Genomic DNA, 121,896 nt, shown 5'->3' with positions numbered 1-121,896 from the left:
GTTCTAGGAGGAAGGGCCATAGTGACCTCTCAGGTACTCAGCTTAACTTAATGCAAAAGTCGAGGGCAGCTCAAGGCTCAGAGCCCTCCACACTTGATCTTATGGTGGCATAAGCCCTCTGTGCTGGCCTGTTCACTGGAACAGTAGGTTCCAAAGAAGAAACCTCCGCTTTCAAGTGATCTTCCCAGCCAGTTCTGAAGCACTTGGGAGGGAAGGAAATCCCCAGACGCCCTTCTCTCAGTAGGTGCTCCCAGTGGGAGGTGGTTAATTGCAAAAGGGATACCTTAGTGGGAGTTTTGCTCAGAGTGAGGGATATGCAGGTCCTTCCCTGACATTTCCTGTTCAGCCCAGAACAGCGCAGAGTGGCCGGGCTGCGAGAGAAGCCCGCCACTTCCATCCCAGCTGCCCCACTTAAGTCTTTTCCCGGGAGTTCAGAGCCGCCCTTGCACGCCTGACAGGACGGGTGGAAGGGGGAGGGGCTGGCAGGGGCAAGAAAGTAAGGGATCGAGGGGAAGTTTCAAGGGGTGTGCCGGGAGTGGGGGAAATTCTCATGAGTCAGCGGATTGGGTTCAGTGTGACTTCACTGCTTCCCAAGAAGAGGCGCCCGAGGCTTGAAACTGCTGGAAGTGCAGCAGCAGGAGCGCTGGCTGCCTGTGCCGTGCTGGTTCCAGACGGGCTCGAGGCTAGCCAGGCCTTCTGGGGCAGGGGTAGCGTGGGGAAGGCACGCACGAACAGGGAAGGCTGCGGGCGAGGGAGCTGACCTCTTCCCCACCCCTCCTGGACACCTCCCGGACGCCAGTTCCCTCCTGGGCCCCAGACGCAGCAAGGCGCGTCCTGCCTGCAGATGGCGCTTCGGAGGCGCCCTGGGCGCTGGTCTGGAGGTCGGGGGTGGAGCTCAGCCCGCAAGACCTGAGCTTTGAAAGACAAGCTAGGGGAGAAAGGGGGTGGCCAGGCAAAGGCGAGAGGGGCCGCCCAAACCCCCTCTGCCCCAGGGTCCGGTGCTACCCCCACGAAGTGGGAGATCCGGAGACCCTACCTGCTGTGCTAGCGCTCAGGTTTGGGGCTAGCTCTGGCGTGCTTCTAAAGTCCTTCCGGCTACCTTCCTGGCCCGGTGGAGCTTGAGACAGCTCACCTTCAGCAAAAGGATTGCAGTTTCGAAATGTCTTTCCTCTCCGTGGACTGCGTTCTTGACCCGCGGGCAGTAGAATGGGAATTTTGAATCGAGTCATGGGCGTTGGGGGGTGGGTTTTCCTAAACGGCCACTCTAGCCTGGCAGCCTTGAGACCCAGAATGCATCTCCTGCTCTGGGATAGACTGGCTGGTGCTGCGACGCAGTCTGGGACCAGGGCTTAGCCTAGATGAGGGGTTGAGACTCAGCCTTGGGCTGAATGTAAGGCGATGGTTAAGGATTCCATACTTGTGAATCCAGTAGTCAGCAGTCATAAAGAAAGGGAAAAAAAAAAGCTGAGAGGCCCATCTGGGTCTCAAACTTACAGCCTTGACCCGGGTAAACAGAACTTTGTGTCCTACCTCCTTGCAGGTAGGGCCTGAGCTCTAGAAGTCATGATACTGTTGACCTCGTATTGGTTCATTATTATGTGGTGGTTGTTTACTTAATATATTGAGAGTATCAGGGCACAAAAATAACCTGTGGCCAGACACCTTTAAGCTGAAAAAAAAAAATTGTTGGAGCTCCTCTCTCACCCTTTTCAGAGGCTCCAGTGGCTATTCCCATGATAAAACTTTACATATGTACAAAGTGTGTCTCTTTTTTTCTGTGCCAAGATATAAAAGCTTTACCCTGTACTAGTGTTCTGGGTGCCTCTTCTCCTTGTTTTCAGGGTGTCCAAAGCCATCTGAGAAAGTTATCTAAGGATTTTCCATAAAGAAGAGGAAAGGGGTAAAAAAAAAAAAACCCAAAGGATCCTAAACGTTCCCAGGTTTCAGTGTGTGCCAGGAGAAATACCGTCTGTCTCCCGCCCAGACCTCAGAGCCCGGGCCTCCTTCCTACAGGGCGGTGCCCAGTTATTCCTGGAAACCCCCTCCTTTCTACTAACCCCTTCCCCAAGGTGTCTCCTCCCAGAGCATGTCCTAGGAAAAGGATCATATTGTCGGTGCTTGATATCCCCAGTCCCCTGTCTGTCCCCAACCTAATTTGTTGCAGTCCTCAGCCTGCCCCCTCCTTTGATGCCCCCGGGGGGGGGGGGGGCTGGCTTCTCCTCCCAGAGTAGAGCCTGAGCTTCGGCCTCTCCCTTCAGCCTGGCCAAGAGCCCCACTAGGTGACTAGGAGAGGATCTGATACACTAATTTGTGTTAATGTGATAATGGGCGCTAACGGGGTCACGTGCTAACCACGGGCCAATTTCTAGCCCAGCCTCCCGGCCTCAGCCCCAAGTCTAGGCTGCAGGGCTGGGAATTTCAGGCTGACTAATCTCCACAGCGGGCTGCAGGGGGCGGGGGAATGGGAGGAACTGAAGGCCCGGACGATCCCAGGGTGCTGGTGCCTTAGAGTTGCTGCCTCGGTTTCAGTTTCATCCTTGGCTGACACTTTCCTCCGACGAGTGGAATTGCTTTGGTTTCCCTCCAGCCCCTCTCCCCTCCCCAGCTGCCCCCCTTTGGACTGCTAGCTTCCCTCAGCCAGCCCTTCACTTTGTGAGGGGGGAGATGGGAAGATAATTTGGCAGCAATGAGGAAAAAATGTACACGTAGACACCCTCAGACACACAGGCTCACATACCATACTGCCTTGCAGACACACACATGAGGGGACGCAACACTCACATCCAAGAGTTGGCCCTTGCCTGAGTGTGGGCACACACACACACACTCCAGGCCAGGGTTACGCCCTCACTCACATCTGAGGGACCCACAGGGACACACACAAAGGCAGGCAAGGCCCTACAGAGACCCATCCCACACACAGACCCACACACACCCGCTCACACACAAACTAGCAGCAGCAGCCGAGTTGGATGGTTTCCTCAAAAGAGGGCTGGAAAGTTTGTTTGCTGCCAGTGAAGGGGCCTAGACATTCCGTGAAATGACTCATACTGCACCTTTATAGACATTAAATATTGTATTCTTCTGGGTTCAACAACAACAACAGCCCTCAACCCCTGTCATGCGGGCAGGGTGGAGAAACTGAGGAGTGGCTGCATTCCCATTGGACCTCTGTCTAGCGCATGTCTCAGGCCTGTCCTTGCTCCCTATGGGATGGGGCGATCCTGAAAGAGCAGGATCATCCTACCTCCTGGTACAAACCTCAGCCTGGAGCTGCCCCTTGACAGGATGTGAAGTGGGTAAAATTAGGAGCTAATGAGCCCCTCCCACAGCCTCTCCCCACTCCCCCACCTCATCTTCAGTCCCAAAGATCTGGAGTCAAGCAGTGTCCCCACTGCGGAATCCCAGCCTGAGTCCTCTCTGATCTCTCCCTTCATTCAAACACCTCTTCCCAACTCTCTTGTCCGTTCTTACTGCCACTGCCCTGCACAACTCCAGGGGGTGCTATTTGCTGTATATAATATATAATGCCCCAATGCAATGTCACCGGAGCCCTGTCCACTCCCCTGAGCCTCCTTTCCATCTGAGGACGAAACATCCAGCTTGATGGCTGCTTGTCCATCCCTGTCCCCTAGCCCACCCAAGGGCCCACAGACCCCTCCACATATTGCCACCCTTCTGCTCCCAATCCCAACCCCTTGGCCCAGCAGCAGCTTCTTGGGCCAAGGCTTCCTTAGGCCCACTCGTTTTTTCCCATGTTCCATGAGGGGAAGCACCTATGGAGAGTCTTTGGCATCTCTGCAGGGCCTCAGGGCACAGTGAAGCTGCCGGCCACATAAGATGGGTGTTGGACCAGCCGATGTCAGGGATTGGTGGGTTAACTCTGGCTCCACTGGAGAGTGCTCCAAAAGCTCCGGATGCTTTGATACCTCCAATGGGTTACCAAAGCAGGCTGGTAACTTCTGTCCTGGTCCCAGGGACTTTTCCAGGCTGAGTCCTGACTTCCAGACAGGGACTAGGGACCGATGGGATTAGAGACACCAGGAGATTGCCCTTCCTTGCTGACTCTGCCCAGAGCCACTTCTGCCTTATGTTTTTTTCCAAATGAACCACAGGATCAGGACCCTCCTCCTCCTCCCCACCCTCCCGAATCTTCTACCAACCCCGAGCAGATCTGAAGGACACTGATTCTGCAGCTTTACATCTCCCTCCAGGCATGCCCCTTATCTGCTGTCCAGCCCTCCAAGAAGTGAAGCCCATCAGTCCTCTGAAGTTTTATAGGGGCTCTCACGGTGCCAGGTCCAGTTCCTGAAAGGCCCTGGAGACCAAAGGTATAACTCTACATTTATGAGAACAGGGTTCAGTTGGGAAACAAAGTGGCTTTCTAAGAGCCTCAGCCAAGGAAGGTGGCCTGCCAGAGGAAAGTTATGGTCTGGTAAGTTGTTCCCAACCTCATCCTTCTATCTGTATGCCTGTACTTTGGCCTAGGCATATGCCCACCCCCGTTACCCCCTCATATGGGCCAGGGCAACAGACCATCATCCCAGGAGGGAACACTTTGGTATAAGTTATCCCAAGGAACTCTCTTTTTAAAAATATTTTATTTATTTATTTTTAGAGAGCGGGGAAAGGAGGGAGAAAGGGAGGGAAACATCGATATGTGAGATACATCAATCAGTTGCCTCTCGAGTACCCCCAGGCGGGGACCTGGCCTGCAACCCAGGCCTGTGCCCTGACTGGGAATTGAACAGGTGACCTTTTGGTTCACAGACCAGCACTCAAACCACTGAGCCACACCAGCCAGGGCCCAAGGAATTCTTTTATTTTGCAGCTACTCAACAATCTCTTTCAAACAAACCTCTGTATGATGCCCAGCCACAACCTGGGACTTAGAGCTTTCTGCCTATCACTGGATCTAGCTAGGGCCTTGTCATATAAACCCCACAGAGGCAAACCTGAGGTTATTGAACATATGAACAGAGGACTAATTGGTGGCTGGATAGACATGATTATAGGGGGCTTCTCAACTTTACAGGTGGGAAGGTTCCTTTTAAACTTTTCTCCTGGTTTTTGAATATGCTTCCCATTCTGAAAGTCTGATTGATAGGTGACTTTTCTAGCGTGTGTCTATGACAGAGGTAAGGGCCATGACCACAGAAGCTGTGGCAGTGTGGCATTTTGTTCTGGCCATGGGTTTGAATAGACTTTGTTGAGGCCAAGGGGTTCAAGAAGGAGGAAGCAACCTTGTCTCCAAAGAATCTGGGGTGATCTGCAGAACACAAGGCATCAGGCACTACTTAAAGAGGGGACAAAGAGGGGCTGAGAAAGTTGCCAAGGTGGAATGGCAAATTGAGCAGAGAAGTGGGGAGGTTTCCCTACACAGCCTATGGGCAGCCAGGAGGCTTCTCCACTCCTGGAATGATCCAGGTTCTGAGGTCTGAGAAGACCCAGTAGGGGGTGGAGAATGAGGGAAAAATAGGGCTGGAACGAGACCGGCTGAGAGTGCACACTGGATGGCGTAGCCTGGGCATCCATGGGCAACTCGAGAAGGGGAATTCCTGCCAAGTCAGGGAATGAGCCATTGGCAGAGACAGCATGGCTGTCATCAGGGATGGTGATCTCAGCCGGCTGGCCCCACCTGGCTGGGGCTCACCTGATGGGTAAGTGGAAGAGCAGGGAGCCGGGTGGGGAAGGGCTGGCAGGCTACAGAGCAGCAAGGTCATCAGGGAGGGCAGCCTGGCTGACCTGGAGCCACGGAGTCAGGAAGGTCATTCAGGTGGCCCATGGCTCCCCAAGGTGAGGTTGGCACAAGATTTTCATCAAAGGGGTAGGTTTTGCTTTGGCTGCAACTCCCAGGTCATGGGGCTGTGGTTACTTCTGAGTGTCCAAGGGCTCCAGGTCACTGGCAGGCATTAGGGCCAGTCACTGTAAGTTGGCCAGGGCAGTGTTGTCCTCCCTCCCCACCCTTCTCAGGAAGAAGATCTCTCTGCTCTGGCTCTTCTGTGTCTTGCAACTTCAGCCTTGGTTTAACTGCACTCACAGGAGGGATCCACCATTGATCCTTCAAAGCTTCTGGCCTGGCTCTGTCAGACCTCCCACCCCTTTGGTCTGGGAGCTGCATAGAGAAAATCAAAATGATGGTGAAGATGACACTGAAGGTAGCTACCATTTATTGAGGGCTTACTAGGCACTGGACACTGCCATAGACAAAAGTTACCTCATTCAGTCCTCACTACAGCCTTGTGAAGTAGGTTTTTATTATTGCCAATTTAAAAATAAGGCAAGTGCCTTGGTTGGTGTGGCTTGGTGGATCGAGCTAAGACTGAGAACCAAAGAGTCACCAGTTTGATTCCCAGTCAGGGCACATGCCTGGGTTGCCAGCCAGGTCCCTAGTAGATGTTGCTCAAGAGGCAACCACACATTGATGTTTCTCCCCCTCTCTTTCTCCCTCCCTTCCCCTCTTTAAAAATAAATAAATAAAATCTTTACAAAATAAAGAAAGTGAGGCCTAGAGAATTGAAATGACTTGCCTGAGGACACAGCCCAAAGACACATAGCTGGAAGAGGAACCCAGGTCTGTCCGTTGTTAGAGACCACTGAATTCTTAGCAAAATGGGAAAAGTGTGTGTGTGTGTGTGTGTGTGTGTCCATTAGCGAGTTTCAAGGTCAAGATAAAGGGGACTTAGGAGACAGCTGGTACCTATCACAATTTTGATAACAGAACCTCATGGACAAGAGACTAGCAGAAAACTGTGTGTTTCCAGGATTCAAAATTCCCTGGGGAAAGTGTGCCCACTTAAAAAATAAAAAAAGTGGAAATTTGCTCTTCGTGATTATTTCAGGCAGGGACTTGGCCATAGGTAGCCAAAAGATCTGTCTTAAGGGCCAGTGCCTCATTGCAGCACCTAGGGCTTTCCCTGGAAACCTGTAATCTGCAGCTGCCTTCTCAGGCTTCACCCACCACCACTCCTGTCCCTCAGTCCTGTGCCAAAGACCATCTTTTCCCAAGCCTGGTGGAAAAGGCAGATGCTGGTGGCTGAGCAGGTCCTTGAATCTCAGGCCCTTTGACCACCCCTGCCCCTCAGAGGGCTCTCCTACCTCTGGGGCCCTTTCAGCCTTGCTGCTTTCTGCCAAGAAGATGCCAGGGATGAGGCTGTGTTGGCACCCTCTTCCAGATCATGTAGAGCCATAAGAAGGGACAGTTCCCAGAACCTCCCTCTCTGAGCATCCTAGCTGTAAGACTAGGTGGGAAGGCTTGTGTGGAGACTGAGGCAGATCAAAAAAGAGGATAAAGGGGAAAGAGAAGAAAATGGAACTCAAGTGGATGCTTCAAGCAGAGCAGCCTGGCTTTGGATAGAAAGGGGCATGAGCTTTCTCCCAGCCCCCCAACTCTGGCAGTCTTTGTACCTGCTATGGCAGCCCAGCCTCTCTCCTCTGCCTTTCCCCAATTCATATCCTCGGACCTCTTCCACCAAGAGCCCTAGGCTCGACTTCCCTCAGGAATCCCCCAAACTCTCCAGTCACCCCAAGCACACCATACGTTTGGCTGGGGACCCTGCAGTGTTTGGGATTTGTTCCTCGGTGGTATTCTCTGGGCATCTTCTGGCCCCACACACCCGTGCAGCCCACGCTCCCGCCAGGTTCGCACACAGCAGGCGTTCAATTATCTAGAGTTCAGGTCTCGGACCAAAGGCGTCGAGCAAATGGACTATATAGGCCAAGAGGCTGCATAGAACCATCCAGATTCCCCTGAGAATGGAGTTCTCTTCAGTGGGGGCTTCCCGCTGGGGCCAGGGCGGAGCTCGAGCTATGCCCCCTGTGGGAGCTATGCCCACGTCGTATCCTGGGGGCAAGTGAACGGGGAGGGTAAGGAGAGGCCACACGGGCCCCTGGCGCGGCTCCCTTTGCTTTGCTGGCGACAGCGGCGGGCTGGGGGTGGAGGGGCGCTGTTTCCACCATGACGCCTCCTCCCTCCCTTACCCCGCCCGCCGCGGTCCCTCCCGTCGGTCCCTCCCTCCGGCTCTTCCCTCCCTCCCACCCAGCCTCCTTCGCGCCCGCCCCAGCCGCCGCCTGAGGGGACGTGTGTGGCTCTGGTGCAATTTCCCCTTTCGCTCGGTCGTCTCAGCGCAGGTCTCCGCTGGCTTGCGCCCCCACCCCGGGCGCCCCCACCGCCCCGGCCGCCCCCACTGCTCTGGCCGCCCGCTTGGGCTCTTCTGCTTCCACCCCGCCCCGCGGAGTCGTTTTTTCAGGGGCGCCGCGGGTTCACCTGGTATTTGCATCTCGCCCTCTAACTTGCCATTGGCGGCGCGACGTGTGGGAGAGCCTTACGCCTCGCCCGCCCGGACCGGCCTGCCCCCGCGTTGAGGTGAGTCACGGGCGCAGGGCCGCGGGGGCAGGCGGGCAGGGAGGAGAGGACGAGAGGAAGGAGGGAGGCGGACGCTGGCCCCAGCGGCCGCGGGGACCGACCGGGCGCTGCGCTCAACTTCCACTTCTCCTTTCGCCGGCGCCGAAATCCCGGCGCCACTTGCCGGGTCCGGCTTCTCAAGGGAGAAGGCGGGCTGGCAGGGCTGGGGACCCGCGCGGCTCGGCCCCCAGAGCGGGGAGGGGATTGCAAGGCGATCGATCGATCACAGCTTGGCGACCGAGCCCATTTCTCCACAGGTACGTCGATGGCGCCGGTTCTTCGAGCCTTCGGAGACCTCGAAAAGTTTGTCCGAGGGCGGGATTGGGAGCCTCGGGGCCCCAGAGTGTAGGGGTTGGGGGCCCAGGGAAGGGGAGTAGACTGTGGCGTGTTGAGTCCCGCCCTTGCCTCGCCCCACCGCGTGTGTGCTGTGGATCCCGGACTCGTTGATCCCGGGTTAGAAGCGGAGTCGATTTTCTGAGTCGGGGTGGGGGGGTCATTTTTCGCGCGCCCCGGGAAGCCCGCATTCCAAGACTAGACCGGTCGCAACAACAGTCCCCCAAAAGCTGGGTTCCTGAGGGCAGGAGGTTGGATTGGTCCGTGGCGGGGTTGTTAGATTCATCCAGCGGCCCGCAGGGCTTCTCGGGCCAGGCGCCTCAGGGTAAAACCCACACACACACTTGAATAATTGGATCGCCAAAATAGAGACCTCTTGGCGGGGCGGAGGTGGGGGGGGGTGGCGCCGGAGTTTGCGTGTGAGCCAGCCGGCAGCCTTCCCTCTCCCGCGTTCCCGCTCTCCCGAGTTCTCCCGCCTCTCGGTTCCTTCTTCTGCTGCCGGCAAGGGGAGTCCGTAGCCACACAGCGCGGGATCCCTTGCCCACAATGCCGTCCTTTTGGACACTGCTCAGGCGGTAGTGGCCTTATGAATTCCTGGTCTCTCTACCGCACCCTAACTCAGCCGCGCTTACCTCACGACTGTGTGCAGGGACAGTGCCGTTCTGACCAGAATCACCTCCTGAACCCTTGGCACCTGGCTCAGCCAAGTTTTCTCTGGCTGCTTCCACCACCACCACACCCCAACTGTGGGGTTTGATGGCATTTTGATTCTTAGCCCCCATCCCTCTGCCCAAGATTGAGCCCTGTCTGGTCCTGCAGCTTCTTCTGGTTAATGTTTGACAGTTCATTGTGGCTAATCATTTTAATTAGCTCTTAAAATGGGGAGGAACAGTTAACCTTGGACTTCTCGATTTTTTGCCTGGTGGGGCCTCAAATGGGAGGAGTGCTGGGGAGGTGGGGAGGCAGGAGCGGAAGTGAGGTCACCACCCCAGGGCCTGAGCCACCACTGCTGGGCCCCAACAGCTGGCGGGAACGCCCATCGGGGACTCACCCCCTTAGAGATGACCCCAGGCCAGAGTGCCAGGTGGGAGGGGGATGAAGGGAACAGATCTAGCTCTCCCAGTGAAAATGCCCCCGGAACACCATGCCGGGCAAAAATGCAAATCCCTCCTCACAGCTACTTACACAGAGTTTGGTCGGTTATAAGGTTCTTTCTACCATTAATTCAGTGGACCCAGAGCATAAATAGCCTTCCGGGGAGTTACGCTGAGTTAAGTGAAGGGCTGAGCTATCCTGAAGACTTCGTACAGGGTGGTTTGGGGAAGAAGCTGCCTTGCTTGTGGTCGTCTCTGAGCCTGAGTTCAAAGGCTGGGATTTCTGGTGGGGGGTGCGTTGAGCAGGCTCCACGTTGCCACCCTCACCCAGCCTCCACTGTGAGCCTAAGGAGTGGCTTGTTTGCAATTTGCAACTATGTCTGGCATTCCTCCCACTGCTACACTGTTTGCTCGGTGGTTGCTCAGGAACTGGCGCCCACCCCTGGACAAGCTGGAGGCCCAAAACCCACCCTCCTCCTGCCTAGGACTAAGAGGTGGACAGTGGCTTCTATCTCCTCTGGTATCTAAAAGTGAGGGTGCTGTGTGGTCTGTCAGTCATGGGCCTAATTAAAATGATGTGAAAAATGCCCCAACCTGCAAAATTTAGTGCTTTTGTCCCCCAAAGCTCCAGCTAGATGCAGGCTGAGGGGGGCTGCCCCCCCCAAAGAGAAATCCTCTCTCCTAAGCTTGGCCTTGGTCCTCACCCCTCCCCCGAAACTTTTTCATTTTCCCTCCAATTCCTAAAACTAGGCCGTCCGGGTCTAAATCTAGCTTTCTTATTTACTAGCCATGTGATCGCAGTCAGTCATATGCCTCAGTTTCCTCATCTGTTTAATGGGATCCACCTCATAAGGTTGTGCTGATTATCAGAGCAGTCTGTGACACACAGTAAGCACAGACTAGCATAGTGATACTGCCTGACACAGTGCCAAAAGCTCAGATTCAACTCAGCAAGCATTTGTTGAGATCCAGTCCCAGGACCAGGCACCAATGGCAGTGAGGAAAAGGTGGTGAAGAGGACACCATCCACCATTGGGGTAGGGGATGTGGGAGGGGTGGGAAGAGTGGCTGGGTCATCTATATAAATAACCATAAGTCAAAACCAGACTGGAATCCTTGAGCCATTGCACGAAGCTAGGTATCCCCTTGCCTGGGAATGCGGGCTGAGTTCTGGTCTGGATGCCTCCCTTCCCCCGCCTACACAGAGAGGCCTGTCCTGGGATTTGGGTGAATTACAGGGAAAGAGAGACCTGGTTCTTGAGGGGGCTGGCTGCAGGTGGCAAGCATTCAGTGGCACCATTTGTTGGGTTCCAAGGCAGGCTGCCATTACTTAGGGTTACTCCCAGACACCCCTCTAGCCCTAGGAGTGGCAGGGCCGATTCTTGCCATGTCCCTTGCACCTTTGGGAGGTTCCGCGATAAACTGGGAAGGGTTTTAGGCAGCCTCCTCACCTTAGACTTGGGCCTGACCCCAAACTGGTCTTGGTTATCTCTCTGGGATTTCTAAACTGCAAAGAGGTTTCTGGCTTCACTGCCAATTTATTCCCTTTGTGGTTCACAGACTGAAAACTAGTTCTGCAGGGGAGAAAGGAAACTCATCTGTGGTACCCAGAATCCCATGGGCGCTTTCCTAGGGGTCAAGGGCTTTCTCATCAACACCAACCCGCTTGTAGATCTCTAGCCGCTGAGCCTCAAGTGTCTTATAATCTCGGTCCTGCCGCTAATGCCCTATAGCCGGGGCCCCAGCGCTGGTTGCCAAGGAACTGCTTGTCGGGGAGCTTATGAGGGCTCTGACCTCATAGGGGCTGCTGAGTTTCGATTCAACAGACATTTATTAACACCTACTGTGTGCCCAACCTGTGCTAGGTGCTATGGGGGAGGTGTGCGAAGGAGGCAGTGGGGGAGAGATGACTAGGACACTGAAACAATCAGAGGCTAGGACAAATAGCCAGGCCTGTGGCTGGTCAGGTGCTAATTGTGCTCCTTGGAGGGGGGGGGGGGCGGTGCCAGAGGCAGCCAGAGCTCTGAGGTCAGCAGCAAGCTGGAGGAGGGAGGGAAGGCTTTGTGAGGCATGGGCCTACAGTTTGAAGGGGGGGTGGGGCAGCACAGGGGAGATTTGACTAGGCAGAAAGGGGGGAAAAGACACCTTCTTGTTTCTTCCCTGGCCAAAGACTGACCTTGGAAGCCTCGATCATTGGCAAATGTGTGTCACATAAAAGACCAGGTCAGCCAGAGTGGGTGGCTCAGTGCAGTCCCCAGTCTCCATTCTATGAGGTATAAAGTGGCCGGCCCAAGTCAGGAGCCCAGCCTGTATTGATGAGACACAAAAGATGGCCAGGCTTCCCTGCCACCCAAGCTGAGAGGATTTCATTTTGACACCCCCAACCCCCAACACACACAGAGGCTCTGGTTGAGAAGAGAGAGGAAAAGAGAGATGGGGGCACCAAAGGAACAGGAAAAGTGACATGCCACAAGTGTTTATGGCAGGAACAGGCTGGTTGGGTCCGACCTTCTCTAGGCTTCAGGGAGTTCTCTGGAAGCCCAGGAGTTCAGGTGGAGGGCAAAGATTTTCATTTTATTATTCATCTGGGAACCAAAGGGTCCAGCGATTCCCACATGTCTCTACCCAGACCACCTGGCAAGGGCAAGTACTAGCCATGTATTTGTTCTGCTGCTTTTGTGTCTCCCTTGGCTGAAGGGAACTTTGCCCTTGTTAAGTTTAACTGGATATAAACACCGGGACACATGCACCCCCCCCACACATCACTTTTCCTCTCTCACTGCCCTCTTGTTCTGCCCCCTCCCCAGCACATTGCAACACCATAGGGGATACCAGAATGTCCTGACTTCTTGGATAGAAAATTGTGTCCTAAGGTAAGTTTCTTTGCAAAGAAACCGCAGCCTGATCCTAGGGTAAGGAAGAGGGTCGGGCAGGAAGGAAAGGTATTTCGTGCCGGGGGGGATCTGCAAGGGAAAGTGCCACATTTCTCAGACAGGTGAAAAAGAAGCAAGAGGCTAAGCAGCTTTCTCAGGTTGAGCAAACTTTTTCTTAGGTTCCCACCTTGATAGATCATCTTTTTCCAGTGCTGGCACTTCCTCTTCTAGTCTAACCTGAATTCCTCTCAAGAGCATATTGTCTCAAGGCTGGGAAGAGCACAGGCTCTGTGCCTTCATAAGCCAGAGTTACCACTTACCTACCAGTGACGGGGCTCCTCGCTTAACCATTCTGGATTTCAGTGCCCACTTCACAGGGTCGGAGTCAAGATTAAAGGAGATAATGCTTGTAACACACTCAGCATAGTGTCTGGCACATAGTAACTACCCAATAAATGCTAGCTCTCATTTCTGTAGCTGGTTGTTGTTGTTATTTCCCCTTCACATACCCTTGACTTTGCCAGCTACCAGAGATCAGCTGCTTCTCCGGCATTGCTGGCAGGGTATGCCATATCCTTTCCTAAAACCAAGAGGAAGGTTTTCCAGATCTTTCCAAGAAGTTTGTATTGACACTTCCACCTCACAGAACAAGGAAGGGATGTGGAAGAAAGTTGTCTGTGTGCATGTGTGTGCATGCGTGTAGAGTGAAACTTGTTTTTAATATTTTTATTAACATTGCCATCTGTCTCTTCACCACTTTTATCTTATCATTTGCAGTAGGAATCAGAGTAAGTTCCTTTGAGAACAGACCTCACATTCCACCCCTAGCTAGTATTTAGCAATCATCAGTTTGTTGTTCTTACGCTACAGAATTCTGGGAGCCGACTGGTCAACACTGCTCACTTTCTCCTTCCTTTTGCTAGAGTGGATGATAGGATAATTCTGGACCAATGCCTGGAGGCCTGGGGTTAGAATCGGGGCACTGCCTTTGCCCAGAAGAGTTCTGAGGGGGCTGGGCCATTCCCATTCCAAAGTCCTCCCAGAAACTAACTTGAAGGTTCCATCTGCTATCAAATTGATTGTGTTTGCTTGAGGAGCCTGTCACCAGCAGAGCTAGGAAGCCAAGGATAAACGGGATTGCCCTTGGACCACCCCAGAACTACTCCACTCAGTCTCTTGGTTCCAGCCTCCCAGGTTAGAACTGCTAGGCCTCAGGGGGGTGGGAAAATGGGCGGGCAATCAGTCTTAACCTCCCCAAATTCCTGATGACCTGATAAAAAGGAGGTACTTATGCATACATTTAAGAGATAATGTGCCTTTTTCCCATAATTCTCTCAGAGGATAATGGGCTAGTTCAGCTCTGCTGATTTTCTTAGAATCCATGCACAGAAAACACCTGTCTCATTAGGTGACCACTTTCTTGGCGCCACTGTAACCTTAAACACACACACACACACACCAGGCCCAACCCCCTGCTCTGAAGGATCTAAACCTAAATCTAGAGCTGTAGCAATATGTATGCACTTAGCCCCACAACAGGCAGGAGCTGAAGTGCCAATGAGCCTATGGCACTTAAGATTTGTAGATCAGTTGATGATGGGGGTCCTTGGATAAGAATGACCTTATCTATAAGAAGGTCATTCTCCATCCTGAGCTTCACTGGGAAGGTTTCCTGGTGGTGAATGGGCAGATGGCTTTTGAAAATAGGAGAGAGCTTTGGCTGTGCTATAGGGACATTCCAGGCTAGGTGGGATAATAACATTGGCATGAGGATGAACAAAAGATAAAACAACACAAACCCACTAGAATCAGGACACTCAGTAAATGCCAAGGTTCAGAATTTGCCTCTACTGGTGACACCAAGGAATGTGGTTCCTAGGAGAACATAGGTGTTCTTGCTTCTTTTGTCTTTATTGCTGTTAAAGAATAAAATTCCACATAGTTTAATTTACATAGTAATTTAATCATGCCACACAGTAATGTGACATAGTAAAATTATAGAGTATTGCTGTTTTTGTATCCATCTGGGGAAATTTCTCTTTATTTAATAGCTTTAGTGAGGTAACATTGACATACAAGAAACTGCACATATTTAAAGAGTACAATTTGGTAATATTTGACATATGTAGATAGATACTCATGAAACCATCACCCCTGAAAGTTTCTGTGTGCACCTTTGCAATCCCTTGTTCTCAGCCTGAGCAACCACTTATCTTCTTTCTGTCACTATTGATTAGTATGCATTTTCTTCTTTCTTTTAAACATATTTTATGTATTTATTTTTAAAGAGGGGGGAAGGGAGGGAGAAAGAGAGGGATAGAAACATCAGTGTGTGGTTGCCTCTCGTGTGTCCCCTGCTGGGGACCTGGCCTGCAACCTAGGCATGTGCCCTGACTGGGAATCTAACTGGTGACCCTTTGGTTCACAGGCCAGCACTCAATCCACTGAGCCACACCAGCCAAGGTGCATTTTCTTCTTTTAATTGAACTATACTTTGGATATAATATTGTATGAATTTAAGGTGTACAACATGCTAATTTGATTCATTTATATATTGTAATATGACTCCAGTTGTGATAATTAGCACTTCTATTACTACATAACTGTCCTTCCTTTTTAATGATTGAAATAATTAAGATCTAGTCTCTTAGCAAGTCTGTTGATTATAACACATTATCGTTGCCTATATTCACTGTCCTATGCACTACAACCTTAGGGCTTATTTAGTACTCATTGTAATAGTTTGTATTCCCTAGAGTTTTATATAAATGGAATCATATAGCACATACTCTCATTTTGTATGGCTTCTTTCATCCAGCATATTTATTTTAAGATTCATCCATGTTGTTATATTCATCAGTATTTCATTCCTTTTCATTGCTAAGTAGTATTCCATTGTATGGATATAGTATACACTGTTATTTATTCATCAGTTGATGAACATTTGGTATCTGTTCCCCCTGATTTTGACTATTACTAACAAAGTTACTATGGACATCTGTGTACATATCTTTGTATGGGTATATGTCCTTTTCTCTTGGTTACATGTCTAGGAGTTTAATGGCTGGATCATACAGTAGTTGTAAGTTCAACTTTTTAAGAAACTGTGAACCTGCTTTACAAAGTAGATGTACCATTTTACATTCCCACCAGAAGTATATGAGAGTTCCAATTGCTCCACATCCTCTCGAAAACTTAGTGTGGGCAGTGTTGTTAATGATAGCCATTCTAACAGGTGTGCAGTGGCATCTCATTGTGGCTTTCATTTGTATTTCCCTACTGACTGATGATGCTGAGCATCTCTTCATGTACTTATCTGTCATTCTTATATCTTCTTTGGTGAGGTGTCTGTTCAAATCTCTTGTCCGTTTTGAAATTGGCTTGTATTTTTTTCCTGTAGTTGAATTTTGAGAGTTATTTATAGATTCTAGATACAAGACCTTTATCAGATACATACTTTGCAAAGATTTGCTCCAAGACAAAAGCTTGGCTTTTCATTCTCTGCATGGTGTCTTCTTAAGAGTGGAAGGTTTTAAATTTGATAAAATCCAATTAATCAATTTTTACTTTTATGGATCATGCTTTTGGTGTTATATCTAAGAATTCTTCACCTAGCCCTAGGTCACATTTTTTTTTTACTTTAAAATAATTAATTAGCCCTGATGGGTGTGGCTTGGTTGGGCATCGTGCCTTGGAGTGAAAGGTCACCAGTTCATTTCTGGGTCAGGGCATATGCCTAGGTTTTGGGTTTGGTCCTTGGTCAGGACATGTACATGAGGCAACCAATTGATGTTTCTTTCTCACATTGATGTTTTCCCTCCCTCGCTTTCTCTCTCTCTCTGAAAATAAATAAAATATTTAAGTTTTCTTTTAAATTGCATTTGACATTCAATATTATTTTATATTAGTTTTAGTTGCAGAGCATGGTGGAGATTATGTATATATTTTTACAAAGTCATCACCCCCATAAGTCTAGTACCCACCTGGCACCATGCATAGTTATTACAATATTAGTGACTATTTCCCTATGCTGTACTTTATATCCCTGTGACTATTTTGTAACTACTAATTTGTACTTTTAATCCTTTTACCTTTTTCACCCAGCCCCTCAACCCACCTCTCCTCTGGCAACCATCAGTTTGTTCTCTGTATCTATGAGTCTGTTTCTGTTTTGTTTGTTCATTTATTTGTTTTTTTTTAGATTCCACATATAAGTAAAATGATATGGTATTTGTCTTTCTCTGTCTGACTTATTTCACTTAGTGTAATATGCTTTGGGTCCATCCATGTTGTCCCAAATGGTAAGATTTCATTATTTTTTATGGCCAAGTAATATTCCGTTGTATATATGTATCATCACTTTTTATCCATTTCTCTATTAATGGGCACTGGGGTTGCTTGGCTATTGTAAATAATACTGCAGTGAACATAGAAATGCATATATCATTTTGAATTACTGTTTTGGATTTCTGTGGATAAATACCCAGGAGTGGAATTGCTGGGTCATAAGGTAGTACTATTTTTATTTTTTTGAGGAAACTTCATACTGTTTTCCATAGTGGATTACCAGCCTTCAGTCCCACCAACAGTGCACTAGGGTTCCTTTTTCCCCACATCCTTGTCAACATTTGTTTGTTGATTTATTTATTTTTTTTTTAAATTATCATAGTAACATCTATCCTTTCTTTTTTTTTAAGATTTTATTTATTTATTTTTAGGGAGGGAAGGGAGGGATGGAGATAGAGAGAGAGAGAGAGAGAAACATCAATGTGTGGTTGCTGGGGGTTATGGCCTGCAACCCAGGAATGTACCCTGGCTGGGAATCGAACCTGGGACACTTTGGTTCCCAGCCCGCACTCAATCCACTGAGCTATGCCAGCCAGGGCCTGTTTGTTGATTTATTGATGGTAGCCAGTCTGAGAGGTGTGAGGTGATATCTTATGGTGGTTTTAATTTGCATCTCTATGATGATTAGTGACATTGAGCATCTTTTCTTATGTCTATTGGCCATCTGTAAGTCCTCCTTGGAGAAGTGTCTATTCAGGTATCTTGCCCATTTCTTTTTAAAGATTTTATTTATTTATTTTTAGAGAGGGGAGGGAGAGAGAGAGAGAGAGAGAGAGAGAAACATCAATGTACGGTTGCTGGGGGCCATGGCCTGCAACCCAGGCATGTGCCCTGACTGGGAATTGAACCTGCGATATTTTGATTTGCAGCCCACACTCAATCCACTGAGCTATGCCAGCCAGGGTCTCTTGCCCATTTTTTAAATTGGATTATTTGTTTGCTTGTGTGTGTGTGTGTGTGTGTGTGTGTTTTGGTGCTGAGTTTTATAAGTTCTTTATAAATTCTGGATATTAACCCTTTTAGCAGATGCTCTCCCATTCATCTTTTCATTTTGTTGATGGTTCTTTCACTGTGTAAAACTTTAAAAAAAAAACAAAACTCTTTTTTTAAAGATTTATTTATTTATTTTTAGAGAGGGAAGGGAGGGAGAAAGAGACAGAGAGAAACATGAATGTGCAGTTGCTGGGGGCTGTGGCCTGCAACCCTGGCATGTGCCCTGGCTGGGAATCGAACCTGCGACACTCTGGTTCGCAGCCCGTGCTCAATCCACTGAGCTACACCAGCCAGGTGTAAAACTTATTTTTAAAAAAAGATTTTATATATTTATTTTTTTAGAGAGAGGGGAAGGGAGGGAGAAAGAAAAGGGAGAGAATCATCAATGTGTGACAGAAACATCAATCTGTTGCCTCTCATACACACCCCAACTGGAGATTGGGACTGCAACCCAGGCAAATGCCCTGACCTGGAATCGAACTGGCGACCTTTCGCTTTGTGAGAGGTTGCTCAACCAACTGAGTCATGATGTTCAGGGCACTGTGCAAAGCTTTTTACAGTAATTTGATGTAGTCCTGCTTGTTTTTTTTTTTTTCTTTTGTTTCCATTGCCTGAAGAGATATATCAGAAAAATATTACTGAGAACAATGTCAGAGAGTTTACTGCCTATGTTTTCTTCTAGTTTTATGGTTTCAAATCTTACATTTAAGCCTGTAATCCATTTTGAGTTTATTCTTGTATGTAGTATAAGAAGGTGGTCTAGTTTCATTTTTTTGCATGTGTCTGTTCAGTTTTCCCAACAACATTTATTGACTAGACAATCTTTTTTTTTTTTAAGATTTCATTTATTTATTTTTTTTCGAGAGGGAAGGGAGGGAGATAGAGAGAGAGAGAGAAACATCAGTGTGCGGTTGCTGGGGGTTATGGCCTGCAACCCAAGCATGTACCCTGGCTGGGAATCGAACCTGGGACACTTTGGTTCCCAGCCCACGCTCAATCCACTGAGCTACGCCAGCCAGGGCTTGACTAGACAATCTTTACCTCATTGTATATTTACCTCATTGTAAGAATACTCATTGTATTCTTGCTTTTTTGTCATATATTAATTGATCATATAGGTATGCATTTATTTCTGGGCTTTCTGTTCTGTTTTATTGATCTATGTGTCTGTTTTAATGCCAGTACCATGTTCTTTTGGTTACTATAGCCTTGTAGTGTAGTTTGATATCAGGTAGCATGATACTCCAATTTTGTTCTTCTTTCTCAACATTGTTGTAGCTATTCAGGATCTTTTATGGTTCCATAAAAATTTTAGGATTATTTGCTCTAGTTCTGTGAAAAATGCTATTGGTATTTTGATATGAATTGCACTGAATCTATGGATTGCTTTGGGTAGTATGGACATTTTAGCAATGTTAAATCTTCCTACCCATGAGCATGGTATATGGTTCCATTTATTTGTATCTTCTTTGGCTCTTTTCTTCAGTGTCTTATAATTTTCCAAGTACAGGTCTTTCACTTCCTTGGTTAAATTTTTTCCTAGGTAGTTTATTTTTTTTAATAAAATTTTAAGTGACACTGTTCTCTTAATTTATCTTTTTGATAGTTTTTTATTGGTATATAAAACTGCAACTAATTTCTGGATGTTAATTTTGTATCCTGCTACTTTACTGAATTCATTTATCAGTTTCAGTAGTTTTGGGTGGGAAAGTATTTTGCCTTGTGTTTTCTTTCAGAAGTTCTATAGTTTTAAGCTTTACATTTTGGTTTTTGATCTATTTCAAGTCAAATTTTTCTTGGTAAGAAGAAATTTTTCTTGGTACGGTAAGAAGTATGGCCCCAAATTCATTTTTTAACAATACATATACTATTCTTCCAGCACCATTTGTTGAAAAAGCTATCATTATTCTATTGCAGTTGTCCTTATACATGTGGACTTATTTCTGGACTCTATATTCTTTTTCATTGATTGACCTATTTGTTTATCTTTATTCCAATATCAATTATGTTGATTACTGTAGATTTATAATGATTCTTCTTTTTAATAATGTATTTTTAGAGAGGGGGAAGGGAGGGAGAAAGAGAGTGAGAGAAACTTTGATGTGCAAGAGATGCATCTGTCATTTTAGAAGATGCTTAATCTTTTCACTAGTATTCTTCAGCTAAAAAGCTCCTTAACTTTACTATGCATTTGCAATATAAGACTATTTATTTGCCTTTTATTTATAACCCATTTTTGTAATGCACACAACTAATATATGGCCTTTTGTAAATATCTAAATACTATATCTGTAAAGAACTGATTGGATCTGTTCTAAATTATAGTTATATATCTTGCTCCTCACATCCTTTTATTTTCATTTTTTAATTTTTTTGTTTTATTTCCATTCCTCTACTCCCTTCCCCTTTGATAACCATCAGCTTGTTATCTATATCTTTGGGTCTGTTTCTGTTTTGCGTTATTTATTCATTTGTTTTGTTTTAGATTCCACATATAAGTGAAATTACACATTATTTCTCTTTTTCTGTCTTATTTCACTTAGCATAATATCTTCTGGGTGCATGTGTTTTATTGCAAATGGCAAGATTTTATTCCTTTTTTACTGCTGAAATTATATGTACATATACATTACATATATCCCTTCACCTATTGATGGACATCTAGGTTGCTTCCATATCTTGGCTATTACCAGTAATGCTGCAATGAACATAGGGGTGCATATATATTGAATTAGCGATTTTTTTTGTTTTCTTTTTACAAATACCCAGCAGTGGAATTGCTGGATCATATGGCAGCCCTATTTTAATTTTTTGAGGAATCTTCATGCTCTTTTCCATAATGGATGTAGTACTTTACAATCCCACTAACAGCATATAAGAACAACCCATTTTTGGTGAATGGGTCCATGATCATCTGCTCCATACATCATTTTATAGATGCCAGTCATATCTCTTTTCAACTTTATCTGTCTGTATACCCTGGTTTCTCTTCAGAGCACATAAATCAACCTTATCTGTCTAGACAACAAAGGGTTCTTTAAAAAAAAGTTTGTCCTCATATAGTTGTCCTCACACTCCATTCTTTTGAATCATTTTAACTCTTAAAACTGATCCAGTATGGTGAAGTCTATCCCGAGGGTTCAGTGATCAGACTCCGGCATCCCTGGGGTCAAAACACTGATTTTGTACATAGAGATAACGTTTTAATGATGACCTGATTGATCATCAACTCCTTTCTTGATGTTGCTTGGAATAAATGACTCTAGCTGGTATGTGTTTCCCCTAACAGAGGCTTGGAGCAAAAAGGGACAAGTAATGTGTGAGCCCAGAGACCTTTGCCCCCTAATTCTATCCCTATCCCTTGACTATATCTATCAAGACCTGGAGTCTCTTTTCTAGAGATCTTACTCAAGCTGAGAATTTACATGGACTTAATTCGTGAATGCCCAGACTTGTGCTACAAGGAGAAGATGAGATAGGCTTTAATCCCACAGATTTTACTGCCTGTTGGGGAAAGAAAACATACTCATGAAGTAATTAAAGAGCAGTTCAAGAACTGTGGGATTAAGAGATGTTGTGGTGGAATTTAAGAACTATGGGAGTTCAAAGAAGGGGGCTCAATGGGTATGGACTCTAGTTATCAGGGTGTAACCAGCTCCATGGGTTTAGGGAACTTGGTTGGTACCTTGCTGGATGGGGCACTATTTGATTAACCGAGACAGAAGCAAGGGCATGGCAGGCCTGAGAAACTCTGTGAATGAGCCTGGAATGTTCCCTCAGGGGACCGTGAGGAGACCACTGGGCTTGAAGCCCAGGCTTGAGTTGGGAAATCATGGGAAACAAGGCTGAGTAGGTAGGGTGGAGTCAGACTGTAAAGGACCTTTGGAAACCAAGCAGATGAGTTTGGACTCTGAAGCTCTGCTTAGTATGGCTGGTGTGGCTATAGCCATAGATCTAAATGTGTGCCCTGGAGTAGGAGTTGGCGCTAGCTCAAAGGCTGAGGGAGGATCTAGGGAGAGGCAGGGCCACGACTGGAACTTCATCTTCCTCACACCGAGTCAGGTGGGCTTTCTGATACCCCAAGCCTAGTTGTTCGCTTTTTCAAAGTCTTTCACATCCACTCTGTACAGCTGCCTAACACAGACCACAGGTCTGCGGAATAGATGGTGAAGGGCAGCTTGTTCCTTGACTAATGGTGTAATGGGAGGCAGAGCCACTGAGAAACACCCTTGACCTACACACAGTTCTGCTGCACTATTGCCCCAGGGCCACTCCTTAGGCTAAAGCAAGGCAACTCTAGATGACCTTTTAAGAGGGAACTCTATTAAGGACAGAGGTGATGCATTAACCCAGTATCACCCATTAACACATGAACATTAAATGGTTTATGTTATCTGAATGGTGGGAAAGTCATTCATGGGGAGATGGGATGGTGGTCTGTGCTGGGGAAGCCCTGACTGCTACTAGGGTCAATAAGCTTGAGAGGAGCTCTGGGTAGCATGAGATCTATAGTGGAAAGTGGGGAGGGGAGGCAAAAGCCTGTGAGAGCCATGTGACATGGCATGCCTGTGGTTACATAGCCCATTAATGGCAAAATTGTCTGAGCAGATTTTCCAAACTTTCCCATCCAAACTCCCCAAACTGTTGAATTGTATGCTCTCTACCCAGAAAGACACAGTCTCATAAAAGTTTTCTGAAGTATGGCATTTTATCTTAAGTGTGAGTGTTGCAATCTACTGCTTAAATATATTTAATTGATTTATCAGTGAACAAAACGAAAGCCCCTGGAAGATGAGGTTTGGACAGTGGCTTTGATTTCTGCTCTGGTGCTTTGTTAGCTTCAGCAAGCAGGTCCAGTCCTTGTGGGACCTGCCTATGTACAGGTCAGAACTTGAAATGTCAGGATCTAAGCCCAAATGCTGGAAGGGAAATCCACTACCCACAGCATGTTCATTTGTCTACTGTCCGCATCCCCCACCCCTCCTTGGTTCCAATCTAAGCCTTGCACTGTATTCTGGCAGAAAGTTGTTGGACTTGCTCAGTGGTTAGCTTTGGCCTCAGTCTTTGGGTGGGTGAGCAGATCCCAGGCTGGGATGCAAGCATCATGGGGCCCATGAGGTTCTGAAGCCTGGGCTTGAATTGGTTGAGGCCATGCTCATGGATAACCCAGCTTTTCTTCCTTCCAGCACACTCAGCCTGCAGCCCCTTATTCTGCCCCACCTTTAGCCTAGAGTAGCTACAGTACTTTGCTGTTAAAAAAAAAAGTCTTCCTGTCCTCTCAGAGCTTTCCAGCCTAGTGCTGCCCCAATCATCTCTTAGTGGCTGAGAATAGAAGAGCCCAGGGGGCATTCCAGGCTAGAGAGCCACCTCAGCAGCCTAACCACTGCCCCAATAGCCTGCAGACAGAGACAAGACTATGTGGTAATAGCAAAGAATGTTGCCCCCTACCTCAGGCAAAGTGGATAAAGCACTAAGGTAGGTTTCAGCCTGAGCCTTCATCCCTACCGCCCCCACCCCTCACCTGCACAGGAGGGGGCCTCTCCAGAGTATGAGTGCCTGTAGTGACGAAACCACAGCAGGTAGGGCCCTGGGCAAGCTGGTGGGGCGGGGCAGCTGACTGGGTGAGGCCCAGATTCCCCAGGCTGATAAGGCAGCCTGTAAACACCCAGCAAGGGGAGGGGGCAGAGGGCAAGCGACCAGATGGCAGGAGAAGGGGGGAACCGGAGGCCAGGCATAGCTGCAGGAAGTGGGCCTTGATGTGGAAACATCCTGTCCAGCGGGGTCTAGACCAGTGGCCATCAGCAATCACTCCCTCCACCGCAGAGACCAGCTCAGCACAAGGTGGGGCTGTCTGGGCGCCAGGCCAAGAACCTGGTTCCTAAGGTCTCCAAAGGACGTGATCAATGGGTCTCTATTATAGGTTATTCTCCCACTTAGCACTGCTGGCGGGGAAGTCAGCACCAAGTTACCCCCCATGGAGAAAAACAGCAGTAGAATTGTCTGAGGAAATTTGACTCTCACGGGAAAGTCCTAGTAATCACTAGCACTGAAAAGCATCCATGAGAACACCTAATTGTGTCCAAGGTGTCCTGCAGCACTCCGAGAACCATACAGCTGACAAGCCATTCTGTTCCACCTTGCAGTGCTTTATAACTAGAATCTCAGAACTGGTGGGGCCTTTTTCAAGCTATCACCAAACTCATCAGCCTTACTTTACATGTGGGGACACTGCAATTCAGAAAGGGGCTTGGCCATACTCGTGGCACCTTAGTTAAAGCCTCTGCCCTAGAGCACTTTCCACTGCCTAACCTGTTGCTTTAGGTCCAGCTGCCAACCTTCACGCATAGGGCTGGCCCTATCTTGCACAATCACTGAACCTTGGTAGTTATCCTTGCTTAGGGTTATGGGGAGGCTGATAGGGGAGAGAGCCCTAGAGTTACAATGCAGAAGACCTGAGTCTGGCTGGAGAGTCTCCATGAACTTGTGTGTGGTCTCAAGTGAGCTGCTACCCCTTTCTGAGTCTTGGGTGTTTTTTTTTTTTAATTACAGCTTTATTGGATATAGTTCAATAGCATATAGTTCACCCAATTAAAGTACACAATTCAGTGGCTTTTAGTGTACTCACAGTTGTATATCCATCACCACAATCCATTTTAGAATATTTTCATCACCCCATAAAGAAACTATATGCCCACTAGCACTCACTTCCCGTTCCCCTGCCACCTCTGGGCCTCGGTTTTGAAGAGGCATTTGCTATAGAAGTGTTTTTTTTGTGTGTGTGTTGGGGGGGGATGCAGCAATAGTAGTCAGGCAGGTGGGCTAACCCAGGTTACTGAGACCTTAGATATGAAGAGACCCTACCACAGAGAAGAATAGGGTGGACCCAGCAGAAAGCCCTTGAGGTGCTCAGGGCTGACTTTCCATAAATATTTGAATAAACATGTGAACCAACACCCCAAGATAAGAACTCAGACTTACATATGTGTAAACTGAGAGCAAGTGTATATTTATGGGGCAGGGACCATGCCATGGCCACTCCAGGTCTGGAGCCAGGAACTCTCTGGAACAGTAGGCCCTTGGGCACAGGAATAGCCTCAGCCTCCTTCATACCAGAACTGGAAGCCTCCTGCTCCACAATCCCCCTCCTCCACAACTGGCCACAGGGTCTCAACTTGTTACAATTTTGATACAGACTTGGCCCAGGAAGTAAGGGTTCACTTATCATATGGAGTTTTGGTTGAGGTGGAGGCCCCAAGGGGGATGGGACTTGGGCTTGGGAAGCTTTTGTTGAAGGGGCGTCATAGAGGTTCTGAGCCTTCAAAGCTGGGTGTTATGAGCAAAGCCTTGAACTGGGGATCTGAGCAGATGCTTACCAGCAAGGGGCCATGGGAAACGCATAAAGTTTGAGATCAAGCTCACACAGCCCTGGGCTTGAGTTCTGCCACCATTCTTGACAAGCAGTGCGACCTTGATCATGTTACCTAATCTTTTCTGAGCCTCACTTCTGTTTCTGAAGTGGAACTATTAAGGCAGGATTATTACCAAAGGAGATTTCATTGGAAACGAAGTTCAAAGAGCAAAATATTTGGAAATAAACCGGGATTCAAACCCCAGCTCTGCCACTGACCAACTATTTTGTTGTAAGAACTGAAGGAGAAAGCCCACATAGTAAAGTGCCTAGCGTTACACCAACCAGCCTCACAGCCCCGGTAAATGTAAGTGCCACTGCCTTCCCTGTGCTTCCACCCTGTCACCCTGTAATTTCTACTGTTTGGCCCCCTTCCCCAGAAGCAGAGGGAACAACTTGAAGTGATATCACAGGGCGCAGAAGAAACTCCTGCTCACGTTTAGTAAAGTACCCACACCTCTCTGTCCCTCCCCTAACAGGCCCATGACTGAGGCCACAGTGACCACACCTGCCATCCCTGGCCCAGCTCTAGCTCAGATGTGTGCCAATTCCAAAAGCACTTGCCCTGAGCTGGCACTGATCTCATGCGCTTCCACCCACTCCTCCTCATCTAGATATGCTTTCCAAACGCGTGCCACCAACTTTGAGTTGGGCTTGTAACCAAACCGTGGCCTTTGGTTTGCATTGAAGATGTTGAGATGGGCTGGCAGGAGCAAAGGCGCACATCCAGATGTTGTCTCCGAGGCTTCCTTGGCACCCTGCCTACCAGCTGGAAAGCAGTATTTACTATAACTTGCAGGGGTGGAGAAACAGGCTTGTGTGGAGCAGGCACTTCCCTTAGGGCTGATAAGGCCCTATCACTGAGGCACTGGATTTTATTTGCCCTGGGGGTATGTGGAGGGATTAGGGAGAGGGAAAGTGGGATTCTGTTCTTTTGACAGGAGGCCTGGCTTGGCAGGGGTCTTGGCTAAAGGTACAAGAGGAAAAGATCAATTTTTTTTTTGTTGACCCACCCAGAACCATCCATTCTAGGAAGCTTCTCTCACTATTACTTGAACTTCATGGAACAGTATTACCACAGGGAGACCAAGGCGATGGTGTCTGCCTGCTAACTAGGCCTCCTGCCAGGCATCGGGTCTTCTAGAGCCATCATCATGGATCTCTAACCTGTCCTCAGGAGGACTGGCAACTCGGCAGAGATCCAGGGTCTGGAGCTCCTGCTGTGCTCCTTTACCTTAGGAAGGCCTGGCAGACCTGCTCAGCGCACAGGCACACAGCCCCGCCGCTGGGAGCACCACCTCGCAAGGGCATCTAGGAGGGATTTACAAATGGAAGTGGCCACACCAAATCAACCTTGGCTTTGAAACGTGATAACATCCTGTTCCATCACCCAGAAAATGCCACTGGTCTTGACCCACATGTAATATTCCGTTCTCCATTGGTGCCTCTGCCCATTGGTGCTAGGGACAAAATTATGCAAATTTATGAAGTCACATTGATTTCAGTATCACTTGCTCCTCCAAATTAACCCACATTTTTGGCCACTTCCCCCCACCCCCTCTCTTGCTTCAACCTGCCCTTCCACTCGGAGTCACCCAGGGCTGGTCCTCAGCCCAGATGGACATTGACCTCAGCAGTTATTGTCCAGTTTCTCAACCAATCTTCTAAGGCCAGGCTTACTCCGTCCTTAATGTGATAGGTATATAAGGTGATAAACTGACCTCTACTCACCTGCTAACAGAAGAGGTCCCTGCTTCTCCAGCCCAAGCAGGCTGGCAGAGGAGCTGCTGGGGCGTCCTCTAGTGTAGACAGCTGTCTGCTCAGCCTTGCTGTGAAGGATCCTCCCCACTGTCCCTAAGGCCCCTCCCCTCCCTGTACTTTCTGACCTGTGTAGGGCAGGGGCGGGGCTGGGAGAGCCAGCAGGCCCTGAAGGCCCTGAAGGGGAAACTGCTGAAACCCCTGGGACAGGAAGTGGCAGAGAGGGGCTGTTTCCTCCGGCAGAGCAGGGGTGCGGTGAAAGCTGGCCTTACCTCCTGCCTGTAGACTGTAGGCCCTGGGAGGCTGGGGAGAGCTGAAAGCCCTTCTTTTCCTGCCTCCACCCCTACAAAAAAATGGAGGCTCTTGGCCCACCAGATTGGAAGGGTACTTCCTCAGAGGAGGCCATATTCATTTTGCAGGGAAAGGAATTCTGAGAGAAGGGCAGACAGGTCAGCAGAAAGGAAGGGTGGGGCAGGGCAGGTGAGTATGGAGCCAGGGGGCCCACAGTGGCAGCGGAAAACCACAGCTGGGCAGGGGAACCTTCTGTAAGCTCTTGTGAGAGAAAATGATCAGGACCGTGCCTGCTCGAAACTGTGTGCGTTGGAAATGCAACGGATTGCTGACTCCCTAAATGATAGGGCTCTCTAAATCATAGGGCTAGCAAGGACTGTAGACCATACAGTCCAATCCCCTAATTGTGCAGCTGAGGAAACAAGAGACCCAAAAACAGAAGTGACTTGCTCAAGGTCACACCATGGGAAGAGCTAGGGCTAGTGCTTTCTTTCTGATGAGAAGCTGCCAAGTTTGTATTTGGTGTTCCACACCTCCCTCTAGGCACTTCTGAGTGCTCTGTGACATTCTTCTCAGAAATGAACTTGGAAGATTAATCTGTTCACACTGAAGGGGAGTGAAACCTTTAGTCCAGGAGTCAGCAAACTTTTCCTGCGAAGGACAAGATAGTAAACAGTTTAGGGTTTGCAGCCCATATGAGCTGTCACAACAATTCAACTTATAATGCAAAAGCAGCCACAGACGATGGGTAAATAAATGAGCATAGCTGTGTTCCAATAAAACTTTATTTGTGGACACTAGAATTTGAACTTTGTATAATTCCCATGTGGCATGAAGTATTCTTCTTCTTCTGCTTTTCTCCTCAATCTTAAAAAAATGTGAAAACCATTCTTAGCTAATGTGCCATACAAACACAGACAGCACCCTGGGCTTGGCATGTGGACCATAGTTTTTGACCCCTGCTTTTGTCTAAGAAATCAAGTTAAGGTGCTAGGAGGAGGGGGAGCAGGAGAGAATATACCAGGAGGGGAGGAAGCAGGTGAGGCATTTGCTTCAGATGTTGAACACCACGTGGGGTTTGGAGCCACAGAGATTGGGGAAGGACATATCAGGCCTAGGGGACAATGTGAACAAAGGCACAGAGGCGGGGAAGTCGCTGTGAAAGTTCAGGGTGTTCAGCACATGTTGTGGCCTCATTGTTATTTGCCAGCCCTGGGTCACTGGCTGCTGTTCGTTCTCACCAGAGGAAATGGTTGGTTTGGTTGAGGATGCCGAGAGACAATGAGGAGGAGAGGAAGGAAGTCACAGGAACTAGCTGTGTGACCTTGAGCAAGTCACTTCTCCCTCAAGAACTTGGTGTCTGTAGCTGGGTGATAGGAGGGATGGACCAGGTCCCTTTTAACTTTGATAACCTGGGCCTCTGAGTCAAGGAGAGGCTTTCAGCAGTGTGGGTGAGGGAGGAGATCCCCTGGGAGCTCATGGTGACATCAGATCTGAGTCTGCCCTGCCTGTCTGTCCATGTCACCTTCCCCCCCGAAATAGGCCGTCTTTCCATCTCATCCTTTTGCACCCTCCCCTGGATGTGGCCAGGGGTGGAGGGGAAATTTGGATGGGCCCCAGGGCCCAGCAGTGAACCCAGAAGGGCCCCTCCTCCCTGGGGGAGTCCCTGGTCTGAGCAAGGAGCCTCAGTCTCAGTTTCTAGGACATGAGCGGGCAAAGGCCTTGACAAAGAACACCGTCCCTTCAATAAAAGTTATCTGACAATGTTCTGTTGGTGCAGAGTCACAGATTACCCCAGTTTCTAAAAGACCCGCTAATGGATTTAATTAGTCCCTGGTCAGTGTTTCTGTTCCCTCCCTCCTTCCCCACCCAGGCTCCCAAGGAAGCAAGCCAGCCTCCCTGGGGGCGGGGCTGATGTGCGTGCCATTCAAAGTCACCTTTCATTCAGCACATGCAACTTTCTCCTGCAGTATTGTGTGCAGATTGCCCGCCTCACCAGGCTAGGCCTGTTCCTTTGGCCACTGAAGGCCTGTTGAGGCCCCTCTTGCTGGTGTGTGTGGGTGTGTGTTTATAAAACAACTCTCTGGGTCTGTTTTTTCCACCATTAATCCTGGGCTTTTTGAGATAATCTCAACTTCAAAACGTCCTAGCTGAACTCATCTTCTTGCCCTGTTTTCCGGCTCAATCACTTCATATCTCTTAACATTCTTACAGCAAAAACAGCTTACACAGCTGGTGTGTCTTCAACTACTGTATTACCCCATACTCTGTCATCTTTCTCCTTCTGAGGGGCTCTGGAATTCACCTCCTGGATTCCAGATGCCTCACCTGATCACCTTTTGTCTCCTCCACTCATACCTCGGACTAAACCACTCTTCCTGAAGAACTGCTTGCCTTGTGCCCCTCCCTTGCTCAAGTATCCACAGTAACTCCCAGTTGCTTTCCATATTTTCAAATTCGGCTGCCCAGTGGATCTCAGGCCTACGCATTTACTCAACTCATTTCCCTGACTCCCATGGTCAACCCTCCCTCCCCATAGTCAAGCTGGTTTCCTCTCTCTACCATAATTTTTATGGTCGTTAGTTATGTCTTCCCTCTGTTTGCATTTCATCCCACTGTCTCCACTTCCCTTTCTCCCTGTTCATCTAGGTAAAGATATGCTGACTACCTAATGAGTGGTCATGGTCAAAAAGACACAAACCAGACCAGGGAAATGGAAAAACATGTTTGGGACATAACAGAGTTTTTACCTACATTAACTCACTGGCCTTTCATGACCATCCCTTGAGCTACAGCAGGTGTCCCCACTTCACAGAGGAGGAAGGGGACCTGCCTAAACTGCAAGGCAAAGCTTGATCTTTCTGTCAGAATCCCTGAGCCTTTACTTTCTGCTGGGACTTGCGGGTTCTCCCTTACGATCTAGCTGGCAGCCTACCATACTGGGGTCCAGTAGCTGTCCCAGACTTGGCTTTGCCTCCTTTCCTACAGTGTTTTCTCCCCGTCATTAGCTTGTCCTTCACCTCAGAGAAAAGTCTGGTGCCCCTCTGCCCCCTGTCTATCTCTGGAGCCCTGGAGAGGAGGATGCCGTGGCCACAGGCACCTCCAGGGGGTGCTCTTTGGGTTTGCTCAGACAAGGCCCTTGAGAGGGCAGCTGGGGAAAGAGGTTCTTCTTGTCAGTCACTCTCCGCCACCCCTCCTCTCCTGCTGGGCTTCTGTAGTACTCTTCTTGCCACATAACCACAACCCAAAGGGCTGGGGTGGGGTGAAGGTGGTAGAGACAGGGGACAGGGAGCATTCTTCCAACCACAGCAGCCTGCCCCTCCCTGTGAGGCCCCCAACCCAGGTCAGGAGCCAGCCCCTTTCAAGCCAATAAGTAGAAATCTCCAGCCCCATCCTGTCTATGTTCTGGAGCCAATGTGGGTACTTCTAGGGGGCTTCATTGCTCCCTGAACCCTCTTGCTCCCTGGACATCACCTGAAACTTATCATCTGGATGAGTGCTTTTTAATGTTCAAAGTGCTTTTCCACCCTCATCTTCATTCACCCGAGACTTCCTAATGAGCATCTGCTAAGCCTGAGTTACCCTTAGTCCTCACCCACTTTAAAGATGACGGATACCACAGCCCAGGAGATGGCTGACTTTTCCAAGGTTACACATTTTGTTGGAATGCAGCCAGGGAAGGGCTTCCCTCTCTTCGGCTCAACCTGGGCAGACTATATCACACACTGTGGGTGGGCTGGTGAGTCTCCTGGAGAAAGATGAGAGGACATCTCTCTGTCGCCTGCTAGCTCCACTGGGACAGCTTAGGGCCAGGGAAGTTAGGGACAAAACTGGAGCTGAGAAAGGGCTGGGAGCAGCTGGAAAAGAGCTGCGGGCCCGCGTCACCACCAGAGCTGTGACGAGCTCTACACGGGAATCAGGCAGCGGCTGAGGGTCATGGAAGGAAACTTGGTTTCTTGTAAATAAGCACAGAAAAACCCTGACCAACAGAGCTTGCAAAACATTTGTTTTTTTCCCTCCCTTTTCCCTATTTCATGTCAAATGGAGGGGATGGTGGAAAGAAAGGAATAGAGGAAAAGGAGCTGACGAAATAGCTGGGAGTGAGACCCCTTTGCTGGGCATTTGCTCAAGGAGGAGAGTGCAAGGTTGTGTGGAAATCCTACGGATGGGTTACCTCTGCTCCATCCATGGCTGGAGATTGGATCCCCGACTCTGGCCCTCCGTCTCTTAAATACATGTTAACGGTCACGTGGCACAGCATGCAGATTTGTTGCTGGATGACTATTAGCTGGAGGAGGGGCTGTTTTTCACTGGAGGGTACAGCTGTTCCTGGGGTAGTTTCCATTTTGTTTGTGGTTATGGGGGAGGAGTGTTGAGGGAGTGGGAAATGGCATGAAGGAAATTGTCACTTCCTTTCCAGAGAATTCCAGAAAGGTTTCATGGGGGACTGGGTATTTTAGGAGTAAGAGCTGGCTCAGAGGGGACAAGGAACTGGAGAACTCTGCTTTGTGGCCCAGCTGACCATCTGGCCCCCATGTTTCCTGGCATGTGTAAAAATGCCACGGGTGTTACTAGCAATTCGGTGAGAGCCATTGGCTCGGCTGAACGGGTGTAGATTTAAACTCACACCACAGAGCTGTGGACGTGGCTTTCGCATAGGGGCTGTTTCCTGTAGAGGAGGCCCAGATGGGTGGGTGCTGAACGCTGCTTGACGTGTTCCAGTGACAGCCCCAGATAGGGTCTTTACGTCTGCACCGCCACCCAGCTGTGGTGACGCAGGAGCAGCCCAAACCACTTCTATTTTGCTATTTTGGTTTTGAAATGCAGTCAGAACCACAGAGAGCCGGAGGTGTGCTTTTGCAGGCCTGAGACTTAGGCGCCCTCACTTGTTCGCTCCCTCCTGTGGCACATGCATGTGCGCATACCGTGTCCAGGGGCCGTATGCTCTCACAGAGGCTTTGCTTTTAGCCCAAGTAGGATAGGCCCTGGGAGCCAGGGATCCTTCAGTGGCCTCCAAGGTAGTGAAGGGGGCGGGCTTTGACTGGTGCAGTGATGAGGCAAGGGAAGGGAGGTGGGAATTGACCACCAGTTACTAAGGGTTCCTAGGCACCTTGGTTTCTTGGGCCCAGTGTCTGTGTATATCCCCTAGACCTCTACTCGCTAGCAAGACAGCGTCCAGGGCTCTAGGCCATTGAATCTGTGTCCCAGTGCATCTCTGAGGACACTGTGGAGGGTAGCCCCTGGTGTGGGCCTCTCTGGCCTCCAGTAGGGCGGGCCATCTGTGGTAGTGGCTTCTTTGGTTTCAGGTTCCTGGGAGAGGGAGGTTATTTTGAGGGACTTGGGGAGGTTGTTCACTCCTCTGCTGGGGAGAGTGGGTTAGCATGCAAATGAGCCTCTTCTCCACCTCTCACTTTCAAATCCTCAAACATCTGACGGGGGAGGGACACAACTTTCTGGGCTGGAAGTTTCCATGGTATGGTTGGGGGAGAGTTATCTTAGCCTCAGCCAACAGGATAGGACAAATGGACATCTGCTTGCCCCCGTGTACCCCTTCACCTGAGCTTCAGGCTCAAACTTGGGCAGAATGAGACACCAGGATCAGTTGTGGCTGCTGGGTACAGCCTTGCAATGCTCAGTCCTGGGCCAGCGAGACCTGTACCAACTGCATCCTTAATTTAGAGACTTAGATGTGTAGACACTTAAGAATGCAATTAGATTAGTCTCTTTTTTTTTTCAAACCTCTTCTCCTTGTGCTGATAGTCAACTGTTCCATTCAAGACAGTGCCTGCTTCCTCTCCTCTCCCACCACCTCCCTAGCACAGTGGACCTTGAGGGGTTCGCCTCAAAGACCTATGGGCCACATACATATTCTGCAGGCATTCTCTCCCTGGGGAGCATAGATCTTTGAATTTGTGAGGGGGGCAGTGATGGTGGCAGCCCCACCCCCATCTTCACCGCAGCTTCTTTGAGCTGGTAGGAGTTGGGGGGAAACTTATGATTGAGCTTGCTGGCCTGATGGTCAGACCAGGACAGCGCTTGACCCACAGAGGCTCTCACACACACGTCCCCACCCTTGGGGCACATTGGCATGCCCTGTACACACACATACACACACATACACACACGATGTGTTTGTACACACCCAGCAAATTCCCTTTGTGACAATGCACAAACATACAGATGTTACACACATAGAGTGCAAACATTCCTCTCATTCTCGCCAGAGTACACGACACCCACCCTACATCCACTGTACATATGAATATACTTAGTGCCTTGAAGGCACCTCACTTGTACTGAATGACTAGTACCATGCATTCATTCATTCATCCGTTCATTCCACAAACACAAACTGAGTGGCTGCTACATGCCAAGCATAGTGCAAAGTGCTGAAGTTTCATCGATGACCAACACAGCCATCCCTGTCCTCAAGGAAGCCACTGTCTAATGGGGAAGGTAAGGAAGGTGAAAAGAAGTTTCACGGGCTGAGATCATGGGCAGTGAACTCACAATCATGAAATACTGATCTGTGAAGAGAAGCCAAAGAGATGAGCAAACCTGAAGGGAGGACACATGGCAGGAAGGCCCGAGGGCCTTGGGTGGGGGAAGTAGCAGACACAGGAGTTTCAGAAGTTTCATGTTTAGACAAAGTGGGATTTAGGTGAAAGTGATAGCCTTTTGTTTGATTAGTTCGAGAATGCTTCCTGGGGGCAGACAGCCTGCCTGTGGGCCTGTGGGAGGGCTGGAGCTGTGGAATGTGGGTCTTGGGCGCTTTGGCTGGGGGGAGACAGACCTTCCGAGAATAAATGGCCTTAGAAGGAATCTCAGGCCACAGGAGACCAGGTCACTTGCGGGGTAAGGTGGGGGTGGGCTGCAGTGGAGCTCAGGCGAGGACCACAGTTTTGCAAGTGCTTCCTCTCTGCCCCAGCAGGTATCAGTCTCCCAGTCACCCAAAGGGAAACTCAAACCTGCGAGGATGAGTTGAGTGACTTCTCAAAGTTTTTTTGGGGAGGTGGGTGGAAAAGTGTGGGGATGAGAATGGGGGTGGGGAGAGGGTGGAGCCAGCCCTGTGGGCTAACGGAAAGGAAGTGGGAGAGGCCTGGGTGTCTCCTGTGGGGGAGAGCGGTCATCAGAGAGGTCACCCATGGTCCCCCTCCCTTTCCTCCCCTTTGCCCCTCTCTGAAGTTCCTCATTTTTTTCCGGCCAGGAGAAGGTTTTGCCACCCTTGGCACTGCCAAAGGAGTGTCAAGGAGGTGTAGGGGTCAATTGTGTTGCTCCCGCTATGGTGCTTGGCCCCAGTTCTTCAGATGCTGATGGCTGAAGCAGGCTGTCTGTAGACCCAGCACACACACACACCATATATATATATCTATATAGATAGATATATCTATATATCTATATCTATATATCTATATAGATAGATATATATATATATGAAAACAGAACACCAAGGGCCAAAGATGTGGCATGTGGAAGTACAGAAGCCCAACTGTTCAGGACTGGAGGAGCAGAGTAGATTGACCATAGGGACTTGGGAGCAGGAGTTAGGGTTTTGGGAGGTAGGCAAGGGTGGGACCGCAGACATCATGTAGAAGCAGAGCAAGCACAGGAAACTATTGGGGGCCCAGGTGCCATGTGAATGCCTGAGGTACAGACTGAGCATGAGAGGCATTCAGGGAGAGGAGAAACATGTGGGTTAGAGCAGACAGATTTCCTGGAAAAGGAGGGCCCCTGAGCTGGCCCTGGAGGATGGGCAAGGTTCCTTGGGCCCTCCCCCAGTTGGGGCTCTCCTCATGAGTTCCCAGGGTGACAGTTCAGTCTTGAAACTGAAAGCAAAGCTGAACCAACAACACAAACCCACAACCGGCAGGGAGGCCATCCTCTCCAGCCAGCGGCAGTGGTGGCAGGGTGGTGATGAGTACACAGAGCTTGTGACCCACCTGGCCCTGTCTCCAGGCTCTTTTGAAGGCGTGGCCATATCTGAGAGTCCCATCCCCACAAGCAGGGTCAGGCTAACAACATAAGCTGCACAGCAAGACATTTCTTCCTCTGTAGCTCTGCCCGCCCTTCAGAGCTAAGTGGCTCCCACTCCCAAGGTAGACGGAGCCAAGCAGAGTCTAAGAGAGCACCCTCCACACACCCCTCACACAAGAGTCTTCCCCAAGCCAAGGGAATTTTAGGGCTTTTTCATGCTATTACCCCATCCATGAGGCCCTGATTTTCCCTGTGGCCACACCCTGAAGACTAATGTTCTGGGTGGAGAGAGACCAAAGTCTCTATCCGTCACCTTCTCCAGAGGAGTGGGGGAGGGAAGGGTGGGAGGTCACATATCTTCAGGGCCAGCTGGTGACTTAGACTGGCGCTGAGGCTTGGCCCCTTCCCACTGGAGATGACTCAGTTAACATCCTCTCCCCCTCTCTTTACCTGGCTCCTTTCTTCTCCTTCCCTGTTCTCTCACTGCTCTCCTCTTTTAGCCATCCGTCTTCCGGCAGTCTGCCCTGCCATGGCAGGGTCCCTTTGGTTCACCAGCTGTCCTGGGAACAGAGCTCAAGGAAGGCAATTTACTCACTGTCCCCACCTCTCCCTTCTCTCTAGGTCATTCCTGCAGTTGGCCCAGCCCAGCATGCAGCCTTGAACCTGGCTTAGACCACCACCTACTCCAGCTCTCAACATCTACTGTTCTCCTGTGGCTTGGGGTGTAGGCTCTATCTCTGAGGTCCCTGAGCAGCATCTCTTCATCAAGAAAATCCCACAGCTCCAGAGGGCCCTGTGAATCCTGCTGTCAGCTCTGAGAATACGGCATGGCTATTACCCTCCAGCCCAGTGACCTGATCTTTGAGTTTGCAAGCAACGGGATGGATGATATACACCAGGTACAGCCCCACAGAACGGAGACCAGTCAGCCAGCGCAGATGATCAGATACACACAGACAGGCAGGCAGGCAGACAGCCAGTAAGCCAGCCGGCTGGCCGGCTAGCCAGTCAGCAAATATTGATCAAGCACCTACTAGGTTCAGGGCACTGGGCTTGCTTGCCAGTGAGACTGTGTGCCAACTAGTCACTCATGCAAGCCAGTCAGTAATCATTGGGCACTCATTTAGTGAGCCAGTTGCCCACGTGCAATTACAGGGCACGTGCAGTCACTAAGTCAGCCAGGCAGCTGCTAAATAGACCAGCTGAGCTGTTGGCCAGGCAGCTACGTGGGCTGAATACACAGTCGTGCGCTGACCTTCCTATGCATTTTCAGTCCCTTCCTTTCATCCCCTAGTGAGAAAGTTGCTGGGACAAGCGTGTAGCAAGAATGAGCACTGCCAATTGGAACCACAGGGTAGAGTCCAACCCCTGATATCTTTAGACTTATGTCCCTAGCCTGGTTGATGAACCCCTCCAAAGCCACCTTGATCTGAAATGCAGGGTAAACTGGAAACACAGTCTTCTAGTAGGAGGAAGTTGGAAAATAGGACAGACTTCTGGCCCTCAGGTCCCCACCAATCCATACCTTGCCCTGCACTGGGGCTAAGAGAGAACGTTTTTCATGCACTATCTTAGGATAGTGCCCTGGCACAGGCATCACCACCCTCCACTCCCCTCTTTCCACAAAATGAAGAAGAGGCAGCCAGGTACAGTAGAAGGAATGGAAGATTAAGAGTCAACAGTCCTGAGGTCTGATCCCAGTTTGGCCACAGTGTCACCTAGGCAAGTTTTGTCCCCTACCCCATCTGGCTGCCGTCTCCCCATCTTCACCAAGAGGAGATCCAGCTAGATTATCTGTAAGGGTACCTCAGTCTAATTTTGATGCTCTGTATCCTAAATCTTTGTGAAGATGGAAAACTGTACAATCTGTAGCGCACTACGAAAGGCTGCCCCCTAGTGGGCTTTGAGCACATGTGCTTTCTGTGCAGTTGGGTCTTAATTAAAGTTACTCAGTTTTATTGAACACCTCTGGGGTGCCTAACCTTATGGAAACAATTACGGGAAGAGACAGCAAGAAAAATCTAAACTTACCTGGGTTCTAAATGCTCCTAGTCATTTTTTACTTGTTTCTAGTCTGCTCAGCAATTGTTTCTGTTCTTCATAGAGACTGTTCATAGAAGCTCCCAACCCCATGCCTTCCAAACCCACATGTGCCCCTTCACCCTCAGCAGACAGCCTCTCCTCCAATCCACAGAGAAGCTCAAAGCCAAGGACACCTTCAGTTACCCTCCCTCCTCCCTTTTATTGATAACATCACCGTTCTTATTTTCTTCCCGCTGGCCTGGGAGAACGAAGTATCCCTGTTCCTTCCAAGGGTAACTCCTGCCCCTGTACCTAATCCCTTCTCTTATGCCTCCTTGAAGACCTCAAACCAGGAATCACCTCTTCTCTTTCCCTTGTATCTTTCAGACCTCCCAGACAGCCATAAAAGAAAACCTTCCCTCTCTCCCGCCCACTTCCTTCAAACTACCACCTTCTTAGTGCCTTTCTTCTCTCCAGCCTAGGCTCCACCCTCTGTGTTTACTTTCTCACCTCCTTTCTCTCATTCTTTTTAGGAAACAGTTTTTATTGCAAAAAAACTGTATCATGAATACAAAAGAGTGCATAAATCACACATATATGTATATAGGTATCTATTTAAAGAATAACAGTAAAACGAACACCCATGGTCCTGGCCAGTTGTGGGTTTGGTCCTCTGTCCAGGCGCTTATGATCCCCAGTCCCAGTGCGTATGAGTGGCAACCAATCAATGCTTCTCTCTTGCACTGATGTTTCTCTCTCTCCGTTCCTCTCTCTCTAAAAGCAATGAAGAAAATGTCCTTGGGTGAGGATTAAGGAAAAAAGAAAGAAAGAACACCTATGAGCTCAGCACCCAGCTTAAGAAATAAAATGTTACCAGTCTCCTAGAGGGCCCTGAAACCTAAAACAATGAGAACCTACTCTGTGCCAGGCCCCGTTCGAATTGCTTTATACATATTGATCCAATTAAACAACCCTATGGGATCAATAATATGATCACCCCAATTTTACAAATGAAGAAACCAATGTATAAAAAGGTTAGGTAACTTGCCCAGGGTCACACTGCCAATAAGTACTAGAGCTTGGCTGCAAACCCAGGCACTCTGGTTCTATATCAGCACAGTCCAGCAGAGCATCCTGAGATGCCAGAAGTTTTTTTTATTTGTCTTATCCAGTACGGGGCTACTAGTCTCATGTGGCTATGGAGCACTTGAACTATGGCTAGCACAAATGAAGAACTGATTTTTAATCTTAAAACAAAATATATTTATATGTAAATAGTCACCTGTGGCTAGGGGCTACCATATTGGACAGACAGCTCTTAACTTGATTGCCTTAGTCACTACACCCAACAGCCTGCCTCAGTCCATCCTGTCTGCAATCCATTTTAATGTGCCTTGGGACTCCGGCATGCTCCTGAAACTGCTCTAGCCAGGGTGACGGCCCACTGGCCAAACCCAAAGGTATTTTATTAGTATTTACTCTTCTGGATCCTTCGGGCATATTAGGCAGAACTGGGCATTCCCATTCTTTTTCCATGAAGAAAGAACTAACAGTCCCACGAAAGAAAATTTGAAAAACACAGAAAACTAGAAAGAGAGGGGAAAAGTCACCCAACTTAAATAAAATCATTATGAACATTCTGGTATATTACCTTCTAGAGAGGGTGGAGGGAGGGAGAAACAGTGGGAGAGAAACATTGATGTGGGAATGTGCCCTGACAGGGGATCGAACCTGTAACCTAGGCAATTGCTCTGACCAGGAATCAAACTGGTGACCTTTTGGCTTATGGGATGACACCCAGCTAACTGATTGACACTGGTCAGGGTTATACATAAGTTAAAAACAAAAACAGTTGTGATCACACCCATTTTTATGTAGCTTTGCTTGGTTTTAGAGCAACCATGGCCTCCGGGGGTCAGTTCTCATCCTGATCATTTTTTCCATTCCAAGGGATTTAGTGACCACCTTGTTGAGCTGTTGGACACATATTTTTGACTCCCTGAGAGGCATATTCATCTTAAGTATCTTTAGGGTACCTCAAACTCACCATATCCAGGCACTGTTCCTCTTACTTTTCTTCAGAAACTTGTTTCTCCTCCTCCTCTTGGGTTCCCCCTTAACATGAACAGTGTCCCCATGTACCCATTGAATCAAACTGGAAATTGGAGCACTCTTCCCCATCCAGGCAAGTGACTGGGTGCTTATATTTCTACCTCTGTAATGCCTCTGTTCTTTCATCTTCATTGCCAAAGGCTGTGCCCTAAGATGTCTATAATTTGAGCCCCTAACCCTGGGTACCCATCCCTTACTGGAGCCTGAGTCCCTCACCTGACTATAGATCGAGCGCTTCACCTTTATTATTGGCTAGTCCTTTCCCACTGGCCTCAGGATGATCTTAGCCCTTTTCATAGACTGAGCACCAACCCTGGCCATGGATTGACCCATAAGTACCACCAATTAAAACTGTCTTCCCTCGGTTGAATGCAGGTGGTACAGAGATAACCCATCTCTATAAATTAAAAATTCAAAGAATCACCTAATGAGGCTGGACCCAGAGCAATGTCATCTTATACAAAGGACAGCTTCTGAGGGTTCTAACAGTAAGAAATTGCAAGAAGGGCCAGATTCTGGTAGGGAGGGCTTTCTGGAAGATGAAGGTGGGTCTTTAATCAAATCCCTTTCTTCACAGCTGGAAGACCCCTCAGTATTCCCAGCTGTGATTGTGGAGCAGGTACCCTACCCTGAATTACTGCATCTGTATTCAGGCCTGGAGCTGGACGACGCTCACAATGGCATCATAACGGACAGGACCTTGTGCATGACAGAGGATCAGGTCCTGGAGGGTAGTTTTATGCTGGCAGGTCTGTGCCATTCCTGGGCAGGGAAGGTGTGGAGGAGAAAGGGGTCTATCTTCTGGGAACAGCAGCCCACACACAATGGCTTATTGTGACACATGCAGCAAAGGCAGGGTCCCCAACAGTTGGAACTTAGATGTGGTGGGTGGGACAAGCAAGAGGTAGTATTGCTTCATACTACCCATCTAAGTGGGTAGTATGGGAAGCCATCTAAATGGATTCATGATCTTTTGAGATGGAGAGGGACAATGAGGAGTGATGATAACTCGGGTGGGTATATGGAGAAGGTGGGAGGTCCACTGGCCCCTTCCCAGCTGTCCTTTGGCTCCTTAGCACTATTTTCTGGGCTGGCCCTGGTCATGGCTGTACCCAATACCCAGTGCCTACCCTAAGAGAACTTTTCTCCTTCCCTCTACCATGGAACTGGAACCAGATGAAAATGAAGCAACCTCACAAACCATGCCAACCACCGAAGTCTTGCTCAACGTTGAGTCTCCCAACAACATCCTGGATGAGAAGCAGATCTGTAAGTGTGGACCCCAGTGCCTTAACTCGAGGTACCGCAAAATACCAGTTACAGAGATCACGTCCATGCATTGCATTCTCAGGCACTTGCGCACACAGGCATCTCTGCCCACACTCACTGACATACACGTAAACATGCTTTGGAGCTGTGACTGGAATGGGAAGGGGCTAGAAGGCACCACAGACAAGGAAAAGGTGGTCAGGGTGACTTTTTATTCCAAATTAAAAGAATCGATTTTAGAGAGGGGGAGGAAGGGAGAAGAAGAGAGAGAGATACATCGACTTGTTGTCCCACTTACTGATGCATTCATCGCTCGGTTCTTGTAAAGTGCGCTGACTGGGATTGAACGCAAAACCTTGGAGTATTGGGACAGTGCTCTAACCAACCGAGCTCCCTGGCCAGGGCCTCAATTTTTAAACTGTGGTAAAGTACACATGAAATTGACTACCTTAACAATTTTCAGTGAACAGCTCAGTGGTATTGAGTTCATTTGTACTGTTGTGAAGCCATCACCACCATTCTCCAGAACGCTGTTCACCTTGCAGAACTGAAACTTTCTACCCATTAAACAAGTTCCTATTTCCCCCTCCCTTCAGCTCCTGGCAATCCCATTCTACTTTGTGTTTATGGATTTGACTACTGCATGTAAGTGGAATAAGACAGTACTTGGCTTTTGGAGACTACTTTATTTCACTGAGCATAATGTCCTCAAGGTTTATCCACGTTATAGCATGTGTCAGAATCTACTTCCTGTTTAAGGTTGAATACTGTTGGCCAGGGTGACTTTTTAGGCCCCTCTCCCAGGGCCTAGAAAGTCCTTCTGGACTCCCAACAGGACTATGCAGGGTGTGGCTTATTTTAAAATATACCAGGCTTGGCACCTCCTCATCACTTTCTTGTTCTTGGAGGCTGACCCTCCCTTCCCAGAAGGCCCTCAAGGCAGGCTTCTTATCTAGAGCCCCCTCAGACATTTGTTCCGACTCCACAGGAGAATTCCTGGCCCTAACTGTCCCTCCCAAAGGGGTGCTGGGATACAGTGCAGGGATGAAAGTCCTGAAGCTGCAAGTTAAGAGTCCTAGCATTTCTAATCCCAACTCCATCACTAATATTTTATTCAGGATTCAACAGATATTTACTGGTATCTCCAGGTGCCAAGTACCAACTTGCTGTGCCATGGGCACATTACTTGCCATCCCTGGGTCTCCATTTCCTCATCAGGATAGCAGAGGAATTGGGCTAAAAAAAAATTTCTAAGGTCCCTTCTAGTTGCAACAAAGTGAATGACTAAATCAAAGTGGCCCTTTACCTTGGGTGTCACCTGGAACTTCCCCATTACCAGCAGTGGGCTCCAAATGTGGTAGCAGTGATTGGGGCCAGCTCATGTCCGCAGCTCTGCAGCTGTTTCCTCTTCTTGTGGTGTGAGACACATGAGGCATTGTCAGGTGTATGCTGTGCTTGGGGCTGTGGGGGAACAGCACTTCTGCCCTCCCTGGGGCCCTGCCATTCTCTGGAGCACTGGGATACCACACTCCTACCCTGCACTGGGCCACAGCCAACTCAGGTCTTTCTTTTGTAGTCAGCACCTCCGAGATCCTTCCGGACCCAGACACTGCTCCAGCTACCAATCTACCCAACTACCTGTTTCCTGTCTCTGAGCCCAATGCCCTGAACAGGGCTGATGACACTGGTGACCAGGAGGGGCATTCTCTGGAGGACACAGTCCCCAGAGAGGAAAGTGCCAAGAAGACTGGAAAATCAAAGAAGAGAAGTAAGAGAGAGAGAAAGTGTGTGTGTGTGTGTGTGTGTGTGTGTGTGTGTGTGTGTTCAAGGGGGTGGGTAATAGGAGAGAGGCAGTCAGGGAGGCCATAGAGGTGAGTGGGTGGAGGCTCACAGACACTTTAAGAGGACAGCTCTCTGGTATGGCAAAGATGGAGGAAAAGGTCTCCTGGACTCATCGGTTGGCCTGCCCAAAGCCTGACATTTCCCAGGTCACTGCTATCTGCCCAGCATAGATGGAAACTCTTCCAGAACTGTCGACCCCAATGGGTTGAATCCTAGGCTGAGTATTCAGATGCCAGGCTTGGCCCCGTGGCCAGTCTCTGGCCCCCTGGGGGCCTCTGCCCTGTGCTTTGTGTACGTATCTTCCTTCTGGGAACCCATGGAGCCAAGGCTATATATGGGAGAGGACTTTGGGCTTCCCCAAGCCCCACTGTTACTAATTTACTCAGGTGATGTCTGGTTGATACTGCCTTGTCAGCATGGCAGGCAGAACCCCAGTGACCCACACAACAGTACACCTCTAGGCCGCCTTTTCATTTCGAAAATGAGGTTAGGCAGATTCGGACCTACAGGTGACTCACGTGCAAGCACCACATTGCCCCACATAGTAGTGGTGTTTGGGGGTATCTCTGGGGCCTGAACATGAGGGCAGACCACTGGGCAGGTGCATGTACCTGAGGGCTGTGGCCAAAGAGAACGATCCTAGGCTCTTGCTTGTCTGCTTTGTTGCACCCAACTTGATAAGCTTCAGGCCCTCCCTCTTGGGAGCCTGGCCTGCAGCGTCTGCCATGGTCTCAGCCTCATCCTTCTCTCACCTTTTCCTCACAGTCCGGAAGACAAAGGGCAACCGCAGTACCTCACCTGTCACTGACCCCAGTGTCCCCATACGGAAAAAATCTAAGGATGGCAAAGGTATGGCTGGGAGTCAGGTGAGGCAGGAAGGGAGCCAGGGTACCTGCACTGCCCCTCACCACCTGCCCCTCTTCAGGCAACACCATCTATCTGTGGGAGTTCCTCCTGGCACTTCTGCAAGACAGGAACACCTGCCCCAAGTACATCAAGTGGACCCAGCGAGAGAAAGGCATCTTCAAGCTGGTGGACTCCAAAGCTGTGTCCAAGCTGTGGGGGAAGCAGAAAAACAAGCCTGACATGAACTATGAGACTATGGGAAGGGCGCTAAGGTAGGAGCTTCTGGGGGTCCCTGCCAAGCTCTTTGTTATGTGCAAGGAGGCCCTCCTGCTGTAGGGCCCCCTAATGTTCCCATTTCCTTGGCCCTGAGCCCACTCCCCAGGCTCTCTCTGGAAGGAAAAATTCTCTCCCTCCTGCAGCTCTGTCCTAGGTTTTTCTCTTTTGACACAAGACGAGCATTTTACGGCCTTCATCCCCAAGAAGGTCTTTGTTCACAAGCCTCAAGCCAGAGACCTAGGGAGGTGGGCCAGAGTGACCCACAGATGGAGTCTCAGGCTGCAGGACTGCTGAAGCTCCCACCCTCCATACATCTTCTCTCATCCATTACTTACCCTCCACCCCAAAGCAAGGTGGGCGTTGGCATTTCAAACACCTTTTCATGGACCCTTTGAGTCCTCTGGGGGAGGATGTTTCATAAAAGCCTTGTAAGTCTAACAGTTGGTCTTAACCAGTGTCCTTGCCCTTGAGCTCCCATCGGGTGCCTGGCCAGCCTGCACCTCATACTTGCTCTGCCCTGGAGGGCAGTATGTCCCCGACTAACTCCTCACCCCTTTCCCTACAGATATTACTACCAGAGGGGCATCCTTGCCAAAGTGGAAGGGCAGAGGCTGGTGTACCAGTTTAAAGAGATGCCCAAGGACCTAGTGGTGATCGACGATGAGGATGAGAAAAGTGAAGTCGCAGAGGCATCCCCTAAGGCCTCTGCCTCCTCCACCAGCACTGCCCGGCGAGCCAGCTCCAGGGTCTCATCCAGAGCCACTCCCCAGAGCAAGGGCAGCCCTCCCTGGGAAAAGCCAAAGGTTCAGCAGGTCGGTCTCCAGCCATCAGCAAGTCTGGAATTGGGACTGTCTCTAGATGAGGAGATCCCCACTACCTCCACTGTGCTTGTCTCTCCACCAGAGGGCCAGGCCAAACTCACCAAAGCTGCAAGGTAAGGGCAACCAGGTCATTATGAGTCTTCCCATTGTACTTAAGTTGGGGGATAGTTTTCAGCTCCTTGCAAAGGTCTGCTGTGTGTCCAATCTCATAAGACCGTCATGAATCCCTGGGAAGCCAGTAGCACACTTGTTGGTCAAGAGGGGAAAAGAAGCTTGCCCGTGGTCACACACCAAAGTCATGGCAATGCCAGCACTTGAGCTGGGAGACTTCCATTGTTAGCTGGGGCTGTTCCTTTTACCTTACAGGGCTCCCCAAGCAGCCGCCAAGGCCCCCCACATCTAGGCCTCCTTCTCTAACCCTCCCCAATTCTAAAAAAGAGGCAACAGCCACCGGCCAGGTGCTGAGTAAGTTGGAGTGTTGTCCCTGTACGCCAAAAGGTTGCAGGTTCAACCCTCAATCAGGGCACATACCTAGGTTGTGGGATCAATCCCTAGTGGGGCACTTATGGGAGGCAACCAATATATGTTTTTCTCTTACATTGATGCTTCTCTCTCTGTCCATTCCTCTCTCTCTCAAATCAGTAGAAAAACATATCCTCAGGTGAGGATTAAAAAAAAGAAAAGAGGTAACAGACTATGTTACAGGGACACCCACCTGCTTTCCTCAGGCCCTCTGGGTCCACCCAGAAAGCTCTTGATATTTCTTTTTCATTTTAATATTTTATTTGTTTATTTTTGGAGAGAGGGGAAGGGAGGGAGAAAGAGAGGGAGAGAAACATTAATGTGTGGTTGCCTCGCACGCCCCCTACTGGGGATAGGGGACCTGGCCTGCAACCCAGGCATGTGCCCTGACTGGGAATCCAACTGGTAACTGTTTGGTTCATAGGCCGGCGCTCAATCCACTGAGCCACACCAGCCAGGGCTCTTGATACTTCTTGTCCATGCTAAATACTTCCAATTTTCCCGGGAAAGGTTGTGTTTTGTCTGGGTTGTGTGTTCACCATACTGGCATGGGTCACCGAGATGCTCTCCTAAGGAGAGAAGGCAGTAGACTGGAACAGTGAGGAACACAAGCTATGGAGTCAGAAAGCCTAGATGTGAGTCTGTGCTACTAGCTGTGTGATCCAGGGCCGGTGACATAACTTTTCTATGCCTCAGTTTCCGCAAGCTGTACAATCAGATTATGAATCTTATTCAACTTCTGAGCTACTTGGAAGATTGAGGAAAATACTGCATGTCAATTATTTCGAGTGTCTCTGACCTATAACTCAATAAATGTCAGCCAAAACAAAAACAAAGAAACAAAACACCTTCTGCTCCTCTCCTCCTGTGCCCTCCTTTCTAGCCAGTTGGGAGATGCCTCCTGCCTTAACCGAATTTGTTTTCTGTTTCTTCTCAGTGCGTCTTCAGTGCCCAGCAACATCCATCTAGGAGTGGCCCCTGTGGGGTCAGCCTCTGCCTTGACCCTGCAGACGATCCCCCTGACCACAGTGCTAACCAATGGCCCTCCTGCTAGTACTACTGCTTCAACTCAGCTCGTTCTCCAGAGTGTCCCGCCGGCTTCGACCTTCAAGGACACCTTCACTTTGCAGGCCTCCTTCCCCGTGAACACCAGTTTCCAAGAGAGCCAGGTGGCAGCACCAGGAACTCCACTGATTCTCAGTGGCCTCCCACAGCTTCTCACTGGGGCCAACCGTTCGACCAATCCAACCACACCCTCCGTCACAGGTGCTGGAGCGGCGGGGCCCAGCTCTCAGCCCCCTGGGACTGTCATTGCTGCCTTCATCAGGACTTCCGGTTCCACAGCAGCACCTGGGGTCAAGGATGGGCCACTGAGATCCTCCTCTTATGTGCAGGGTGTGGTGACTGGGGCCCCCGTGGAGGGGCTACTGGTTCCCGAAGAGACCCTGAGGGAGCTTCTGAGAGATCAAGCTCACCTTCAGCCACTTCCAACCCACGTGGTTTCCAGGGGCTCCCACAACCCGAGTCTTCTGGGAAACCAGACTTTGTCTCCTCCCAGCTGCCCCACTGTTGGGCTGACCCCGGTGGCTGAACTTGAGCTCTCCTCAGGCTCAGGGTCCCTGGTTATGGCTGAGCCTAGTGTGACCACATCTGGGAGCCTACTGACTAGGTCCTCAACCCCAGCCTCCTTCTCTCCATTCAACCCCACTTCCCTCATTAAGATGGAGCCCCATAACATATAGATAGAGGGGTCAGGGAAGTGTGACCTACCAGGCAAAGCTGAGCATCATTTTCATGTGGATTGACTCTAGCAGAGTCTGACTTAAGTAGCTCACCAGCCCTTACATTTTAGTGGAATGTCAATACACCCCATTCCCCCAACCCCCATCCCTGCCTGATGTCACCATGGTCAAGCCTTGCCCAGTTTGAGCATCCCTGGCATCGGGCCATGGCCTTCAAGAGCACTAGGGGGTATGCTCTTGTCAGGGCAATGGGCTGATGTGGCGATGAAGGGATAAGCTCCTGAGAAGTTGGTGGCCAGGGCAGGTGCAGGGGCTTTGTGGGAAGAGCCATTTTTGCCTGGGTGTATTTCACTATATGTTCCCTCAGCAGGGAAGTTACTATTTCACATGTGAATATTTCGTTATGTATTTGTGTGTACTCATGGGTCTGTATCTTCCTTTCTTTGCAGACGACAAAGGGGCACTGTGAGGTTTCTAAGAACATGTGTCTCTGTGGGTCAGCCACAGAGATGAGGATTTGTTTTAAGGAAAAGTGTTCTCTAGTTCCCTTTGTACAAACCAAGGTTCAGTTGTTCTGAGACTCTGGAGTGCAGGTTGGATCCCCAGATCTGGAGAGATGTCACAGAGCTGGAGCAGGTCCTGGGTAGAAAGGCTTCAATTGTTGTGTGTGTGTGTTGAAGTAACTACAGTTCTAAGGGACAGGAGAAAGCCGAGTGCGATAAAAGCATGAAGAGAGGAGAGGGAACTGAGCCCTGGGGAGCAGCCCTCCAGCCTAGACTGAGCTTTCTTTCTGGCATTGGCTTCATTGCCCGCCAGTCACTTGACAGCATGTTTGGAACCTTGACCGCTGCAGAAGGCTGTGCTTGAAGAGTTAGACAGGGGCTGAGTGTCCCTCTAGGGGCAGACCTAGCCACCAACTCCCCAGGCAGGGCTGAGTTCATTGAATGTTTGCACTGAGGGCTTGGGGCTGTGAGACCAGTGTTTGCGTCTGGCCCACACCCTGAATCCTGAGTTCTCTGTTGATTAATGTTGCTCCTCATAGTTCCCTGCAGTCAGGAATTGCTGGGGATGGTTGATTAGCAATGCAGATCGCATCTGCCTCCATTACTGCTCATGCGTGCCTGCCGCTCAGCCAGCCTTTTACTTACCTCATAAGTTTGCCAACCCACTCACCCTTCCATGGCTACAGCAGACATTCACGTAGACTGTTACCCCTCTTGAACTTTCGCACCTGACCCTGATTCCTTCTTCACTAAGGAGACAGGAGCCAGCAGATGTGAGCTCCCACGGCACTTCTGTCTCCACATGGCTTCTTGCTTCCCTCTTCCCTCTTTCTAAGGAAGGGCCAACTGATTCTCTCTTAAAGTCAACTCCTCCACCTAGGGCCTGGATCTCCTCCCCTCTACCTTCTTTGAAATAAGCTTGCTCCTCTCCTGCCAAGTGTGGGGGGCAAAGCTAAGAGCTAAAACATGTCAGCCTTGGAAACAGTTATGGTATCTGGTGAATTTGGTTAATGTGAATCAGTGCCTCAGGACCTTTGCGATGTCCGTGGTGAAAAACCATCCACTTGATCTACCTCCCCAGGTTGCTTTTCCCTTCTTTCAGTCACTGCCAAGCCTGTTATCATCCTCTCCCACTCTCTTGTTTTTCCCTTGGCGGGGGGACCATATACAGTTGTGCAGGTGTATTTATTACATGTCTCCAGCACTTGGCATTAAAGTGTCTTTTTCTAATAAATCAGTTTATTAAGACAGTTATCCTGATGGTAGAAAGTAAAGCATCTTGAGAAAGTTACCTTTGATTTTTCTTTCTTTCTTTTTTTTTCTTTTGGTATAAAGATGCTGCATGGGTCAGGGGTGGCCCTGTCCCCCTCACCCCAACTCCACATAACTCATCACCTGAAGGTCACTGATATCTTCGTGGTAACATCAAATGGCTTCAAAGTTCTTGGCCCCTATGAACCCTCACAGCATGTGATACTACTTCCCGACACCTCCTGCACTAGCTGGGCTTAACTGCACCTTCTGTCACCTGCTCTCTGTGTCGTGCTGGCTCCGGATCTACCACATTCAGTGCGGGTATCACCCAAGGGTCTCATCCATTCTCTTGGGTCTGGCTCAGCTCTTTGGGGATGAGTCTGAAATCTAGGGCTCCAGCCCCCCAGTTTTCTCCTCAGCTTCAGGTTCACATGTCCAGGGGTCTGCTGGACATTTCCATCTAGATGCCTGCCAGGCCCTCAGTGATGGCCCCTCTCCCAAAAGTTGATATTGAGAGTTTACACACACACACACACACACACACACACACACCCTTTCCAAGGAAAAAAAAAGCTGTCATGACTTGTCTATTTTTATTAACAGTGCCACCATTTTCCTGACCTTCTAAGCTTGACATTTCAGAACCATCTGATGGTTGCCTTCACTTGACCCATCTCCTGAAGCTCAGTGCCATTTGCCATGTCTCTCAAATCTAGCTTCCCTTCCAAATTCCCAGAGCCTCAAACTACGCAGAGCTTATCCTGCTCCCAGACACATCCAGAGCCCCCCTGTGACCTGTCTTATTCCCTCTGCCAGGGCACCAGTTCTGGTCTGGTAAAAAGCCTTCAGAGGCTCCTCATTGCTTAGGTAGAGATGATACTCAATATAATCTCCAGGCAGCTGGGCACTAACCATTTATTTGCCGAATCATGAGGCAGTCTGGGAGTCCTGCTGGAGGGGTGAGGGGGCCACTTTGAAGTTCAGGGCAGTAGTTTCAAAAGTATGTTGGGTTTAGCCTCAGCACTGTCTTCAGACAAGTTCCCAAGTCCTTGACCTTTCAGCAAGGTCCTTTGCCGTCGGGTCCCATTGGACTTCCCCAGTCATCTCTTACATTGCTTCCCCACCCCCAATGTATTGCTCCAGCCAAACCGATGCACTCACTGGCCTTTGAACAAGCCTCTGTTTAAGTCTCCCACTTCTGTGTTCTTGCTTTATCTGGTTCTGCTCAACTTGAATGTTCCTCCCACCCCACTAGTACCAACTGCATACTATCCATCCTTCAAGACTCCATTGGTGGAAGCTGCCTTTCCCAGAGTTCTTTATTTGAAACTTGGAGCTACTGCCACTCTTTTGGCAAATCAGCACAAACAGCCTGTGACATCTCCTCTGTTATAATCACAAATTATTACTTAAATCTTCAATGACCTGGACTTACTTAGTCTCTCCCACTTAGTGTGTTACTTTCCAAGGGGCAGGGGATTGTGTCACCCACAGAGCAGGGCACACTACGTATGAAGCATCTAGTGAACATCAGCAAATGGTTATTGATTGAGCTGGTGAGTGATGGGGACCAAACTTTGAGGTAGGTGATGCCGACCTTCCCTTTGCACAGGCACTCACCCCAGGTGCTCCACTGCCCAGGGTCTGAACTCCCTGGCTCAGTGCCCTCATGTCTCTCCCTCCACCCCCACCACGCCCAGCCCCTACGCCCAAGAGTTGTTACTACTTTGAACATACTCTACCCCTAAAGAAACTTCCCTGTCCAGTTTCTTTCCTAACTCAAAGTGTTAAATTAGCTGATACGATAAACTAACCAGTGCTGATATACTTACGGGAGAAAGCTAGAGGAGAACCTCAGGAGACAAGTTTCTTTTAACCAGGATTGTGTGGCAACATCCCTGCCTTTGTGATGGCTTAATGGAGTCAAGAGACTTGCTCCTCAGCCTCAGCAGCTGATGTCTTACTGCCTCTTCTGGGCTCCCACAGCACTTGGTGTATACCTCTTACTGTAGCACTTACCACATGGTAGGTCCTTAGTTACATGTTTATGTGTTTCCCCTGCAATAGACTGTGAGCTCCTCAAGGACAGGGACTGTGTGTTAGTCACTGATGTATCCCCAGCGCCTAGCACAGTGCCTGCCACACAGTAGGTGCTCAATAAATGTTTGCCGAAAGAGTGAATGAGTCCTGTACCTAATTGTGTGGATCTCAGCCTTATGCTGTGGCAGGCAAGAGGACAGAGAGAAGGACAACTGATAGTTGGGGGGCTACCACAGCCTTTTTGACCTCATAGAACACTGAAGGCAGCTGCTTCTTATGTCAGTGCCTATGGTCACCAGGTGTTGCAGGCAACTCCTAAACTCCTGCCCTTTTCTGCTGCCCCTCCTGCCTCATGACTATTCATTCCTGAGTGGGACTGGGTGATAGAAAGGTCAGGCCCGGTGGGAGGGGCAGGACAAGAAGGTACTCTCACGAGCATAGGTCTTTCTGATCCCATCATGTATTTTTAAACATGCCATTGCCTGCGGCTCCAAAGCTGCGGGATCTGAGGCTAGTGAGCTCATTCTCCTCCGTTCTGGAAGCTCCCAGGGCTGGGCAGACCAGGCTGTTGCGGTTCCCCAGAGCGTCAACCCTGGTACGCAGGACACGAGAGCCGATTTCCAGCAGGGGGCGCTGTCCAGCCAACAACCGTGGGCGGGTGGGCCAGGGATCCCTGGAAAGGAGAGGCAGCAGGGGTGGGGCTCCTGACACTCCTGGCAGAGGTAGCCAGGGCCTGCATTTTCTAGTCCCCATGTCCTGACCCTGTGCCCCAAGCGACCTGGGTCATTTTGGCCCCCCACCAAGGCCTTCCATTGCTCTGAAGCTTGAAACTTTCCGCCGCTCCTGCCCCCTCCACTTTCCAGGGCAAATGTAGCAGTCGATTGAATGCCCCTTCCCCATTGGTTGGTTGTGCTTTGGCCCCACCCCTCGTTGCCTCCCGCCCCACGCCCCACCCCCACCCCAGCCTCTGACCCACAGGTGAGCAAACGGTAGACCAGCAGTTCAGTTGTCACACTCTCCCCTACGGAGGCGCAAGTATTCCCCGAGCTGAGCCGTAGGGCTAAGGCAGGCACCTGGCCTGGCCCCCCTCCCCTCGGCAGCCTGCCTTTAACTACACTTTCAGGCAGCTGCGCTTTCTACCTTGAAATCGAAGAGCGACCAGGGCACACTGGCTGCATTCGCTACATCCACTTGCCAGCCAGGAGCGCCCCACCACCACCCCGCCCAGCCCCTCCACTGCAGGCAACGAAAGCCCGGGACCCCCGGGGGGCCGGTGCGAGGCTGGGGATGCATCTGCGCCCAGCAGCCGGACACTGCAGGCTTGCCAGCACCTCTCTGGGGAAAATCCGTGGTCTAGGGGAACATGTGGAGCCCTGGCTGGCTCTGCTGCGGGGTCTAGGAGACCGAAGCACTGCCCCGGCCCCGCTCCTGGTAGTTAAGCCAGTGGACCTTGTCCTCACACACACACACAAACACACGTATTATCGAGGCAGGGCACAATAAAAGCACCTAACAAGCTTCCCCCGTTATAGGTTAGAATATAGAAGGGGCAGGAATTTACTGCCCAATCCACCTCTACTCACCCACACATAGGGATGGGGAAATAGCGGATGGTCCTTATTCTCGGGATGCACACACTTAAACAGGGCCTCCGTTTCAACCCTTCACCCCAAGGTTCTGCTAAGACCATCATAACTGCAGCGAAACAGCCATGTTTACTCAGTATGATTCTCTTCCGCGGTCCGTAAATTAAGCCCCATTTGGCAGATGGAGCAACTAAGGCTTGGAAACATTAGGTTCTCGCCTAAGGTCAAGCAACCTAGGTGGTAAGAGGTGGAGCTGGCCTTTTCCCCTAGGCCACACTGAAAGGATTAGGTGGTAATTTTATAGAGGCCCGGGTCCTTAACCGTCCTCACTAGAGATGCAAATTTCTTTTCACAGTCTGTACCTCCCGCTTTGATCTTCCCACCTAGCCTGAAGGGCAGTGAGAGGACTCCAGGGAAAGTGTGAGGAAAGGAACCCAAAAGCAAGAAAAGAAACTACTGTTTGGTTTCACTTTTAACTCTGCCTCCTTTCTGTAGCAGATTAAGGGGGTTTGTGCACCCATACACCCAAACCCAAATGCCAGTCCCTTTGGGTCATTCTGACGTTGCCCACATCATCTCCTTCTTGCCTTAAAAGGATGTCTCTGTTGAACCCCCACCACTCTCTTGTCACCCTTTTTTGGAATATCAAGCAATTACCTTTTCCTCTGTCTGCCTGTCCCAACTCCAACACATTTTTACCAATTTATTAAAACAAAAACAAAGTAGTCCCTACGCAGTTCAAGTTTCCCATGGCTCCCTATCAGCAAAGGTAGAAGCCCAAGCTGTGCTCCTCGGATTGGCCAGCAGGGCTCCTGCATCCTCCCTCCCCATCTATCTCTTCCAGCTGCACTGACACTGAAGTGGGTTGTGCTTTCCCTGCACATACTACCTTCTTTGTTCCCAAGCCTTTGCTCAGATTGTCTTCTCAGTTCAACGATTTCCACCCCCAACCCTAATTCCTACTTTTCTACTAAAGTGTATGGGCATCACCTCTCCCAGAAAGTCTTTCCAACCACCCCAATACCCTTGCCCATCTTTTCGAGCTCCCAGACCATCCTAGGCCTAGCCGAGTCCTCCCACTGACCACATAGCTTTCATGACCTATTGATATATCTGAGTCCTTTCATTTTTCCTCACCTGAGGACACACTCTTCCATTGCTTTTAGAGAGAGAGCAAGGGGGAAAGGGAGAGAGAAACATTGCTTTGAGAGAGAGAAGCATCAACTGGTTGCCTCCCATACACACCTACACGAGGGATCAGCCCTGCAACCTATGTATGTGCCCTGACCTAGAATGAGGTGATGGGCCTACCAACTGAACCACACTGGCCAGGTCATACCTGAGTTCATAACTGCAAGTGTCAAACAGAGGACTGACCTAGAATCAGTACTGTTATAAGGTTGTTTGGGAACCTGAGAAAGCAACTATTCTAGAGGAGCTCAGGATCAGAAAGTGGGGAAGCAAAGGGCACTAAAGACAGTTCATGCTGGGGCTCAAAGGGGATGATATTCCCCCATCTGGTCAGAAAGACTGGTTGAGGCTGCTCCTGGGGCTTGAGCAGAGAGCGGTTCAAGGTTCTTTCCTGGGGATGGCTGGACCCCAGCTGACCAGACATATAGATCTTCTGCCCTATACACTGCCAGGGTTCTCCAGAGACCTGAACCACAGTGAGAAGCTTAAAATGACCTCATCCCAGACCTGTCAAACATTCCCTTCCTATCAAACAGTCATAGGTGCAGTCTGGAGCCAGTGGTCAGAAGGAATTGTAGCTCCTACCACTCTTTTTCAGAAGGAGGACGGAAAGCTCTAAAATCCAGGGCATGCAGGCAAGTTATCTTGACCTCCATACTAGCTGATTCTTAGGAAACCAGAACCTCAGCAGGTCTGCACTATGTGGGTGGGCAGCCAGGACACTGGCACACAGTGAGGGTTCTGATAAGACCCTGCAGTCAGATGCTGACGTGGGTGGTCCAGGGCTGGAAAGACAGCCGGCAGGCAGGTAATTTCTTTGACTTAGAGAGGGCCATTCCTCACAGCCACCTAAAAGAGTTCCTCCTCCCGCCAATGTGCGTGCACACGCACAAGTACACACACATGCGCACACACGCACACACACATGCCCTAAACCAATGCAGGTAAGTAATTCGCCCCACCAGCCCACTCCCCAGGACTTGTCTCTCCTTTTCCTCTTCTTTCCAGGTCTTGCCCAGTGACTCCAGTGTCCATTAGCCACTGTACCTTGTCCTCCATCATTGCACCCTAAGGACCCCCAAACCGCAAAGCAGGGTCAGGTGTTCCTTCTGACTTCATCAAGATGCCCATCTTCTTTTAATGTGGAAACGCCAATATGGGAGAGGAGTAAAGAGAGACAGGAGACAGAAGCCCTGACACAGGTTTTTCGGTATGCAAGAGTTTTTGACTCCACAGCCAGTTGCTTAAAATGAAACAGAAAGGGCAGCCAGAATATACACCCAAATGCACAAAAGTAAAGGCAAACATAAAATAAACCACAAAATACCATGAACCCCAACAAAACCAAAGAATTAAAACCCAAAACCCCTGAACTTTATATATATATATATTTTTGTTTTGTTTTAAAAGGGAGAACAACTGTTCAAAACCAATTGGGCAGTATGGTGGGGGTGGGGAGCAGTCCTACAGAAGGGGGCTGAGAACCTCCCCCTGGGAACAAAGAACAAACACAATACAAAGAAAATAACCACCAATGCTCCTGAATGGGTCAGGAGTCTCCAGAGAACAGATTGTCCCCATCCTCAAACTGGCTTTTTTTTTTTGTCTTTTTTTTTCCCGTTTTCTTCTTTTGTTGTTGTTGTTTTAGCACCTGTACAATAAAACTGTACCATCTCCAACCAGAGCCGGCCACGCTGGGCCCCCCTGCCTTTGGATGGCACATACTCTCTACAAGGATTGTTCGGAAAAATAGCAATTGGTAGAAAAATAAGAACAAGAGTGGGAAAGACAATTCCACACAGGGGGGTGGGGACAGGGGTGCAGCCCAAGCTCCTCCCTCTCTCTCCCTGAAGTCAGACCCGGGTCCTGCCCGAGACCAGTCTGCTGCCCTCACCTAGAAAACAACTGAGGCCTGGCTTTCACATCTACCAGTCAACCCCAGAGCCCTCTGCAGATTCCAAAGAAGAATAGGGGGCAGAGGGAAAAGGAGGGAAATGAGAGAGAAGAGAGACACAAGGGATCCTGCGAGTCTGGTGATGGTGAGTGAAAGGGGGCAAGGGCTGGGAGCTGAGAGGCTCAGTGACCAGAGAGGATAAGGGCAGACCCGGGTGGGGTGGCTAGGGATGCAGGCAGGAGAGCTGCAGGAACACACCCATATCGTACACTCTGGGGGGAGCAATGAAGAAAGCGTGAGGTGGGCTGATCTTATCCTTCAGGCCCATTCTCAACTCTCCTCCATTAGAGTCACTCATTAACCCCTCACTCCCACAATCCTGTCCCTTCATCAGTAAACACTAATCTTGAGATAGCAGGGCTGCTGTAAAGGGTAGGGGGTGGTGAAACAGAAAAAAAACTGGGGGTAGGGGAGCACCAAAGCCTCAGGATTTACCCCCAACCCCCCAGCCCTGGGCCAGCACCAGCTACCTTCTTTAGTTATGAGTGTGGATGGCCCCCACCTCTCTCCACCCCCTCCCCAGTGGGGTAGGGGGGAACCCTGGGAGTAACTTTGTCAGAGGGAGGGAGCAGCTCCAGAGCTTATCAAGAAAAAAACAAAGAAAGGAGGTGAGGAAAGTCCCTCAATACAAGTTGTCTCAAATTATCACAGTGATACAGACTTATCAGAAACCAATGAAATACAAATTAAATACTAATAAAATAAATACTATGGAAGACAGAAGAACGCAGGGGAATGGAAGGGGCGCTCAGAGATTTAGGCTTTTCTCCTTTCTCCTCCAGACAGGCCACGGCCACCCAGGGCCCAGATTTGGTCTTGGTCATATACAAGGAGGCCAGTCCAAGGGACCCTGGTGCCATCTCCCACCACCCCTGGGACCTCTTGTCCTCAGACGTGGCATTTAACTTTCCACCCCCCCATTACCAACCACACAACAATAACGATGACAGGGAGATGAGAACTAATTGTAACCCCTCCCCCAAAGATCCAGTCACTAATGCTGGCATTGATAAGGCGGCTTCTTGTTGGTCCGTATTATTGCCTCATTCTGGTGCTCGGTGGGGAAAAACATGGGAGGTGGGGAAGGGTAAACTTGGGAGGAGAAAGAAGAAAAAGGAGGAGCTGTTTTCCCCCGTCAACTGTTCCAAGGGTGGAACTCCACCTCGGACCCCAGGAGCCGAATGATCTCTGGCTCATACCGCACCAGCTCCACAGTCTCAGAGGAGCCTGGGGGGCATTCGTCCATGCCTCCAGGCCTCTCAGAAGGGGTCAGCAGCTGACTGGAGGCCACCTGCCTGTAGAACTCAGCCTTGGGCAAGGTGACAATTTCAAAGTGCGGGAACCGAGCCTGAAAGATCCTTGAGGAAAGCTTCAGCCTCTTCAGGACGTCAGTAAAGAGAAACCAGTTGCAGGGCCTGGAAAAGGCAAGAATAGGAGTTAGGGAAGGGGGCTGAGGGGAAGCCTACGTGCCAGGAGCACTATGGATGGCCCAGGAAGGCTGTCAGTCTGGCTACCCCCCACGATACCAGAGGCTCCTTGGATATAACTGAGGCAGAATTTTTCTCCTGCCCACTCGACTGGATGGCCCAACTTTCAACCAAATGGCGAGCACTCAACACATAACTGACCTCTTCCACAAAGTGAGAGCAGAAGGAAAAGAGGCCTTCCAGAACCTAAAACTCTTAGCAGGCTTCCCTGGGCCTTTACCGGCAACCATAACCTGGAACATACCATACGCTGGGACCAGTTCTCCTCCCCACCAACACTTGCCACCCCGAGCTGGTTTCCCTTTCCTGTTCTCACTCCTGCTTCCCCTGCCTCCTTGTTCTCCAAGATCTTCCCCAGCAGAGGGGAGAGGGGGGCCATGGAGAAAGGCCGAAACTGAGGGTAATCCAAAAGGCATTTCTCTTTGGCTCTGGAATGCATTAGACAAGTTTTTTCTCCAGCGGCAGCACGGCAGCAGTACCGTCGTTTCTGCAAGGCCGGAGCTCACATTACAGCCAGCCTGCCTTTGCTGAGCATACCCGGCTGGGTGGCAGCCTGGGGACAGCTGGGAGGGGTGCTGGAGAGGCCAGTCATAGGCCAATTGCTTGCGTTGACTAAACCAAGAAGAAATGCTGCATCCCCATGTCAGTGGTCCCTGTTTCCAGAGCTGTCCCTTCTTGCCATTCACTGTCCCACGTCCAACCTTCCCCACTTTTGGCCTGGACTATATCACATCAGCCTCATAACCAGTTTCCCGCAGCCAAGAATCATTCTTCTGCCCCCGACCCTCACTGGATCCTCTGTTACTATTAGTTTTTTTAAAAAGAAAATCTGACCTGCTCACTCATTCTTTAAACAGCTTTCAATGGATCCCCAGTACCTTCAGCAAAACAAAAACAAAACAAAAAAACCTCCAAATTCTTTTACATATTATGCAAAACCTCTCAAACATCATGACCCCGTTCAACCTCTTCAGCCAAATATCTACCCCACAATACACACTGGATCCCCCACCCCACTAGGTGCCAGCCACTTGGAGACAGCTGAGCCCTGCTTTCTGAACTTTCTAAACTGATGTCTCAGTGCCTTTGCTTGTGCCATGCCCTCCCTCCTTCTCTCCTCTCTGGACCAGCTCACACGTCGTATCACCTGTGAAGCCTCTCCCCAGTGTAACTGGTTGCTTGTCTCTGGCACTTGGTTCATATCCCTAGTACACTACTTATAATGGAGCCCACTTCAGAAAACATGCAAAAGAAACGTAAATGGTGGTTCTCTCTGTGGTATAGGAATGGGGGCTTGGGGTAGAGTGGACTGTTATTTTTCACTTGATACTCTTCTGAACTGTTTCAGTTGTTTGCAGTAATAAATCTGCTTAAGACATTTGGTTTCATGTTACAGTTAATTGTATATCTGTCTATCCCCTCCACTAGGCTGCAGACCCTTTGAAAGTCAGAGCTGTGTTCTGGTCCTCAGCATGTGACCTGCTGTGACTGCATAAGATATGTTTATATAATTGAAGGTTTTTTTTTTAAGATTTTATTTATTTATTTTTAGAGAGGGAAGGGAGGGAGAAAGAGAGAGAGAGAAACATCAATGTGCAGTTGCTGGGGGCTGTGGCCTGCAACCCAGGCATGTGCCCTGGCTGGGAATCGAACCTGCAACATTTTGTTTCACAGCCCGTGCTCAATCCACTGAGCTACGCCAGCCAGGGCTATAGAATTGAAGGTTCTATACAGCACCTAGACCCACAATTCTTATCCCTAAAATGCAACATTTCATCCAAATAAGTGCAAACTGTGTCATCTTACACAATCAGGGACGGGAGTGTCCTGGGTTAAGGGAAAGAGACCACAGATATCATACACTTGGACCATCAAAGAATGGAAACCCTGCACAACACTGACACTAGTGATCAGCATTCAGTTTTGCTTTGATGCTGCAGAAGGCACTTCTGAACCCCATAGGGCCTCAAAGAAATCATTGTTCTGCACCCCCTACTTCTTGAAAAACATCAAATTTTCATATTGTGCTGTGGTTGTTGGGAAGGGCAGATTCGGCATAGGTGTTAGTAGAGTTGACACCAGGAAAAACAGCATGTCCCGCACCAAACTCTTGACCGAAAACCTGTCTGCCAGCCTGCTTGCCAAGTGGCGAGCAGCCCTGGTTGCCTGTGTTCCGTCCACACCTAAAGCACACTACCCTGGTCCTTTTACTGCCTGGGGCCCAAGATCCTGTTTCAGAGAAGGAGGTGCTGAATACTTTGGAGGAATTAATTAACTGTGCAATACTATATCCCAGAGGCCCAGCCCCGCCCTCAGGGATCAGCTTATGCCCAGAAGAATAAGGACCAAAAGCCCCTGAAACTTGATCCCTACTACTGTCATCATATAGGCTATTTTTATTCTTATCAGGCTACAGGGGGAAGGGATGCAAAGAAACTGCGGTTGAATGGTTAGAGTCCTCAATGAAGGGCCCAGCTTGAAGGGTTCCTAACCCATCGTCCACCCCTCTCTCTATCATGTGCACTTCATGGGTTTTCCCTTTTCTAAATAAAAGGATCTGCTATGTTAAGAACCGATATCAAAGGAAAACTCTCCTTAAAGGTGTTTCAAAGGCATTTGAAACATGTGAAGAAGATACCAAGAAGACGAAACCACTTGGTGAAGGCTAAGAAAACAGGGAGAACTCATTCTGCATCGCCCTAACTGGCACTGCCACTCTGCCATACAGCAAACCCGATGAGATCCGTGGCCCTGCAGGCCTTCCGACTCCCTTCTGAATCACCAGATAAAGATTAAATTGGGTTCAGTCTAATGTTAAGTGTCAGACAAATGCTAATCTCCAAAAATGGGTGATCCCTGTCATAATATACATGGTAATCGGAGATGACAGCGTCGATGCCATCCTCTCACCAGCATTAAGACAGGGAGAAGCCAGCCTGTGGATTACTTAAGGACCCCAGTGGCCCCATAGCTATGGCAACCATATGTCCTGGCTTTTCCAAGAATCTCAATTTCAAATATTCTGTCTGGCTGTCCCCAGAAACCACAAAAATGTTCCAGAGATTCTAATAGTTTGTCAACCCAAATATCTCCCAGATCACCTCTTACACCCAGGAACAGAAAAAAAAAAATCCTTTCAAGAGTGAATCTAGATTTGGGGTTTGGGAAATAAGCACAGTCAATGTATCTAGAGCTTTCAGGCTCTATTGTGAACATAACCAATCTGGGCTGGAAAGTCAGGCTGGCCTTGGTCATATATCATCGTTCTCAGGCTCCGGCATTTGTTCTCCAGGTCTCAGCTTCCTTCTGGAAAACTCCACCCTTCCCAGGGAGGCAGGCCGGGGGTCGCCAGGATCCTGGCCCTTGGCCCCCATAAATCTCTTAGACACTTACCCATGGGACACTGACACTTGCAGGTTGTAGCAAGGGAGAAGAGGCTTGTCTGAGAGCTCAAACATAAAGTCATCCTTTTCCCCATCATCTTCGTGATCAGAGTTCCCAGGGGGATTATGTAGGAGGTCACAGGCAAACCCCTCTTTTTCCTCTGTAAGGAGAGCACACAGGGGATGAGGACTTAGCTACATGCACAAAAGCAAAGAACAGAAAGGCTCCAACAACACAAGGGGGTATGCAGCTGGGTGATTAGAAGATAAACAACAAGCCTACAGACCCCCATCTGGGGCCAAGTTTCAATGATGCCATGGCTCCCATCCTTGCAAGGGCACGTGACAGTTCCAGCCCTGGGAGATGGTCATGTTTGGTGGCCAGAGATTCATTATACTACTCTGCCTTTCAGTTGGAAAAAAAAAAAAAGCAAGGTGATGTGAAGGATGAGCTGTTCAGCTGTTGGAGATGAAAGCCTGAAGATACCATCACAGTGAAAGGCAAGGTAAAAACACTTGTCCTTCACTTCCCCCCCCGGTTTTCCCAAACCATTCCAACTGCTTGCTGGGGTCTCCAAAAGCCCAGAGGGGGCCCAGCTGGCTCCCTTCCCCAGACATGAGTTTGGGTTTGGTTTGTTTCACTGCATCCAACCTTCTACTGCTGCAGCTTCCCATAAGCTTAGGGGTGGGCACCTCCCTCAATCTCCGTCCCCTGGCCTGATGGTGCATGACAGATGACTGACATAGATAAAGACTCACTGCTCCTTTAAGTGAGGAAAGCTTGAGCCATAAGGCTAAGGGCTCAGGAGACAGAAACTATCTCAGAAACTCTGCGCATCTGGGGCCAGGGGAGGGAGGGCATGACAGCTGCTAGATGAGGGGCTGGACCCCTCCTGAGTGTGAGCAATACCAGAAAAGGTGACAATGTGCATAGGGGCAGGGCTTCGGGCAGGGTTAGTACAAAACAAGGGAGGAGAAAGGGACCTTGGAAGGGAGAGAATTCAAAATAAACACCAGGGGTGGGGGGTGGTAGAGGGCTAATGATAGCTTGTCCAGATAAGTGGCATCTCCTAGTTTAGGTCAATGTGTTCTGAGTCTGGGGGAGGCATGTACCAGAGTTTGGGCTAAAAGAGTCTGTAAGCTACTTGACAGGGGAAGAAAAGGTACTTCCACAGGGTCACTCCTGCCTTTGAGAAGAATTAGTAAAACCCAAAGCAAATCCCACATCTCTGAGCCATAGACAGGATGGGGGTGGGGTGGGAGTGGGGGAAGAATCCTTCTGCAAGCTTACCTAATACGGAACTGCTGTAAAAGTCCCAGGATACACCAGGATCACCCTCTGCCCGACCCTGAAGATCTGAGAGGTGATCTGATAAAAGAAGAGAAGGCAGTGAGACAAAAAGGGTATGCTGGATAAGGAATCTAAAAGCAAAGTATGTCCACATGGGGCTAGGAGAATGGGAGAAGGGAAGGACCACATGAGGGTCTGGGAGTGATGAGAGTGATACACTTCTGGCTGTCAATCAGAGGTAGCAAACCAGCATCCAGGAGCCAAATCTAGCCATGACCACCTGGGGTATGGCTCACTGGTTTATATATACATATAAAAAATTAACATCTGTCATTTTAAAATTGAGAGGTTTCACTTAAAATCCAGATTTCCAAGTTTTTTTTTGAAAAAAAAATATCAGAAGATCTGGCAACACTGCATCCACATTCCTGCATGTCAACAGTTGGCTGGAGGATAGGCGACATGTGCTGTTCCCCAATTCAACAGTCCCCACCCAGCCTGCTCAGCTCTCTTACATGATCAGCCTGAAGGCATTTAGGTCTGGAATCCCTGCTTTAAATGGTGTCGGTAATTACTCTGCAAGCAGAATCATAGCCCTAGCCCTACACTTTAGTTCCTTGTTGGTCACAATATTCACGTATCCAATCGTGATCTCCCCAGTTCAAATTAAGATAAGGAAGCATGATTCCTGTTTCATCTTTAAACAAGTGTCTGGCAGACAGCCAAGTTTATCCTCACAAAAATCTTCTGCTTCCACTCCTAGTTGTAGACCCAAAATAATTGAAAACAGGTGTTCAAACCAAAAGTTATACCTGAATGTTCAGAGGAGCTCTGTTTACAATAGCTCCAAAACTGACACAACCCAAATGGCACTCACAGCTGATAAAGGGACAAACAAAATGTGGTATATCTATACAATGGAATATTATTCAGCCATAGGGAGGAATGAGGTGCTGATACACGCTCCAATTTGGATGAAATTTGATAACACTGTACTAACTGAAAGAAGTCAGACACAAAAGGCCACATATTGTATGATTACATGTATGTAACATACCCAGAACAGGCACATTTACAGAGACAGAAAGCACATCAGTGGCTGGGAGGGAACAGGAAGTGACCGCCTAATGGGTATAGGGTTTCCTTTGGGGGTGATGAGAAAATTCTGAAACTCGATAACAGTTGCACAACACCGTGACTGTACTTAATATCACTTGATTGTACACTATAAAATGATTAGAATAGTAAACTGTGTTACAAGTACATTACCACAATAAACAATATTTAAATCACCTTTTGTTTACTTGATCTGAGGACAGACATCCATCAGGTTACCACTTAGCCTCCTTCTTTCCTAGCTAAGCGACATCTAAGTTTTACTAAACTACTTCACTATTCAGCCCCACATGGACAAGCAGGTTTTCATGACAAATTCAATTGTGTCGTCTGTGGGCACATGGCCCAGCGGTTACCAATATGCCACCTAGTACAGTTGGCAAGATGATTTAGCTGTGTATGGTTGCCACCAGCCCTTAAGTGACACCTGGGCAACAGGACAGGAGAGTCCAAAGGGCACAGGTGAGGTGAGGGTGCCCCCTGAAAACGAAATCCCAGGAGGAAGTGAGCAGGCAGCCACTCTTAAAGGAACAGAGCTCTTTCCCCCTGATGGAAGGTACTACCGCACTCCAACATCCCTTCACACATGTTATCAGCAAAAATACCTATTAGCTGTTGTGACCTGCTGAAAGAAGTCCTTTTTTAGCAACCTTCTAGGAGATGAAGGGCTTCTTCCAGTAGGAAAAGGCAGCCAGAGAGAATCTTTCAACGTAATAGCTGAGCAGCTGGAATGGAAAACCTTTATTCAAGTACAGTAGGTCTTTTGTGCATTCCATGAAAAAAACTCTGAGGTCATGACTGCCAGCTTAAGTGCTCTTTGGTACCCTGTGCCACTTGCGAGTTGACAGTAGTTTCTCCCTAAAGCATTTGTCAGTTAGGTATGTGTCTATTCTTTGCCTAGCCCTGTACTAGGTGTCCTAGGACATGAAGGAATGAGATTGTAAATTGCCAAAAGGCAGGGACCATGTTTGTCTTGTTCACCATTGTCTCCTCGGTACCTAAGCCCAGGTACCTGGCACACATGAAGAACATAATAAATATGTGGGAAAGAAAGAAAAGAAGGGAGGAGTTACCACAAGGCAAGACTGTAGACCACAGGTGGCAAACACAAGGTCCACGGACCGAATCCAGCAGCAGCGCTGAGCTCCTTGCCCCTAGTTAATGAGTAGGTACATTTATACAGTCCTAAAATGGCATTCGGCCCTTTAAAGGCAACCATGAAGCTGACGTGACCCCCAGTGAAAATGAGTCTGAAACCCCTGCTATAGACTATAAAGTAATGTGCTTGCTTAACCAGCGTGCCTGAACCTATGCATTCAAATGACTACTGTCCCTCCCCAAAAAGGTCCACATGAGGGCTCCATCAGAGCAGCCTTAGGTCACCACACCCCTATAGCTGGCTTCTTTCTAGGAACTGCCTTCAGGGCCCCCTGGCACTCCTCTAATTCTCCTCACTAACAACAAATCTTTGTCACTTGTAGGTGAATTTATCTTTTTGAGACTGCCAGAAATTAATTGGCATGAGCAAAGATGCAAAAGTCCAAACAGGCCCATGAGTGGTGGCACAGAAGAAGAAACTACGAGGTTTGCTTGATGGTGCAGCTTCAAGTCACCTTTCCTCACAGGTCTTCACAGACAATCAGGATGAAGAGTGACTTCCCTTTTCCTTGCTTCTCCCTTGCTCCTTCCCACAACTTTCAGTTTTTTTCCTCTTATCCTTTCCTTCAAAAATACCCTCAGCCCAGCAATCCTGTCCCTAGGAATTTATCAAAAGAGCTGAAGACTGGTACCTGAACAAATCTTATACATGCACATTCACAGCAGCACTAGTTACAGCCACCAAAAGGTGGACACAACCCAAATGTCTTTCAACTAATGAATGTGTAAAGCAAATGTGGTATATCCATACAATGGGATATTATTCAGCCTTAAAAGGAATGAAGTACTGAAACATGCTACCACATAGATGGACCTCCAAAACATGCTACTACATGAAAGAAGTCAGATACAAAAGGCCCTATATTGTTTGATTCCATTTCTATGGAAACTCCAGAATGGCAAATCCACTGAGACAGAAGATAGATGAGTGGTTGCCAGGGGCTGGGGAGAGAGGGGAATGCAAAGCAACTGGTTAATGGGGTATGAGGCATCATTTTTGGGTGATGAGAATGTCTTGGAAGGATAAAGAGGTAGTGGTTGTACAACACTGTGAATGCACTAAAGGTCACTGAATTGCTTACATATAAATGGTTAATTTTATGTGAATTTCACCTCAATTAAAAAAATATTTAAGTACTCAATGCAAGTGGTCACCCTGGCAATCAAAGTTTCTTTATTTCCCAGGATGCCAACCCTCCCCATTGCCTCCAATCAAGTCACCAGCTGAGAGACATGAAAGGAGGGAAAAACAAAAAACAAGTGGTCTTCAACATGGGGTCATATGGCAGAGGTCTCTGGCAGGAAAAACAAAAGCGTGTGATTTGGTGACCTCAAGTGGTATACTGCTAACCCCTTCATCAGTGGAAGGGAAGGCTGTCCCAGTACTTCCTCCAATGCCCCAAACCAAAGGGCAACAACCCCCCCTACCCCCCACACACAGCCACCACATTCTTTCAGAAAAAGGAGGAAAAATGAATCTGTTTTCCCTTGGCTAGCTTGGATATTCTTCCCTTCAAAAGGTCAAAGGCAAATCGGTCACATGCCTGCCTGTCATCTGGCCCAGAGGAGGAGGTCTTCCAAAGGTGTTTGGGAGGGTTTGGATGGCTTGGTGCTCCAGGGCATAAGACAAAGGGCTCACTATCTGGCCCCCAGTATCCAGCATTGTATCCAAAACTTAACAGGTCCTCGATAACTGCATGGTTCAATAAATCAATGAAGGAGTGGTGGTACACCCTTCATGATCTCAGGAGAAATGGGCTTCACTTGAAGTCAACCCAATATAGAAAATGCACATTTATAACCCAGATGAATATCAACATCTGCTTTACAAAAGGATTCACTACAGGATACCTGTAAACAGTGATATTCCTTTGGGTATTTAAACAAGGATTTGCTTTCCAGACTCTTCCAGAACAGGGGTCTTGCACAAAATAAGGGAAGCTGTACACAAGGCACAATCCTGGGGCTCTTGCTCACCTTTTCTGCCTGCAGAAAATGAAACCCTTTGCAGCCTATGGGGATTTGCCTTCATTTTCTGCCCAGTGGGATCTCTACTAGGGGAGGAAGAAGACAGTCTACAGAGAGTCTGGTCAGGCAAATACTTGGGGATGAAAAGCCAAAAGCTGTAATGGTACCTCAGCCAGGCAGGGACAGTTAAAAAAAAAAGTCCACCCAAATGCATCCAGGTGTAGGGGTTGGGAAAGTGGGGTAGTGGAGGGAACTTCCTCTCCAACCTCCAACCTCATGATGCTTCCTGCAGCCACTATGCCACTCTATCCAGTGCCTTCTTGAGATCTGGGGAAGAGGGGGACCAGGACAAAAAAAGAGAGAACTACTCAGTCCAGGAACCACAAAAAGGGCCTGATGATGACTGCACAATACTGTGAATATACTCAGTGCCACTGAATTGTTTACTTTCAAATAGTTGTTAAGGTGAATTATACCTAATTTTTTAAAGGCCCTGAGTACTGTCCTCTGACGCCCCCAAAACAGCCTTTGGACCCAGGGTCCCCCTCCTGGAAGTCCATCCACTTCTGCCAGTGCCTGCCTTCCTGAGGTGTGGGGCCCAGGTCCCGGCCCTGCTTACTAGCACTTTCTCCAACAGCCACACAGAGCTCTGCCTTTAATGCCAATTAACATTTGCATGGAAAAGACATGGCCCAGTTTTAACACTCCCTTCAGCTGCCGGCCCCCATTGTAAAGCAACAGCTCCATCCCATAAAGTTGAGAAACAATGTCAGGATTTGAATGAAGGTGTTTAGCTCGGAGAAGCTGGAACGTGTGGGCATTAAGAAAAGTCTTTTCTTGCTTCTGCAACAGGGACTAGTATTCGAGTTAGTTTAAGGACACATCAAAAAACTGGCTAGTAGTTGGGATGAGTTAATAGAGATGAGAAGAGAAAAAAGTGTTTATTTCTAATTTCTTACCTACTTAAAAATGGCTTCAACATTCAAACTCCTTTTGAATTTTGGAGAAGGGGTCAGGGAAGTAAAGAGTTCATCTGCTTACTCAGGTGGCCTGAGAGAGCTTTATGTGGACCTAGAGGGTCCCGAGAACCTCAGGAGGGCAATCTCTAGTTCACAGAGGCCTGGACTAGAGCTGTTGATCAGAGAAGGAGCTTCATGTGGTGTTTTTATCAAGTTGAGATGCTCTTGATGGTCATGTGTGCCAGCTTTCCCTGGGAATCAAGTGCCGTGAAGACAAACTACACGTGCATGTCTAAGAGGGAGTACATGTAGGGCATGGTGTGTGGGAGGAGGCCCCAAGCCCTGCATCCTGGTGATGGTTCAGCTAAAGGAATAGGCGTCATCATTTAACCAGATAAATGAGTGAATGAGCATCACAAAGTGTCTCTTCACCTCAATTACAGGGGCCTGGGACCCCCGAAATGGGAGAAGGAAAAGCCAGTCCTCCCTCCCTGAGCCAGGGGGAGGCTGGGTCTGGCTGTAAGGCGTGAGGCCTGTACACCATGACTGGTGACTTCAGGGTTTAGCTGGCTTGCCTGGGGACAGAATGGAGGCTGGCTCAGCAGAGGCCAAGGCCTCCCTCAGTGGCATTCCATCACACCCCCTTGGGCTCCTATTAGTATGCAGGTGGCACTTCCCATCTAGTCCTCTCTTCATGAAAACCTTCCAGTTCAGGTTCCTTTGTGTTTTTTTTTTCATTATCAGCTGCCTATTTAACCTTTGTTTGATAAACAAATGAGCCCCTGGTTGGGAGTCCAGGACTTTCTGTCTGGAGTAGGGGAGGGGGAAACTAACCAGGGAGCAGCCTTGGGCAAATCCTTGGTCCTCTGGGCTCCCAGTTCCAAGGGGTTCTAACCACAAACATCAACACCTCCAAGGAGAAAGGAAAGAGAGTCAGTGATAGAACTCCTCGATGCCTCAGGCAGTCTGAAGAAGTGACTGCTAGAGGCCAAGCTGTGATGTCACTGAGGAGGCGGGATTTCTTCCTTCAGAGGTCAAGCCTTAGGAGATTGGCACTGAGCGTGCCCAAGCTAGACTTCCCTTCTTATCTTCCTCCTGCTGCCCAACTCAGTGGAGCTATCTAACTACAGACAGACAGCTGCCATCTGTTAATGAGAAAATAAATGCATATTGGCTTGTGGCCGTTGCCATAGGCCTGAACACCAGACACTTTTCCAGAGGGGTTAGGTGAGGGAGGAAGAGAAAGGAATGGGGGGAGGCTCACAAGGGAACATCACAGTTACCACAAACAAGGACCATGAGAAATAGTGTCAGGAGGGGTCCCAAGGGTTCTACTCTGATCACCAACAGGAGGAAATGCAAAAACAAAGGCAAAACACTTAAGTGTCACTTCTTAAGAACTGATACCCCATTCAAAGCACAGGTCAATACATTTTGTCCTGAACAAAATCTATTAGTGGGATTGCTGTCCTACAAGGCGGCCGTCCCACATGCCTTTGCTGGGAAATGGGTCCCGGAGGGCAACCAGGGTCCTGAAGAGGATGCATGCAATGTGAACACTCACAGCATGGGGACAAGAGAAAGTGGGCCCTTGGGTTTTTTAAAGCTTATAGAGACTTCTGAGAGACTTAAAGCTTGTAAAAAGGGCTTATGCCCCTCACAGGAGCTGTTTGAGATGGAAGGAGATAAGGAATATCTCCTCAGGAGTTCAGGAATCAGAGGCCAGCCCCAAGGACGACGGCTTTGAGTCTGGGCTGTGCTTACCGCTGAGAAAGCGCTTCATGGTGTCACTGCTGGCCAACTTCATGGCTGTTTGTCCCGAGTAGGTAGCCAAGGTGGGGTCGGCCCCATAGGACAGCAAGAGCCACATGGTCTCCAGGTTGTCATTGACCACTGCATCATGAACTGGCCTGTGTAGGTGATACAGGGTGAGGACAATAGGGCCCAAGTGGGAACCTGGGTGTGTAGACCTCAGGCTACCTCATCAGGGAAAAGTAAAATGAGATGACTGCAGCGTCATGTGGGATAAGACTTAGAGCAGAGGAACCACCTCTGGCCTATATCTCTTACTACATCTCCCTGTGTCTCTTTCCCCTCCCTCTCCTTTTTCTCTCTTATATTTCCCCTACATCTTGAGATAGTGTCTATGGCACAGTGGAGCTCCACTGGTAGCTCTGAGGTTCAGGAGAGAGTGGGCCCCTGACTGCAGATAAACTTAAAGCAGGTGGTTAGGGTTGAGTAGAAGGACCCATGTGCAGGGATGAACTGAACAGCTCCATACACCAGGTGGTGGCCAAGCAGAGCCAGAGTTCTTTGACCCAAGTCCCCTCACTTAGTACGTGGCTCATGTCTCAATTTTGCCCGGGAAGTAAGCCCTCTGACAGAGCAGAGGAGAATGGGTACAATTTCTTTAAGACAAAGAAAGGCGTCTTTTAAACAGTGTATAGAGATCAAATCTGGATCGTACCATAAGGTCAGCCTCCTGGTTTCTGAAGCCCGAGATTCTGCCTGAGACAGGTGCACCACCAGGACGGTTTACGGAAAGCTCGAGTGGCCTTCCTGGTGAAGCTGCATGTGATGGGGTGATCCCTAGGCAACCCCAGTTTCCCCTTGGTAAATGACGTAGACTTGCCAGTGAGGAACACATCCACCCCTGCCCTAACCCAGCTCTCCCTGCGGTCTGCAGATGTCTTCCTGAAACGTCTCCTGACAGGGCCCCTGTGCAACTCGCAGCCTAGCAGTGTGGCTTGCCGCAAAGGTCTGGACTGGGACTGAGCTGGGGGAGGGCGGGAGAGGCAGGGGAGCGTGCCTTGTGCCATCCTGCGCACTGCAGTTCACATTGGCCCCATGTTCCAGCAGGATGTTCAGAATGTCGGTCCAGCCCCGGGAACAGGCCTCATGCAGGGCCGTGTAGCCAGCATTGTCACGGTGATTCACGTCCTCACTGTCTTTCTGGAGGCAGTAGAGAACAACATCCTGTGGGGACAAGGACAGCAATATGAGCAAAAAGTGGCCTGATTCTTGAAACCACCCCAGTTAGGTTCTAGGAGAATCTCCGCGCCTGACCTTTATTCCACGTACCAACAGACAAGCCTCAAAATCTTTTGTCAACAAAGTTATAGTCCTGAGCTGCCGTTCCCAGGACCTCGGCTCTGGACTGTTTTCTCAAGCAGCGGGGAGGCATTTCTTATAGCCAACAACACTCATCTGGGTGTGGGTTGCTGGGATGAGGTGTTCAGAGAGGCTTACCTACCCACCCAGAACCCAAACCCTGAGGCCTCAACTCCCTGAGCACCGGTTCCCCAGTCTGGGGCTCTGCAAGGGCAGTGAGACATGCAGTAGCAAGCACAGACTCTGGTGGTAATTTGAGAACAAGGAACAAAGAATTGGTTTAAGTTCTATATCTAGATGCTGGTTTTCATCATTTTAAGTACTGTCTCTGGATGCTTATCCCAGCCCTCCCCTCAAATCCAGATTGTTCTGAGTATAATTCAGTGTGGTCATTCGTCCGTGTAGTAATTATTAGCTTCCCTGGCTGAGATGATAGGACCAGAAGTGGGACTCTGGGCCTGGAAGCATCCTAGCCAGTCTGGGATGGAGCTGGTGAATAAGCTTAGGGGGAGGGGAGAGGCAGCCTTTCTTCTGAGAGAAGAGCCACAGCAGCTACCAGGGCCCTATCATCAACCCTCGCAGGCCCTGATGAAAATGGCCCACTCAGCCATCCTGACTGACAGCTAGCTTACAGACTGGCTGGTGGAGTGAGTGAGCAAGTGTGCCTGCCAGTATGTGTGCCTGTATTGGGGTGCTGCCTCCTGGAAACAGGAGCAGTCACACTTCCTGTCCCTGAGGGGAACACGAGGCCCCCTACTCTCCTAACCACTGTAGATGTCCGCATCTCCCTCAGACCTCGGATGACCTCTCCCACCTTCCTGTGATGGGCTGCCCTGCTGCTCCGGCCTTGTCCTGGTTGGTTCTCCTTCAGGTCCCTATTTGCTGGTTTGGCCCCAGGCTTAAAAAAATTAATCCTGTGGGCAGGGGTTGCTCATCATTTTGTCTTCAGTTTTCCCTTGGAAGTTCTCCAGGGCCCCATACTACGTGCTCAAGAAAGACAGTAGCTTGCTGGAGAGAGGCCGTTGAGGCAGCTATTCTATGCGGACCAGCCTGGCTGGGAGTGCAGCTGTCTTTAAATGAGTCTGTTACAGGCATCGGAACCCTAAAAAAAGAGGACCTACTCTACAAACCAGAAGTCTCACCTTATGAACAAATTCTGAGGAAATACAAAGCAGGGTGGTCCAAGTCGAAAGATCGAGGGAGTTTGTATCAGCAAAAAGTGGGAAACAACCAAACTGCCCAACAACGTTATTTCATGACGATAAATGAGTTGGGCTTCCACCTCTTTCCTGGGACTTGGGAATCAAAAGAGCCCTTGATGTGAATTCAGACTCATGTGTATGCAGTAATTCAGTGATCTTAGACATGTCACTTAACATTGCTCAGTCTTGATTTTTGCACCTGTAAAATGGGGCTAATGAAACCTGCTTCCACAGGCTTATGGTGAAGATGAAATGATATGAGGTTATCAGAGCTCTTACCATGACAAAATAAGTGCTCAGTAAAGCCAACTTCCTTCCCTGCTTTGTTTCTGATTCCTAGGGAAGTAGTTTACGGTGGGGTGAGCTCAGCTCTACCTTCCAACATACTCGTGAGTCCTCCACTACTGGAAGCCAAAATGAGGGGATGCTAAATGCAGATATGAAGAGTGAACAACAATCACCCTTCTTCATCTCCGAGTGGGGGTGCCAATGCACAGGGCAATCCAAGAAAACATAACCCTCCCAAACCCGTTTCTGGCCTAGAAAAATATTGCACGATATTGTGTTACCATTTCAATTATGCTCACACCAAATTGCCATCCAAATGAGCATGCGTTCACATATACCATGCCAGGGGCAAGGAGGCCTACAGCAGCATAAGGAGGTCACCTGGGCTCAAATTCCAAACAAAGCCCTGCCCAGGCCAAAGAGGAGCCTATGGGAGAAGTTTCTCCGCAGATGCTAGGGCAGTTGCATCCTGTGGCCAGACGCTTCTTACCTTATAGCCAAGACGTGCCGCCCGCTGCAGGAGGGTCTCACCCGCATTTTTGTTCACTATGAGCCGACGTGCCTCTGGAGGAATCTGCCGGTATGCAGGGGGTTCTGAGGACTCCTCTAGGCTGGCACTTCGGGACTTAGAGGGTGTGCACGGTTCCGTGGGCTTCACTGAGGTGGGAGACTTGGGAGATCGTGTCTTCTGCTGGTTCCAACGCCCTTTGCCCTGGAAAGCAGAGATGTAGTCCTGGATCAGCACGGGTTCCTGTTCACTTCTACCCAGTGAGCAGATGCTACGGGGCTCAAATCTTCAACCACACAAGTAAGGAATGATGAAGGGATTGGAAATCAGAGATTGAGCAGACATCTCAGCTTATCTCAAGAATGCTGCATGCCTTCTTTACCCACCTCAATCTCCATTTATTGAGGTTGTTTTTTTTTTAAGATGTTATTTATTTATCTCTAGAGAAAAGGGGAGGGAGGGAGAAAGAAAGGAAGAGAAACATTAATGTGTGGTGGCTTCTTGCGTGCCTCCCATGGGGTGTGTGGGGACCTGGCCTGGAACCCAGGCATGTGCCCTGAATCGGCCACCCTTTGGTTAGCAGGCCTGCACTCAATCCACTGAGCTACACCAGCCAGGGCTATAGAGGTTTTTATAAGCCATATTTATAAATAAGCAGAAGCTAACTAAGAGAGTAAAGATAAGCAGAGACAACTATCTTTGCCTAAAGGGGTACAGCTGCAGAAACATTCCCTCTTGTTGCAAAACCTTCCCTCATATCTAGCCCTCATCAGGCTTTCCCATCTTCCACCACACTGTGTCCCCAGGTCACACTCATGTCCACCTGGGGCGATGAAGAGCACTCAGGTATGGGATTCAGACAGATCCAGGTTTGAATCTTGCCTCTGCCATCTACCAGCTGCAAGACCCAACCTCTCTGACTCTCACTTTCTCCCCTGCAGGCTCTTTGAAATAACAAACTAGAAAGGTTCCAGAATGAGGCACAGGGTGGGTGCTCACAAACACATTAGAGTCTTTTCTTCATAAATGACCACCCCGCATCTCCTTTTTCCTCTCGTTTGAAGTGAAATGTGTAGAGCAAGTCCCCACGCCTGTCCCACCATGGTTATTGCATCTCTGGAGACAAGTAACTTATCTCCTTAGTTGACCGGTCTTCATATCTAGAAGAACTGTGCTCCAGGAGCTGCATTCAAGGAACTAGACCCAAGAAGCCTCATCTGAACCTAGACCTAAGTTAGATGATGAAATTTTTAATTTGAAGCTGATGCCAGAATTGGTTGACACTTTGAGGGGCCTTGGGAAAGGTGGGTGTGTCTTACATTTGGGAGGCACATGAATCAGACCGCGCCCTCATCAGACTCCAGGATGGTCCCTGATGACATTCATGCTCTTGCAGAGCCCCTTCATGCAGTGGCTAGGGCTGACCTTGTGCAGCCAACAGGAGACTGCAGGGATGACGATATGTGACTTCTAAGCCTGGGCCCTAAAAGACAATGTGGCTTCTGCCTTGCTTTCTTTTGGATCACTCGCGCTGGGGGGAAGCCAGTTGCCATGTCATGAGGACACTCAAGCAGCCCTCTGGAGAAAACCATGGGCAAAAACAGGATATTCCCTGCCGAGACCCAACATCAGCTTGCCAGCTATGTAAGGGAGCCACCCTGGATACCCCAACCCCAGTTAAGCCTTCAGATGAATGTACCTGACACTTTGACTACAGCCTCATGAGACCCCAAGCCAAAGCCAGCCAAGCTGCTCCTGAATTCTGGACCACCAGAAACTATGTGAAATAATGCATGCTTACCATTGTAATGAAGCTGGCTAAGTTTTAGGGTAATCTGTTACACCATCATAGATAACTAATAGATCCCTCAGTTTATCCAAATCCCTCAGGGTGTCAAGGTCTCACTTAAATCTTATGTTTTCTACAACATTTCACAACACTGTGGTCCCCGCTACCCAGAACACCTACTCTGAATCACATAATCTGGTACCTGATGCCTGACTGCCTTAATTTTCTTCCATCATTTCATGGGCAAGTCTGGCCTCCCCTGCTAGATTTTAAGCACCTTGAAAGTAGGGTTTATATTATCATCCTATCTTTTGCTCCTCTCTTTTGTTCCTGAGCACTTGACTCAGTGCTGAGCATGTCATTGCAAGAAATATTTGTTGACTTGGTTGAAGCCAGCCATGTGCAGAGCCCTAGGTAGTCAGAAAAGTTGGCTACAAAGACATGAACCCAGGAAAGGAGAGCCCAGGACATTTGTTTCCTCTGGTAAATCCCAAGAAAACAAGAGCCGCTATCTATCCCGATTCCAAAGGGGCAGAGAGGTACAATCACTAGCAGAAAGGCGCCAGTTAGTGTAGAATGCTGTTCTACTGCCAGGAAGACAAAGGTGTATAATGGCAGTACTGAAGGATGCTGGGTAAAGTGCCCTGATTTTTGTTAAGCCAAGCCAGTAGCCGAAGGGTGACTCCTTCTAGGGACCAGAGCTGCAAGAGACAAGGGAAACTGTCTTAAGAGGGGAAGAAACAAGAGCAAATGGGGGCCCCCTCCCCCTCCTCACCCCTGTCCTGGTTCAGAGCCCCCGTGGGAAGAAGCCTTTGGCCAGAGCCTTAGCTTTAGTGTTGCAGGCGTGTCCTCCGCCCACCCCCCACGCCCCCTTGTTTCCCACTACAAAGCAAAAGCACAGTGCCATGGGGGCAACTGGAGCAGGTGGTGGTGACTGGGAGAGAAAGGAGGGAGGGAGAAAGGGAGGCCCTGTGAAGGGACAAAACCTCTCAGGGAGGAACATTTCAGTGGACATACTGCCGGGCAGAATAACCAGACGAAAGCATCAGCGTACGCTCCTGAATGTCAGGTGGCTGGTCACCTTTGTGTGGGACAGGGCCATCTTAGTGCTGGAGGAGCAGCAGAGGGAAAGGGAGACTCTCGTATTTTGTCAGAACTGCTCAGACTTGCAGGGTTTCCCTGTCCAGCTGTCCCCTCCCCCAGTGTCTCCAGGATACAGACAGAAGCCACCCATCCACTGGGTGGAGCCATATGGAAAGAAGAGAGTGGGGTGGGGGTGGGGCTCCGGGGGTAGCCAGGCTTGCCTGAAGACCCAACTTTCACTCAGGACCACAAAGCACAAGTCCCTTAACTTCTATAAGCCTCAGTTTCCTCACGATAAAAAGAGGATAACAGCACCCACCTCCAAGAGTCACTGTGGGAACTGAGAGCGATCATGTGAATGGAGCGCTCAGCACACACCTGACTTCCCTGCTTCTACCCCATCCCCTCTGGGAATGCTCGCTGCTACTTTTCTGCTCCATGCCTCCGTCCCCTCATTCAAGGATGTACACCAACCTCAGAATGCACTTCATGATTATCAAAGCCTTTAACATCATTGCTTCTCCTTTGTTTCTCTAAGCACCCTTGTGAAATGGGAAGGACATGGAGTATCATCTCCTTCTTTAAAAATTTGTTTAAAGATTATTTATTTATTTATTTAGTTCTAGAGAGAGGGGAAGGGAGGGAGAATGAGAAGGAGAGAAACATTGATGTGTGAGATACATTGATTGGTTGCCTCTAGCACACCCCCATCGGAGGACCTGGCCTGCAACCCAGGCATGTGTCCGAACTGGGAATCGAACCAGTGACCTTTTAGTTCACAGGCCACCATTCAGTCCACTGAGTCACACCAGCCAGGGCTCATCTCTGTTTTTAAAGATGAGAAAATAGGTTTGTGTACCTCATCTGAGCTAGAACCAGATTCCAGAATAGGGAAGAAGATGGGGAAAGGAGGGGGAAATGAGCACCTAGTCACCCACCTTTTGGCAGTAGCACTCAGGGATCCCTTGGGAGCTGGAAAGAGCCGGAAGAAGCACAACCACCAAAACAAGCCCAATATGACCTTTTTTTTTTTTTTTTTGATTGTCAATGAGGAATACTTACTATGGGTATACAAACATTTGAGCCCAGACCTTCACTCCTTTCAAATGTATAGCTCACCCAGGATGAGGACTAGGTGTTTTTTTTTTTTTTTCCCTCCAAATTGTACAATGTAAACCAATGTAGAACACCAATGTCATGAACATCAGACCAAAAAGAGATGTCAATTTCGAACAGGGTGTCTAGAATGCGTGCCTGGCTACTGATTGGTAAGTGCCCACTTACTCCTTTGCTACGAAGAGAAGCAAAGGGACTGGATAGTGAGGGTGGAGAAGGGTGGCTATAATAGGGTCCAAGTGATATTCCTTCAGTCTCATCCTCCAGCAACCTTTCTCTGGACATCAACTACCTTGCTCCTACAAGTTGTTTTCTACCTTGATTGACTCAGAAATCTCCCTGATTTACTCCCAGAGAATTAAGCCCAGACAAAAGATTCCTGATTGGATGTTAACAAGCTATTCAGGTTAACATCCTGCCATATTCTTTAAGACTTCCTTAACTAAAAGGAGACCCCAGACTGTCAAGGAAAAGCCATCATGAGCCAAACCCTATACTTTGCAAACACTTATTGTTAGCTCTAACTTTAGTGCCCATTTTTCAAATCCTCCCCTGAATTTTTCTAGGACTAGTTTCAAATACTTTAATAAATATGGGTTAATTCGATCCTCCCCATACAACTTTCTGTCTGTCTGTCTCCTCACTCAGAGAAGCCTCTGGAAAGCCTGCAACCATAGCCCACTCTCCTTCCCCACAACTCCCCTTAGCAAGCAACACACCTTTGCCTCTTCTAAGACATTCACCATGTGCTTGGTCTTGCACTTTCGTTTTCCTGATGGCTTTTCTGAATTTTCAAGGCAGGCTGGCTCCCCCAGGTTGTTTGGGAGGAAACCATTTGGCGAATCCGAGATCCCCTGGGCTTTGTTGGGCAAGAGAAGGTTCCTGTTCCTGAGGTGGTGCTCCGAACTTTGGGAGGAAGTCTTCTGCTTACGGGCCTTTGAATCTAAAGACAAGAAACAGGAAAGAATGGATGACAGGGAAATGGAACACAGAAAAGCAAATGAATCAGAGGAATTTGGGAATTAGAATCTCAGTACGAAGTTGTGTAACTATCAGCTACCTGTATTAGTGTGGTGCTGGCATGTCCACTAAGTGCTTCTCAAATGGACACTGTATTCCAGCATCAAAGTCCCTCCTCTAATAAGGAGGTAACAACTTCCAGCCCTGGCCAGAGGGGGTGGCCCATCTGGCTGTTCCTGAAATGAGGATAATTTTTAAAAGATTTCCCCATAGCCCAGAGCAAATTGGAACTTCCTTTTCAGCTTTCTCCATGTCACCTTTGCTTCTTTCTCCATTCCAATATGAAAACAAATTTAGAGGCTCTGCTGAAATGAAGTATGAAGTATAATGGGGTGGAAAGTAAATGGTAGGAGGCTTCCTTCATAGCCTCACTTCTATCTACCTGACTGCCTGTTGGTCATTCTCTGAGGACACAAAGATTAAAGCCACAGAAACTCCCTAAAGCCAGAAGGTGCCATGGGGACTTAGCTGGTGGGCAGTCACGGAAACCTGCTGCTCACTTGGTTGGAAATCAAGTTACTGGAACACACTGGGTGACATCTTTAATGCTAGCCACAGGTCACTGAAAAAAAAAGACACTTTTTAATTTCAAAAAGTATGGTTTTAATTCTTACAGCTCTTTCCTGCTCCAGAGCAGAGATACCTCATCGGCACTGGGAACCCTACTACCAAGAGCCTCATTGCCCAGGCCAGTCCTACACCTCACAGGTAGAAGGGATACACTGGCTTTACTCTCATCGGTAGCTAACATTAGTGTTACGTGGCTTGGCCACTAGCTGTGTGACTGGCTGCAGACAAGTCATAATCTCCCCAGGCCTCAGTTTCTATGCCTGTAAAATGAGGATAATATAATCCACATCACAGAACAAGTATGAGAATTAAATGAGTAACATATTCAAAACCCCTTTATAAAGTGTTAGAAAGAATGAGGCATCATTATTGTATTATTTCAGTGTAAGTTCTTTAGGGAGGGCCGTGCCCGTGTATTCTTCATCTCCTCCACAGGACTGACCACCATGCCTACCTAGCACATGGCAAATTATCAGCATGTCTGCCAAATGAGTAACTGCAGCCTTGGATTCTCCAATTTGTAAAACGAGGGGGTGGTACAAGTTCCAAGAAGTCACATGTGATATCGCCAAGGGCATATCCAGATGTGGAAGGGCTGTAGGTTATGAAAAGCTTTTAGGAGGCCAGCTGTTACACCACCCCTTTCCCCTAACTAGCCCCAGCCCACTAGTGGATCCCCACACCCTTCTTAAGAGTTACTGTACTAGATGGGCTGTAATGACATCTCTAGGCAATATATTCTAAACCAGGGCTTTTGATGCAACAAGTTTGGGCTGGGGCAAAAGAGGAAGGAACAGAATCGTGCCTTGTGAGAACCTCAGGAAATGGGGGGAAGTCGTATTACAGCATTCAATGCCACAGAAAAAGCAGCAGCCCCTACCCCGTTACCCAGGCCAGGGCAGGCTCTGGAATTTATTCATTTGTGGTGGAGCAAGGGCTTCCCAGTAGCGCAGAAAGGAACAGAGAGTGGAGGTAGTAGGTATGGGAGTGGGAGCAGCTCTTCCTATCCCCTCTGTGGGTCAAAAAGGGAGAAAACACAAGCCCAGAACCAAAGGGAAGGTCACAAAGTTCAGATGGGAGTAAGGTGACCTGTCCAGTTTGGCCTCTGCCTAACTCTCTGATGTGCACTGAAAAATAGGTAGTTAGTCATAGCAGAGATCAGGGAAGCTCTTTTTGAGAAGAGAGGTGTCTGCCAGGCGATTCCTTCATGAAGATGTCACCATCAGATCTGGAGGAAGGTGACCAGATGATAAGCCAAAGCCAACAACCTCACTGGAAACCCTTAGACATAGAGATGGAGGGAGAATGACCTACTTGCCAACAACTGGAGCTGCCCCCAAGTCAAACAGGAGGCCTTGCTAAGTGGTGTCCTCCATGTTCCTGGAGCTGTTTAAGGAGAGGCTACCTGCCCGAGAGTGCTGTGAGATCTCTGTATTGGATGGAAAACTGGACCAGGCAACTCAAAGGTTCTTCCAATTTTAAAAGCTTACAGGTTCAATAAGAAGCTCCCAAGTTTCTAGGAAACTAGCCCTCATTATAGAAGATTGGTGATACAGAAGCTCCTCCTCATCCTAACACAAGTGGCTGCGGCCAAGGGCTTGACAATTCATTTCTGACCAATCCATTATGGCTCTCTCTGGCAGAAAAAAGGAAAAACTATCCCCATTGTTCCTCAGAGGTGATGAAAATTAGCTCAATTACTCTCCTGAGTGTAGGGATGGGTATCATATATGTCTCTAAGCAGAGCCGGAAATGAGGTTTAGCCCTCTTTGCTTTGTAGCAAGTCCAGTATCCACTACCTACTTCATATGTGGGTGTTCAGTTTTCACTAATCAGGAAACTGTGGATCTTTACCAGTAGCTCAGGATGAATACATTACAGAAGACAATCAATTGTTGCTTCCAGGGCAGAGTTCAGAGATAGAGAGTGAGAGACAGAGGTGCTTTTATTTTGGAGTCAGAGATGCACTTTTTGGCTCATCTAGAAATCCATTATAGGAATGCTACTGAACAGCACTTAGCAAAATATACTGATATTAGCTAGGTGACAGGCTATGCCTCCATGATTACATACCATAGCGTCTGATGTGGCCAAACAAAGTCTGGTTTTCTCCTTGGGCTGCCTGCTTTTCCAACTCAGGTCTGACAAAATAATGCCACCTCAGGTCACCTGAAGGCTTCACCCTGCCTCTTAGTAGCCTTTGTAGCTTTAAGGGAGAAAGCAAAGTTGTACCTCTTTCTACTTGAAGGTTGAGGAAACCATTGTACTTTATTTTAGTTTAGGATCTAGAGACATCCCAGAAAAGCCAATTAATGTCCTCTTTCTTCTTGAACCCAGAATTCTAGGAGAGAGAGAGCCCAGTCTCCCTAAAGACCCAACTCCCTCAAGCAAACCGGAGAAGTCCCTGGTATCGAGTTGTACCATGCCAGCATGTCACTGTGGCCTTGCCCACAGGTTCAGACTTTTATAAGAAATTGGAGGGCTTGGGCCTACATGTCCTCAGCTCCCTTTCAGTTCAGTCTGAACTCATTCAATCTCAACCCCAAGGCAAAACTTCCGACTGGCATTGAATGACCCCCTCTGGCAGTTGGAGGTCATAGCACCAGGTTTCCATGGGTGCTGAGGCCTTCACCGGGCATCGAGAAGGCAGAGGTTGGAACACCCAAGATGCCTAAGGGCACCCCAGAAGCCAAAGTCACTGTGGCTTGGGGACGGGTGACAGCAACTCCCTGGGGCAGCACCCCCTGGCTGGCCTTACCTGCTCTCCCTTTCTGCTGCTGCTCTTCTTCTTGCTCGGTCAGGTACTCCCCAGTTTGATATTTTCGGTTCTTCTGCCGTCTCCGTTTCTTCCTCTTCACCAGACCTTCCTCCTCATCTTCCTCCTCCTCCTCATTGGTGTCCCACATTTGCCGGGCAGCCTCTGTTCTCCAGGGCATTTCGCGGGCTCGACATAGGTGCCTGCGACCCTGGCTCAACAGAGTCTTATCCTGGGCATGGTGGCTGCGATACTGGGTGTCCCGTTGGGTCTTTCTCACCTTCCGACGCTTAGCTGGGATGGGGGTCACCTCCTCTTCCTCTTCTGTGGGGAAGACTTCCTGGCTTCCCATGTCACTGTCTGCCATTCCAGCAAAGGAGCTACAGATGCTTCCTGCAGATGGAAGTACAGAAGGTGGTCAGGTACATTTTGAAGAGACAAAGTATCATGTTGAATTGAAGCAAATGCCCTGGATTAGGAGTTTGAAGGTCTGGGTTGAAGTTCAGGCTCTGCCGGTTATTAGCGCTATGCTGTAGAAAAGTTCTTTTTCTTGTTTCCTCATCTAGAAAATAGGGATACTGTCCTCTGCCTTACTAACCTCACAGGCCTGTTTTGAAGCTCAAAGGAGATATTTGTTTGTAAGTGCTTTACAGAGTCTAATATATCACATAACTATTGAGTATCCAAACCACACACCCTTCTTCATCCACGCTGCCACTCTGTTTCATTCCACAGACTCTTACTTAGTGCTTACAAGGTGCCAAGCATTTTGTGAGGTGGATGGAGAGGGCCACATGTCCCTGCCTTTTGGGATATTAGGGTTTAGAAGAAAGCAAGGCAGGGCAGACTGGCATGGCACACCTCCGCTCCTGCTCACTATGTGACCACCAATCTCGCTGACAGAGCCACCATAAATAAACAGATCTGTCACCAAAAAAAAAAAAAAGTCTCAGGAAAAGCAAAGCAAGAAGGAGTTCCTTTCCTGTGACAGAGCCTGGGTTTGTCTCACCTAAATGCTCCTCAGCCAGACCTTCTTCCGTTTACATGGACCCCTCCTCCTACTGCATGGCCTGTAGTCCAGGGGTGGAGCCTTCTCTCTGGTACCTCCCCCAGCCCTCCAGCTGCAGCTGTTTCTCAGAGCTGGCAAAGCATCTCCCCCTCCTCTCCCACCACCCCAGGATGATGGTACCTTTCCTACTCTCCTCTGCCACCTTGCCAAGAGGCCATCTTCCTTCCCACTCCTTCCTTCAATTCTGCTAACAACAAAAGTAAAATCCCAAATTGGCCAGGTTTAGCACTACAGGGGATCTGACATCTCCCTGAGAAGCAGATCTGAGACACTATCCTCTTTCTCCCAAGGCTTGGGTATTCACTTAACAATCTCCAAAGCCAGGTGAGGTCAGCAGAAGAAAGTAATGGTTCTAGGCAAACAGAGTGGCCCTTGACCAAAGCTTCAAGTCAGTCAGGCCACTTAAAGATAGCAAACATTCAGCAAACTTTCCATTATACAGACCAGGCAAGGAACAAAGTGTCCTGGTTAATCCAATATTCTGGTTAATACAAAATCACCATAGAGATCACACAGGAATCACTAATTTCCAAAGAATCAAATGCAGTACAATGTGTTTAACACTAAAATGGCACTGGCCACAATGTAATCAGTCTTCAATGATTCAGAGGACACTTCAGGATTTCATGAGGCTTCCAGGCTATCATTACGAGCCCCAATTACCACTGCACTCTCTGCGTGCTGAGGTCCCAGTTAATATAATGTCAGATAACTGAGTTTATGCTGTATCCTGCTTTCCCATTCTATCCACTTTGCATGAAAATCTGGGTGAACCGAGGTAACCATTTCCGACACTATGTACCAACATGGCAGCGAGTGGAAAACAGCAGTGGCCAGAAAGGTCTATCCTTCCTTAAACACTGGGGGTCAACCAATACAAATTCAGGGCACCAAATGTGACTCTGCTGGCCCTGACCTTACAATGACCATTTCCAATTTTGATGACATCTGTCACTTAGGGCAGTAAGATAGAGAGGCCCAAAGGTTAAATGTTTGTGCCTGAGATTGGCCCCAATAATCATGAGATGCCAAAGCTTGGAGTTGAACCAGTTTTCCTAAGTGGCACAGGCCTTTCCTCTTTTTACCATTGGCTGCCAACAAAAGATGTCACATCTCCATTCTGAAAATCTAAGTAAATGGTAAAATCTTGGGCAATTCCTCCTCCCGCCCCCACCCTGGGCTCTCTTGTCTCCACCAGGAGCTGGGCATCTTGGCACAGTGAGTAAAATTCCCAAGTCTCCACCTGGGCCAATGGCAAAATCACTCGGCCAGAGTTCTACCTTTCTTGGCAGTGTTGACATGGACCACAGCCGCAGGCTCACTCACCAGACTGACTGCGTGTCCGGGTGCTCAGAACCACGGGGATGAAGTCACGGAAACTGCTCTTTGCTTTCTTCTCCAAGGAACCTGAAGTGATGCGTGGTTTCAGGGCGGAAGGCAGAAATGTCACAATTGGAGTCTAAGGACTGGAAAGCCCCCCGGAGTGGCTCAGATGAGAAAGTCAAGGGAGGGTCCGTGTTTTCCCTGGGTTTCAGTTATCAGCTCCCCTTATGCTGCTATCACCTACATATCTCTTTTAGAGAAGGAGCAATTCCCAGTGGTTTTTAAAAACTGGGAGTTGGGTCACTTTTGCTGACACCAAAAAAGGCAGTGCATCAAATAGATTCACCAGAAAGTAGAAAGCCAGTCTGCCTGTATGACCGTGTGGCTACTGCACCTCCACAAAGTTCTATCACAGCTGGAGCAGGTCCCAGAGAAGGGCAATCTCAATGAATCTTAGAGTATTGAGCGAGGCAGGAAGAAGGGAACAGGAAGCAGTGGACAGAAGGTAACTGCTATATAAGAACAGAATAGAAAAGAGGCAGATCATGCCATGCTCGCAAGGCCATGAACACAGGCTACTGTGGGCAGAAATACTTGGGTTTCTCTTTCTGATCAGGGCACCAATGGACTATTAGTGGCAGAGAATACAGGTTAAGGACACACCTCCCCACCCTAAACATCTTGTGTATCCCTAAATAATAAGGGTTTAGAATTTCTCTAAACCCTTCACCCTTCCAGCCAGCTAGCTAGCTATTCATTTTTAGCTTTTCTGTATTGGGACTTTTCAAATATACCAAAGGTAAAGGACACAGTGTGTCAAACCCCTATTCTGCTGTTTCACCTCCATCCTCAAACCCATTTCTTCTCTGAGCCTAGACCTATCGCAGAGCAATGGATTGGCTAATCTGCTGCAGAACTGACTTTTGTCTGTCTGAAAACCACCCCTGTCAGCCTTCGGAGTATGCCTCATTCTAGCAACCAGGGTGAGGCAAATAAGCCACCTCTCCCTCCTCTCCTGCCTTTGATTTCAGAGGTGTCAATTATACTCCCCTTCCACAGTGAGGAAGTCTCACTTTTTGGTCAGTCTCAGAGCCCCTCCTCCTGGCCTGCCTGAATGATCCCTCTGCAGCCCAGCCCAGAGGGTCCACACTCAGGGGCCTACCTTCTTCTTGGCCCTCTGCTCGTTTTCCTGGAGACTGGGATTCCAGCTTGGCAGGCTTCCGGTGCTTGTGCTTTACCCTGACTCCATTGTGCTCTTTTCCTGAATCTGATGCCCCCCTGGGGCTTTTCTTGGTGAGTTCCTGGGAGTCACTAGATGGCTTCCGGCACTGTGAACAGAAGAGGGGGTCAGGTCTGAGGTCAGTGTTGCTTTTTAAGAAAGCTCTCCTAATGCTGAGCCCTGTGTCCCGATTCTGACACATGGACAGGAGCTGCCCAGGTGGGGCTCCTGTCCATGGGCTGCAGGAAGGGGCTGCTTGCTGCCTTTCACAGTGGGCTACAGAGGTTTTCTGAACTGAATCCTGTGCCCTAGCTAATCCTCATGGCCATCCACACCCCATCATTTTAAACAGGTCTATAGAATCTGCGTTCACATGCTGAATAAACACCCAAAGTCATTTTAAAAGGTGCAAAGTCAGGCCCCATACTCTCTGTATGCAAACAGCAATAGACAGGCAGAAAACAAAAATGCCTCTTCTGCAAGTTGGATAACTACATTGTTCATATAACTTCACTGAGCATGGTATTGACACCAACAACTGAAAAGAATTTGTTCTATGGGCCAACTCAAGAAAAATTCTCTATTTTCACATGCAAAGTAATGCCAGAAAACAGCAACTAAGGTTCAACTAAGGCAAGAAGAAAAGCACGATATAGGAGCAATGGAAATCTCCCCACACTTACAAAAGACATGAAAAAGGCCCAGGCATTATTAACAAAGCCACTTTATACTCTGCAGCACTTTCAACTTCTCAAAATACTCTCATCTCTATTATTTGATTTGATCTCCCCAACCACCCTGAGAGGGAAGCTAAAATCATCCCTACTGAACAGACAAGGAAACAGGCTCCAAGACGAGAACTTAAATGATTTGTCCAGGGCAACATACAACCCATGGCATCTACTCACTCATGGGCTGCTGCTTACCAGGCAAACGTGCATGCTAGTGCTTACAGTGACAAAGTGGCAGCTGGGACTAAGACCCAGTGCTCCTGGCTCCTAGCCTGAGTCACTTGCGCATCAGCTCTCACTCTTCTATTTCCCTACTTCTGTCCTCAACTGTTTCGCTCATCCCAACTCATGCCTACTGTCTGAAGCATCATAGAGGCACCATGGTTGTGCTTACACACTGTAAGAAGATTCTCAGCCTAACAGTCACATATTCTCATGAGCTTTGCGATCTCTCCATGCCACCAAACAAGAAATAGGGCAAGGTAGGGATTTCCGGTATTCTAGCATCCAGGGAATGCAGAATAAGCAAAATGTCTTAACAATGAAAGCAAGCCCTAGGAAGAAAGAGTTGTTTTCCTCCAAAGCAGACACATATGCTACCTTCTAGAAGGTCATCACTATCTAGCTCCAGCTAAGGAGATGGCAGATATCTTATTGATGCAACATTTCCCAGGGGAAGGGGGATCTCAATTGTCCAGGATCAAGAAAGTCACCATTTCCCATCAAATTCCAGGGACTCCAACTATCCCACAAACTCTTCCTGCTTCTTATTCAAGTTCAAGTCACCCCCCCCCCCTTTGCTTGCTGCTAGTTCCTACAAACCAAAATGTTAGGAGAAAAAAAGAATTGAGGAGGAAAGAAAATGGGGAATTGTTGCTTAAAGTCTGACCTTCAGGTATGGCCAGAGGGGGGGCGGGAAACTAGTTAAGTCAGGGGGAATAAAGTTCCACGCACATGAATTTGAACATGCCCTAAATAGGACACGTAAATTTGAACATGTCTCTATTGATTTACTTATTCTGGACATTTCTGAATATCACTTTTTAGCTGGCTCTTTCAAGTACAGATCGTTAACTTTTACTTCCAAAGACAGACAAAAACAACTACAATGTCTAGAAGGGATTTGTCAGATTTCTGTCTGCATCTTCCGTGCGGGCGGTGCTGAGAGTCAAAACATAGTGTGTACTCCAACTTAGGCCAAATGTTGGGAGGCTGGGGCTGCCGTGTAAGATGGATGTTCCAGTGAGCAGTTTTGAAAGGTTTTCCAAAAATTTTTACAAAGGATGAGAAAACAATTAAATACACCCAGAGCCAGATGAAGCAGACAGAACTCTTTCTTTTCTGATGATTCCAAAGGCCCTTCAGGATTCTGTGAGGTCCTGGGGCAGGTGGTGTTGGAGACAGGCATGGCTTTTCTGATTCTTGGCCATGCCCTGAACGGGGCTGTTTTAAATTAAACCCTGATCACAGTTTGCTTATCAGTGGTTTCTTTCTCAGGAAAAGGGAACATAAGAAAAGAAATGTCTAAGTTATTTGCTCTCCTGAAAAGTGGCCATTTATTAAACCATTACAGGCCACCGGTTAAGGGCTGCTTCGAGGCCCTGATCCTCTAACTTTACTCTCTGCCCTCTGCATCTGCCAGTGGGCCCAGTCAACTGTTCATCCAATATAGGAAGAGGCAGTGCCTGCCTGTCATCGAGTCATTTGCAAGACATAGGCTCCATGAGAGTAGGGACCACGTTGATTTTGTTGGCAATACCAACAACACTAACAGCGACTGCTACCACTCACTGAGCACTTACTATGTGCCAGGCACTGTTCTCAGCATTTATGTATATCACCTCATTTCATCTTTTTTTTTTTTAGAGAGAGGGAAGGGAGGGAGAAAGAGAGAGAGAGAGAGAAAAAAACATCAATGTGTGGTTGCTGGGGGCCATGGCCTGCAACCCAGGCATGTGCCCTGACTGGGAATCGAACCTGCGATGCTTTGGTTTGCAGCCTGAGCTCAATCCACTGAGCTACTCCAGCCAGGGCTCATTTCATCTTTTTTAACATCTTCGTTGACATATAATTTATTGAGATACCACATGCAATTCATTTATTTAAGTTTATGATTCAACTGTTTTTAATAGTCACAGAGTTCTGTTAACCACATCACTATCTATTTCGAGGATCCCATGAAGCTGTCGCTCCCCAATTCCCCATCCCCGCCAACTTTAGGCAACCACTTATCTGCTTTTTGTCTCTATTGGTTTGCCTATTCTGGATATTTCACGTCATCCTCTCCTTTAATCTCTACACAGGCCCTATGAGTAAGACACCATTATTTTTCTCATTGTGTAGATGAGAAAACTGAGAGCCAGAGAGATTGAGGAACTTGACTGATATCACTCAGCTAAGAAGTAGGGCCGAGATCCAAACTCAGGCAGGCACTGCGCCTAGTTCCAGAGAGCACACTCCTCACCAAAATGCAATACTGCCCTCCCGACAATGTAGTCCTACTGCCTGGGAGGGGCTGGCATGCAGATGCCGCTCAACAAACACTTGCCAAGTGGTCAGTGAAACAGCTACACATAAGGAGAATGGAAGATAGTATGGTACAGCTAAGATGAACATGAACTTTGGAACCAACAAGACCTGAGTTTGAGCTCCAGCTTGGCCGTTTAGTAGCTGTGTAACCTTGGGTAACTTATCCACTCACTCTGTTCCCTTTATCTTCTTATTCGTAAGTTGGGCGTAGCAGTGACTTCATAGGGTTATCATAAAGGATTAAGTTAGATAATGTTCGGCAAATGGTAACAGCTATGACAGAATTATTATTCTTATTACCACCAAGGGCAGATTGCAGTTACCTGACCAAATGCTCTACTATGTAATGAGCTATGTTCCTACTTGGCATGTCTCTGCCACACAGAGATGGTTGTGAGGTCACTGACTAGAACCCACCACAATTCTGTCCCCAAGGTTCTTAACCTGGAGTCCACAGATGGGCTTCAGGGAGGGACTGGGACAATGAACTCCTTGAAATTATTGGCCAAATTCTGAGGATATATTTCTGGGGACAGAGTCCACAGCTCTCTCATCACTTCTCAAAACACTCTGTAGTCCAAAAAAGACAAAGAGCTTCTGCCACAAACAAATTCATGGTGCTCTGGGTACAAATTTATGTATCAATGCACTGTGCTTTGCTGTGTATAATGTCCTCCCATGTATAAGGCACAGCCTCATTCTTGGCCCAAGCTTTCAGGAAAACAATCTTTCATTTTACAGTATATAGATACAGAATTAGTACTACTCATGTATAACACACACCCTTATTTATCCCTCAAAAATCTGGGCTAAAAAGTGTCTATTATATGCAGCAAACTATGGTATATCAACATTCAGTTTGAAGGCTTGTTAACATAACTTCAAATTGCTCCATATTTTGAACAAGCCCTAGCCTCAACTGCTCCAAGAATCTCCCTGGTTCACCAACAGCCTTTGGACCACCTCTAAAGGACCACTGGATTCCAGTTGAATCCTGTTGCCACATCTTCCTGCTACTGCCTTTAGCCTATTGAGAACCCAGGTCCAGATGTCCCACTGCCTTGCACACCAAATTTCCAGTGGGGAACACCCCAAAGTTGCCACCTTGAGCATTGGGTGGGGGGTGGTAGAGAACTGGTGGATAAGGCCATGGGCCAAATTGGCTCTAGCCTCACTAAACTCCAAGCAAATTCCGAGCAGGCTCCTGCAGTGGTGCAGAGAACAACCCTATTGAAGGCCCTTTCCCTCCCTGGCCCCAAGTTCTTGAGGCCAGCAGTCATCTCAGAAAAGAAAAAGGAGGAATGATTATGCTGGGAAGGGCCTGCTATTGATGTCCCTTACCAATACTGTCTTCCGCTTTCCAACTTCACCTGGGACAATGGCTTCCCTCACTCTAGGGACCAAATCATTTCCCACATCCTACAAAATGCACCCAGCCCCTCCCCACGCTAAAACACCATATAAGGAAAAGGTGACTTAGAAAGGGGGCAGCAGGTCATTATTCACTTTATATGAGCCTTCCAACCAGTTCAGTTCACAGAGCTTCTTAAGAACACTGCCACAGCTAAATAAAGTTGACACCTGCAGGACAAAGCAGACAACTGGTGTCTTGGCCTTGCCCTCAACTGTGTACTCATCTCAGCCCCGTACTCACCTTGGGTCCATGGGAACTTCGGGCTGTGACCTTGGCTTGTGGCTGCTGCTCCTCACCGTCCTTGTCTTTGTCACACTTCATTTTATTAGGCGGCAGAGGTTCGGTCACCCCATCGGTCACCACTGAGTCTGGCTGCCACTTGTTCTTGCAAGCAAAGACCCCTATGCTTTCCTGTTTCACTCGAGTCTGCCCAGCCTTACTCTGAACTTCGGCTTGGCCCCTCTGGGGAGCTGCTGGGAGGCCATCAGCCCGGAGGCAGGTGGCTAAATTGAAGACAACATCACCATCCACCTTTTCCATTTTCACCCGCCCCAGGTCCACCTGGCTTCCAAGCTGTGAAAGTTCTGTGCTGGAGCCCCTCTTGCCGCTTGGGACCACATCCAAAATGAGTTCTTTGGGGCGGCTGTCATGAGGTAGCAAAGGCAGCTCGGACATCTTGCGCAGGTTCTGGGGGGTGGCCACGACCAGCTCATGAGACATGTAGGTGGCCAGCACTTGGTTCTTAGGTTTTGTGTCTCCTGCCAGCTTCAGGCCACAAGTCCCCTGGGGGCCTTCTGTCTTAGGAGTGCTGTCAGAGCAGAGGTGGCCATCTGATTCCTCAGGCCCCTGGCTTACCCTTATGTCTCCACTGTTAGGCTGAACAGACAGTGCTAGAGTCCCTGTCTGAGGGCTGAGAGTCAGAAGGACAGGGTTGACTTGTTCTTCGTAAGGCTTGGCAGCAATCCGGCAAGTTTTGTTCTTTGCACCAGTGTCCTGCTCTGGAGCAAAAGGGCCCCCAGGCCGTGGCTGTCCCTCGGGAAGTCCATGTACTGCTTCACTGGGGCCAAGAGATGACACACTAGAAAACTCAGAAACAACGCTGGTGGGCCTATTGGGCAGCCCCTGACTGGGGGTCAGCTGTCCGGCACTGGAAATACCAATAGAAAGCAGAGATGCTTGGTGGTATGGTGACCAGCCAACAGGCAGGACCTGGGTGCTGGTGGGTTTCCCATTAACTGAACACCGTGGGTAAATATTTGCTGGCCCTGTGGGCTTCCACAGAGAAAGCTCCTTGCTTTGGCAGCCTGGCAGCCCTGGGGCGATACGGGCTGGGGTGTAACGTTTGACTGTGCTTGGCTGTCCCTCAGTCCCAGCCTGGCTGCCTTTCTTGCCACAGGAAGCACCAGTGCTCTTAGGCTCTCCTTGATCAATGATGGAAATAGGCTCCTGCTTGGGGAGATGGCGGGGGTCTCGATTGAGACCCAGGTTGGGCTCTTTGTTCAGCAGCAGTGAAGCAGGCACTGGGTTGGCCACCCCCACGTAGGTGCCAGGAATGGTGCTGATCAGTGCAGTTGAGTTCTTCACCCAGGTGCTCGGGTCCCCATTCCTCACAATCTCAGGGAAGATGACGAAGGGCGAGGCAGTGGAGCCCAGGCATGAGGTGACATTGCTGCCAGCAGCCTGGGTTGTGCGCTGAGACCTAGACAGGACCGTGGACAAGAGGGCCTTGCTGCTGGTGTGCACGGGGGTCAACACAGGCATGGGGGGTGTCTTGCGTTGGTTCGGCAATGGAAGCTTCTGGCGGTTGGACTTAGAGGAGAGGTCAAGGGGCATCTCACTGCACTCGGGTGGAGACGCCATCTCTCGCTCCAGCTGTGGAGGTGACTTGAGGGGAGAGAAAGTGACAGAAGTCCCTTCTGCTTGCTGCTCGGCGCCACCTGACATCTTGGTGGGGTGTGGTGGGGCGGAGCTCACGCTGGGGGCTGGCAGCAAAGGCTGTGGCGTTGGAAGCACCTTGGCAGAAGCAGTGGTGAGGGAAGTATCTGCCAAAGGTCCAGGGACGCCATCGGGCGCAGGCTGGGTGCTGGTGCTGCTGGATGGGGACGCACACGGAAGCCTGTTCACCTCCAGAGAGACCAGCTTAGAATCTGAAGTCAGAGGCCGGGCTACAGAAAATGCATATGGGTAAGACCGTAGCTCTGGGGAGGCCAGCACGCCAGGGAGACACCTGTCCTGTAGGTAGGATGGCAGGACAGGGAGTGTAAGAGTGGAGGAGACCCCCAGAGTGGTTGGCAGTGTGGCCACACTGAGCGGCTGCCCACAGCTTGGAGGTGGGATATACACTAGTGGCTGGCTCGGTGTCAGCACTGTCCCTGGCTGAAATGACAGAGGGACTTTTTGCATAGCTGGTGCCTGAGCTGTAGGAAAACACACTCGACTTAAACTAAAGGAGGCCGGGATGGGCGCGGACGTGGCAATGGCAGTTGGCGTGGCAGCCGGCATGGGCGTGGGGGCTGGAGTAAAGATTGGAGCTGGGGTGGGTGCAGGCACCGGTGTAGGAGCAAAGGCAGGAATGAGGGTGGGGGTGGAAGGCGGACCAGAGGATTGGGTTGGAGTGGCCATCGGCACTGATGGAGGGCCGGGGGCTGCTGGAGGTGTGGACGCCGGCATGGGAGCCAGAACTGGAGTGGGGACAGTCGTGAGGACCAGGGTTGGAGCCGAAGGGGGCACAGAAGCCTGGATCAAGGCCAAGGAAGGAGCTGAAACTGAGACTGAAAGGGCGGTAGGGGCTGGAGCTGACAGGGGAACAGGGCCCGAAAGGGGAGCAGAAGCTGGCACAGGCACCAGGACCGAGGCCGAAACCGAGAGGGGGTTTGAATCAGAGATGAGCGTGGGCACTGATGGTGGTGCCGGAGCCAGAGCTGGGACTGGTGCTAAGGGAGGGGAAGGGGCTGAAACCGAAGTGGCAACCTGGACAGGAACTAGCCCTGAGTGGGGCACTGGGGTGGGGACAGAGAGGGAAACCTGGAATGGATCCGGAACAGATGGGGGGACAGAGGCAGAACTGGGAGCAGGGGGGCAGATGGGTGCTGGCAGCGTACTAAAGTTAGTGGTAACCAGAGGCAGGGTTCCCTCCACAGGCACTCCAGTTCCCAGAGTTGCCAAAATGAAAGTATTTTTCTCCCCAACACCATGCCGAGAATCCAAAACCTTTACCCCGGTGGGCGAGCAGTCCACCTGTTTGCTCATTTGTGTGCTGAGGGGAGTCCAGGAGCAGTCAGCCCTGCTGTTGCCGGCCTCGGTGCCTTCAGGAGAGGAGGAGAGCTTGAGCCCGTCTCCCGGGCTGCTCAGGGGCACCAAGAGGCCCTCAGCCTCTGCCACATTCCCAGCATAGTCCATTTTCTGCTGGGGGTTGTCAGGCTTGTCTTCTGACTTGTGCCCAAGTTTTTCTGTTGCACTGCCATCTGGGTCTGCCCCCCGGGCATTGCTGCCACTTCCAACTGCTGTGAACTCCACCTGCAATGACAAAGCAGCGTGCCCATCTTAGTAGCTCTCTGTGGCTCATGCAAGCATCCCAAGGCCTTGGAGAGGCAACCGCTGGTCCTCTTTGCAACTTGACTAACCGGGTCTCGGCAGAAGCAAAGAGCAGCTGGCAATTTTCTGTCTCATATACAGCAACTCCTGGGAAATACCCTGCCCCTTCCTGTCCCTTTACTGAAGATGACAGGCTGGGCACATCACCTGGGTAGTTCAACTCTACCACTGGGAGGTGGCCCCTTACCTTGGAAAAAGTGCTGCTGACACAAAACTCCTGAGATCCAAAGCGCTGGCAGTCACCTGTCGTGGACTCCTCATCAGAAAGAGGTGCTCTTCTAGCATGGGAGACACAACCAGAGAAGGGACATGAGGCCTGGTCTTTGGGCTACCACCTTCCCCAGAATTCCCCCTGCCTTCCTGGGTTTCCATAACCTTGCTGTCTTGCTTCCCATGGTGGCTTGGGGGAAATCACAAGGGACTGGAGGGTCCAGGTTGCAAACCAGAGCCTCTGTACCAACTTTGCAAGTTCTTGCAAAGGAGCCCAGCCTGATATCTATGGACTCCCCACCTTGGGCCGTGTATTCTGTTTTCTAGAGCTCTCACCAAGAGTGTGAAAGACACCCCAGCACCTTTTCCTTGTCCCGAGAGCTTACCCTTCAAAGTAACCATCTAGGAGGTACTGGATATTACCGGAAAGGCTGGAAAGGTGATTCACAGGAGCTCTCAAAAGGCATGCAAACTGTTCTTCTTTTAAATGCAATCTTATTTTAAGTCTATAAGGGAAGTGAGCTGCAGGTACCATAAGGGCAATCCTTTCTTAAAACAAATAACCACCTCCACCATGTTTCATGTTCTAACTCTGACTCATCATCACCTATTCACTCAATGGGCTTGCCTAGAGCAGATACACATTTATGAGCACATGTGATGACACTGATTCAAGGCCACCAGGTCACTGGGTGCTGAGGGGCATTTCAAGGGCACAACTTCTTTCCCTTCAGGGTATCTCTTCCCATTTTGTAGAGTACAAGTGAGCCCCAGCCAGCACCTTCCTCCTGCCTTTCTACCCTTCCTGCATCCCACCCCTGCCAGCTCCCCACTCTCCCCCGTGGCCTCCCAGCACCACCACATTCTCTCCCATTCCCTTCCAGACCACAGACTCCAAACTCAAGTTGGTATGTCATAGACAGAAGGGCTCGAGGCCAGAGAGCTGGGTCCCAAAGGGGGAAAACTTAACTGTACCCCCACCTGCTCAAAAAGTCTTCTCTAAATTTCGGATAAGAACCTCAGAAAATGGTACATCGTGACTAAAAAAAAAAGAAGAAAGAAAGGTCAGACTGGGAGGGTGAAGTTACAGAAAAACACCCACTGGAAGTTTGGTGGTTTGAGTACGGCAAGAGTGTCCCACTGCCCTAGGGAAGACATCATGGGGCAGCAGCCATGGTGCGAGTGGCCAGGTGGAAGCTTTGGGCGCAAGAATAAAGCTCCAGCAGAAGGGCTCCACCGAGGTTCCTGGGGGACTGAGCCAGGAATGCTCTGTGTGCCTCTGGGGAGGTAGACGTCCTGGGTTTTTGCCTCCCTTCTTTGGAACCCTTATCTTGAGCTCCCCAAAAAGCCAGTGCCCACCTCACCAGCCACGCTAGCCAATGGGCAGTCTGGGCACCTGCAGTCAAGTCCTATGAGAATGGGGAGGGCCTTGCTAACTTCTTCCCTCCCACTGGAACATGGCACCATTGATGGACTCCGAAATTATACCTTGGGCAAGAGAAGCAAAACAAGGCAAGAGGGATCATTGCAGGCTTCTCCCCACATTTTCAGGGCTCTACAAGTGGCTAGTGGGGGGAAGGGGTGGCATGTTCCCTTTAAAAGCCAGCTAAGTTGGCAAGAGTGGGAGGGTTTCACTGCTGGCATTGACTATTGGTGACAAATAGAAATGATGGTAAAGAGAAGTAAGTCAGTGGCTGCCGGAGAAGCAAGTCAGTGGCTGCCGGAGATGCAGTCAGGGGTCTCCAGGATGGGGAGGAAGGGAGACCTGAGGGAAAGGGAAAACATATTTTGACATCAACTCCTGAGAGACCAGAAAAGTAAGACTTAGCCTCATCCTTGGGATAGGGGAGAAGTGTGCTCCAACTAGACCTTCCAAGGATGGTGTGTGGGGGTGTGTGGCAAGGGAAAACAAGCAGTAGTACCTACCCACCCCCGTTCACCAACCCCACATAAGGATTGCAAAGGCAAGATGTTATTTATTTGCACTATTTCCTCTCCTGACTATGCAAAGAGGAGCTGGTTACATACTCAACCCCTGACCCTTGCTTGGCTCTCACCTGGCATAAAATCATCTTGAAAGCAGAAATCCTGCCCTCCACCAGAGAATGTAGAGCCAGCTGCCAGCCTAGAGACCCTGGAGGTGGCAGTAGCAGTGGCAGCAGGAGCAGCAGTCCTGGCTACTCCAGCTGTCCCACACCTTAGTGCCAGTTCCTGAGGCTCTGGGAAAATGTTGTGAGGCCACATTTCAAATCCTCTGAGGAGAGGGGTGTGCAAAGCTAAGTAATTATAAAATTGCTCCATTGAGAGAACCTGGGACAGAATAGCTTGCAAGGGAGGGGTATACCTGGAGCCAACCAGGCAAGGTTAGGAGGGTCTGGGTGGCCAGGAGGAGGGAGCAGGGGTCAAAGCAGGCTTCAGTCAGAACTGGAAATCAATCCCACAATTTCTTCTCAACATAGATGACCCTGGGCTATTATGCTCAAGGCTTCATTCAACTTAAACTAGAACTGACCATAACCTTCCAGGCTATTTTCCTAATTACTAAGGGCTAGCACCACTGTCAGACCAGGCTTGGTGCAGTTCCTGCTGGGCCCTGACTACACAGCACACACCAGACTCCTTATCTCCTTGCCCCTGCCAACTTTCCCTACTTTAGTCCCACCACACCTCAGGACCACCTTTATTCCAAACAAGGTTTCCCCCAAACACACCATCTGGAAAATGCCAACCCTCACCTCAAACTCCTACTCATCTCTCAAGCCCCAACTCCAATGGCACTGCCTCTGGGAAGCCTTCCCTTATTCCCCCCCAAAGTTTGTCATCCTTTCATCTAGACTCCCACAGGACCTGTATGTGTCATTCTACGTAGCACCCACCACCAGTGTCCATGATGACTGGTTTGTGCTCAATGGGTTTAATGTTTGTTGACCACAGGGAATGAATGGGTGCAAGAAAGGAAGCAAGAAAGCAAACAGATTTAGCTGGAAGTCTGACTAGAGTCAGCCACCTGTGGCCAGCTTTAGAAAGGCCCTGCCCCTGGTCCCTGCAGTCCTCACTGCATCTGACAAAGCTGGGCAGGCTTCCCAAACATAACTTGAAGAGTTAAGCCACAGGTGCAGCTTTATACCCCAAATGTCTAAGCTCTACAAGTTGTAAAGGGCTGACAAAGATAGTTTTTAAGGAAGGTGAGATTGCATTTTGGAAATCAGCCATAGCATGGCCTAGACTGTAGTGGGAAAGTGACAATAAAGGGTAAATTAGACCAAGAGTGCCAATGCTTAGAAGGTCATCTTAACTACTAGGCATATTTGGTTATTCAACATCCCAAGAAAGGATCATAAAGAGGGAAAATCAGGTTTCAAGCCCACTGACTGCTCCTTTCTCAGAAGACATTTAGAAAGGCCAGTGAAGGAAGGTAACTTGTACATTGATTTTTTAAAGGCTCTAGTCCAGATCTTTGCATCAAAGTCTGAACCACTTATAACTAGTTGCCAATGAATACTTACACAAATCAATACCACTACCTTGCATTCCCCAGGCCATCCCATAGTAATTATCTAATGCCATACTTCATATGTAAAGGAAAATCCCTTTCTCATGCAAAGCTGAGAAGAATTTGGTCTTATTTTCCTTGGTCTTGACTTTTATATTCTAAAATTAAACTCCTTCTAAGTCTATCTCTAACTCGTCCCTCAGTATAAAGAACATTAAACTATCAGGTGCTAATGGCTTTAAAAAAATAAAGAAGGTCCATTCTCCTAACCTGAACCTCAGACAAATACACAGTTCTCCAGTTAACAACAGACATAAAAAACAGATACATACAAAGACGTCCATTCCCTTTCCCTTCCAAACTGCCAATACTCCCCCATATAAACACACATACCCATGCACACACTTCAAAGATTTACGCAAGGAAACACCACATTTGTAATCCTAGGAAAAGCCATATCATTCTGTGTTCTAGATGATTGATCTGATGTAAATAGCCGATGGATTGAAACAACAGCCAAACACCAGCAAGCATAGGGGAGCCATGCCTTCTCTAAAAATGGGAAAGACCCTGGCCGGGTGGCTCAGTTGGTTGGAGCATCATCCTGTGCACCAAAAGGTTGCAGGTATGATCCCAGTCACGGTATGTGCAGGAAGCAGCCAATAGATGCTTCTCTCTCTCTTGCATCAATGTTTCTTTCTCTCTTCTCTTCCCTCCCCTCTCTCTCTGCCTCTGTTTCTCCCTCCCTTCCTCCATCTCTAAAATCAATGAGCATACCCTCAGTTGAGGATTAAGAAAATTGTTTTAATGGGAGAGGTGATGCAACCATCACACACAGCTCTTTGGCCAACCGTTATGAAAGTTGAATATAAAATCTAAAGGCCGCTTTTGCTGGTGTGGCTCAGTGGATTGAGTGCCAGTCTACAAACTGAAAGGTCACCAGTTTGATTCCCAGTCAGGGCACATGCCTGGGTTGCAGGCCAGGTCCCCAAATGGGGGCGTGTGAGAGGCAACCCATCGATATATCCCTTACACATTGATGTTTCTTTCCCTCTCTTTCTCCCTCCCTTCCCCTCTCTCTAAAAGTAAAATAAAACATAAAATATATTTAAAAATCTAAAGGCCATTTTGAGTGTTTTTAGTATGGGGCATGATCAGGAATGGCATAGCTTGGTCAATGAAATATTTTGGTGTACAGGAAACTGAACACACACACACACACACACATACACACACACACACACAGATCAGGCAGGCATCACCAACTCTCAATTTCATGTGAAAACTACATGTTAAGCAGTTTGATCTCCCTTTGATACTTCATAAGGACCTTACTGTAAATCTGCATTAGTCTCATAAAGCAAGAAAGCACTAGTCACCAGAATACCCACTAACAGTACCTAGTATAAAGCTGAATGATAGAAATGCCTTTCTTCCAGGCTTATATCAAGGGCCAAAAATATCTTATGCATATCCTTGAGCACCAAACATGGATGCAGCAAATAGAAACTGCAATTGCCTGAGCTTCCTCTATTCCACCATCTGACAATTCTTAATGAGTAGACAAATACCAGTTGGTGGATGGTCCTCTGTTGGCCTCCTCACCTTCATCTGAACAGGGATGGCAAGGCAGAGCAGGCCACTCACACATCCCTCCCCATCCTTCAGGAAAATTAAAAATGACCCAGAGTACCTCACCAGGGTCTCTCCCCAGGTCCTGCTGCAGCTAACCCCTCTGGTGAGTAGGCATCGCTCACTGGAAGCCAGCAATAGTCACCTTCCCAGCCTCCTTACCTCTCCTCGTTGATGCCACACATGCGAATCCGGTCAGAACTGGTCCAGTTGTGTACGCTGCTGTAGAGCGGTGCTGTAGAGATCATGACAGCCGCTCACCACCAGATAGGACCTGCTGTGGCCACTTCCCCTGGGGAAAAAGAATCCCCCCCAAATCAAAACTCTGAACCACCTGCTTAACCACCTTTAACAAGGAAATGCTTAAACAAAGGTAATTATAACACCAAAATGTTAAAACAGTTTCTCTCGTAAGTCAGCCTGCTATGGGAAATTAAGGTCCAAATGGGGATGAGGGAGCACCAGCTTTCTAGGAATCCACAGGTTTCAGGATGGAGATGAAGATGCTGTTAATCACCTAGATTAATTTTTAAATTATTGTAAAGACAGATATGCTTGAGTGTTCAAGGAAATTCAATCTATTTCAGACAAATGAGATGACAGTATATTTTCTACACATATTTAGCCTAACCAACTACAATTAGAGGGTCGTTCCCGTATGTGAACAGTGCATTGAAAGACTGCTGGGGATCTTTTTCTCGTCAACTCTAATCCATGGGTACTGAGTATTTGAGTGACGTAGCCAATTTAAGCTCTTCAGAGGAAGCACACGCTTCTTTTATAAGCCCTTCAAATGTACTCTATTCTGACTTCAAGTTGGGAGTTATATAGATACGATGCATATATCTAGCCTGCTTTAAAGCTCCCTCCAAATCAGATGCAATATTCTTTTTACTGACCACAAACAAGCAAACAAGGGAAAAAAAACAATGTTCTGTTAAGAACCACATATTTCTGTCCTTCTTCCTTCCCTCCTTCAGTCTGTCATCTCCATGATCTACCACCCCTTCACCAGCCAATGTCCAGCTCTCACTGTTGACAACCACTGCACAGCCAATTCACCTTCTAGAGAAAATAAGGCATAAAAAAAGATATGTATCCAGTGAGCTTGTTTTGAGACCCTTAAACTTCTGACTTCACTTATTAGCCAAAAAGCCTTATTCATTAAGACTCAACTGAACAGAGCACTACAGTGATCAGAATTTCATGGTGTTCTCTACTTTCTAAAAAAGTGAACCATAATAAAATATACTCACATTAGGGATTTGTTTCACTTATCCTTTAAACAATTTTCAGAGATTGTCTATATTCAGCACAGTATTACTAGTCATTCCACAAATATTTATTGAGCTCCTACTATGTGCCAGCATTGTCCTGGGTACTGAAGATTCAACAATTAACAGCCTTTGGCTCATGTGACTCAGTGGATTGAATGCCAGCCTACAAAACAAACCAAGGGGCTACTGGTTTGATTCCCAGTCAGGGCACATGCCTGAGTTAACAGCCAGGTTCCCAGTTGCAGGCATGTGAGACGCAACCAATGGTGCAAGTTTCTCTTGCACATCAATGTTTTTCCCCCTCTCTTCCTCCCTCCCTTCTCCTATGTCTGAAAATAAATGAACAAAATCTTTAAAAAATCAACAAAAAAAAATCCCCGCCTCCACGGAGCTTATATTCTAGTGGAATGAGATGCACAGGAAACACACTAAATGATTATATGTTTATAGTATGTCAGAAGGTGGTATAACACAGGCTAAGGGGCCTGGCAGTGGTTGGGGAGGGGAGGCAGGCTTACAGTTTGAAAGTGGATGAGCAGGATAGGTCTTGCTGAGGAGACATTTCAACATCTTGAAGGAAGCAAAGGGATAAGTCATGTGGATATGTGGGGGAAGAGCATTCCATGGAAAAGGGAACAACCTATGCAGAGGTCCTAAGGCTTGAGGCTGCCTGCTAAGATCAAGGTAGAGCCAGGCTAGCATGGCACACAGGGACTAAGCAAAGGGAAAGAGGCAATAAGGGGTGAACAGAGGCACATACTCCCATTCTTTTCTTGCTCCTCCTCATCCTACTCTCTATCTCTGCATCATAGGCTACTGCTGCCCTCACCCCTTTCCCTGTACTTGCCCATCTCCTGGCTATCCTGACTCAGTGCCTGCTGGCTTCTCCAGGGAACCTCTTCCTCCAACCACCCCAGAAACCTGGACCTTATCTGCTTGGTTTCTCCTTACCTCCTCATCCTGGCCACCCTCTCCCATCTCTTCCCCTTCCTTCCCTCTTTCTCTTCCTACCCCCATGTACCTCTCTCTCTCCCTTTCCCTTCCCTTCCCTCTCAATCTCTCTCCTATTTCCCTCTATTCCTCCTCATCATACCCCTCTTCCCCCTATTATTCTCCCAGCTTTCTCTTTCTCCCCCTCTCTCCTGCTTCTCTACTCCCTATCTCCTGTCTCTCCCTAGCACAGTCCTCTCTCCTCCAACTTTCCCCTCTTTCCCGCCTCTCTTGCCTCTGGTCCTTTATCTCACTTTCCTTTTTCCCCCTCAGGCTCCACTCTCTCCTCCCTCTCCTTCTCCCTCCCTCCCTCCCAATCTCCTTCCTCTCACCTCAATGTTCAGTGTCCCTCTCTTGTCTCTCTTGTCCTCCTCTAGTAAGTCTGGTTCAAGCTGGCTTTCCACTACCCCCGCCTCTCTCCCTCTGTGCATATGTGTGTCTCTCAGACCCACCCCTCCTTCTCTCTCAGTTCATGAGCTTCCACAGTTTCAACTCACCCCTTCATATACTGATGACACCCAGATCTGTATGTGTAGCCCTGATCTCTCTCCTTAGACCCAGACCAGAATTTCCAGTGTGTCTCAAACTGAACTCATTATCTGTTCCTATAAATCTGCTCCCCACCTCACCCCCATGCCCAGCTTGTTTCCTATCTTAGTCAATAGCACCACTATCCCCTAGCCTGGAAATTTCAGCATTGTCGTTGTTGCCTCTAACACCTCTCTCCCACTGCCCACATCCAATCAGGAGCCAACTTTAATAATACCATCTCCATTCACTCCTTCTACAACTCTCACCACTAACCTGATGCAGACCCTCATCATCTTTCACCCAGAATATTATAACAGCTTCTTAACCAGTCCCTCTGTCTCCCGTCTCTTGATTCTACAATCCATTTTCTAAAGCACCAGTTCAATCCCATCATCCTATCCCTCTTCAAAAGCTTTCAATGGCTTTCCTCTGTCTTCAAAATCAAGCCCATGCTTCTTAGCACAGCATTCATGACCCTCCATGACCTAGCCTCAAAACTCTTTGCCTTCTCTCCCACATCCTGCCATTCCCCTGCTGTCCTTGGCCATCCTGACCCTTCCCTGCACAGACCATCTAGTTTCAGGACTTTGCTGTGTCCTCACCCTGAAATGGTCTCTCCTGTGCCCCCACTTCCCCTCTCAGTCATCCTCAAGGCTTAGCTTAGGTGTCATCATGTCGTGTCCCCAGCCCCAGCCCCAGCCCCAGCCCCTGGTCAGTTAACTCCTCCCTCTCTGGTTCCAAAACGTTTCATTCCTACCTCTACCGCAGACCTGATTTTTATTCTCCTCCACAGTGTGGTTAGCTGGGAGCATGGCATGTCTGTCTCCCTCGTGAGGCAATCAGCTACTTAAGGTAAGAAATACCATCTTTTTTTGTCTCTAGTTCCTCTGCAATGTCTTACATATGGTAAGTAATCAGTAAATGCATGTTATATGGAACTGAATCCTGCATGACAATTGAGGCAATGACCCTAACAAAGTAGAAGCAAAATCAACCCCCTAAAAAGTATCCACTGTGTATACTTAGTATAGAAAAAAACTGTTGTATTTAAATTTTAAAAAATGATTCATTATCTATAGCACACCCTTCTGGAGCTGCCTAATCCTAGCCTGGTTCATTGTCTTTAACCTATTTTGCACCTCTGTACATTGTAGGTAACTGTTGGATATGCAGACTCAGTCCTGTCCCATAGAGTTTGGATTGGCTTCCCTTCACACTGTGGAAAAACTAGTTTTTCCTCCATTTGCCACTCCATTCCTTTGCTTCATATAAATTTGTGGTTTTGAACTTTTTCTCTCAACCGTCTATAACATCTGTCTGGTTCCCTTATTGATTAATGAGTAAAATAAAATCTTTAACACGTGTTCATTTTTAAATGTGTGTGAGACTCATGATTTTACCTTTCCTGAAAATTATCTGTAATATTACTAAGACAGTTATGTGGGTTAACACGTAATTTTAGAAAGATTTCAACAAGGGGTATGACAAATAGATTGACTGTCAGCTTCATGTTGGTTCACCAGGATCCCATTCCCTGAATATCCTGGTTAATCAAGTTTTGACTGTTTCTTAGAATATCTTGGAATGTCACAGTTTTAGAAACAGCAACTCAGCCTGTTGGCTGATATACTAGGTACTTTTTTCGCATTTTATCTCTATGAAGCATTAGAAGACTCTGGTCATGGAAGGGGCCCTTCTTGCCATAAGATGAGTTTCAACGTGAAATAGCTACCTAAATATTGGTAGGCAGCAGATAAAAATCCCTGACCATGGCCTTTTTACTCTTAGGTTTATTTTTGTTCTGTTTAGAGAGGATTAGTAGTTTGTAGGGCCTGGAACAGAAATCAGAGGGGGGAATCTTGGCATTTAGAAACAGAACAGCATATAAAATATTACCTAGATAAAGGAGTTTTTAGACTACCCCCAAAACCAAAACAACAACCACAAAAAGAAAACCAAGTAAAAACCAAAATAATTACCACCCAATACACATTTTACGACTATAAAGAAAGCAAAACTGATATTGGGTACCCCATTTTCACAAGATCGCAAAGGTGGAGCATGTGTTTAAATCTTGGCCTCCCACTCTTTAACTATGATTTTGTCAGAGCAGCACCTCTTCTTATGTGAAACCCACTGCTGTTAATTAACAGTAGGCTTTGCAGGGAAGAGGCACAGATGGATAGAAAGCACAGGCAGAAAAGTACCAAGCTAAGTGATCTATACAAGACGAGATGGATCCTCCTGAGCCAGAGAGTAAACAAAGGGAACTTTTAGCCCTGGTTGTTGTAGCTCAGCGGATTGAACACAGGCTGCAAACCAAAGGGTCGCCGGTTCGATTCCCAGTTTAGGGCACATACCTGGGTTGTGGGCCAGGTCCCCAGTGGAGGCCACGTGAGAGGCAACCACACACTGATGTTTCTCTCCCTCTCTCTCTCCCTCCCTTCCTCTCTCTCTAAAAAATAAATAAATAAATAAAATCTTTTTTTTTTAAAAGGAACTTTTAACAAGGCACTGATAGCCTTGACCAGTGTGGCTTGGTTGGGCATCATCCCACAAAGAGAAAAGTCGCTAGTTCAATTCCCACTCAGGGCACATGCCTGGGTTGTGGGTTTGCCCGGACTGCAAGTTCCATCCCCAGGTTCCTGGTTGGGATATGTATGAGAGGCAACAGATTGATGTTTCTCTCTCACATCAAGGTTCCTCTCCCTCTCTTTCTCCCTCCCTCCCCCTCTCTCTATAAATTAAATAAATGAATGAATGAATGAATGAATGAATAAATAAGAGACACTGATGGTGTCAATGCCCACATAGGAAGGGAGGAGTTGAGATGGCCAATAGACACCAATGTTTCCCAGGCCAGGATCACTGAGGAGCTTGTTCAAAACACAAGAGTCATGGGTCCCAGTCCTGGAGTTTCTGATCCAACAGTCCTAGGGTTTTGTTTTGTTACTATCATGTCCAACCAAATCACTAACCACTCAACTGTACACTACTTCTCAGGAGAGGTGAGCAAAAAAGGAAAAACCTTACAGACACACTACACTTGGTAGGTTCCGCTGGTGTACACACTTCTATATCAGTTGCTTTTGCTTGTAGCACCTGCACTCATGTGTGGTGTGCGTTCTCAGTCTCTCACTCTCTCTCTGATGGGAACCATCACATCAAAGGCAAAAGGCGAAGTTCCTAAAAGGAACTTGGAAGAAACCTGGTAACCTCATGCGACCCAGGAAGCCCAGGCACAAGGATATGAAATACCTCAAAGGCTTTCCCCAGATGTCACAACCATGTAATTGCTAAGAAATGAACAGCTGCATGGCCCCAGAATCAAATGTTGGCAACTGCCGAGAAAGCAGTGGGACCACTATGAGCTAGCCCCACTTTACGGGGGAAACCTCAAAAGGCACATCCAACTCATGGTAAAAACAAAGGAGAGCACTTGCTCCAGCAACCCAAAGTATTAAGTATGGCTGGGAAAAAATAAATAAATAAAACTCTTTTTATTTGGGAGGCACATATACACATAAGTAGAAGGACTGACCGAGATCCAAGAGAATGAATCCAACAGGTAGGCACCAGAGAGTAGGTAGCCAGACATGATCACCACACTACAAAATAGGGGAAACCAAAAAGAGAATGGACTAATAGGAGAACAATAACTTTAAAATGGTGAAAATAGCAGCTAAGGTGAGGAAGAGCAACTAGAACAGAAGCCATAATGAAGCAAAAATCATTCTTCAAAGAAGTCCAAAAGAAAAAAAAAAAAAACACTAGAAGACAACCGCAGGTGTGAAAGGCATAAAAGAGAAGCCCATAGGATATGACAACCAAAAGGGAAAAAATGAAATAGGGGAACCTGAAATATTTCACCATCATGGGCCAAACTGAAACACTGTGGGGAAGCACTGAAGACAGACATTTCAGAACTTTAGAGAGAGCACGTTAGCAAAACGGGGAGAACATCAAATTATAGCCCAAGTCAGGTTTAAAGGGAGTTGGTAATAGTGGATGGGCCGCACCAAAATCTCAAAGAAGATTTTACAAATTGGGTAATTTTCTTGGTTTTATTTTGAAATGAAGATACTCAAATAAGCAGATTTCACAACAACTACAAGCAAAGCGTGGTCGTCATGCATATGAGGAAGAGGACACAAAAGGAGGTAATAGAGCATCTGTATTTGACAAATGCTTTTCACCAAGGTAGATAGTGTTTAAAAAGTTAACCTTGAAAATGACCAGACAGGGTGTATGCCCAGCAAACAAGTTCCCCAGAATCATGAGTAGCATAGCATGGAACCTGCCCATTTATTCATTGTTGGATTCTACCATCAAGACAGTGAATTAGAAACTCAAGATTAAGAAGGTCTCAGTTAAACTAAATCTGGAAGTACTCCCCCAGGCTTCTTTGGTTTACACTGCCTGGTGACCTGGAAGCAATTACGACTTTAAAAAATGAGCCGGAAAAAATATTCATCTTGAAGCCTGGCCCTGAATCTGTCCTCAAGAGGATAGGCGTGGCCAGTAGACAGTTTAAGAAGGAGGGTTGGGTCAGTGATGACTAATGAGTAAAAAAAAAAAAAAAAAAACAACTTTGGGACCTACTGCTCCAATAGAAATCCAGAGCTCTGGGTGAAGTGCCCATGACAGATGCATTCACATTCAAATGTTACAGAAGCAAAGGAGAGTCCACCCCATTACTCCACTTTGGGAAAAGCAGCATCTAAGACACCTCCAAGTAGATCCAACAGACTACTGACATTGAGAACCTGGGGCTAAAGTGAACAGGCCATGACTTCTACCTTCTCTCCAACGTGCCTTCAGAGAAAGGTCAAAACATTTCAAAATCAGTTTTCAATGGCTACACATACCCAACAAGGATAACTTTACCTAGCTTTAGATATGAAACCCCTACCACAGACCTTACCCTTCTTGTCACTCTGCCTTCTTCCATGTGTACTCAACAGGAGACTAACATTCCTGTTTTCTCTATTTAATTACATATGCCAAACCTCACCTCCTAATGAGGAATTTCTCTGATGTACATTGTTCTAATTTACTAAGTTACCATAAAAGGGCATTCTGATATTCCCCTCAGCATTCCCCTTAGTATCTATGTCCCCTCATCTTTTCCTATCATACCTCACTTTCCTACCCAATCACTTTACTTTGCTCCCCTTCACACAAAACAGGTTCCTCTACCACCACATACCACCCCTCACAAACATACACACACTAAATCAAGTGTAAATAATTTGCTGGGCAATTTAAAGGAGGAAGAGGCCCTTTGCACAGTTCATCCCAACCTTCTGCCTGACAGTCTGTTCTAGCACTTTCTAGTTTCCCTGTTTTTGTTTGTTTATTTGTTTTTGCTATCCAAATATTTCCACTGGTTCTACCACAAAGGATCTGTCTTATAAGGGACACTGCATCCTGTTCTCAAATACATTAATTCTTGTAATTTTCCGAGAAAGCTAAATAGTTGCCTGCACACAGCTCTAGCATGGACATCTTCATAGACTGCTCGGATACCTCTGTGTTTAAAAACCTTGACTATAAACGTTTATGAGAATGAATACAAGTGAATGTATACTATCTGTTCAACACAGAGCTTACTCAAATGAATGTAGTTACCTTCAAAGTAGTCACCTTGGGAGGCTAGACATTCATCTCAATGGAATCGTCAGGGCTTGCAATCTCCCTGGAGCTCCTCTTTGGTGAGAATTACCATCCAAACCTTTTTCAACCGAAAGCACACCCTTTCAATCTCCTCACTAGTGTGGAATCCCCAGCCATTCAATTTGATGTTGCAAACTGCCAAAATCCATTTGGAATCATCTAATCACAGAGCAGCAACATCCTTGAATTGTGATATACTCCAGTACCCACAGTCTAAACTGTGGGGGGCAAATTTGGAGAGCATCTTCAGCCCCCACTTCTCAACCATCTCAGACACCTCACTATGTCCATTTACTATGCCATCTGCAAAATGGGAATAAACTAGTCCCTGCTTAAAACTGAGCATAACACAAAGACACTTATAAGGACCAAAGGTAATCAATTCCAACAATGAAATAGGCAAAAGCAAAAGTTTTAATTTCTCATTTATATTTTCATGCCACCAGATTGGTTTAGCTCTTCTAACCACTGCCATGACACTTTTTCCCTGTTATTCAAGTAGTATTCACTTTCATTTCCTACTGCAAGGAAATTATTTTACTCCATTTAAGTAAAACACTTCATTAAATCTTTATACTATACCTGGGATCTAACTACAAGATTTTGTACAACTTCTAGACGCCACAGATAGGAAGAAAACCTAAGGAATCACCACAAAATTATTCAGCCCTCTTCAAAATACAAAGCCACCTAAAAATGTCACCCTAAGTAACTAGTCATCTTCTGAGCACTTCTCATTTCTTCTAGATAGAAAATAAGAGTTGGATTTCTTCAGTCTTGGTCTTCAGCAGGACCATGTGAATATTTGTGTGTGTTTCACACCTCAAAGTTGCATCAATATAATTTGAAACTGGAATCCCTCTGGTGATGCTTCTACACCCTCCCTGCCATGAACTGTGACAGTGGCCCTCTACTATCTCCATTTCAACATACCGTCCTCATGATACAGAATTTTTTATCTGAAGAGGATTCCTCCTCACCAAACTTTGGCCTATTTTTTAAGTCTCCTGGACCTCTCACACAAGTATTTGAAGGGCTATTTTTCATATTCTCTCACCCCAAACAGTAGGCTCAACTTATTTTATATATATATTACTCACTAAAAGGTACACACACACACACACACACACACACACATCATTAGCTCACAGAATTTCAAACAATCAATATTGGGTCAACCTGCTACCAGTCTATAGGTTCCTTAGGGCAAGAAAGAATATTTTATACTTCTAATTGTCCTCCCAATAGTGTCTAGCATGATAGAAGGCACACAATGGGTACTCAATAAATACTTGCTAACCTACTAGAAAAAACTGAAATCTTCTCCACATCATAACGACAATCAAGAATCCTGTATAGACTCTGGCCAGGTAGCTCAACTGATTGGAGCATCGTTCTGATGTACTAAGGTTGAGAGTTTGATCCCTGGTCAGGGCACATGCAAGAATCAACCAATGAGTGCATAAATAAGTGTTAACAAGTTGGTGTTTCTCCCTTTCTCTCTGAAAATAAAGCAATAATTTTTTTTAAATCCTATATATAAATCATTGGGTCTATGGATTTTTTCCTTCCCTTGCTCTCTCGTAAACTTTCTCTTCTTTCTTTTCCTTACTTCCACAATAAAGACAAGCACAGAAATAAAATAAAATTGGGTGGGGCAAAACAATAAAATCAACTTTCAATTATCTGAGTGTTGTTTAGCCAGAGCTAATTCTTAAACCCAGCTGACTTGCAGATGGACTGCCTTCTGCCACTTACAGTAGATGTGTGCTCAGGGAAAGACTCATTTTAATATTTGCCTAAGCAGAATATAAATAGGAAGGTAAATCTGCTGGGGAGGGGGGCAGGTAGAGAATAATGCATTTTTAAAATCAAACAGAAATTATTATAATTGAGCCTTGAACAACACAGGTTTGAACTGCTCAGGTCCACTTATATGTGATTTTTTTTTTCCAATATACCATTGGCTTTCCATATCCCCGGGTTTCATATCCGTTGACTCAACTAACTGGGGATGAAAACCACTATTTTTCATTTGATGTTGGGAAACCACAGGTGCACAAGGTGGACTGTATGCATTGTCTACACAGTTTTATATAAGAGACTTGAGCATCTGCAGATTTTGGTATCTGCGGGGGTCCTGGAATCAATCCCCTACAGATACCAAGGGACAACTATAGTTAAGTTTTGGGAGAGTCAAAAGTTATATGCAAATTTTTATGAACTGTGCAGGGTCTGTGCCCCTAACCCCATCCTTGTCCAAGGGTCAACTGCATAATTTGTTAACTGATCTGTTTCTCTTTTTTTTGGTCATTTTTATTGTTATTCCATTACAGTTGTCCCAATTCTGTCCCCCTTTGCCCTCCTCCACCCATCCCACCCCTGCTCCTGCAGTCATTCCCACAGTTGTCTATGTCCGTGGGTCATTCATACATATTAACTGATCTGTTTTAAACTGACCTGCTATCACTCTCTCCATTTACTGGGGTAACTGTTATTGGCATCAAAGTCCACTCTGGCTGCAAAGAGGGGCTCTGTTTTACAGCCCACCTTGTTTCTCTGCTCAGAAGTTTGGTTTGGTGATACCTGAGCTATTTGAGATGTTATTCTCTCCCATCCAGTCTCTGATGAACATCCTTGCCATACAGCCATACCAGGCCCAGGCTCTATATACCAGCTTTTGTAGAACTTCCAGATGTCAGAGACAGCTGGAAAGCCCAAACAGTCATAATTAAACACACCAGCCCTTTTCAGAAAGGAATGTTTTTTGAAATGTCACCCCAGTAAATTAAGCTTGGGTCATTTTTTAAGCATGGCCCAAAATGTCCCCTGAAGTTTCAAGTGGATATACACTCTTTAGTTCCTGCCCTGAAATACCAAACAGTTACAGCACAGCTGTTAAAGAAGCTACCACTCCCACCTCAAAGGTGGATGCAATAATGCAGTGATGGGCCAAGCTATTTCTTCCTACCACGTTGTAAATGCTACATATGTACCAATACAACGGGAATGTGGAGAAAGAGCACAAAGAACCAAGATACGAGAGGAGTACTCAGGAGCTATTGACAGTTTCCGTTCTGCCACCAAGTTTACCATAGTGTAATATAAAAGGTACTGTCATAGGACACAATTGAGTTAAGAAAAACTAGATAATAACATAATGACACCATTTATTGGGAACCTGCTATGGACCTGGTACTATACACATATCATCTCACATAACCCTCATAGCCTTATGAAATTGGGATTATCAACTCCATTTTATAGATGAGCAAACTGAGACTCAAGAAAAGTTGTAACTTGCTTCCTGCCACCCAGCTAGTAGAAGAGCAAGGACTCTAACCTGAGGCTGTATGTCTCCAAAGCCCTAGGTAATTCTGATGCATGCTAAAGTTTAAGAACTAGTGTAAGATACTATCCTGCATATGGTACGAATAAGTTAAACCATGTAAAGCCTCATCACCATAAGATACCTAAGCATGTCATGGGTCCAGGTATAGAGTGAATTGAGTCCTCCCAGAGATCAGGGGCATGTGCAGTACACTTCTCTAAAGAACTTGGAAAAATAAAAATCAGCTTGTTCTCCTATTCCTGGACACCAGCATTATAACAAACTCAACCGTACCCTTAAATGGCACTAACACTAAGATTTCTAGGCATACCTTAGCAATGAGGTAACCAAATTTTGTTTCTTAGCAGAGAGTTGATAAAGAAGCCTGAAACACAAAGCTTTGCCTGCTCCATCAGTACTCTCAATTCTTCACAGGCACTTAGCTTAATTAAGGTCTTCTTAAAATCCAAATGAAGATGTATCCTGACTCATATACTCGTACAAATAAATCTGAAAATTACCACATTTTTCAAATAATAAATCATCTCTTTTCAAATGCATTACCATTCATTAACCAGGGGGGAAATGACCTTGACATGCAGCCTACAGCCACTTTTTAAACAATTATCCACTTTTAAATGTTTTATGGGGAAATGGTAGCTTCTTTAAAAAAAAACAAAAACAAAACAGAAAACAAAAAACCCAGGGAACCAGAACAGCACATTTGAATTATGGGAATAGAAACAGTTCATCTTACTCTTGACCAGAATTAAACTTCAGTTCACATAAGAAAGTTTTCATCATAAAAGACTGCTTTTAAGTTATGAACAGTGGGAAAGGGTAGATTTAGAAAGAGAACAGTTTCTACATTATTTTAAGGACCATATTTTTGACCATTCAAAAACTGGCATTAATAAAGCCTAGTATGCATGTGAGACAATGTGAAAACACTGTACTGGCATCCTAGTGGCTAAAAGGTGGATTACTTCTTATTTCCTCTCTCTTTGGCTGTCCTGAAGCCAAACCCTCTGGCAAGCATAGACTCACACCTAACTAGAACCCCAACATGGTGACATTTCCTTTCTTTTTTTTTAAAACTCAAAGGTCTAGAGTTTTCCTTACCCCTTATGTCATCATCAGTGGCTTCTCCCTTCTATTTTATCCTAACAACAATGCCCACTTTCCCTGGCGTTCTCTGTTCCACTGTAGGGTTCAGTTTTCTACCTAATTCAACCATGACTTCCTCTCTCAATCCTAGATGCTGGCTGATGCTGGAAAACAACTCCCGACCCCCCTGTTGCCCTTCTATTTCATCTCAAACTTAACTCAGCCTAGAATCAATGAACCACTCTGGATGTACAACCTGATTAGCACCTTCCCTCCAGGCTCCCACCTGAACCTCCAGTTGGAGCCCAAGGCTCTCAGGCCTCTGTTCTTTATCCTATTTCACTTTAGAATTTCCATCATTCATCTCTCTATATCTAGAATTCCTCCCACTTGCTTGCACACTGGAAAAACTGGTGTATTCCCACTTTCTCCTTCTTTCAAGACCATTCTATTTAGGACCATGAATCTCCCATTCGGTACCCTTATTTAGTCTAGATTTTCTAATTAATGCTTAGACTTATAAGCCCTGGATCTCAGATAATCTCTGCTTTCTGGGCCCTCTCAGGGCAGTGACTATCAAAGGCAAGTTTTTACCCTTTCCAACACCAGCTCCAGATAACACCTGAATACATGTCTTCCTCTTTCTCTCACACTCTGCAGTTTTCACCAGTATACCATCTCTAGATTCTCTATTTACATATGGGTAAATATTCTTATCTTTCTTCAAAACATGCCAGTTTCTGCCCAACCCTAATTTTACCCAAGATCATTCTTCTCTCTTGCCTCAACCTTAGTGATTCTAGCATGGAAGTGTAAAGAGCCTTAAAGATTCTTCAAACTTTACTTTGGAAAACATTTTCCTGGAGATTTCAAGGTCCCACTTTTTCTTTAGTTGGTCCTAACATGAGACCAGTGATGACCATGTGTCTTCCCCCTTCACTGCCCAACTAACCTAACCCTCTTCCTGACATTTCTTTTTATCTCCCTTCTTTCTAGTAGTCAAGTCGTTTTCTCCCATAATCCAGTTCCCCTAAAAGAAGTACCTCTCTAAAACCCATTATTCAGACTTGTCATATGAGATCCTCTGTCACCTGTACAAAAAAACTTTTTTCCTATGTAGTGAACTACAGCATGATTAAAGCAAAGAGATTCTTGGAGGAACTCCCTTTGCTTCCCAAAACAGTCTATGACACTGAGAAATAAAGGAATCCTCCCTCCCCTCTCTTCGTAAATCAAAACTGTCAGATCTAGGAGTGCCCTTGGTACAGCCACCATTTCTCTGGAACTCCCTTGTACTCTGCCCAATCCAGACTCCAACAGCAGCACCTTCCAGAAACTTAGCTTTCCTGTGCCCTATCTCAACAACTTGACATCTTTTCTTTGTTGGTCTACTCTAAAGAACTAGTCCTCCTTAACCCAGACATCAGCCCCTCCTCTCCCTCCATCAATGACTTCTCAGAGCCAAAAAGGAAAGAAAACATAGCTGCCTTTGCCCGAAGCAGGTAACAGAGTCAGACCTCTTAACAGTCAATTTGAGTAAGACTCTGTGCCTCACGCCTGCACCTCTCACCTCTCACGTCCGCCCACATCTGCCCCAAGGGCAGGTTGCCTCACCTGCCCTATCAAAAGATGAGTCTGCTTATCAATATCCACCTGGCTCAGTCAACACATGTCCCTCCTAAACTCTATCAACCTTCAGATTCTCAGAATCTGAGTCACGGAGTCCCCTGATCCTCCTACCTCCCCTAACTTTTCCTACTAGCTTTGCTTCTCCATCAACATTTTACAGGTTCCCCGCCTCCAATTCTTTACTCCTATTTGAGCCTCTGGGTGATTCTTGAGATTGGGTTACCCCATTTACACCCCAGGGGAATCCTCCAAATTTCTTTGCTACATACTGTTGTCCTCTTCGGTACCACATGATGACATCACTATCCAATCTGAGTACTCTGGTACTAAACTAAAATCTGCTCCATTGTGCTGTCTGCCATCTGTCCCCAAAATAAACCCCCCTCTATCCCAACATTCAAGGATGGGACAGGCAAACAGAGAACTAGATGACCTATAAAGTCCCTTCAACCTTGAAATTTTATTATCAACCTAATCCATTCTTAACCCCAAATGCATCCCCCATTCATCTTCCCTCAAAAAGCGTTTCAACTGCGTGACTTTGAGAAAGTCTAAGCTGAATGAGCCATGGGGCTAGCAGAGTAAGGCTAACCTACAAATGCATCCCCAGAAGTGTCACCAAAGATTTTTGCAATAGTATTCCACCTCTGTGCCACAGGGACGACCTCCAAACTGCCTTGAGAGCATTCAGCTGTCGCACAAGTTCCCCGACCCCTTCCCACACTCGCTTAAAGAGGTCCTAAACCCTGAGCTAGATGCGTCCTAGCCAAAAGACACCTTTCCTTACTGTCTACTCTGGTAGACACCAAGAATTAGTAAGTATCACCACATCGACAGCTTCTATAGCCAAGGTGTAAAATTTGAAAAAAATAAAACAAAAAACACAGTGCTTTCGCTGGGGAGGAGGTGGTGCGGGCAGAATACAAGGGCACCCCCACTGGCCTGTGCTGTTGGCCTCCCGGGTTTGCAGTGTGCTTCCCTCCCGCCTTTCCCCTCAACCACATCTTTCCCTACAACAATCTCCCGCACCTCCATAACGCGAAATCCCCAGCCGAGGTGCGGCCAGCTCCTCCCAGCCTTGCCCCGGACGTCCCTCTGGCCCAGCCTTCCTCTCGGCGGGACCCTAGCGAGGAAGGCCCCCTCCACCGTCCAGTTTCACCTCCCGATCCCTCACTGGGCTAATGGGTGCCCCTGCAGGGCTCCGTCCCGAAGAAGTACCTCGAGGAGCCGAGCCCACGAGGCCCGTCGCGGGACCCACCCACCCCCTTCCTTCTTCTAGTACCTCGTCCTCCGTGCACCGGCCCCCGGGGCTCCTCGTCGTCTCGGTCCCGGCTCGTACCGCCCCCCCCCCCGTCGGGGCTCCACCCCCCCGCGCCTGCTCCCGCCCCCAGGACTGCCCCCTCCCCACCAGGCGCAGCCTGCGCCCTCTGCCCCGGCACGGGACTCCCTTTGGCCTCCGTTCCCCGCCCAGAAGCGGCGGCGGCGGCAGCAACGGCTGCGGCGGCCCCAGCAGGAGGAGCAGCGCGGCGGCGGCGGCGGCAGTAGCACCGCCCCGGCCCCGCCCCGCCGCCCGCCGGAGCCCCACGCCCCGCCCGCCCAGCAGCCGGACTGCTCCCCCCGAAGCCCACCACTAAGCCCCCCCACGCCCCAGCCGCGATCCGCTCGAATCCAGCTCCGCTGGGCCTGCTGTCCATTCCTCACGCCCTTAAAGACCGGGGTGGGGTAGCCCTGGGGTTCGCGGCCGTCCCTCGCCCTCCTTCTCCAAGGGCTGAGGGGATTGCCCCTGATCCCGAAACCCGGCCCCGTAACCGGAGCCTCCCTCCTTCCAGCCCTCGGCTCTGCTCTCAAACCCCTTGCCTCCAGGCCTGGCGCGAAGCGGGTGGAGAGCTTGCACGCCGGATTTCCCCCCTGGCTTGCCGAGGCTAGAGGGAATTGCCCCCATCTCATTCCCCTTCAATTTAAGCCCCCTCCCCGCCGCGCCCGGCCCGGCGGCCCCCGCCTGTAGAGCGAGGGCAGCGGAGCCAGGGCGCTCCGAAGTCATCCCCCGCCTTTTTTCCAGGGACTCGGATAATTGCCCCTGCCCCCATCACAGCACTCCCACTCCTGAACCCAGGCCCCGCCACCACCTAGGTGTACCCCTTACCCTACGGTTCCTGCACCCCAACACTGGGGAGAACGCAGCCTTGAAGAGCACCCGTCGCACCTCCCCTCTGAGGTTGGAGGATATTTTCTCCCGGTCTGTTCGAGACTTCATCACGGACAGTAATCCCCCCTCCCCAAAAAAAACAAGACCTTTATCGCCCTGCCCTGCTGGCCATCCTCCCTTCTGATCATCGGATCCCTGGATCGGGGGGTTGGGGCCAGGTAGTTAACAAAACCATAGCCTCCACCTCCTTTTCCAAGGAGTGGGGTAATTCCAATGGTTTCCCCCCTAGGATCAACCAGACCCCCGTTTCCATGGAGACCCCCGCCCAGCCGGGAAGAAGACTCTTTCGAATCCAAGCGAACAAGTCTCACCTGGCTGAGAGAAAGGGGTGAGGTGGGGGTAGGGTAGGGCAGGAACGGGGTACGAAGGTGGGAAGTGGAGAGGAGCAGTCCCGAAGGGAGGGGCGAGAACCGAGCAAGCCCAGGGAGCGCTACGTCCGGGGACACGAAGAGGACGGCGCCCCCGGGGGGTAGCTGAGCGGCTGTGGGGCGAAGAAGGGACAGGGTTGAGGAAAGGCTTAAGATGGAAAGAAGCGAGGGGGGGGGATACGAGAAAGCCGGGGAGCCAAAAGGGGTGGAGGGGTTGAGGGAGAGGAAAAAAAGACGCACCTGTTCTCGGGTCGGCTCCGCGGAGAAGCTAAGGCCGCCACCCGGGCTCTCTCTTACCCACTCAGTACCGCCACCCGCCTCATACTGCCCGGATCCGATGCCCCCCTCCGCCTCTTATCGCCACCGACCTCCTTCTCGTCTCTCTCCGCGGCGGCGGCGGTCGGACTCTAGGAACTGAGAGGAAGAAGGGAGGGCTCAGCAAAGCGGAGGAGAGACAGAGCCACACACTGGCAGCAACCGCGGCGAGCGAAAGAGTGAGGGGGAGAACGGTGTGTGTGTGTCTGTGTGTGCGAGCGAAGCCTGGTGGAGTGGGTGCCGGTCGCAGGGCTCGACGGGAAGTGGAGTCCGGCGGAGTCCGCAGACGTTGCTAGACCTGGCTTCACGGGACTACAACTCCCAGAATGCCGCCTGTCCGGGGGGGGGGAGAAATGGGGAGGAGGAGAAGGGAGGGAGGGAGCAAGAGAGGGAGGGACGAAAGCTGGGAGCAAGCGGCGGCGAAGGGGGCAGAGCCAAGCAGCCCCGGTGACACTGGGAGGGGAGGGGAGGAGGAGGGGATCACTGCGAGGACCGAGCGGATTCCGGAGAGGGAGGCAGCGGTAGCTGCAGCAAGCCGGGCAAAAAGCTAGACTCCCAGGAAAGGTGGAGGAGCTCAATCTGAGGGGCTGAAAAAGCCCCACGCCCTCCCCACTCGACGCCCCTCGAAGGGGGAGGTTGAGGAAAGGAAAAGATCAATGCACCAAGGCCTGAGGGTTCTCTCTCTTCCAGCGCTCTCCACCTTATACCCGACTTGACTTTCTCAGGCCATAGGTGCCCCATGCAGTGTGCAAACCCAGAGACCTTAGATCTTCCCTCTGGGCATCACAGAGCAGAAACATTGAGTCCTCTTCTCCCAAGGGCCCGAGGGAGGCTCCCCTTGCTGGCAGGGTGTGATTTCCCCCTTTTTCCCGCCACCGCCCCCCGCCCAGTTGTCGCCACCCCCATCTCCCTCCCAGGAATCCCTCCCATGAAGCCTGGGCTCACGTATCCTCCCCGCCAAGAAAGGGAGTCCCTCTGGGAGCAACCAACCAGCCACCTCCCTAATGAGGGGTCCCTACCCACCAGTACCCCCTTCTTATCATTGTCCCCCTCACCGAGGTAGTAGTGGGGGCGACCCGAGTTGGACTGGTGGCTACTTTCCCTCGGAGACTAGCCGTCCTTGGCACACCGACCCTGTGTAGAGAGAAAAGCACATGAATACTCCCGTTTCCCCCACCCAAGTTCGGATCCTGTGGAAATAGCTCACAAGGAAGGAGTTGATAGTGGAAGTGAGCTTGGGGGATGAATCCAAATCCTCAAACCTCATCCCAGGCATGGAATCCAGGGGTTCGTCCCTTTCCTTAAAAGCCATAAAATCACTTGGTGGGGGGTGTAGTGGGTAGTAGATTATCTAAACATTAATGTCCACGCGACTCGAAGCGACGCTACGTGTAGGAATTAGATACGAATTAGGCTGTTGTGGCGAGAGGGAAAGTATACCCCCCCCCGCCGTCGTCCACCCCCAAACACACACCCCTAAGAGAGTCAGATGGCCGAGGGAGGGGAAGAGGCAGTGGGAGAGCTGGAGAGTCAAAGGGTTGTGGCGGGGGAAGGGGGGAGGGTCCGCCGCCCCCTGAAAGCAGAACCCAGATGCTAAGAAATGGGTGGGGGGTTCGGCATAATTGCAGAGTGTGTCTTTCCTCGATTTTCCCTGAATCGCCACTGAACACCGTCTAACACTCTTAGTTGCTTACCAGTCAGTCCCCTATCCCCATTTGTGCGAATGAGGCGGCCGGAGCCCGGGGAGCCCGGGCACAAACTCCGCGGAAGCTGGCCTTCTCCGCCGCTGCGCTGCCGCGGGCCTCCCTCCCTCCGCTGGCGGCCCCGCGAATCTACCTTCGCCCCCGGCCGAGGCCAGACCCCGCTCGCAACTCCACGCCCCTACTCCACCCCCGGTTCCCCCTCCTCTCGCCCTCTCCCCGCGGGTCCGGCCCAGCCCCTAGCGGCGCCCCGCCCTACCGCTCGGTCCCGAGCCCAGCAAGTGCCCCGAACTCGCCCCCCGCCCCCACGCCCAGGCTGGTCCGGCCGGGCCTGGTTTCCCCCTCCCGCGGCGCCCCGCCCCCGAATCCACGTCCTACTTCGCCACCCAACTCGGCCCAGTCCGGGTTCGGCCAGCGCCCAGGCCACCGGAGTCCCGGGTTCGGTCCGGTGTACGGCCACCCACCCCGCCCTTGCCTGGGTGCTGGCCTGGCCCAATGCCTGCGACCGCCGATCCGGCCCAGGCGGGCGGTCTGGGTCTAGGTCCCGGTGCCGGCCTCGGTCCTGGCGGCGTTGCCGCGTCTCGCCACGAGGGCTCGGTCCACGCAAGATCCGAACCCGCGCAGGGTGGGGGCCGTGGAAAGCAAGTTTCTTTATCTTCCCTCTGCCCCTGCCGCAGGGCCGCACCGTCCCCCCCTCACCCCCCACCGCGCCCCCTTCACCTGGGCAGAGCCCCCGACCGCTGTCGCAACTTTGCTCTTCTCCACGCCGCCGGGGAAGCGGGCGAAGCGGGAGGAGGAGGGAGGTGGCGGGGGTGCTGGGATCAGGCCGCTGGGCTCTGGGAGGACACGTGGGGGAGGAGGGGAAGGAGGAGGAGGAAGGGGGGGCGGGCCTGCAGTTCTCGGGGCTCCCCCTGCCAGCCCCGGGGAAGCCGGAACCTCTCCGGGCAGCCGCAGACCCCGCACTGGCCACGGGGGAAGAACAGAGCCACCTTCCCCTGCCAGCCCCCAGCTCCAGGAAGGGGGCGGGGGCGAGCAACGCCGCTCCGGGTCGGAGAGCGAGCGTTTTTGCTCGTGCTTTCTGTGTGCTTCTCTCTCACCGTTTAGACTCAGTGTGTGGGGCGGTGTAGGGTCTTGCATGTGGAGGGGGGGGCGCCCTCGCCGGACGCTCCGCCCCTCTCTCAGCCCCCCACTTCCCTAACCGGGGCGACTTGGGTGTATAGCTCAGGCGTTCGGGCACCGAGGCAGCCCACGAGCGCAACCCCAACCCCAGCGCCAAAGTGGGACAGGTGCTGGGGAAGGGAAAATGCCGGGGCTCGCTGCCTTGCCTTGCGTCTCCTGAGAGGCTCACCCTTCGTGGCAATCTCCCGGGCTGCAAACCCCTTGGGCCTTCCTCAAAAGGCAGCCCCCAACCTGGGCGTGGAGGATTTTTCTGGGGGGGCGGTGGGATCGAGAGGCCCCAGGGAGGAAGGGGGAGGAGGACGACGAAAGGTCTGTAAAGGGGGATGCCTGCAGGACTCAGGGCGAAAACCTAGCTCTAAGAGGACTCGGCTTCTGCCTGCTGTTCTCGGACTCCTCAGTCATCAAACCCAGCCCCTTGACCCTTACCCTTTACCCTAACGACTCCTTGTCTGGCCAAAGGAATAAATCCTCGTACATGTTTACATCCCAGGCCATCACCAGGACTGAAAGGCTGAGAAGCCTGCGGTCCACACTGAAACTCTGATGACTTTACATTAGCTCCGAGGAGGAGAGCAGCTTGCGAAGGAGCCGAAGCTGCCGGCAGACTTGCTTTCAGTCTCAGGGTGTTTCTTTGCAGTTCCAACCCTGAGCCCGTGTTGGGGACTTCAAAGGTATCGCCACAGCCTACAGGGTTTTAGCGGAGGTGCCCAGCAGTTCCAGGAGGGTTCAGGGCTTTGTAAACAGAATGTGAAATGAATAGCAGGAATTTGAAAAACATCTTTATGTGCCCATATATTGATATAATTTATTATATATTTATCTATACTAAGGAAGCCAGAAGGTCATTTGGACTAGAAGGAAGCCCTGCCAGATTAATGTCTTCCTTCTCCTCCCTGACCCCCTTCTTAGTGGTAAGCCCAGAGGTTCTACCTCTAAGCTGTGGGGTATCTTTTCTCCTTTGGAAGAACTCTAGAGATGGCAGTTGAGACTCGCCTGGTATGTCTCCCTCACCTGGTTTGAAGGATGAGTGTGAGTATTGCGGAGGATGGCAAGCCACTAAGGCTGCAGTGGCTTTGCTGTTGTCTGAGGCTGTTGTCTGAGGTTCTCTTGCTGTCCTCACCAACCCCAAATCTATTGCCAACAATGGGGACCTAATGCTTGTCATTTTACTTTGCTTTGGGGACCTCTGTTTTACTTGACCACTCTCACCCTGCCATGTACCACACACACTCACCTTTAAAAGTTTTTGGTCTAAGAAGCACCAAGGAAAAGAGAAGATTTGGAAATGATTTGTTTAAGCTAATCAACATATGAACTCAAAAATGCATTATTAAGTGTATGTATAGGGTGGGGAGTGAAAACCACCTCTATTGAGCCTGATAGTGCAGGCCCCACCAGTACTGCTTTGATTTGGCTTGGTTGTCTTAACTGATTTTAATTAACCTGGTAATACTAAATCTCTACTTCTCTTAAGGCCCTTAGGGCCTTAGCAATTCTTTGCTCCTTGGTTTGAGGCTGAAATGGACCCCTTCATTCCCATGAGGCTGTATCTACCATTTGGCTGCATCATTTATCTGGTGAAATGAAGGTTGGGGCAAGATGGTTGTTTACTGGCTGAAGCTTTAACTTCTCTGAGCCCTTTCCTGTTGGGGGCCATGCTTCCTGCCCTACAGGAGACGATGGGAAACCAAGGAGCAGGGTGGGGAGAGCTTGTAGAGAATGTAGATGTTAATCATTATTTTATTTGAGGCTACAGCCACAACATAATCTTAATAATAATACCTTACCTTTGTACACTATTGGAGTGTTTACAAAGCCCTTTTTTAAAGATTTTATTTATTTACTTTTAGAGAGCAAGGAAGGGTGGGAGAGAAACATCAATGTGGGAGAGATACATCAATTGGTTGCCTCTCACACACCCCTAACTGGGGACCTGGCCAGCATCCCAGGCATGTGCCCTGACTGGGAATCAAACCAACGACCTTTCAGGTGTGCAGGCTGGTGCTCAATCCACTGACCCACACCAGCCAGAGCTACAAAGCCCTTTCACTTGTGTTATTTCATTTGTTTCTCACTACAATTCTCAATTTTGTAACTGAGGAAACTGAGTATATGAATGTCTGTGTGTGCCTCGTTCAAGGTCACATGGCTAGTGATCGCTGTAGCTAGGACTCAGTTGTACTAGTCCTCACTTCACCTCCAGGGTTCTTTTCAGTGAGGTACAACACATCCATTTAATGCCAAAATATTCCTATCCAGGCAGATTTTTTTTCTAATTGTTTCTCCCATCAATAGCAGCTACTGGCCTGGATCTGGACTCTTGGAGAGGCAGTTTGGTGTAATACTAAGAGGATTGTTTGGGAGTTTTGAGAACCAGATCCTAGTCCTGTCTTGTGGATAGCTGGCAGTGGTACCTCAAGCAAGCCCTAATATTTGAGTAGCACCAGGCTGATGCCAGGTACTGTATTTTAGGTCTCCCTGCCCATACTCTAAAATATGGAAATCAATGCACCTGTCCTACCTCCCTCACAGGGACACCCTTGTAACCTACTGGACTCATGCAGAAGTTACTACTACCAGTGTTGGCATCACCAGACTCCCTAGGTGCAGCACAGAGACCTAAGGGCAACACCTGCCTGGGCCCCACCCTCCCAAAACTTACTTACCTAGTAAGTAAAATGGGATATGGGGGGGGGTCCCAGGATAATTTAGGTCCCAAACCAACCTCTGTAAATTCATAGGATAATTGCTTTAATTCTCTGCTTTGTTCCATAATCAGAGGCCATGTCTGTCTGGTAAAATAGCCCAGTCCTATGACAACAACAACAACAACAACGAAATTCCAGTGGTTTAGATCTTTAGAGTGTCAGAATGAAGCAAATTTGAAGCTTCTGGTTGTCCCTTCATTTGCTGCACCCCAGTCAGCTAAAGATGAAGTCAGGTTTGGAACTTGGGATTTCAGGATTGCCAAAGGGTTCATTCTAAGTCACCCCAGTTGAAAGGGGATTGGAGAGAGAGGGGAAGAGAAAGAGCCTTGCAAACTCAGGGAAGGAGTGGAGCCGATACTAGGTTCTCAAGGCTGATGATCATGAGTTATAGACATTAAGTTCTCTCTATATTTCACTTTATGTCCTGAGAGGGGCCAAAGGAAAGAATCTGTTGCAACTTCTCACTATTTGGAAGGGTCAAATGCACAAACCCTATTGCAGCAGCAGGTTGCTGCTGGACAGGCATTGCAGCAGCCCACTGTATGCTGTGGAAGGCCTGGTCTCTGCTTTCTCAGAGCCCCAGGTCTAGATGGGGAGACAGTGTGTCTGGTTAAACTTAACTCTGTAAACAATCAAAAACCTTTCTAGATTTATAGCCAGGGTGGGGGGAAGAGAAAGGGGGCGGGGCTAAAATCACCCCAGAGGCTCTCCAGGTCAAGCTCATCTTCCCTAAGACTCCTAGGCACTTAACAAGGGTCTTAATCAAACAGTGTTCGAGTTCAAAGGGACTATAAGAAATCAGCTGCCCTACTGAAAAACTGGCAGTGGCTACTCACAGACAAAATCAATTCCATAAGCCTTCACCTAATTTTTAGGGCCCTCCCTGACCTGGCCCCAACCTCCTCTCCTCCCGTGTCCCTCACAAGTCCTCTGTTCTCACCCAACCAGCCCTCTGGCCATTCCTTGGACAAGTGCTTTCTTGACTGCTCCCTCAGCTTTTTCTATGTCTTTCTCAGCTTGTTGAAATCCCACTCAACCATTACTCCAGCCAGCTCTTTCATGCCATTTTCTCTGACCCCTACTTCCTCCCCATAGAAATTAACTGCCCCTCAGGGTACCCCCACAGTGCTGAGCTTGGCCCTTTATTTAGCACTTCTACACTCTGCCTATCCATCTCTCCAACTAGATTTTCACCTCCCTGTACTGAAAGAACCCAGGATTTCTCATCTGTGTCTCACAGCCTTCTTCTTTTCCTTCTCCCAACAACGTCCCTGACCTTGGCCCCCTGTACTACTTGTTAAGTGAATGAATGAATGGATGATCTAATCTAATCTAATCTAATCTAATCTAATTCCCTTATTTTATCATGGGGAAACTGACACCCACACCTGGCTTCCCTTCTTGCC

The 121,896-nt window shown here is 48.7% G+C and overlaps 2 protein-coding genes across 11 annotated transcripts; one reads left to right on the top strand and one right to left on the bottom strand.

The window, feature by feature from the left end:
• Window positions 1-8,065: 8,065 nt before the first annotated feature.
• Window positions 8,066-50,860, top strand: ELF4 (E74 like ETS transcription factor 4). Of its 2 annotated transcripts, none has more exons than XM_036017086.1 (9): window positions 8,066-8,365; window positions 36,097-36,374; window positions 40,187-40,358; window positions 40,786-40,878; window positions 42,455-42,646; window positions 43,486-43,569; window positions 43,646-43,838; window positions 44,408-44,776; window positions 46,123-50,860. In XM_036017086.1, the coding sequence occupies exons 2-9, from the start codon at window positions 36,303-36,305 to the stop codon at window positions 46,925-46,927; spliced, it is 1,980 nt and encodes a 659-aa protein (XP_035872979.1). In that variant the 5' UTR covers window positions 8,066-8,365; window positions 36,097-36,302; the 3' UTR covers window positions 46,928-50,860. The 2 variants fall into 2 exon arrangements, with proteins under 2 accessions (XP_035872979.1, XP_028378436.1); XM_028522635.2 differs by lacking the exon at window positions 8,066-8,365 and adding an exon at window positions 8,413-8,661.
• Window positions 50,861-54,870: 4,010 nt separating this feature from the next.
• BCORL1 (BCL6 corepressor like 1) lies at window positions 54,871-117,448 on the bottom strand. Of its 9 annotated transcripts, XM_028523110.2 has the most exons (17): window positions 117,324-117,444; window positions 115,959-116,037; window positions 114,829-115,002; window positions 97,636-97,765; window positions 92,326-92,416; window positions 91,761-92,060; window positions 88,785-90,776; window positions 83,814-83,979; window positions 82,655-82,735; window positions 80,263-80,652; window positions 76,634-76,857; window positions 71,909-72,130; window positions 69,627-69,793; window positions 68,582-68,727; window positions 61,617-61,694; window positions 60,336-60,486; window positions 54,871-56,870 (listed from the first exon to the last, which is right to left on the bottom strand). In XM_028523110.2, exons 4-17 carry the CDS (start codon window positions 97,719-97,721, stop codon window positions 56,591-56,593), a joined length of 4,374 nt encoding a protein of 1,457 aa, XP_028378911.1. In that variant the 5' UTR covers window positions 97,722-97,765; window positions 114,829-115,002; window positions 115,959-116,037; window positions 117,324-117,444; the 3' UTR covers window positions 54,871-56,590. The 9 variants fall into 9 exon arrangements, with proteins under 9 accessions (XP_028378911.1, XP_028378907.1, XP_028378908.1 ...); XM_028523106.2 differs by having other exon boundaries at window positions 88,785-92,060; window positions 117,324-117,447; XM_028523107.2 differs by having other exon boundaries at window positions 88,785-92,060; window positions 114,957-115,002; window positions 117,324-117,447.
• Window positions 117,449-121,896: the final 4,448 nt, after the last annotated feature.

This window comes from Phyllostomus discolor, chromosome X (assembly GCF_004126475.2).
Source record: "Phyllostomus discolor isolate MPI-MPIP mPhyDis1 chromosome X, mPhyDis1.pri.v3, whole genome shotgun sequence".
Classification (NCBI taxonomy): domain Eukaryota; kingdom Metazoa; phylum Chordata; class Mammalia; order Chiroptera; family Phyllostomidae; genus Phyllostomus; species Phyllostomus discolor.
This window is presented reverse-complemented; position numbering and strand designations above follow the sequence as displayed.

Excerpts from the sequence above, each read along its gene's own strand:
- ELF4 (XM_036017086.1), top strand. The coding sequence starts at position 36,303 with ATGGCTATTACCCTCCAGCCCAGTGACCTGATCTTTGAGTTTGCAAGC. Across the intron at positions 36,375-40,186 it reads GGATGGATGATATACACCAG|CTGGAAGACCCCTCAGTATT; the intron begins GTACAGCCCCAC and ends CTTTCTTCACAG. Across the intron at positions 40,879-42,454 it reads CCTGGATGAGAAGCAGATCT|TCAGCACCTCCGAGATCCTT; the intron begins GTAAGTGTGGAC and ends TTTCTTTTGTAG.
- BCORL1 (XM_028523106.2), bottom strand. The coding sequence starts at position 97,721 with ATGATCTCTACAGCACCGCTCTACAGCAGCGTACACAACTGGACCAGT. Across the intron at positions 72,131-76,633 it reads ATGTCTTAGAAGAGGCAAAG|GGCAAAGGGCGTTGGAACCA; the intron begins GTGTGTTGCTTG and ends TCTGCTTTCCAG. Across the intron at positions 60,487-61,616 it reads TTACAGCAGTTCCGTATTAG|AGGAAAAAGAGGGGTTTGCC; the intron begins GTAAGCTTGCAG and ends CTCTCCTTACAG.